The sequence below is a fragment of the Eubalaena glacialis genome, chromosome 4, assembly GCF_028564815.1.
Source record: "Eubalaena glacialis isolate mEubGla1 chromosome 4, mEubGla1.1.hap2.+ XY, whole genome shotgun sequence".
Classification (NCBI taxonomy): domain Eukaryota; kingdom Metazoa; phylum Chordata; class Mammalia; order Artiodactyla; family Balaenidae; genus Eubalaena; species Eubalaena glacialis.
The window spans coordinates 157460877-157600321 of NC_083719.1; the positions used below are offsets into that span (position 1 = coordinate 157460877).

Sequence of the window (139445 nt, forward strand, 5' to 3'; positions counted from 1 at the left end):
CAGCCCCGTGGAAGTGGCCGGGCAGCTCTCAACTCAATAAAACAAATACAGTTGGGGCCATAGAGTGGAGGTCATGGGATGAGGTGAGCTCCCCATCACTGGAGGTGTGCAAGCCGTGGCAGAACAGCCCCTTGGAAGGGGTCCTTTAGAGGGACTGTGCCCTGGGAAGGGGCTCAGTGGTCTGGAGGGAGGTGAGGAGTTGGTCTTATGGGTCCCCAAGTTCTTTCTAAGGTGGGAGGTTGTCTCTGACACCAAGAGGCTCCTCTTGGGCTGGTCCCTCAGCTGTAAGACAGAGCGATGAAAGAAACTTTTACTCTGCAAAGCTGTGTGCTACAGGGAGGGATGACTGGAAGGTTGAGGAGGGATCAGACAGATGCACAAAAAAGAACCACACTCAGCCCAGGCTCTCTAGGTCACCTCTGAAGCTGCACGCTGTGGGGGAGGGGTGGTGCCTCCATGTTGCTGATGAAGAAGTGGCAGCTCAGAGATGAGTGACTTGTCGGACATCATACAGCTGGTCAGAGGGCAAGTGAGGACTTGATTTCAGCTTGATCAATTTCTGAGCATATAGTGAGTGCACACAGTAGGTTGCCAGCAAAGACAAGCAATGAGAAATTTTTCTGATCAAAACTTTTAAAAACCACACCCCTGAGACAGTGGCTACACAGGATCCCTGATGTGTGTCTGAATTGCTACCTCAGGTGCACACCTCTTTATCACTTGCCCTGTGCTGGTGCTTTACCATGTTACCTGTTTCATCTTTATAACAAACCTATGAGTTGGTTTCTGCTGTTGTGCCCATTTTACAGATGAGGACTTTGAGGGTCAGGGAGATGAACTCCCTTGCCCAAGGCCCCCAGCTGGTAAATGGTAGGGAGATGATTAGGACCCAGGTCATCTGAGTCCACATTCTGGCCTCTTAGCCCTACTGTGTGCCTGGCCGTCCGCCAGTACCCAAAACTGACTCTGGGTCTGGATCTGTGACTCAGACCTGGATCATCACAGCCCAGAGCCAAGTGAGCTTTTCAGGCTGCCTTATGGCAGGCAGACAGGTGCCCCTTGAGATGGTAATGGCACCATCTGGCCACACCCGGCTCACCCACACACTGGCCAAAGGTCTGGGCAGGCCAGGACATGCCCTGTGGGGGTCGGAGCAGTGATCCAGAGCTGTTGGCCCCAGCGGTCAGAGCAGGGAGGGAGAGCAGGGCCTTAGGTTGGGGTCTGCCCTACCTAGTCCTAGGCAGAGAGACCAGGCTAGCTCCCTTGGTCTGGGGTGGGCCTGGAGCCTGGAGCTTTGGGCAGTGTTGCCTACCTCTCCGCCTACCAGTTAAGCCACCAGTGATCCCACCACACCACTACAAAGCTAATATTCCATGAGCCTTCACTCTGTGTTAGTCACTGTGCTCAGGACTTTAAGTGCATGACTTCATTTCATCCTTACCACCACCTTCTGAGGTAGGTTTCATACATAACCCATAATTTACAGATGAGGAAATTGAGGCTTAGAGAGATTCTGTAACTTGCCTCACTACAGTTGAACCCAGCCCCGACCCTGAACCTGATCTCTTGACAGCTATGTTATAATAGCCATGTCAAGTGCCATCCAACCTCCTGCAGCATCCTTCCCTTGGAGACACACAAGAGGAAACACCTCTTAGGTATTAAGAATTGCACCATAGCTCCCAGATCCTGGCTCGCGATTTCTCTCTCTCTCTCTCCCACCCCCCGTCTCTGTTGCATGGATGCTGAACTTAATGGATCCCAGATCCTGTTTCCCTCTTTGCCTTGCCTGCTGGGAAGCTCAGAACCCAATTCATGGCCCACCTCTGACATCTACCCAGAACTTCAAGGCAACTATTTAAATATTTTATGGACTCTACTCAGGCCTAAATTTTCCTCATTTTTCTCATTTGTTTCCCTTTCATCCAGGTTTCTTCACTTTTTAAGCTTGTTGTAGCACATAATTTTTCCAATTTTAAGAAATTGTGGTAAAATATATAACATAAAGTTTACCATCTTAACCATTTTCAAAGGTACAGTTCAGTGGTATTAAGTACACTCATATTGTTGTGCAAACATCTCTGCCATCTGTCTCCAGAACTCATTTCACCTTGCAAAACTGAAAGTCTGTATCCATTAAACAATTACTCCCCATTCCTCCCTCCCTCAGCCCCTGATAACTACCATTTACCTTTCTATCTATAATTTTGACTACTCTAAGTAGCTCCCATAAGTGGAATCAATTTTTTTCTTTTTGTGACTGGCTTGTTTCACTTAGCATAACGAGGTTCATTTATAGCATTTGTAGCATGTGTCAAAATTCCCTTCCTTTTTAAGGCTGACTAATATTCCATTGTGCGTATAGACCACACTTTGCTCATCCATCCATCTGTCAATGACATTTGGGTTGCTTCCACATTTTAGCTATTGTAAATAACGCTGCTATGAACACGGGTAGCATATATATTTTGATAATCTGTTTTAAAATTGGAGGTTTAGGAAACAAAGTGCCTGGCATATTGTAACTACCTGATACATATATCTATTGAGTGTAAGTCAGGTGTGGCACCTGCCATGAGGAGAGGGCCACCCAGGATGATGACAAGACAGTGGGCATGTGTCCTGAGCAAGCTATGGATTCAATGCCCTGGGAGCTCAAACAATTGGTGGGTGGGGTCCTTGCTATGTGCCAGTCCCCATGCCAGGAACAGTATCTCAATGATCTGGTTTTATCCTTACAAGAATCCTGTGAAGTAAGTAATATTATTTTCTCTAAGTTATGAATGCAGATGTCCAATATCATGCTACAGGGAGAAGTGGGGACTCCAGGAGGCTTAACAGGGAGATGGCCAAGCCAAGTTCAAACTCTGGCCTCTCTTACCCTAACTCTGTGCCCCATCCTTAGCGTCTGGGTGGGGTGGTAAAAGGATGGGGAACTTCCTGCCTGAGGGGCATTGTAGTCAGGAGAGACTAATTCAACCAGACCTAGCAAAAAAAATGAATGTATTGTTTCAATAATGGAAGAGTCTGGTGGTGATGGCTTCAGGCATGGCTACATCTAGGGGCTCACACAAAGTCTTGAGAAGTCCACGTGTCTCCATTTCTCAGCTCTGCTTTACTCAGTCTTGGATTATTTCTCTGTAGATCTTTCCCTCATGGTAGTAAGACAGACAGCTGTTGGAAGTTGCTTTCTCACAGCTTGGACATCCCAGCAGGGAGCAACGAGGTTCTCATGCTCAGCAGTTCCAACAAAAGTCCTTTATTTGAGTCCCACTGGTTCTAAATGACCCAGCTTTGGTCACATGCCCAAACTCAAACCAGCAGCTCTGGCCAGGGGGATGCTGTGCCGGACTGGTCAGGCCTCATCACATGGGGTAAGGAGAAGGAGGGGTGAGGAAGTTCCCCAAAGGAAAACTGGGTGTTGTTACCAGGGAAGTGAGGAGAGCTGCTAGGTGGCCAGAACAGGGGGTGGGCAGGGGGAAGTGTGGAGGAGGCCGCACTGGGTGAGGAGAAATGGGGAGGGCTGAGGTGAGCGAGGAGGACTCTTCCCTCATTGCAGGGCCTTGGTGCTGTGGTCAGAGTTGGTTCCTGGCTTATGGTCACTTCCCCTCTCTGAGCCCCATGACATTTCTCTGTAGTGTAGGCATGGTTATAATGGAACCTGCCTCTCCTGGACAATGTCAGACATCAGAGAGACCATGATGTAAAGCACACCGTAGGTGATCAATAAATGCTGATTCCAACTCCACTCAAGAGGCACAAGGACATCCTCCCCTAGGACTTCCCTGGAGCTGAGAGTGTATTTGCATCTCATGATCTCTTTTGGTTGTTCCAGGCCTCACTGAGTGCCCATCCTGGGCTGGGTGTCTCCCTGGCCACCCTCACTGGCCCCTGGTGTGGGAGGACCCAGCGCCCCATGGTCCAGACACAGGCAGCATGGCTCAGAGAGGGGCGGTGACTTCCCCAGGCCTCCCAGCCCCAAGAACTTGAGATCCCCTTTCTCCTGTGTCAACACGGGGATGGTTGGGCCTGAGAATGGAGGAGGAGTTGGGGGTTTGGCCTCTCCTGGGAGGCCGTGGGTTCTGGGAAGATATTTAAAGCCAGCCTGAGGGTGGATGAGCTCCTGGGGGGCCGGGTAGATACCCTCTGAGGGCCTCAAACGAGGGGAACAATCAAGGTTGCCTTCACTCGTCAGTGAAGACCTCGTGTTTGACTATTACACTATTTTACTAGTTCCCTTCCCTGACCTATTGCCTTTCTCACCTTCCTCACAGGTCCTCTGTCACTGAAGACTCTTGTAGCAAGGAGGGGATGGAGGGCTCACCCTCCCCACATCCCTCCTGCCCCAGGGCTGGGCCTGGTTCCCACATTCTCCGGGCTCGGTTCTGCCAGACCCTGGCTCCTGTGACCTAGGCCTCCAGGCCTGGGAGCACAGGCACTGTCACCTTGATCCTGCCCTCCTACCCTCTCCTCAGCTGTCGTCTGGGCCTCCTGAGGAGCCCTTCCCATCCCAGGAGGTGTGGTCTCTCTCAGGGTTAATGATTGCTCAGGGGAGGCGGAGGTGGTGTCAAAGTCTGCTGGCCACACCACTGCAGGCCCCAGAAGGTGCCCACCTGTGCCGCAGGGCCCATCATCTGCCTCCGGGGCCCCTTCTGGGGCACAGGTAGGGAGGGCACGGCTCCTCTGCAGCAGGGGTGCGGGGTCTCCTGGCCAGGGGTAGGGACCGAGTGGGGTGGTTGGGGCCATGGCGTGCTCTGGGGGTCTCCCCCGCAGCTGGGTGGGAGCCTGGGAGAAGGGAGCAAGCACTGGAGCTGAGCTGAGTGGACCTGGAGTGAGTCCCAGCCTGGCCGCAAGGCCTCAGTGTCTCTTGCAGTGTGAGGCTAGTAATACCTATTCCCAAGGTTCCGATGGCTCCCTTCCCTTCTAAGGCCTTGGGCGATTTGGATCCAATGAGGTTTCTTCTCAGGACAGAAGGGAGGCAGGTGCCCTAGAAAAATGAATTCACACGTCCGGGCCCCTTTCACGGGAAGCCTGAAGGGGGGAAGACAGGGTGGCTGAGCCAGGGGGCTCCAGAGCTCAAAGAGAAAGGACTGGGCTCCAACTCCAGCTGCTTGGGTTCAGATCCCAGCTCCATCCTGACTTTGGGTGGGCTCCATAACTCTTCTGGGCCTCAGTTTCCTCATCTGTAGAATGGGGACGGTAATAGTGCAGGAAAGACGCTGGAGAGCCCCAGAGCAGTTTGGCTTGTGGTCGGTAATGAAGTCCGGTGCCTCCTCGGTCCAGACTAGGAAGTGTCTAGTTGGGATTCACTACAGGTGGCCCCCAGCTCTGGCACATTCCCAGGCCCCGACACATCTCTTTGCCCTGGGGTACCAGGTGGAGACTTGGCTGAGAGCTGAGCCGGGCCTGGGCCTCTTCCCTGAGGCAGGGACTGCTGGGTTGGGGCACCAGGCACAAAAGCAGGGACCTGGGGAACACTGAGATCCAACTTATGGAAACAGGCTGTGACCAGTGTGTGGACTCTGGTTCTTATCCACACCCTATTCTCAGGGGGGAAACTGAGGCCAGGAGGATAAGGGCTTGCCTGGGGTAAGTGAAATGCGGCAATCCAAACTCAGGGTCATTTGACTCCATGTCTGTTTGCCAGGGAAGCAGCCTGGGGATGGGACTGGAGGGGCCCCAGGGCCCTGGTGGCATCAAGTGGAGCCCAGACCAAGGCTTGCCCAGGGGCTCCTGGTTTGGGAGCCAGTCTGGGTCTAACGCTCTGTCCCTTCCTCTGGGCCATCCCTCTCTGAGCTTCTCTGAGCCTCAGTTTCCTCACCTGGAATGATAATTCCTACAGCTGGGAAACAACTGTGAGAAGTAAACAAGAAGGCGAGATAGCAGAAGTGAGAGTTTGTGGTCGGTTGGAAGTGGCTGGTGGCTGAGCCTGCCTGCAGGGGGCCCATGGGTGAGGAGGGCCACCTCCCTCTCTGACCCTCCTGGAGGCCCTGAGCAGTCCTAGGGTCCACACTCCCAGTTCCTCCGAATTCTAGAAAGTCTTGGAGCCGTGGGCTGTTGAGAGCTGTGGCTGCCGCAGGGGGTGGGTATGCCCCTCCCAAAGGGACAGGCCCAAGGGCCTGCATGTCTCATGGGGTGGGGGCCAGAGCCACTCTAATTCACCTCTGCATCCTTTTTGACCCTTCCCCAGGCACTTTTTGAGGGCTGAGAAAGGCGAAGTGTAGAGACAGCTTGGGGGAGGGGGCTTGGGGGAAAAGAAGCTGTAATTTCTAGAATGTAGATAGTCTCATTTTTCAGGAGACAAACTGAGAGTCAGAGAGGAGCAAAGCAGAGCCCCAGGGCTCAGCTGTGCAGGGACTGGGGCCTGGAGAAAGCCATGCCTCCTTCACTCCCATGCCTCGGCCTAGGGTTGCCTGGCACGACGGAGCCCTGGGGAAGGGACTGGCCTGGGCCCTGTCGGGTCCCTTCCCCAGTACAGCCCATGGGCAACTCCATTCACTTCTTCTTCTTTTCCTTCTCTTTCTCCTTCTCCTCCTCCTCCTCCTCTTCCCCCTCTCCCTCCCCCTCCCCTCCTCTTCTCTTCTTCTTCTTCTTCTTCAATTTAATAGTATTTTCAATGTTGTTAGTTTCAGGTGTACAGCAAAGTGATTCAGTTATACATATATTCTTTTTTCAGATATTTTTCCCTTATAGGTTATTACAAAACATTGAGTATAGTTCCCTGTGCTATACAGTAGGTCCTTGCTGGTTATCTAGTTTACTCCATTCACTTCTTGTTCATTGGTGCCCCTGCTGGCATACCAGGAGCTTAGGGGCCAGTGGAGGGGCCACCAACGCCTGAACTTGGTTCCACACCTGACCTGGCCTTGGAGGATAGAGAGAATTTGCACATATGCAGAAGACTAGGGAAGGTGTTCTGGGCAGAAGGGAGGGCATATGCAAATGTCTGGAGGCAGGAAAACAGGCTGTGTACTGAGAACAGGAGCATTCAATGCCTGTGGGCCACAGGAGGGGAAGAACGGCTTGTGTGGGAAGAGACCCAGCAGCTGTGAGGCCCTAGCTTGCCAAGCGGAGGAACGGGAAGTGGCTTCCGCAGCCAGTGGGAGCCATGGCGGAGGTTTGAGCTTGGGAGTGGCCGCGCCTGGTGACGTGGGCAGGCTCACTGGTGGGGCAGGTTCAGCCTGTGCCTTCCCCAGCTCACACGGGCTCTGCGCATTTTTCTCAGGTGACCGAATCCAGAGGATGATGCTCTGACTGTAGAACTTTGACCTCATTATGATCAAATGAGCGTGTGTTTATAAAAGTTTTTGTGACAAGGAGGAGGCAAGATTGCGTGAAACCCAGGGCTGAGGCGAGGCAGTGAGAAAGAGTGCTGGACCGGGAGGCAGCGGGGTGGCGTCCCGGCTCTGCCCCGACTGGCGTGGCGTGTTGAACAGGAGCCTGAGCTTCCCTGGGACTCAGGCCTGAAGGGGTTGACAGCCCTCTCTTCCTTCCCCGGGGGACGGTGAGGGCTTGACGCAGGTAAAAGACTGCGTGTGCCTCACACACAACATCAAAGGTCACCGTGCTGCTCTGAGTAAGGGTCACAGGCTTCTCGAGGCCCCATGAGAATGGGAGGGGGGAGTCAGAAGAAACTATGATGAGTGATGGGTAGAGCTGGGTGGGGGAAGGGGGCCTGGAGGTGGAGGCCTCAGGGACCCTGCAGAATGAAGCCTGTGGTTAAGGCTGTTCTGCCCCCATCTCGACCCTGGGGGCTCTGCACAGCCTGTGGGAGAGTCTGGCCAAAGGGGAAGAGAAAACCAGAAGGCTGGCAGGAGAGAGCACAGACATCCTGCTCTGAGTTCTGATCCCGTTACGCACTGGGTCGCGTCCCTTCCCATCCGGGACCACAGCGTGCTGAGGAATCAGTGGTAATGGGTGCAAAGTTCCAGCCACAGCACTCGGCCATCGTGCCTGCTCCCTTCCCCGGGGGACTGGATCCCAGGACAGGAGTCTCCTGTCTTCCCTACTGCACTTTGACTTGGTGAGGAGCACAGCTGGCACACCTGCGGCCGCACACTTAAGTGCCCAATAGTCCTATGGCTGCTGATTCACCTCTAAAGGAGGGGAAGCGAGGGAGCAAAAGAGGTGAGGGTGTTAGGTCCAAGATCACACCCCAAGGGGGTGCCAGGGCTAGCTGCATCTGGCCAGTGTTAAGGGTCCTGGATTTTGCTCACACAGTGGATGCCAGCAGTCTATCAGCATCACCGGAGCCCAGCTCCATCTGCATCTCCGCTATCAGCCCACCACCATCATCAACTCCGCCCCACAACCATCACCACCACCAGCTCCATCTGCATCCCCACCCGCATCATCACAAACATCTCTGTTGCGTCCATCCCCACCACCATCACCACTTCTATCCCCTCTGCCATCCCTACCCCTAACCCAACTGCTCTCCTTGTCCCCCACCCACCTCCACAACCAGCTCCTGGACCGCCTCAGTCACGCACTACTCTGGACCCCAAGTCCATCACGCCAGCACCTCTCACGGCATCGCCATCCCCACAGCACAGTCGTCGTCTCACTGAGGACTGTGGCTCAGCACACGTGATTCTGAGGACTGAGGGCTTATTAATTCCTCCCAAGAAGCGGGTCCATCTGCATTTCCCAACCTGGCTGAGCATAGTCCTGCTGTCCAGCATGTGGGCTGTCCCCAGCTATCATCTTTGGAGACCTTGGCAAGCCAACAGTTTTCACAGCCGCTTCCCCAGGGGCACTGGCTAGAGTCCCACTGCAGGTGATGACCCAGAAATACAGTCCTTGGCATCATCCACACACAGCCCTGCCCTGTTCTTGACCTCTACACTCAATCTCAGGGCATGGGCAGGATGATGGGCACAGGGGAGAGACGGGAGCGGTTTCTGTGGTGACCGCGCTGGGAGTAGCAGTCATAAAGTGAAGATGGCCCCACAAGATGCACAAGGAAGGGATTTGCATTTGCTGAGCACCTACTGTGTGCCAGGCACTGAGCTGGCACATTCTATTCTCATTTGCCGCCCCCCCCCGCCCCCAACTTATCACTTATTGGAGGTATTCCCATCCTACAGATGAGGAAATAGGCTCAGGGAAGGGCAGTGAATTGCCCAGCGCAGCTCTGCAGCTTCTCAGCTCTGTAAACTCAAGCAAGGCTCTTCACCTCTCTGAGCTTTAGTTTCCCCAGGTGTAAAGTGGGTATAATGGCTTCTACCCTTCAGTGCTCTTGTGAGTGTTACATAGCACCCGGGCCAGGGTCTGGCACGTCGTAGCTGTTCCTTACGTGGCAGCTCTTACTGTTCAACACCACGATGTCGAATGGCTGCCACACGTTCTGCCAAGGGCTCGGCCACATTTTTCTTAAGCATTTGCTTGTGTTTCATGTTTAGGTTACTTCCATTTTCCAAGGTCAGAAATAATCGCTTGTGATGAACAACTTTCTGCAAAAAGTTTCTTTATTTTAGGTTAGTTAGATTACTGGGTCAAAGAGGGCGCATGTTTCAAAGATTTTGAGTCCACAGCTGAACTGGGTTTTTCCTCTCCTGCTGGGGTCCTGGCGGAAGGTGGGGCTGCACCCTTCGCTCTGTGCATGGGAGAGACCAGGGCCTTGAGCTTGGAGAACTGTGTTTGAATCCCACTCATTTCTAGCTGTGAGATCCTTAGCGGATCAGTCTGAGCTCCAGTGTCTCTGTCTGCAAAAGGAGATTAAATTATGTGAATTCCAAACATCTGGCCTCCAAAATATATCTCTACTCTCGCCTCTTCTCTCCAGCCCTGCTGCCACCATTTCAGCCCACTGGCACACAGCAGCTGGAAAGAGCTTTTAGAAAAGTAAATGAATCCCTATCGCTCCCCCGCTCAAAACCCTGAAACGATTTTCTGTTTTTCTTAGAATAAAACAAACCATCCTCACCACGTCTTACAGGGCCCAGCATGATCTGGCCCCAGCCTACTTCTCCAAGCTCATCTCCCACCCCTCTCCCCTCTGTCCCTGTGCTCCAGCCACACAGCCCCTCTTTCAATTCCTGGAACACACCTGATTCTTACCTGACCCGGGGCCATCTCTTGTATTGTCCGTACAACCTGGAAGGACCCTATAACAGTGCTCGCTCTATCAAAGTAACATGGATATTTAATGTAAACATTCCAAATAATACTACAAGGTTTAGAACAAAAACCGGCCTCTGAGCTGCTTTTTTCCATGTTTTTGTTTGATTTGGTTTGGGTTTTTCAGTGTCTGTCACTGGTGTGCAGGTTTCCATGATTTGATGTGTTTGCTTACTTCCACGGTATAAATACTTCCATCCCCGCTGATTTCAAGCTGCCAACATAATGCCAACCAGTTTGCTAAATTCCTCAAACGATGGATGCCATTGCCTCTGTCTTCCTTTCGACGCCTGGTGATCCCTGGCTGGCTCTAACTAAGAAGGAGGCTCCAAAAAGCTGACTGGGGCCCTGTGGGTGGGGCTTGTTTCCTGGACGCCACACCATAGAGTGATCCAATGGAGGCCCCCGCAGTTCAGAATCTGTGGGGCTTTTCTCTTAGGTGGGTCAGCTTTCTCTGATTTTTATTTCTGGTTGTTGGGGGAGGGGTCAGATCATCAGCCAGTGCTCTTGGGACTGATTGGGGAAAAGAGGCTGAGTGTCCCCATTTAGTGTGTGGTCTTTCACTTAACCCCCTGTCTTGCTATGGTGCCCCTACCTCCACTGGGCCTCGTGTCCCTGAGTCCAGAGCTCTCTGATTCAGCTTCCCCAGGAAGCAGCCTCCTTGTGCTCTAGGGTGAGGATGAGGAAGTAGTGTCCGTAGTCTAAGTGCTTCTCATGCAAACCTTCAGCCAGTTTCCTGCCTTCAGGCCACTGCATACCTCTGCTCTCAGAGGGTCCTAGAACCTTCAATCCTTCAGGCTTGTTGGGGTTTTGAGCTTGCTTCCTGTGGGTGTTCTTTACCCCCATCCTTACTCTGGTTTTTTTTTTTTTTTAATTAATTAATTAATTAATTAATTTTTGGCTGTGTTGGGTCTTCGTTTCTGTGCGAAGGCCTTCTCTAGTTGTGGCAAGCGAGGGTCACTCTTCATCGCGGTGCGCGGGCCTCTCACTATTGCGGCCTCTCTTGTTGCGGAGCACAGGCTCCAGTCGCGCAGGCTCAGTAGTTGTGGCTCACGGGCTTTGTTGCTCCGCGGCATGTGGGATCTTCCCAGACCAGGGCTCGAACCCGTGTCCCCTGCATTGGCAGGCAGATTCTCAACCACTGCGCCACCAGGGAAGCCCCCTTACTCTGGTTTTAACTATCATTAGCTTGATAAGGTGATCGTCTCTCATCAATTCATTCCAATTCTAAAATCTTTACTATCATTTTAGTGGGGTTTCAAGAGGGAGGAAGTGGAGATCAATGTTGAACTGTCCATGGTTAACAGGCAGCGCCCTCCTCTACTCCTTACACCTCTTCTCACCCCTCAGATCTCTGCTGACATTTCACCTCCTCAGAGACTCCACCCTATGTGTTCCCATTGTCCACTCCTGCAGAACAAACCATGCCAAGGCTCACTGGCAAACAGCAACAACAGTCATTTATTATGATGGGAAATCTGCCATTTGGGCAGGGCTCGGTAGGGATGGCTCATCTGGAGGTAGAGGGACCATTTCAGGATGGCTCACAGGCATGGCTTGCTTACATAGGTGGGTGTTGCCTATCGACTGGGAGCTTGACTGGGCTGTGGGCCGGGGCTTTGGTTCCTCTCCACATGAACCTCTTCAAGGAGCTGCTTGGGCTTCTTTATAGCATGGCTGCTGAGTCCCAAGAGAGTGTGGTCCAAGAGGCAGGAAGGGGAAACTCCCATTATCATGAGACCAGGGCCTGGAAACTGGGACAGCACCTCTGGTGCCATATTCTGTTGATCAGTCACAGGGCCTGCCCAGATGTCTTAATTGTAAAACCTGTGGGATTTTTATTTTATTTTTTTTATTGAGGTATGGTTGCTATACAATATTATATAAGTTTCATGTGTACAACATAGTGATTCACAACTAACCTTTAAAGGTTATAATCCACTTCTAGTTATTATAAAATGTTGGCTATATTCCCTGTGTTGTACAATGTATCTTTTTAGCTTATTTATTTCATACCCAGTAGTTTGTACTTCATCCCCTACCCCTATCTTGCCCCTCTCTTCCCTGTTCCCACAGGTAACCACTAGTTTGTTCTCTATATCTTTGTCTGTTTCTTTTTTGTGATATTCACTAGTTTTATTTTTTAGATTCTACATATAAATGATATGATACAGTATGACTTATTTCACTTAGTATAATACCCACTAGGTCCATCCATGTTGCTGCAAGTGGCAAATTTTTATTCTTTTTTTATGGCTGAGTAGTATTCTACTGTATGTATGTGTATATATATATATATATATATATATATATATATATATACACCACATCTTTATCCATTCATATGTTGGTGGACACTTAGCTTGCTTCCATATCTCGGCAATTGTAAATGATGCTGCTATGAACATTGGGGTGCATTTATGTTTTTGAATTAGTGTTCATTTTTTTCCAGATACATACACGGGAGTGGAATTGCTGGGTCATATGGTAGTTCTATTTTTAATTTTTTGAGAAACCTCCATGTTGTTTTCATAGTGGCTGTACCAATTTACATTCCCACCAATGGTGTACAAGGGTTCCCTTTTCTCCACATCCTCATCAACATTTGTTATTTCTGTTCTTTTTGATGATAGCCGTTCTGACAGGTGTGAGGTGATATCTCATTGTAGCTTTAATTTGCATTTCTCTGATGATGCTCAACATCGAGCATCTTTTCATGTGCCTGTTGGCCATCTGTATGTCTTCTTTGGAAAAATATCTATTCACATCTTCTGCCCATTTTTTAATCAGGTTGTTTGGTTTTTTTGATGTTGAGTTATATGAACTGTTTATGTATTTTGGATACTGAGCCCTTGTCAGTCGCATCACTTGCAAATATTTTCTCCTATTTGGTAGGTTGTCTTTTCGTTTTGTCGATGGTTTCCTTTGCTGTGCAAAAGCTTTTAAGTTTAATTAGGTCCCATTTTTTTAATTTTTGCTTTTATTTCCTTTGCTTTAGGAGACAGATCAAAAAAATATTGCTACAATTTTTGTCAAAGAGTGTTCTGCCTATGTTTTCTACTAGGAGGTTTATGGTTTACCAGTCTTACATTTAGGTCTTTAATCCATTTTGAGTTTATTTTTGTATATGGCATGAGAAATTTTTCTAATTTAATTTTTTACATATAGTTGTCCAATTTTCCCAGCACCAGTTATTGAAGAGACCATCTTTTCTCCATTGTATATTTTTGTGGGTTTTTTTTTTGGCCACATTGCACAGCTTGTGGGATCTTAGTTCCCCAACCAGGGATTGAACCCAGGGCCTTGGCAGTGAAAGTGCGGGGTCCTAACCACTGGACTGCCAGGGAATTCCCCAGGATTTTTAATTTATGCAGATGACTGAGTGATGACCTGGAGAGGCTAAAGCCATTGAAGGAAGATTTTATTACTCACAGTTCCCTAGAGGAGGGGGCATGCCACACCATGCAGGGCCACATGGGGAAGCACCAGGTTTGGCCAGGAGGCAGAAGGAGTGAGGGGAAAGCAGGGCCCAGAGCCCTTACTGCATTTTCCATGGGAAGGAAGGTGGGAAGGAAGCTGCAGGTTAAGCAGCTGAGCAGGCTTAGGATTGGATAGTTTGACTAATTTTGGCAGGTTATAGGAGTCATGCTTAAACATTCAGTACCTGGTGCTGGGGAGATTTGAATATTGGTTTGGTGTGTGAGAGCTGATAAAGGTGGCAGCTGGGAATACAGGCTTTGATTTTGTTGGTTTATATATGAGAGGAGTGTTTGCAGACAAATCACTTGTTATCTCTAGAAATTAGCTAACCCTGATAGGGGCAGCCTTTCCCAGACCAGCAAGGCCCCCAAAATGTCAAAGCATCATAAAATACAGAAAATAAAAACATGATGAATGCACCAGATTCAAGGGGAGCAATTCTCACATCTTGCTGAGAGGAGTGTTAAAAAGTCTGCAGCCCTCTTTATCTGCCAGGCTGCCTAAAGTAGTGTCCCATTACTGTACTCTCGCAATGCCCACATTCTCTTCCTTCATAGCACTTAATGCAGTAAACAATTAGACAGTACTTTCCTTGCTTGTTTAGGGTCTGTCTTATTCACTAAGCATAAATTTGGTGAAGGCAGCACCTTGACTGTTATACCTACCATTGTATCCCCAGTGCTGGGAACAGGGTCTGGCACATAGTGGATCAAGGACACCCAATAAGTATTTGTTAGGGGAATGAATGGATAAATCAGGGTACTCAGCACAGAGTAGGTGCTCAGGAAATGTCAGCAGATATTTAAAATGACCAACCCTCTTGATGCCCCAGCAGATCTGGGCAAAGTTGGGCAAAGACAACTCTGAGTTAAAGGGGGAAGACTAAAGCTGGAACTTCAGGACAGGTGGAGGCAAGCCAAGCCCAGAGGATGGTGGCCAGATTGGTGCCAGTGTCCCTCTGGCTATCTAGGGGACATTGACCGAGAGGGGCCTGTGAGGTGACCAAGGCAGGCCAGGGCAGAATATGGGGCTCCCAATGATGAGAGGGGCAGAAGACAGACTTTTATCTCCTCCATGATAATAGTTGCTGACATTTTTTTGCTAACATACTTTGAGCCAGGCACTGTGTAAGCCTCACACAGACCCTGTAGTGTAGGTGCTGTTATTATTCCCAATTTACAGATGGGGGAACTGAGGCCCAGAGAGGTTAAGTTACTTGCCCAAGATTACATTGGATTGACACCCAGGCTCTCTAGCCCATATGTTTACCCCTTGCACCCTGCCCCACCTCTCAGGCTTTCCACGTCAGGCCACTGGGGTTACAGTGATTCACTGGCACACTCATTTATTCATTTCTGAAATGCCCCCTGAGCTTGCCCTGGGCTCAGCCCTGGACTCGGTCCTGGGGTAACAGAGATGAATCAGACCTGGACCTTGCCTTCACATCTCTCCTGGTCTGGAGGGAGAGGCTGATCTGCAAAGAGATAATGGGCCCTGAGAGCTACAGAGGTTAGGCTAGGATCTGAGCAGCGTCCGGTGAGGTCTCTAGGCCAGCACAGGAGTCAACTCCTCCTGTGGGAACACTGAAGGAGTGTCTGGACAGAAGATGACCTTGGGGCTGCTCATCAGTTAGCAAGGCAGGGAAAGGCATTCCAGAAAGAGGGAACTGCATATGCAAAATGAGGGAAAACGGAGTGGGTCTGTGGATGTGGGAGGTGTGAGGGAGGGAAGCAGGGCGTGGTTAGAGAGGAAGCTGGGGAGGGGGCAGCGGTGCTCAGGGCCGGATGGTCTGTTCGAAGCCTTTGTATGCAGTTTGGCAATGGGGAGCCACCGAAAAGTTTGGAGCAGGTGAGAAAGGTGACTAGAGGGAGTGAGGAAGGATAATTTTGGTTGAGAGGACTTGATTAGAGACAGAAGGGAAGGAGACCGTGAGGAGGGCTGAGCCGGGGAGAGATGAAGCGTGTTGCAGGATGGAGAGAAGTGTAAGAGGTTCAGGAACTGGACTGGATGTGGGACATTCGGGAGAGGGGGAGTCAAGGGTGATGGGGGGAAGTGGGCGATCCCTGAGGCAGGAACACAGGAGGAGGGGTAGGTGGTGGGATGGAGAGGAGTTGTGGTTTCTGATGTGTTTCACGGTCAAGGTTCAGCTCTGGAAGCCATTCCGCACCACCCTCGGAGGGCCTGTCATACGGAGTCTGCCGTGGGTGAGGGTCCCTCCCTCTTCGTTCTCCCATAGCTTTGGAGCCGGGCTCCTCTGGAAAACAGCGCTTGTCTCAGCCGCACTGGGGCAGGAGTGGGAGCTGCCCAGGACCCAGTGAGGGTGCTTAGCAGCAGCTGTGTTCCTTTGTGTGCTTTATAGCTTTAATTTACCTTTGGAAAAGTTAATATATTCACTTAGCACGAAATCCAAAAGGTACAAAAGAGTATGCAATAAAAATCCTGTCTTATGGAATGATTATGTAGATGCAAGCATGCAACTCATTTTCTTGACAGAGAGCACGAAGCATTTGCGAAATGTATCCTGCTCTCCCTCTTGCTTTGGTAACAATTGTCTTTTGGGATGAAAGAGCCTTGGGGGTTCAGGTATCTCTTGAATGCAGTGAATCAAAGTCCCTCTTTTCCCAGATGAAGGATAGCTTGCAATGTAAGATGACCAAGAAGACTGGGCAGGACAGGGTTTTCCAAGCGTTCCTGCCCAGCTGTCAATCAACAAGAGGAGCACAAAGCCCTTCCTAAACTGACTTGACCAGGGAACCCTTCTGTTATGGGGCATCTTACAGGGCTGGGGTTCCATGGAGTACACTTTGAGAAAGGATGCAAAGGCAGCTATGAATTGTGTCAGCAAGTGGGACAAAGGACCGAGCCCCCCACCACAGAGGCTCTGGATGGTCCTGGACAAGTCATAGTCCCTCTCCAGGCCCCTGATTTTGAAGGATGCTGTTAGCTTGGACTTTAAACAGGCAGGTTAGTGCAGTGGTTGAGGGAATGAATTCTGGAGTTCAAAAGACCTGTTTTCAGAGCATGGTCTTGCCATTGACTTTCTGTGTGACCTCAGGCAAGCCCCTTAGCAGCCCCTTAGTTGTAGGAATAAAGAGATTATGCATGTAATATACTTAGATCCATGCCTGCTACACAGTGGGCACTGAACCCTGGGGTCAAGTTCAGGGTCAGTCTCAGGCTGGGGCTCTAGACCAGGCTCAGCTACCCTGCCCCTCCCTGCCATGCCCCCCAACTCCCCGTCCCCTGGAACATCTGGCAAATGGGCAGAATTTGATAGGGGCCTGGGGGAGAACCTTGAGTGATGGAGGTGAGTCAGCCGGGGTCAGACCCGACTGATCAGGGTCCACCAGAGGAGGGAGGCCTGGGTTCAGGTGCCCCTCCCCTGATGCCTCTTCCCCCAGGTCCCTCCAGACGTGATGGTGTGGCCGTGGCTGTCCTGCCTCTTGCTTCCTGCCCTCATGGTGTCCGGTGGGTACCTCCCCTCCCCCACCAGGGCAGCACTAACCTGGGGATCCTCAGCAGAACCCTCCAGAAGGGTGGGATGCTGCTTCATCAGCAAACACCCAACTCCTATGGCCCAGCCCCGGGCTTGGCTGCTCTGGGGAGGCCTGGAGAGGAATCCAGTCCTGGGCCAGTGAAAGTTGGCCAGTGGGACTGGTGTGGGCTCCCACAGGGGCAGATGGGGGTCAGTCTTTATGGAGGTGTCCAGATGTTCCAACACTCTGTGTCCCTACAGTGGCAGCCAACATGGCCCCAACATTCCTGTCCAACATGTCGGCAGTGAACCTGCCCGAGGACCTACCAGTGGGTGAGTAACTGTCCCTGTGCCCAGACTGCACCAAACACTTACCCACAAGAGGGCCCCAGGGGCTCCCCTGTGGGCTTGCTCCCCATCCCTGCAGCTCCACGGCTTGTCATGGGGCAAAGGTGGCCTGAAGGAAGTTTGTTCCAGAAGTTTGTTTTCTCCTTTGCAGCTTTTGGGTCGAGGGCCCTCACACAGCATCAAATAATCAAGACTCACCCCAAGAGAACATTCCTCCCATTTCCCATCTCTTTCAGTCTTTCTGATTTCCCAAGGGAGAAAGTATCCATTTGGTACCATTATTTCTCTTCTACCTCTCTCACTTGCTCATCTCTCTTCCTCCTCTGCTATTTTTTTTTTCAGACAGAAAGAGAGCAGGCTTTAGGCTCAGAGCCTTTCATGCATACATCTCACCAGAAATTGATACTTTTGCTGTCTTCGTTTGTAGAGTTACCTTCCCTCTATGGCTAGTGAAATGAGTTTTCTATGTACAGTAGCCATCTAGTTTGCTTTTAAAATAAATGTATTTACATGAAACAGTAAGTCAGTTAAAAGGAGGGTCATAAACACTGAGACGTGGATGTGGTAACGATCTTGGCAGTGTACAGGAGTGAATGATGTTCATGAAACATTGTTTTGGATGAAGCCACAGGGACTGGATGCCAGATTCCCAGCAGGCAGGATGGGGGTTGAAGAAGCTGAAATGATAGATGACTGTATTCATTGGGATATAGGGTCAGCTGCGCATAACAGACCCCAAATAACAGAGCTGTAAACAAGGTCAAAGTTTCCTATCCTCTTACATAGTCATCTAGAGCAGTGATCCATCAGGCTGTTCCGTGCCCTATGCTTCTGGCATCAGGGACCCTCCTTCCATTTCCAGGTTCTGCCTCCCCTAGGGCCTGGCCCTCATCCACATGGTCCCAGATGGCTCATGTCACGCCCTGTTCCAGTGAGAGCTGGGGGCAATAAAGGGCCAAGAGGGCTCATTTCTTTCTCCTAAGGACAGGGCTCCAGATTTTACACATGTTACTTCTGCTCACATCTCATTGGCCAGAACTTAGCCACATGCCCTAGCTGCAAGGGAACTGGAGAAATGAGGTCTTTATTTAGCCATGTGCACAGCTCAAAATCTGGGGTTCTATTAGTCTGAGAGAAAGGGGGTTGTGAATACTGGGGGACAATTTACAGTCTTTGTTGCAGTGTCAGAATTGGGACCCCAAATATCTAAATCTACTAGATGAAGCAAGAGACTGCATCAAAGGTGAAATCCAAAGTCTGCCTTGGAATCCAGAAACCCAGGTCTAGGTACATGAAGAAAGGGTGGGCGATGGGCTTCAGAGCCACGAAGGCCACATCCATTTGGATGTGGTTGCCAGGACAGCAAGTCTACTAAGGGTTATATTAATAAAGGTTTAGATCCCAGGATGAGGGAGGTGATAGTCTCATTACATTCTGAGTTGGCACAATCCTCGCTGGAGGACTGGGCTGAAGTCAAACTATTTGATATCTGTGAATACAACAGAGAAGTAGTATATACACATTAATGATATTTTATGTATATTTTCGTAGCTGTTTGGTCGCGGATAAACACATACACACCTCCAAACAAATGTCACAAGTATATGTAACCCAAATGTCCTCAAGATCTCCATTCTCTTGGGTGACGCTTTAATGTCAGGTCTGATCTCAGCCAGACCAAATGAGGGTCTTTTCTTTGATAACCACAGGGCCACTCTCTGGGCTTTCTCAAACCAAAGAGCAATTTCTTCCTTTCTGAGATGAATTGTATGGCTCTCTTGGGATGAGAAAGCATTTTCAGTCAGGTTTTTAAAAAATGTTGTTTAGACCTTTTATTTTGAGGTATAATATATATACAGGGAAGCACCCCGACCCCCTCTCTCCCTTTCTAGTCACTCCCCGTCCTTTCTCTCCTGCAGAAGACCTGTTTTCTTGACACTCACACTGTATAGTAGTTTAGTTTTGTCAGGCAGACTTTTTAAAATATGTCAAATTTGAGTTTAAAGACAGAGACCTAATATATGTCTTTTATTTCTGCAGCTCTTATTGATTTATTTGTTACAGTTAATTTTTTTTCAGACAGACTTTTAAAAAAGCTTTTCCTCCCTGATCCTTCTTTCTGTGTCCATGAGCACATGTGTACAGAGAAGGATTTACACATCCCCACTCACTTCCCATATTTCCTTGGGTATAAGGGCCATATCAGTTTACATTTTGACATTTTTGAATCAGGATGTGTCTTATATTTGAGATAGTCAGTTAACACAGAGTGACTCCCCACCCCAGCAGTCATTAAATTGACAGTGTGTCTCACAACAGAGGAAACATACTGTAGATACTAACAGCTTTCTAGCCTGATGGTCTTCCTGGAGGAGGGGGCCTGGGTGGGAAGGGACCAAGCTTTCTAAGGAGTTTCTGGAGGAGCCAGAACTATTTGGTCAAAGAAGAGCAGACTCCAGATGTGCTGCCCAGACTGTCCCTGAAAGGCTGTCGTGGGCAAGAGTGGGGGGCAGGCTGGTCCTCTGAGACCCTCAGGCTGGGCCCCACCACCATGTCACTGTTCTGGCACTTTTGCTTTTGTAGGCCTCTTCCTCCAGAAAAATACATTAAAAATATACTTTAATATACTGCATTGGCGTAAAGACAAATATCCTGAGGGCTAGATTATAATCATTAATTCCTTTTGATTTTTTTTACCATTTGAAAAAATGAGGTATAATTGACATACAATATTATATTAGTTTCAGGTGTACAACATAATGATATATTTGTATATATTTCAAAATGATCACCACAATAAGTCTAGTTAACATATGTTACCACTCATAGTTACAGATGGTTTTTTTTTTTCCCTTGGGATGAGAGCTTTTAAGACCTACTCTCTTAGCAATTTTCAAATACCCAATACAGTATTATTAACTCTAGTCACCATGCTGTACATTACATCTCCAGGACTTATTTATTTTATAACTGGATATGTGTACCTTTTGACCCTCTTCACCCATTTCTCAGTCCCCCGCACCTCACCTCTGGCAACCACCAATCTTCTCTGTATCTATGAGCTTGGTTTTTGTTTTTAGATCCCACATGTAAATGAGATCATACAGTATTTGTTTTTTTTTGACTTATTTCTCTTAGCAGAATTCCCTCTAGGTCCATACATGTTGTTACAAATGGCAAGATTTCATTCTTTTTTTAAGGCTGAAAATATTCCATTGTACATGTATACCACATCTGCTTTATCCATTCATCCATTGATAGACATTTAGGTTGTTTCCATGTCTTGACCCTTCTAATTTTAAAAGAAGTTTGACATTCTTGTGGGCCTCGTGGGCAGCTTGGCCAGGCCAGCATTGAACTAGGTGGCCGTGGACTCTGTGCATTCCCTGTCCCATCTGCAGGTGCTGAGGTCTTCTGGCTGATAGCTCAGGACCAGGACAATGACCCTCTGACCTATGGGATTAATGGCTCCTATGCCTACTTCTTTAATGTCACCCCGAATACTGGGGAAGTGAAGCTGGCCAAACTTCTGGACTATGAGGTAAAGGGAAGCAACCTGGGAAGGCCTCGTGAGGGGTTGGGGAGGTAGGGAGGGCCCTGGTGGGCACCCGAACAGGGCTTACCTTGGTTCCCTTCTCTCTGCCCACTGCAGACGCTCTACTGGTTTGCCATCAACATCTTTGCGAGCGACGGTCACAACAACTCAGTGAGTCAGAAGTGGGGAGGGAAGGGAGGTCCAGAGATCAGAGAGCAGGGGACTGAGGGCCCACCGCTAATTGCCCACCGCAAATAAGCAGAGAGAGCCCCAGCTAACAAAAAATGAATTGAATGTTTATTTTTATTGAAATTATACGTCTCCATTTTTCGTCATACAATATTAACCAAGATTTTAGTATTTATTATAATTTATATTAATTATACAAATATATGGTTTATCTTTTGTGTATTTTGTATACCTATTGTATATCATTAATTACATTATTATTTTTTTAAAGATTTATGTATTATTTTTTATTTATTTTATTTACTTTTGACTGCGTTGGGTGTTAGTTGCAGCATGCAGGATCTTCGTTGAGGCACGCGGAATCTTTCGTTGAGGCACGCGAGCTATTCGTTGTGGCGTGCGGGCTTCTCTCTAGTTGTGGCGCATGGGTTCCAGCGCACATGGGCTCTGTAGTTTGCAGCAGGCGGGCTCTAGTTGAGGCGTGAGCTCAGTACTTGTGGCGCATGGGCTTAGTTGCCCTGAGGCATGTGGGATCTTAATTCCCTGACCAGGGATTGAACCCGCGTCCCCTACATTGTAAGGCGGATTCTTTACCACTGGACCACCAGGGAAGTCCCAATTACATTATCAACTTGTATTAATACACTTATTAATAAAAAAACAAGTGCCAAATACCTCCCTACCCTCTCTCCACTGAGGTCATCACTTTCAGCCCCTTTGGCTGATAGGTTGGTCTCAGTGTTCATGTTTCTCAATAACACACTTATACAGCTGTGTCTTGTGTCTGTGAAAGTTGGGGGTTTTGTCTTTATAACCTATTCCCCAAACCCTATCCATTAAAAAAATCATTTTAATGACTTGGATATTCATAAATATTTTCTCTTTGTAAACATTTTTAAAAGTGCAGATAAAGCTCAAGTCCCCTTGGGCAACACTTCCCAGCCCACTCCCACCTGAAGTGTCCGCCATCACCGTGTTGTTTTCTATCCATCGCTAAACATTGACATGCATATATGCATCCATGGAAGAAAGATGGTAGTTTTGGGTGCGTTTTCTGAAATCCAAGTGGGATCCTACTGCATATATGGTCTTGAACTGCCTTGTCGACTCAACAGTCAGCTTTGGAAGACTTCCCTTGTGGTCCAGTGGTTAAGACTCTGTGCTTCCACTACAGGGAGCCCGGGTTCGATCCCTTGTCAGGGACGTTCCGCATGCCGCGGGGAGCAGGCAAAAAACAAAACAACAATCAGCTTTGGAGTCCCTTCTGTGTCTGCACATGAGTCTCCTGTTTCCTGTATGTCTATAGCCCAGTGTGGGGACTATAAGCACCTCGGTGCTTAGCTGGTCTCCTCAGCACTTAGGTTGTTCACAGCTTTACGCTATGGCTAACAAAGCTAAAAGGAACATTCTTGTAATAGGACATTTTAGATTTTTTTTAATGACCTAATGATTTCCACAACATACTCTCCAAATGGTTCAGTAAATCTGATGGAGAGAAAAACTAAATAAGGGGTAAATCTGGATGAAGGGTATCAGGAATTCTTTGTACTGTACTTGCAACTTTTCTGGCGTTTGAAATGGCATCAAAAAAACACGGAGGTGGGGGGGGAAGCTGGGGCAAAGTGAGAGTAGCATCAACATATATACACTACCAAATGTGACATAGATAGCTAGTGGGAAGCTGCTGCATAGCACAGGGAGATCAGCTCGGTGCTTTGCGACGACCTAGAAGGGTGGGATAGGGAGGGTGGGAGGGAGGCTCAAGAGAGAGGGGATATGGGGATATATGTCTGCATATGGCTGATTCACTTTGTTGTACAACAGAAACTAACACAGCATTGTGAAGCAATTATACTTCAATAAAGATGTATAAAAAAAAAGTCACCCCAGACACCACCTGATTGTTCTCCTGAGAAGCTATACCAACTTGCACTCCCGTCCTGATACTCCTGACGTTGTTTTCTCAAGCTCCCACGTTTTCTGGGCTAACCTGGGCTTTCTCACTTGCAGGTGCAGATGGAAATGCAGGTGATCGTGGAGGACAGAAATGACAACGCACCCATTTTCCAGAACACAGACTTCTCCACCAGCATCAGTGAGGTAACATCTGCCTTAACGGGGTGTGTGTGTAGGATGCAGACATCCCACAAATCTGCTTAGAGTGGGAAGGACCAGAGATAACCAGCAGGGCATCCAAGATTGGGAAGTGCACCTCCTAGAAAGGGCAGCTGCAGGAACCAAATTCAGGGGGTTGCATGTAACCCCATGTACCAGAGTTACAGCAACATTTTGCAATCTATCAGACTGGATTGGAATATCTAAGTTATGATAGTCAGAGGTGGTGGGGGGGGAAGGAATTGATTTTCTCATGTTTCTGAAAAATTTAACAGTATCTCTGACTTCAGGCATGGCTGGATCCAGGTACTCAAGCCATGTCATCAAGAAGAGATTTCTCTCCACCTAGCAGCTCTGCTTCTCTTGTTGCCACCATCCTGGGGTGGGGCGAGCAGTTCTCCCTTATGGTGATAAAAGTGTCCCCCAGCAGCTCCAGGCTCACATCCCACCGGCTTTGCAATTGCAACACAGACTGTCTCTTTCTCAATGGTCCCAGCCAAACCCCCAGGACTGACTCTCATTGGCCCATTTTCGGTCAGGTGCCCATCAGTTGAGGAGTATGGATTGCTCCAATTGTCTAGGTCTGCATCATGTGCTTTCCCCTCTACCAAGAGGAGCAGCCCCACTTGAACTGCATAGGCAAGGAGGAGGTTTCCCAGTGGTCCCAGGGCAGCAAACACAACACCACTCCTGAATCTTCATTACCACGTGGCTTCAAAGTCCTGACAGGTGTGGGTCTCCCTCCCCCAGGCCAGATCTGAGGCTGGTGAGGTTCAGACAGCCCTTCAACAGGCTCTGATTGAGTGCCTACTGTGTGTCTGGCACTGTCCTTGGTGCTGAGGATATCCGGTGAAGACAGACTTGGTCGCCACCCTCGGCAGCTCACATTGTAGTGAAGAGCACAGACAGCAAAACATTTAATCAACAAAGCATTAAACAAACAGGATTATTTCAGATGGTGTTGAGCTCTATGAAGAGCATAAAACATGACTGGGGAGGGGCCTGCTTTAAATTGAGCCAGTCAGGAAAATCTTCTCTGGGTAGGTGACATCTGAGCAGAACTAAATGTTGAGGAGCCAGCATGGGCTGCTCCAGGAAAAGGATATTCCAGGCAGGGAACAGCAGCTGCAAAGGCTCTGAGGTGGGAATCAGCCTGGAGTGTTTTAGGCATAGCCAGGAAGCTCGTGTGTATGGAGGCAGGAGGCTGAGGAGGAGGTGAGGTCAGAGAAGTGGGCAGTGGCCTGACCCTGGAAGGCCATGGAGGCAGTCTGGACCGTATTCTGGGCAGAATGGGGGAACCACTTGTCGGTTTTGAGCACGAGACTGATGTGGTCTGGTTCAGGATTTTCAAAGATCTTTTTGGCCACCATGAAGAAATAGTGAGGGTGTGGACAGGTCCTAGAGGAAAAGCCTCCCAAAAGAACCTTCCAGCTCTGCGGGGTGCTGTGTGGAACCTATTGCTGGAGGCTACAGAGAACACACAGGGATGTTTAAGCAGGGGAGTGGCACAACCTGAGTTCTGGAATGATCACTCGTGGTGGTCCTGAGGGGCGCTGCAAATCAGAAGCCAGCTCAGGTTTCAGGGAGGCTATGTGGGGAGAGGAGAAGGGGGAACTCTGCTCCCTGCCTCCATCCAGATGCCCCCAGAGGCCCAGCCCAGGTGGGAAGGAAAGGGGGACATCTGTGGAATGCTGGGTTTCAGGTTCTGGAAGGTCCATCGCTATCCCCGTGGTACAGTTGGGGGCACTGAAACTCCAGGAGGGGGCATGATGTGCTTGGGCATGGAGGAGATGTGTTGGAGCTCAGAGGTGACAAAACCCTTGTTACAGACCCTGCCGGTTGGCTCCCTGTTGCTCTCTGTGCTGGCCACGGACAAAGACACGGGGTCCGGAGGTGCAGTGGTGTACTCCATAGAGAAGGTAAGTGTGTGCGAGTCCGCGTGGGAGTGTGGGCTCCACCTCCCCTCATGGCCACCAGGGGGCAGCATCTCCCACACAACCTGCAGGGACCTTGTGGAGCAGGGGCTCTGCAACGGCCCAGCTCTGGTCCCCACGCCTTCCTCTGTCCCCCTCTGGACCTCATTTGGCCCAGCCGCCTAAGGAGGGTGCCTGCTGCAGGCCGGGCCCTCCTCCCCACCCTCTCGCCTGGGGCACTGTCTGTGACTTTGTCCGGTTAGCGTCACACCACTTGGTGGCTGCGGCAATCCTGGCTTCAAAGAAGAGGAAATCAAGGCTCAGAGAGATCCAGGGTCTTGTCCAAGGTCTCACAGACAATGGCGGGTGTGACCCCAGTTCTCACGAAGACACATTGGCTAGCCACGGCCCCCATCATTGAGTGCCCACTACGTGCCTGGAACCTACCTTAGCTCACTTGACCCTGTTTTCGTCCCACTGAGGCGATATCTAGCCCATTTCCCAGGCTCAGAGAGGTTAAGTGACCTGGTGAGGTTGAGAGCAGAGCCAGGATTCGACCCCAGGTCTCTCAGAGCAGGTCCTGGGGGCAGGGCCGTCCCGGGGGAGCCTGGCCTGACTGTGCTCTGCCTCAGGTCATCCCTAGCACGGACAGCAGCGAGTACCTCTTCAAGATCCTGCCCAACGGCTCCATCATCCTCAATGGCAGCCTCAGTTACAACAACAAGAGTGCCTTCTATCAGCTGGAGCTGAAGGCCTGTGTGAGTGCGGGTGCAGGTGGGGTCGGGGGCGTCGGGACCTGAAGCCCCGGCTTCACGGAGACCCATCTCCCGGCAGGACTCAGGCGGCAGGTACAACAACAGCATTGTCGTCCAGTGCTCCTCGCCTGTCTTCGTGTCCATCTTTGTAATCGACAAGCGGGACCTGGATCCCCAGTTTGTCAGGGAGTTTTACTCAGCCTCTGTGGCTGAGGATGCACCCCAGGTGTGCCAGGGAACTGGAGGGGTCTGGGTGGAGACGAGCGGTGGGGAAAGGGTCTGGCCACTGACCGTGCCTTCTCGCAGGGAACCTCGGTGCTGAAGGTGGAGGCCGTGGATGGCGACAGAGGCATCAATGACCCTGTGATCTACAGCATCTCCAGTGAGAACGGGGTGTCCCCAGCCTGGGGCTGAGGCAAGGGAAGGGGTGGGGGCTCCGTCAGAGCCACTGGAAGCAGCTGCTCCTGCTGCCTTTTCCCAGACTCCACAAGGCCTGGCTGGTTCGACATTGGACCAGACGGGGTGATCAGGGTCAGCGGTTCCCTGGACAGAGAGCAGCTGCTGGAGGAGGACGAGGAGGTGCAGGTGCAGGTCACGGTGAGTGAGAGGGCCACTGCCCACCTTGCACCCTGACTTTCTATACATTTATTTATTTATTTATTTATGGCTGTTTTGGGTCTTTGTTTCTGTGCGAGGGCTTTCTCTAGTTGTGGCAAGCGGGAGCTACTCTTCATCGCGGTGCGCGGGCCTCTCACTATCGCGGCCTCTCTTGTTGCGGAGCAGGGGCTCCAGACACGCAGGCTCAGTAATTGTGCCTCACGGGCCCAGTTGCTCCATGGCATGTGGGATCTTCCCAGACCAGGGCTCGAACCCGTGTCCCCTGCATTGGCAGGCAGACTCTCAACCACTGCACCACCAGGGAAGCCCTGCACCCTGACTTTCTAAACTCTGACCTTTGATCTCAGCTCTCTCTGAATGCTGGTTTTCTGACCTCTGCCTCTCGGCCTCTGCTCTGCTCTCAGGCCACCGAGATGCACCCCAACGTCTATGGGCAGGAGGCCAAGGTGAGCATATGGGTCACGCTGAGAGTGACAGACGTCAATGACCACAAACCTGAGTTTTACAACTGCAGCCTCCCAACCTGCACCTTCACCCCCCAAGAGGCTCAAGTCAACTTCACTGGCTACGTGGACGAGCACGCCTCCACCCGCATCCCCATCGATGACCTAACCATGGTGGTCTACGACCCAGACAAGGCAGGGGCACCCAGACCATGCGCGGCATGGGTGGAAGTGATGGTTGGGAGATCGCTGCGGGGGGAAAGTGGCGAGTGACCAGCACAGTGTGGTACCACAGTGCTCGGTGGGGCAGTGGGCAGTGGGCAACAGTGGTGCTGACCGTGAGTTGTGGTCGGAGTTGTTGGGTGACATTTGGAACTGCTGAGTGATGTTGAGCTGGTGGGTAGCCTTGTGTTCAGGGTGGTGCTACGTGGTGGGGAACAGAAAGGCAGCGCTGAGTGGAGGTTGGTCCTGGATGCTGGGTGTTGTTGAGTGGAATGTAATTTTTGGCGGTGTTGAGTAGAGGGGGTAGTGATGTGTGGATGGTGAAGTTGTGGGGTGCTGGGATAGTACTGGGTATTGGGGGATGTGGGCAGTTTTGAGCACAGTGTGGTCTGGGTGGGTGTCAAGTTGGAGGGTATTCCTAGGTGGAGGTTGATACTGAGTGGTGGGTGATTTGGGTAGTATTGAATGCTGAATAACTATGGATGGTGTTTGGTAGTATTTGGTGATAATGAGTTGGGACAAAATGTCGACTGGAGGGTGATATTGGGTAGTGGTGGATGGGTGGGTGTGTTGAGATGGTGGTTGGCCTTGACTGGAGAGGGGTGTGGAGTAGAGGGGGTGTGGATAATGGACCGACGTTGGACATTGATGATGTTTGGTGTTGGTATGGGTGGTGGAGGGTAGTGCATGGTGGCTGGTATGGAAGACTCAAAGGGAGTGAGGGGTGTGTGTCCAGGCGCTGCAGCCCAGGCTGGGGCCTCGGGGAGGTCTTCTTCTGATGAGCCCACATTGACAGGGACTAGTGACTAGCCTACCCTCCTGGGACCTGTGGCCAGGGATTGGGAGAAAGATGCAGGTGGGTACATTGCAGGAGTGGGGTCCCTAATATATAGCCCACGTCTACAGGGCAGCAATGGCACCTTCCTGCTATCCCTGGGGGGCCCTGATGTTGAAGCCTTCAGCGTCTCCCCGGAGCGGGCGGTGGGCTCAGTGGATGTGCAGGTGCTGGTGAGAGCACCGTCGCTGGTGGACTACGAGACACAAACGGTGATGCTGGTGCAGGTGAGGGGTGCTCTGGGACACCAGGGAGAGCGGGCCACGGGGTGCTCCAGTCCCAATGCCGCTGCCTCTTCCCCTGTCCTCAGGTCGTGGCCACTGACTCGGTCAGCAGAAGCTCCTCGGTAGCCTTGGTGACCATCCACCTTAGAGACATTAATGATCACAGGCCCACATTCCCCCACAACCTGTACAACCTCAGTGTCTTCGAGCACAGTGCGGTCGGCTATGTGGTCACCAACGGCATCCGAGTGAGTGATGGGGGACAGGGCTGGGCAGGGCTGGGAGAGATGCGGAGATGGGCAGGCTTGGGGCTGTGGCCCTGCTGGAGTTTCTGTATCATCTGATGTCAGCGGGGGCCAGCAGGTGTGTATGCGCCTGCGCGTGTATGTGATGTCTATGTGTCAGTCTGAGTGTGTCGGGGGCTTCTCCCTTTGGGTCAGGAAGCAGGACGGCCCTGTCCTCATCAATTGCACGGTTGACAGTGCGGGTATGGCTTCTGCTCAGTGTCCCATTATCTATCTCTCTGCCTCACAGGCCTCTGACCCAGACACGGGCGAGGGGGGCCGCATCACCTACAGCCTGCTTCCGGGGAATGGGTAAGTTATCCGGGTGGGCAGCGGGCAGGTGGGCGAGCGGGACCCAGGCTCACCTCTCTGTCTCACAGCAGGGCTAGAGGAGTCAGATAAAATATAGGGCACCCAGTTACATTTCAATTTCAGATAAACAGTGAATGGGTTTTTTTTTTTTAGTATAAGTAGGTTGCAAATATTCCATGGGATGTCCTAAAATATTTTTCATTGTTTATCTGAAATGCAAATTGAAGTGGGCATCCTGTATCTTTTTAAATTTATTTATTTATTTATTTATGGCTGTGTTGGGTCTTCGTTTCTGTGCGAGGCTTTCTCTAGTTGTGGCAAGCGGGGGCCACTCTTCATCGCGGTGCACGGGCCTCTCACTATCGCGGACTCTCTTGTTGCGGAGCACAGGCTCCAGACGCGCAGGCTCAGTAGTTGTGGCTCACGGGCTTTGTTGCTCTGAGGCATGTGGGATCTTCCCAGACCAGGGCTCGAACCCGTGTCCCCTGCATTGGCAGGCAGATTCTCAACCACTGCGCCACCAGGGAAGCCCCATCCTGTATCTTTATTTGCTCCACCTGGCCACCCTGCACAGGGCGGACATCTTTGCGGTGGATCCAGACTCGGGGACAGTGACGGTGAGAAACAGTGAGCTGCTGGATCGGGAGAAGCAGGCCGTGTACTACCTCACGCTGCTGGCCACGGATGGCGGGAACCTGTCGTCCTCCACCGTGCTGCAGATTGTCGTGCTGGACATCAATGACAACAAGCCCGTGGTCAGCGGCTCCTACAACATCTTTGTCCAGGAAGAGGAGGGCAATGTCTCCGTGACCATCCAGGTGCGAGCCGGCCTGTAGCTGACGGGTGAGACGGGCACACGGCACCATGCCTGGCTCTGTAGTCATGCTGGTCCTGGGTTGGAATCTGGGCTCTGCTGTGTAGTCCTGAGAAAGTCACTCAGTCTCTCTGGGCCTCCGTTTCTTCTTTGGAAAATGAAGACAATCTCAGTATTTATTCCCAGGGTCATAACGGACGTAAAGTGCTCGGCACAAGGCCTAGCACAGAACAAGCCCTCAAAAACATATTGCTCTTTTAAATTCAGGCCCCTGCCTCATTCCAAAAAGGATTTGAGGTGGCCTAGATTTAAAAGTGTGATAAAAGAAATAAGGAAAAAGAGAAAATAAGGATGGTATTTTTTTTAAGTGCACAAAGGTAGAAGCCATACAATTGCTAGGACTGGGCTGAATACTCAGTTCTGAGCTTCCTAATGGCCAAAGCAAAAATGGAAATGAGATCAGTGGTCAGGTTCACAGACTCTGTGAGATAAAAACCCACTACTGGCTCCAGAGGAACACTGGAGAGAAGCTTTGCCCCTGATTCTGAGGCTTTCAGAAGCTTCTCCACTGAGTCATCTGTAAGCGGATCTTGTGAGAATCGAGAAACCAGGTCCTCGGAATGACAATCACATGGCCGTGGAGCCCTCCCATCTTTCGGGGGCTTGTGGTTTCCAGAGTACATTCCCATCCCTGATCTCTTGACAAACTTATGAAGTAGGTGCTCTAATGCTCCCCATTTCACGGAAGGAGAAAACTGAGGCTCAAAGAGGTTAAGTGACTTTTCTGTGGTTATACAGCCAGTCAGTGGCAGTGCTGAAACCTGGGCCTTTCTTCATGCACCTCAGTGCTCCTCACCCTGGTCTGTGAGCTCTTTGGGGCAGGAGCATTTCAGATCTGCTGCCAGAACCATGGTGCCCAGTGTGAGCCCTGAGAAGTGCTTGGTGAATTAACCGGCCTGAGTTCAGAGTGCCAAGGAATGAACAGACAGAGTTTTTCATTTCATAAACACGATCCCAACAGATCTGAAACAAAAACCTGAAGGTGGCAGTGGGCAGAGATGAGGGGAAAGAATTGGATCCAAGTGGGACTAGCCCAGCTCTGGATTCAAAGCCATATTTGCTGAGCATCTACTATGCACCAGACCCTTTGCTGGGCCCTGGGTCCTCCGAGATGAATCCACCATAATTCCTGCCTTCAGGGAGGGTGGCGGACCATCATCCAAGGGTGTCACTTGTGCTGTACTGAAGGTAGCACAGGGGTTGTGGAGGACCAGGGGAGGCACCAATCTGACCTGGAGTCAAGCAGGCAATGTGTAGAGGGCATTCATGTGCATGTGCAAAGCCCTGGTGGCAGGGAAGAGCATCTTGTGCTCTCCGTGCTGGATCACCCCAAAGGCACACTAAGCATGTGTTCAGGACCTTGGTAGGACAGACACACACACACACACACACACACACACACAGATTGGATGAAGAATTTCAGTTATTTAAAAAATACAGCACTGAAGTAGTCATCATGGGAAAATCAGAATCTTGTTGGACTTCACTTATTTATTTATTTGGCCGTGCCGCATGGCTTGTGGGATTTCAGTTCTCCAACTAGGGCTTGAACCCGGGCTACAGCAGCGTAAGCCCAGAATCCTAACCACTAGGCCACCAGGGAATTTCCCCACAATTTTTTTTTTTTTAAAATTTATGGCTGCGTTGGGTCTTCACTGCTGCGTGCAGGCTTTCTCTAATTGTGTTGAGCAGGGGCTACTCTTCGTTGCGGTGCGCGGGCTTCTCATTGCGGTGGCTTCTCTTGTTGTGGAGCACGGGCTCTAGGTGCATGGGCTTCAGTAGTTGTGGCTCGCGGGTTCCAGAGCGCAGGCTCAGTAGTTGTGGCGCACAGGCTTAATTGCTCCGCGACATGTGGGATCTTCCCGGACCGGGGCTCGTACCCGTGTCCCCTGCATTGGCAGGCGGATTCTTAACCATTGTGCCACCAGGGAAGTCCCCCCCCCACACTTATTTTTGTTTGTTTATTTTAAACTTCGACTGTCTATATTATACTGCCCCCACTCCTCCCTCCCCACTGGAATATCAACTCCCTAAGGGAACTGTCTTGATCATGGCTCTATTCCCAGTACCTAGACAGGGCTGGGCATATGGTAGGTAAACATTTGTGGGATGAATGAATGACCTCAATGTTTCAGACCTCAGAAGCTCTTGAAAGCTGTTGGTCTGGCCCTCTCAGATGCGAGACTGAGACTGGGAGATTGGGGAGCATCGCTCTGGCTTTAGGCCCAGTTACTGCCCTCATGGGCCAGCGCTGGAGGGGGAGTCCAGACTGCAGGGCAGGGGCTGCGGCCGGGGAGCACCTGATGGCTGACGTCCCAACCCTGCTTACCTGCACAGGCTCACGACGATGACCAGCCAGGCACCAACCACAGCCTTCTGCACTTCAGCCTGCTGAGCAGCCCCTACAGCCACAACTTCTCAGTGGACCCCGACAAAGGAATCCTCAGAAACCTGGGGCCCTTGGACCGAGAGGCCATCAACCCCACCCTGGGGGGCCGCATCGTGCTGACCGTGCACGTGTCTGATTGTGGCAAGCCTGCCCTCTGGACTGACGTCAATGTCACCATCACTGTGGAGGTAAGGTCTGGCTCAGCCGGGGACAGGGTCCAGGATGAGCCCTGTACTGCGGGGCTCCTGAGCAGATGGCCAGCTCCCTGTCCTCCCAACTCAAGTCACATTTCTGCCCTTTGCAGTGCGGTGGGTAAAAGAGATCTGGAACCAAGCTGATGGGTCAGAATCCTGGCTCATTTGTTGTGTGGTCTTAGGCAATCGCTCAACCTCCCTGTGTTCTCAAGTTCCTCATCTGCAAAATGGGGATGAAATAATATAAAACGAGTTAAAAAATGGAAAGTGTTTCAAAGAATGCCCGGCCCAGAGAAGACACTCAGTGTATACCTGGTCCTGCAAGGGAAGGATTGGTTAGCACCATTTTATTGATCAAGGGACTAAGACACACAGAGGTTCAGTAGCCTGCCTTGGGTCACAGAATGGGGTTTTGAATCCAGTCTGTCTGGTTCTAAGGCTGCCACTGGGTCACAGGCACCTTCCTCTACGATGTCCACAATGTGGTTGGTGCCCCCTCGGGTTATGCAGTGCACAGCCTGCACCACCCCACACAGCAGCCCTGTTTCCCACTGGGTTGGGATGTGCTGCTTTCCCACAAGGATCAGAATGAGACCTCAGGGAAAATAGAGAAACAGAAGCCGGATGAGGATTTGCCAGCTGTCCTTGGGGTGGAAGTAGGCCACAGAGAAGGAAGAAAGCAAAATTGCATTTCCTGAGCGAGAAGGGTCCTTTCACACCCATGAGCTCTGTGAGTAGGGAGGACCACTCCACTTTGCAGATGAAGATATTGAGGCCCAGAGAGGTCAAAGTCACATGTGAGGAAGAGGTGGAGCTGGACTGAACTCAGAGCTGTGCTCTTAGCCCCTTCTGTGAGTTAGGACGACCTTGAGAATGCAGCTGGCCATGTGCACGGAGGCAGTAACGCCATCTCTGGGAATCGCCATCAGAAATTACATCTGGTTAATGGGGAGAGGGCTCTGTTTTCAAAGATGTTCCTTCTACCATTATTTAGAAAAAGCTGAAAGCATAAGCAGACACCTCTGGGCCATCCTGGGGAAGGACTGGGAAAGCCAAGGGCGCCCAGCACACACCAGCATCAGGGGAGGAAGCACAGGCAGAGTTGGCCTGATGCTGTGACAACAGGGGCAGCGCTCTGTCTGGGCGGGGTGACCAGGGCTGGAGAGGGAAGGCGAGAACAGAACACAGCGGGAGTCTCAGGACAGGACCAGGTCAAGCCCTGGCAGGTGCCCCCAGCCCAGCCCCACCTGAGCACAGGGTGAGTGTCTTGGGATCGACCGAGGGCAGGAGGGACAGGAGAAAGGAGGGGACCAGGGAAACCTTGGGCCTTTGTGGGATCATGGTGGTATTGGGGCCAACCCAATAAATCCGAGAGATGGGGAGTCAAGCTGGGCCAGACAGGGACACAGGTGGGGACTCAGAACTATCCTTCCCAAGAGCAGGGTCTAAGACGGCTCTGGGTGGTGCACAGGGAAACAGAGTGTACACCAAACTTCAGAGTACCGCCACAGACCTCTGAGCCCCAGGGGTGGGGTCTGGGCGAGTTCTGTCCGCTTGAAGCCTGTTTCATCATCTAGGAAGCAGGCAGTGCTGTCTGAGGGGACAGGGACAGAGAGTCTGGGCCTCAGGCCAGGGGAAGTATTGGCTTCTCAGACTGGCTCTGGGGAGGCTGAACCTGGGGTCTCCTGAGTTCCCTGGGCTCAGAACTGCCTCTGTCTGCAGGACATCAATGATAATCTGCCCATCTTCAACCAGTCCAGCTATTCCTTCTCAGTGAGGGAGAGGGACCCAGGTAAGTCCTCCCTTGGCCAGGCTATACGACCCCTTCGAGGGCAGGCCTGAAGCCCCCAAGGGGGGTGAGGACAGAGGATGCCCCCAGTGGCCGGGCCAGGGGTCCCTCCACACTCTGCCCCTCATTCACAGGAGTGCTGGTGGGCGTGGTGGAGGCCTGGGATGCAGACCAAACGGAAGCCAACAACCGCATCAGCTTCAGCCTATCAGGGGGCGGTGCCAACAACTTCTTGCTCCGAGGCTTGGTGCTGGGGTCTGGGCGGGCAGAGGGCCACCTCTTGCTGCCCTCGGACGTGAGCCTGGACTATGAGACACAGGACTCCTTCAGTCTGACAGTGAGTGCTGAGAACCCAGACCCCCAGGGGCGTGACGCCACAGCAAAAGTCCTCGTGAATGTGGAGGACGTGAATGACGTGCCACCCACCCTGGACTCAACCTCGCTCCAGGGCATCCGTGTGGCTGAGAATGGCTCGCAGCACGGTATAGTGGCTGAGGTGGTGGCCCAGGACAGGGACACCATGTCCCAGGTGGAGGTACAGCTTGTGAACGTCATCTGTACCAAGGCCGGGGTCGACGTGGGCAGTCTGTGCCACGGCTGGTTCTCTGTGCTGGCCAACGGCTCTGTGTTCATCAATCAGAGTGAGGTCATCGACTATGAGACCTGTGACCTGGTCACGCTGGTTGTGCGGGCCTATGACCTCACAACGGACCCCCGCTTCCAGGCCTACAGTGACAATGGTGAGGCAGCCTGGCCTGCAGGGCTCAGCAGGCTGTAACATAGGGGCTGTGGGAAAGAACTGGCACCTGCAAGGTCTGGGTTCAAACTGTGGCTCCAGCCTTTACCAGCTGTGCCACTGGGAAAGTCATGACACCTCCCCAAGCTTTAGTAGCCCCATCTGTCAAGTGGAGTTGGGTAGTAGGTTGGCTGTGAAGATTAAATGAGAATATATATGTAAAGCATTTCATGCAGTGTTTGGTACATAGTAAGCACTTAATTAATGCTATTATGTTGTGAGGCAGCGTAAAAGAAAGAGCACACTTCAGAGCCAGTTGTGCACTCAGATCCCACCTCTGACACCAAGTAGCAATAACAATCATATTAACAGCTAGCGTATATTGAATCCTTACTACAGCCAAGAGCTAGGCCAGGTACCTTGCAAGCATTTCTTCATTTTATTCCCACAAAATCCATGTGGTAGGTGATCCCTATCCAATTTTATAGATGAGGAAACAGGCACAGGGTGGGCAGTTCAATAATCTAGATTGCACAGCTAGTAAGGGTCAGAATAATGTTGTGGTCAGGTGGGACATACCTGGGTTGGGCTCAATCCTGGCCCACTGCTCTTGCTGTGTGACTTTGGACAAGTTGCTTGTCCTCTCTGAGGTCTGGGGAGGATGCTCCCTCCTACGAAGGCCAGAGGAGACTGAGTCAGCATCCTGAGTCAGGAGCAGGGGAGCGGACTGAGCATGGATGATGCATGGGAGGGAGGCTGCTGGGAGCAAGACTGAGGACCAGACTTTCTGGGTCAGGTCTTTGCTTAGAGACCAAGGCCAGCCAACATTTGCCCCCTAGGAAGCCTCCCCATCACCATTGAGGATGTGAATGACAATGCACCCTACTTTCTGCCTGAGAATAAGACTTTTGGTAAGCAGCAAGCCCCTCCCTCCCCACCCACACTGTACTCTGCCAGGACTACCTTTGGGCAACTCCCACAGATGCTCCTCAGACCCCAGGTGTGCCCTTAGAAAGGGAAGAAGGCCTCCAACCCTGCCTCTCCCTCAGGGCTTCAACAGGAGGGGAGACCTGAGTTTTCACCCCAGCTCTGTCCCAACTCACATCTGACACTGGGCCAGGCCCTCCTTCTCTGGGCCTCAGTTTCCCCATCTGCACAATGGGAGGTGGAGGACCTGCTAACTAATGGCTTAGGGGTAGTTGTAATGGGGGTCTCTGGTGGTAGAGAGGTTAAAGGCAGGTTTGGTAGGATGAGCCCTGAGCTGGGCTTATGGTCAGCACTTGGCCAAGTGGGCACTGGCCCTGACCCCACTGACCTCTTCCTGTCCACACCTGTAGTGATCATCCCAGAACTTGTGATACCCAACCAGCAGGTGGCTTCTGTCCAGGTAAGTCCTTGGCTCCAAACTTTGTCATTCACATTAGCTCCAGGAGACACAGGGCCTAGGCCTTTAGGTCCTTCAGCTGCTCCCAAAATGTTTTAACACTAGAAAGAAAATCTATTGGCTCTGACATATGAAAAGAAAACCCCAGAATGGAAATGAACACCTGCTTAATTGATATGATTAAACTCCATTAACTGTTAAATGTAGTATTCATAAAAATTTCATGACCATAAAAATCACTTACAGTGGTTTTCTCACTACACCAGAATTCTGGAGCATTACAGAGAAATCATAGTAACTGTAAATTAAACAAGTTCCTCATATTAAATAATTTCCAGAGCAAAATTGTAAAAATACTTTCAATTTTTATGGCATTGGATGTGTTTATTAGAGGGTGGCAGCTATGCCATGTGGGGGGTGGGGCAGTGCGGCCTCCCACACAGCCCTGGGGCCTGGGCCTGGCTGGGCCTCTTACTGAGCTGGGGAGCTGCCACACCTTTCTGGAACTCACTTTCCCTCCTGGACAAGGAGCTGTCAGTCCTTTGCAGTAACTCCTTAGGGTTAAGAGACGGGTTGTATGTGGGCGCCACTCCCTGCGCTGTGGAAAGGGCACAGGTGTGGAGATGGATGGGCCTGGCCCTCCCCACTTAGAGCTGCGTGTGCCTGTGGGCAGGACGGGGTCTCTCTCAGAACCCCAGTGTTCTCCCATAAAAGGGGGATAGTGATTCTCCCTCTCTAGGTTCTTTCTAGGCTTAAACAGTCAGTTTTCCAGTCTTCAGCCAATTGCATTCCAATGTCATGAGTCTGGCCATGGCTTTGAACAATTTTCTTTAAATTGACTCCTTTTTGAAACATAAACACCAGCTTTGGCCTCATCCTGAACAGTGCCGTCAGTGGACTCACAGCTCTGTGTGTTGGTTATATTCTTCTCTAAAAGGTACTAGAATGAATAAAAATGCTTGTGCCCTCTCCCCACATCATTTCGTGGTCCACTAGGGGAATTCGTACTCATGTTAGCAAGCACTGAAAGGAGGGATCTAAGGGAAGGTGACTGGCACACAGTAGGTGCCCAGGAAATCTGAGTGTCCCTGAGCTTGTGTGTGTGTGGCAGTGGCGGGGGCGGGGGAGAGCAGGGTGGGATTTCCACACGGGAGGGACTTTGGGCAATGACCTGTTGAGCTGGGGGGCCAGAAGCAGGGACTTGTTCAAACACTGTTTGTTTAAAGCATTTGGTCAGTGGCCTGGGGAAGGCTGATAGAGATCATGGGGACCAGCCTCCCAGGCCACCCTAGCCTCAGACTCCTGCTGGGGGTGGAGGGGTGCCTGGCCTGGCCTGGCCCGCAGATGTTGTTCACCCTTGCTCCTAGGCCAGAGACAATGACTCAGGGAACAATGGGGCCATCCTGTTCTCCATCCTCCAAGTGGATTTCATCGCTAAGGATGGGGCCGTGATCCCTTTCCGGGGCTTCTTCCGTGTCTCCACTTCCTTGGAGGCCAGCGTGATCATTGGCAACATTGAGTAACTGTGGGCAGCCCCTGGATGGGGTGGGGGGAGCCAAGCAGGGCCTCAAGGCAGTGAGTTCCTCATCCTGGGAGGTGTACAAGGAGGTTCCAAGGAGACTTCAGCTTGGGTTTCAACACTGAGCTCTGTCCTCCTACCTTCCATAGGCTGGTGACCAACCTTGATTCCACTCTCCAAGGCACTTACCAAGTGACGGTCAAGGCCCAGGACAGGCCTTCTGAGGGTCCTGCCCAGGAAGCCAAAATCACCCTAAATGTGAGTGTCGGGTTCTGCCTTCAGTTCCTCGTGCCCTCTGCCAACCCCTGGGTCCCTTGTGCCTCATCTTCCCCATGCCCTCTTTCTGTAGCTCTTCACTGTGGACCAGAGCTACCGTGTGAGGCTGCAGTTCTCCATGAGCAAGGAGGAGGTTGGCGCCAACACGGAAGAGATTAAGGCGTAGGTCTGGGGAGCTGGGAGGGGCCTGTGGGGAAGAACATGGCCTGGGAGCCTGGTCCCTGACAGAAACCTGGATGGCATATCTCTTAACCCTGTCCCTGACCCACACTTGACCTTGTCCTTGTCTTTTTTTTTTTTTTAATTAATTTTTATTGGAGTATGGTTGCTTTACAATGTTGTGTTAGCCTCTACTGCACAACAAAATGAATCAGCCATACACATACAGATATCCCCTCCCTTTTGGACTTCCCTCTCATTTAGCTTACCGCAGTGCATTAGGTAGTGTCCTTGTCTTTGACCCTGTACCTGTACTTGCACTTCCTTTCTGCCTGCCCCCAGAAGCCTATGGTTGGCTGGGCAGAGACAGGCCTAAATAGGGCTGCCATGTACAGTTGCAAAGGCTGTGCATTGCACAAGGGCACTCTGCTTGCTAAACTGTAAACCCAGTCCCAGAGGAAGGGGCATCCTTGTCTAATTTACACAGAAGTGCTACTTGCTTAGCCAATGGAGCTGTCCAGAGGAGGTGCCCCTCACACAATCCCTACTTCCACTGGCAGAGCCCTGGCTACAGGCCTGGGCTAAGGCCCCTACCCCAGCCCTCCGTGACACCTGCCCCCTTTGCAGGGCTCTTGTCCAGGCGACCAGGACTACTGTCTACATTGTGAACATTCAGGACATAGAATCCATGGCTCGGTGAGTGCCCACAGGACCGGTGGCTGGGGCGAAGAAGAGAGGACCAGCAGCAGGAGGGGCCTGTCTGGTGGTTCTGGGCTGCTGGCTTCACCTCTGCCCCATTCCAGGGCCCGAGGCCGTTCCTACCTCGATGCCTACTTCGTCTTCTCAAATGGGTCGGCCTTGACCGTTGACCAGCTGAGTGTGTGAGTGGGGCTGCCCTTGGGGTGGGCAGGAGGGTGAGCAGGAAGCCTGGGGGATGCCAATGTCCCTCGGGCCTGAGCGGGGCTCTGTGGCCAGGACGATCCGGAATGACGAGGACTCCCTGACCAAGCTGCTGCAGCTGGGGCTGGTGGTGCTGGTGAGTGTCGGCAGGGTGGAGGTAACAGGGGGGTGGGGAGGGGGGTGTTGACCCTACATCCTCCCCCATCACAATCCTTCTTCTCCAGGGCTCCCAGGAGAGCCAGAAGTCAGAGTTGTCGGACACGCTCCGTAACACCATCATAGGATTGGGAGTGGCTTTGCTGCTGGTCATCGTGATCATGACCACGGTCCTCGTGTGTACCCAGAAGAGGTGCTGCTCCCATCACCCCCTGTGTCTCCAACCTCGCCTCTCCCACCACCCAAGATATCTGAGGGGTAGAAAGACCTGGGGTTTAGGTGTCAGGTACATCTGTATTCAATCCCCGGTGACCCGTTATGACCTCTTGGGTATGTTAAACTCCCCTCCCCAAGCCTCAGTTTCCTCATTTGCAGAATGGGCATGACACTAGATTCCTCAAAGCATTCAAGGGAGCCATGCGCATCTCATACTGAGCAAGGTGTCTGGCACATACTATACATTTAATAAATGCTGCTTCTTTTTCCCTTTCCAATACATATGGAGCCAGTAGCCACATCTGGGTTTGATTCTAGGCTTTGCCACTGGTCAGCTGCGTGGTCTTCAGCAAATCATTTCCCTTCTCTGGTTCTTCCTTGTACCCTTGTAAGATGGAGCTAATACTCCCACCTGCCAGGGTTGTTGTGAAGTCACACTCTCAGGGCCTGCACTGGGCACACAGTAGGTGTGCAGGGAAAATAGTGATGCCCCCCCCACCATGTTCCCCACAGCTACCACCGGAAACTTCGGGCTATGAAGGCTTCCAAGGAGGCCCGGAAGACAGCGGCGGGGGTGATGCCCCCAGTCTCTGCCATCCCCGGGACTAACGTGTACAACACTGAGCGGTAAGTTGGGTTCGAAGGATGGGTAAGAGGCCCCATGGGGTGGTTGAGGCCCATGGTCGCTTGACTGGGCCTTCTTTCCAGTGCCAATCCCGTGCTGAACCTCCCCACCAAGGACCTGGGCTTCGAGTCCCAATCTTCCTCCAGTGACTTGGACCACATCAGGTGAGCAGTGCTGGTTGGTAGTGGTAGTCATGGTGGTGGTAATGGGATGGTGACAGTGATGGTGGTGATGGTGATGATGGTGATGGCGATGGTGCTGATGGTGATGGTGGTAGTGGTGATGGTGATGGTGGTGGTAATGGTGGTGGTGCTGATGATGGTGGTGATGGCAATGGTGGTAATGGTGGTGGTGATGGTAGTGGTGGTGATGGTGGTAGTCGAGGTAGTGATGATGATGGTGGTGGTGATGGCAGGGGTAGTTGTTGGCCAGAGACAGGAAGGCCTGAGCCTGCCAATTCTCTGAGCTCCATTATCTCCCTTACAGCCTCAACTCCCTGGATGACAACTCTGTGGATCTGGAAAATAGCAGGCAGGAAACCAAGGCAAGATGGGGGATGAGTTGGTGCCTGGGGCTTCTGACTTGGGGCTCTTCTCTGAAGGAGTGGGTTTCAGGACAGAGCTCGAGGGACCTGCTGCTGCCATGGGTGTGTCTGCATCTGGCCCTGGGAAGCCCCACGGCTTTGGAATGGGGCTCGATCCTTGCTCCTCTACTCATTAACTGTGACCCTGAGTGGGTGAATTCTTCCCTCTGGTTCTCAGTTTTCTCATCTATAAATGGGGATCAGAACACCAAATATGCAGGACTGCTGTGAAGATGAAATAAGAGTGGGTATAAAAATGATCTGGCATAAAACGAGTGGTCAGGAATCTGGTTCCCTCCCTTTATATCCTTTATATAAAAGCTGGTGGGGTGGGGGGAGGAGATCCAGAGATGAACATAATCTAGCCAAGGAGCAAAAGTAGGCTCAAATGAACAACGATACCATCATTTGTTCAATAGGTTAGTTGGTTCAGTTAGACCAAGCATTTGTGCAGCCTGGGCTGCTGACTGGAATCACGTGGGGAGCTCTTTAGACCTGAGGATGCCAGGTCACAGCTCAGAGATTCTGATCAGATGGCTGGGGTGGGCCTGGGCAGGAAGGTGCTGCTAAAGCTTCTGGGGTTCTAATGTACAGGCAGGAGTGAGAACCACGAAAGTAGGAGAGCAGATCAGAGGGCTGGGTGGGGGATGGGATGCCAGAACCAGAAGGAACTACCCTCTCCTTCCCACTCTGAAAACCACCACTGGAGTAGAAGCTCTAAGACCCACTGAGCTTTAATAGTCTGCGGTTCTGTGTGTGTGTGTGTCTGTGTGTGTGTGCGCGCGCACGCGCGTAGGGGTGGATATCCACCCACCATTCACCTTATCCACCCTACTTTGGGTCCTGCCCTCAGCCGGGCCCTGCCCTTCCAGGGGGTCCCTTGCTGTCCCTCATGATTCAGGACTTATTTTCCCTTGAGGACCCCTTACTTGGAAAGATTTGGTCAACCAAAGCCTCTCGTGGGTGTTAAAATATCAGAATGCTGCCCAGGGACCTGGCTGTAACATGGAGGCCTCCAAATGGACCCCCAAGGATGGGGGTCATCGATGGTGGTCCAGGCTGCCAGGCAGTGCAGGAGGCCTCTGGGTGGATGGCTCATCTCTGGTTCAAGACGGTTTGGGGCAAAAACTCCATTGAACATATCTGGGGGGAACTGAGGCAGAAGGGAACAGTCTTGTGGGCTGGAGCTTGTGACCCAGCAGGTAGCCCCTGGTGGAGGCCAAAGCTGACCCCCAGAGGGGAGTGGAGTCAGAGACCCCAGCAGTGGGGCTGGACCTGTGGGCTGGGGAGGTTCAGGGAGCTCTGAGAGTCTGGAGAGGGAGAGGGGGCCAGGCCGCTAAGAGTCTTCAAAGCCAAGAAAGAGCCAGTCCTGCAACGGCAGGGGGTTGTTCGGCTTCTGAGAAGCTGCCCGAGGCTCCACCCCAACTCCTGCAGTGGTAGGTGGGCCTTGGGGTCTCTGGGTGGGGAACGCAGGTGGGGCTTCTTTCCACAGATCTCTTGGTGCCCTGACTCACCTAAGACTTCCGTAAATGTTTGTGTGGAAGGTCTGCGAGATCTGAGGGCTCATCCAATCCAAACTTTTCAAGCAACCAAGGCCAGGGAGGGGTGCTGAACTGCCCAAGGTCAGAAAGCTTGCAAGGCCAGGGCAGCCCAGAACCCAGGTATCCTGTCTCCCGGGCCAGGCTGCACTTCCTGGGCTGTACTGCGCCAACTGCTCCCACTGGGGATCTGTGTAGAGGGCTCTGGGACGCTCAGGCAGAATGTTTAGTCCCTCCTGGGGCCCCTCATATGTTCCACTGTTTACCAGGGACCAGAACAGTCACAGTCTGGAAAAAGCCCTTAGTGTGCCCTGGGGAGGGTGGAGGTGGTGGAGGCTCTGTCCCCGTGGGTGTCTATGTGGTGGAGTAGCTGAGCCTTGGGGCCTGGCTGGTCCACTGGAGGGATTCTTGTGAGGGTGTGAGTGTGTGACACATCACATGGGGAGGGGTAAGAGGAAAGGCAGGAGACGAGAGAGTGTGTGCCATGATGGCCTGCAGGTGGGACCCTGGGTGTGACATGTCCCTCTGGGGTGGCAGAAGGACCTGCCAAACTCAACCAGGAGCAGTGCTGAGCCATGGACAGGCTTTAGAGCCAGCAAGACCAGCGGTCCAAACCCCGCTCTGTCCCTTCCTGGCCAGAGAGCCCTCCGAGCCTCAATTTCCACATCTGTAAAGTGGGGGACATGATCCCTCCTTCGGGGGTCCTGTGGGTACCTCAGGTGATGGATGGTTGTGCCCAGCACGGTGCCTGCCATGAGGTACAGGTGGCAGGAACTGTGCTGGACTGGCTCCTTGGCACAGGACACAGGGCCTGGCATCATTCAGGACTGGGCCAAACACCCAAATGCCACCATGTCCATGGGTGGGCAAAGGCCAGAGTAGACCCCTTAGGCCCGCCCCTTCACCTGAGCCCATCTGTACCACCAGTATCCATGGCCCCTTCTGGGACAGAGTCAGGAAACTGAGGCCCCAGCCACGGAGCCATCTGGTCGTGGGCTTGAAGGCCCACCCACTCTCCTAAGGACTGGGGAGATCACCCCGTCTTGGCCCTGGCCTCACACCTCCCCTCCCTCTTCCCACAGAAGGAGGCCCTGCACAGTCTGATGGGGCCGGATCCAGAGCCCCTGAACAGAGTGCTGTCAGGAATGAAGGCGGGCACACGTGGACAGCAGGAGGAGAAGCTGGCCTTCACCAACCCTGGCCTGAATACCACAGACCTGTGATGGGGGCCCTGCCACAGGACACTGGCCACAGAGCCCCACATGGGCCCCCACTCTTCTGGGTCACCTCAGAAGAGGCCTTGTTACCCCTAAATTATACCTACCCCTCCCTGAACATAATAAGATATCATGTTGCTCCACCCCCGTCTGCTTGTAGCCAATCACAGCTGACAAGAGTTGGGGAAGTATTTTATTACCAATGTATATATTATGACAGTTTGTAGCCAAAAACCGCGGCTGGAGGGGTGGGGCACGGGTACTGAGTTGTCACAAGGGACTTGTGGGGCTCACAGCACTGGGGGACGGAGGGCTGGAGAGGGTGGTCTTTCAGGGACTACTGTGGTTGTAGAACGAGCTCTCCATCCTGCCCGCAATACCCAAGACCAGCTGTCACCCAGGCTGTCTGTCAGCCTCTGACTGTGATCCCCGGACCTGTCTGAGCCCTCTCCCCTTTCTGTGACTCTTTCAGCTGCGCCCCCAGGGCACTCCTGCAGCTGCCTTTGGCCTGTCTGGGAATTGTGAACCAGTGTCCAGTGGGGGTGGGGATAGGGTTGGGGATTGGGCCAGGTGAGGGGGAGACAGGAACTGGGGACAACTACCAGCATGCAAGAGATGCCCAGGCCATGGGGCCAGCCCGCCGCATGGACATGCACTCGCATACACCCGGGACCTTGCACATCGGGGGTCTCACATGTCAATCCTTGCACACTTGGGGTTTTTGTACACAGTCTCTCCCGTTCTGGGGACCTGGCTGCCGCTGGAGACCACAGTGCACCAGTCTGGACATCTCAGGAGCCTGCCTCAGCTCTCAGGGCTGGGAGCGTGGGTGCTGAGCAGGTACCCAGAGGTCGCCCAGTGTGACCGGGAGGGGGTGGAACTGAGGACTGTGAGGGGACAGTGGGGTGTCAGGGCTGGGTTCGTGGGCTCATGACCACGAGGGAGCCGGGTAGGGGGCGTTCATTTGTGTGTTTAGGAGGGGAGAGGACTGGAAAGACAGGATAAGACCCTAGAGGCTGCCCGCCCCTCGGAGGCCTGTCACGCATCGAGGGGATCCCTTCTAGGGGTCTGGGGTCAAGAAGGGAGCCTGAGAAGGTTGGAAACCCGGGCGTACAAAAGGGGAGCAGATCACTCGGCCGTGGGTCCGGCCCGTGAGCAGCACCGCGGCCGGCGCACACTCTGCAGCAGCGCGCGGAAGAGGCCGGGCGGGCGCTTCGCTGCGCCCTCTGGGGGCGCGGTGCGCACGGAGCCCACACGGCCCGGGCCTTGGCGCGCGGCGGGCGGCGGCGCGGGCGCCCCTTGGCGGCCGTGCTCCTCAATCTGTCGCTCCAGATGCTTCTGGATGGCCATGCCCAGCACCTCCACCTCCATGGCGGCGCCGTACACCTCCCACGTCATCCCCTTTTCGTCCCAGCTCACGTCGCGCACCGGCTCAGCGGCCTCTGGGGGCGCCACGGCGGCCGCCAGTGTGGAGCCCGGCCGCACCCGCACTTCGGGGAAGGCGGGCGGCGCGGCGGCCTGCGGCGTCATGGGCTCGGTGGCCACGGAGCGCGTCTCGGCGGCGCCCAGTGACACCTGTAGGCCCGCGTCCCGGCGAGAGGGCGGCCTGGGCGCGGGGCTGGGTGCGCGTGGCGCCGCCTGGAAGCTGAAAGCCGAGCCGCCCCCGCCGTCCTGCGGAGACATGGGGCTCACGGCCACCGACACACAGGCCTGCGAGCCCGCCTGCGTGCCCGCGTCCTCGCGTGGCGGCGTGGCGCTCGCCTCCCACGACGGCGCCTTGGTGAAGTTGTCGCGAGTTCGCGGCCCCGGCGACGGCGCTACGGCCTCCAGGCCCGGGCTTCTCTCGGCCCTATTGGCCGCCGGGTCCTTCTGGCCAAGGCTGCAGGCCTCGGAGCTGGGCAGTGGCGCTGGCTCCACGCGACCCCCGCTATCCGCGGGGTGAGAAGCGGAGCCGCAGGGTTTGTAATCTGCCTGCCTGGAGGAGGAGGCCTCCGCCTTCTCCAGAGTCAGGTGGGCCCGCTTCCCCGAGGATGGGGGTTCCCCTTTTCTCTGAGGCGCAGAGTCAGTCTTCCCCAGGGCTACAGGCTCCAACTTCCCAGAGACGATAGAGGATCCAGGATCCCCCTTCTCCGAGGTCAGCGGCTTCTCCTTCTGCAAAGATTTAGCCTCTGCTTTTCCTGATGAGGCAGTGCCCTCCTGCCCAGGGGGCCTTGTTTCTGCTTTGCCCTCAGACTTGGGTTCTGCTTTCCCTGAGGCCCTGGGATCCACCTTCGTGGAATTCATAGGATTGCCCTTCTCTAGAGGTAGAGGATCCACCTTCGTGGAATTCATAGGATTGCCCTTCTCTAGAGGCAGAGGATCCACCTTTCCCTCTGGGACAGCTTCTGCTTTTCCCAAGGATGCCTGGACTGTTTTTCCTAGGGTCGTGGGGGCCACCTTTCCTGCAGACTCGGAGTCCATGTCTCCAGGGGGAACAGTTTCTACCTTTCCCTTGCATACAGGGTCCACTTTACCCAAGGTGGGGGGATCAGCCTTCCCTGAGGCCATGAGACCCACCTTCCCAGGGGCCACAGGACCTGACTTTTCTGAAGATAGTGGATCTGCTTTTCCTCCTGTCACTGCCTCAGCTTTTACAGAGGATGGGGGGCCCGCTGGACCTGAGGACACAGGGTCTATCTTTCCTGATGATTCAGGATTCACTTTTCCAAAAGATGATGCTTTTGTATTTCCCACAGAAATGGGATCCCCCTTTCTGGAGGACACGGGGTCCTCCTTTCTTGAGGATGCAGTTTCTGTCTTTCCCACAGAAAGTTCTGCCTGCCCAGGAGACAAGGCCTCTGGCTTTCCTGAGGACACAGGATCCACTTTTCCCAAAGAAACTGGACCCGTCTTGCCTGAAGACACAGGGTCCATGTTTTTCAAAGATGTGGGATCCATCTTTCCTGAAAACATGGGATCCACCTGTCCAGTAGACATGGTTTTTGTCATTCTCATAGACATGGACTCTTGCTTTCCTGAGGAGGCAGGATCCATCTTTCCCAGGAACTGAGGGTCCTCTTTTGTAGAGGACACGGTTTCTGCATTAACCATAGATGCAGGATCTGTCATCCCTAAGTGAGTAGGATCCACCCTTCCAGATGACCCCAGAGCCACTGTTCCAGGGGATACAGGCTTGATTTTGCCTGAAGACCCTGGAGTCAGCATTCCCAAGGACCTGGGATCTGTCTTTCCTACAGATGCAGAATCCGTGTTTTCCAAGGACATGGGATCCACCTTTTCGGAGAGCTCAGGATCTCTCTTTCCCAAGTATACAAGATCTGTCTTTCCTGCAGAAGCAGGACCCACCTCTTCTGAGGACACTTGAAGGTCTTTTCCTGAATACCTGGGCTCCTCCTTTTTTGGGAATGCAGGATCCACTTTGCCCAAGGATACAGGATACTCCTTCCTTGTGGACATTGTATCCACCTTGCTGGAGCACTCAGGATCTACCTTTCCCAAGGATCCAGGATCCTCCTTTCTTGGGGTCACAGGATCCATCCTTCCAGAAGCCGCAGGATCCCCTTTCCCCAAGATTACAGGCTCTGTCTTTCCTGTAAACATGGGATCTGCCTTCCTCAAGGACCCGGCATCTTCCTTTCCTATGGAAATGGAATCTGCCTGCTTTGAAGACTTGGAATCCATCTTCTGTAATAACATAGGATTTCTGTTTTCTGAGGATGAAGGATCAGTTTTCACTGAGGACACAGGCTCTGGCTTCCCAGAGAAGGTGGTTTCTGGTGTCCCTGAGATCAAGGCTCCATGTATCCCTAATGTCTCCTTGGTGGCTGCCTCTTGGGGAGGGATGCAGGTCAGGGAGGGGAAGGCCAAACTCCTGCCAGGGCCCTCAGAGCAGGACGCCCTTTCCCCAGCCCCAGTGGGGCTGCTGTGTCTAGAGTCCATGCCTGGGCTTTGGGCAGGGGTGTGCCTTGGGGGTGCAGGGCTGGCCTTTTGCTGGGAGGGGCAGCAGTCCCTCATGGCCGGGCTCCCAGCCCCCAGGCTCCCATCCTGTGGGCAGCAGAGGGCTGTGGGCTGGGGTCCTGGGGGGCTGGAGTCCTTTCGAAGCAGCTGGAGCCAGACTGGGTCTTCAGCGCTGCCCAACTGCCCTCATGACCATGCTTGGGCCCCAGGTTTCTGTCTGGTTCTGAAACACAGAGAGAGCAGACTCAGACTCAGAGGGGATCCAGTGGGGAGGAGCCTCCATCTGGGCCTCCTCCTTCTCACTCTCTTTCTAGCAGGCGGGCCTTCTCACCACATTCTCTGCCTTTGTCTGGTCCCCTCCTGTCCATAGGGTCTGGGCTAAAAACATGAACCCAACTATGTCATTCCCCTGCTTCACTGCTCCCAGTGGCCCTCTGGATAAAGGTCAGGCTTCCTAAAATGGCATTCAAGGACCTTCACAACTTGGCCACAGTCTAACTTTTCCACTTCATCTACCATCACCCCTTCCTTATCAGCCCACCCCATGCAACATGCTACCTAGAAGTTATGCTTTTCTCCTTTAGGCCATGGGTCACAAATTCTGATGCCATAGGAGCCAGGTAGGTAATTTAATTGAGGGAAACAGACTGGGTACAGAACAGTAGGGAGTGGTGGGGACTAAGGCAAAGTGGAGAGCACATGCCCTGTCTAAAGGGGGAGCCATACTCCATCAGCCAAGTACTGCCCTGGAGAAATGCATCCTAGTAGTATCAGTCAGAAGTGGGAAATATAGAAGTTTACTGTAAAATATCCCAATTAATTCAAGATTAAAAAAAAAAAAAACACAGTATGTGGCCCAAACAAAATATGTCTGCAGATCACCAGTTTATGTCTGTGTAGGCCCTGGGGAGATGAGAATGGTTTACAGTCAAGGAAAGGACATAGTCTGAAATGTGTGTTTTCAAAGATTGCTTAGGGATGGTGTGGAGGCTGGAGGGGAGGGGCTGGCCAATCATTTATTCAATCTCTCATTCATCTAATTCTTCATTCGTTTACCCAGCCCCTTCTCTGCGATAGTCTAGATGAGAGATGGTACAGCGAAGGTTGTGGGAATGAAGAGTTGGCAGGATTGAGAGGTCTGAGGGAAACTAACAGGAACCAGCTGGCTGTAAGAGGTGATGGTGGGGGTGGCCTGCAGGATGCTGGTTAGGGTGGCGGGTGCTGGACAACAGATCCGGGAAAAGGGGGAGTTGCATTTTGGACAAGCTGAGTGTGTGGTACCTGGGGGATATTCAGGGAGAGGGTCTGGCAGGCAGCTGGATCTGCATGCAACTCTCGTTTATTATACACTCAGCGGCCAAAGCAAGCAGAGTTCCCAATTCCCCCCAGACCTCTTCCTTCTGCCATCTTCTCCAAAGCCATATTGCTGGTGCTCAGGCCAATATCCCTTGACTTTTTCTCACACCCGGCATCCCACCATCAGCAAAACATAATGGATCTACCTTCAAAATATATCGAGAATTTGGCCACTACCGTGAGCCAAACCTGCACCATCTCCCACCTGGATTATCCTTGCTTTTTCCTTCACCCCATATAGTTTTTTCTCAACACAGGAACCAGAGGGATCTTAGTAAAACTCAAGGTAGATCATGTCCCTCCTTTGCCCAGAACCATGCAGTGTCTTGCCATCTCATGCAACGTAAAAGTAAACTCCTTACCATAGCCCACAGGTTCCTGCATTTTCTGGCCCTGTCACCGCTCTTGGCTTTGTCTCCTACTGCTCTCCTGTGATTACCCTGCTTCAGTCACCCTGGCTGCCCCGCTGATCCTTGAACCCACTGCCTTGGGGCCTTTGCACTCGCTGTCTCCTCTGCCTGAAATGCTTTCCTTCCCAACATCTGCATCTCCCTGAAGCTTTCCCTGACCCATCCTGTATAAAATAGCCTCCTTCGCAACACTGGCTGACGCTTTCCATTCCCCTTGCCCTGATCAGTTTTTCTTCATGGTACCTGTCTCCAGCCACCATATTGCATATGTTTGTTTATTGCTCGTGATTTGTCTCTCCCATTAGAATGTCAGCTCCAGAAGTGTGGGGACTTTGCTGTGTTTACTGATGTGGTCTCAGGGTTGAGAACAATGACTGGCACATAGTAAGCAAGTGGCTCCCAATAAATATTCGTTAAATGAATGACTGAATGACCTGTCTATGATGTTAGTCCAACCAGGCCACTCCTTGGCTCAAAACGCTCCTTGCTTTTTCGGGGGAAGTAAATTGGTTGTAATGTTTTTGGAAGGACATTTATCAATTCTTATCAAAGTTTACAATGCATACAGCATTTGGGCCAGCAAGCCCACCTCCAGGGTAGTCTTGAAGACAGACAAATGGTGCATGAGAACATGGCTGGTGATGAGAAGAAAACCAGGAAGTGGGTTTGTATAATGTGGGACAACACAGAGGACCTCCCCTCCACCACAGCTGTTAGAATGTGTGGAGTGATGAGGAAAGATGCCCAAGATAAATTAAGTGAAAAAAAGCCAGAGGATAGCATGGCTAGTGGGATCCCATGCGGGTAGGCAAGGAAAAGGACAAATACACATCTGTAGGTTTATTTATAAAGAGAAAATTTCTGGAAGGAAACCCATGAAACTTTTAGCAGTGATTGCCTTTGTGAAGCGAGACCAGGGATCTGGAGGTGGAAGAGACTTTTTCTGAATGCCCTTTTGCAACACTTGAATTTTGGTTGTGTGCACATATTTTTTTAAAAACAGGAAAAAAAAGAAACTTTTAATGACTCCCTGTTACTTTTAGGGTCAAGTTCCAACTCTTCAATGTGCTTCTAAGCCCCTGTGTATTTACTCACCTGCTGGGCTTTATCTTTCATTATGCACTCCATCCCCCAAAGCATGTGTACACACACACACACACACACACACACACACACACACACACACGAAACCTCTTTGGGTTCAACCATGGGTTCACATTCTTTCCAATCTTGGCCTCTACACACCTTCCCGCTTGGCTCTTATTAAACCTTCAGTCCTCAGTTTAAACGCCTCCTCCTCCAGTGAGCCTTCTTTGCCTACCAGCTTCCTCAGGGTCCCTGTGGCCTCTTGTTCTGCCCCTAACCAGACTCTTGTCATTCTGCTTGTAGCCCTTTACACCTCTGTCCCCGCCTAGCCCTCAGGTCCCTGGATGGGGACTCAGCTGGTATTGTTCACGACTGAGTCCCCTAAGCTTTGGGCATATGGGACTTGGGGGGATGAGGGTTATCACCAAAATGGGGGCATGGGGGGAGGGGCAGTTTGCAGAGGATGGTGGGGGACTGGGTTTTGGGAAGTTGAACTGGGGTGCCTGGGGGACTTATAGGGGAGATATCCAGGAGGCTGCTGGGAGACAGGTTTGAAACACAGGAGAGGTCTGCTGCAATTCTTCGGATCTGGTTTTCATCAGCATAAAAATGGCAGGTGTATGGTGAGCTTGGGCTGGAACTGGAAGGAGTCACCAAGGGCTATAGGAGGTGTGCTCTGAGTCTTCACCACCCTTCCTTTCACCCCTGGTAGCTCAGCCCTGGGGTCCTCTCACACCAGCCCCTCCAACAGGCTCCCTCCCCCTGGGTGAGGCATGGGTAGGAAGTTGGGACAGCTCCCTGATTTACCAGCTCTGTGACCTCAGGCGAGTCCCATCTCCTCAGTGGGGACCCTAACAAACCTACCCCCTGCTTGCACAGGGCTGCAGGGAGAATTAAAGATGAGGGGTGTGCACGTCTCTGCTACCTTAGGGCTGGGCTGTGTACATGCAAGGCCTGTTTTTATCTACTCAGCCTGTCAGAGCCCAGCTGTGCTCCCAGGAGGGGCCAGGGGAGGGAGGGCCAGCAGCACAGGCACAAACTGGCAAAACCTCACCCTTGGACATGGTTGATTAACTCAGAGTGCTTAAAAAATTTTTTTTAAGGAATTTAGTCATCAACATTTAAAAATTAGAAGGTTTCACATAAAAATCAGATTTCTAGCTTCTCTTGGGAAACTAAAACTTGGCAATCTGAGCATGCTTCCTGCATGGCAGCAGTCAGCTGGAGCCAAGCAGTGGCTACTTCCTTAGATGGGGGTACACTCTCCAATTAGCCACCATCTCTACCCCTCCCAGTGGTGTCCTGGACACTGAGGTTGACTGCCCGCTGCCACTGATCACTGATTTGCACCATCATTTTTCTTATAGCAGCCCTTCATGCATGCTACCCACCTGGCCTGTAGCCACCTGAGTTTTGACCCTTGACCTAGATGCCAAGAAAGGTGGGAGGTGACCTCAAGCCCTTACTATGCTTATTATGTGCAGATCCCATACACCTTCCAGGCAGATGTTGTGTTCTTACTTTCCAGAGAAGGAAACTGAGGTTCCAAGAGGCAGGCATGGCCCAGCTGGTAACATACCCCTTCCAAAAGTCCTCCGGGAAGAGGCCGGCTTCTTAGTTCTCAGCTCACAATTCTCTGATATGGGATAAGGTCCAGGATTGGGACAGAGAGCCTGGCCAGGGAGTTAGAAAGATGTGGGGTCAAGCTCCAGCTTAGTCATTGACTTGCTACATGACTTTGGGTGAGTTTTTCCACACCCTGAACCTCCGTTTCCCAATCTGTGAAATGGGGGAGAGGAAGTAGTTATATTTAGTAGAGCTGGCTGAGCCCTGGGTTTAAGATCTGCCAAGATACCATTCCCAGAGGCTCTGCTGCTCACAGTTCCGCTAGACTTTTCCGGGCTCTCAAAGAAGCCTCGGTATCCTCCAGCCTCTTCTCCAAAAGGCAACTCAGGCCTGGGGCCCTACCTCCTCGCCTCCCATCTCCCACTGGAACCCAGCTCCATCACTCTCCCACTGTGTGCTCAGCCCTGGATGCAGCATTCTCAGGCTCATTTTAGCACCTGGACTCCACAACAATCTCATGAAGGAGGCATTATCATCCCATTTCACAGATGAGGACACTGAGGTCAGAGGGAGAAAAGACTTGACCAAGGGCGCACAGCTGGGATGGGGGGCTCTGATTCAAAGCCTGTTTTGTCTGAATCCAAAGCCTGGTTCTTCCCACTTATATCAGCTGAGATCCTGGACACTGATGTTTGGCTCTTAAAACCCCTTTCTGCTCTTCAGGGTCATGCCAAGGGTCCTCCCAATCCCCTGGACCTAACAGGCAACAGTGTGAGGGATCGTCTAGGAGAGGAAGCAAGAGTGTCCTCCGTGCGGGAACCCACCTTTGGAAACACCCTATGAGCGATAAGCCTGCACACTTCTGCCACCCGATTGAGGTAAAAGGTTGAAATGACCCCCAGTTGTATGGGCTGGCTCACCCAGCATGCAGGAGAGCACGTAGGTGGCTTGCGGACATCTGCACCAGCTTAGGCCAGCCTGGGGAGCCAGGGCCTGGCTCCTACCTTCTGCTCAAGAACTTGGTGTGCACATGTGCAACATGTATGTGCAAAATGCCCTGTGTGTTTGTGTCTCATGGTGGCCACTTGGACCCTGTGGGTATGTGCATGTGTGGCCACATGGCCCCAGAGCCTCACTCACGGGAGAGATGGCCTGGGTATGTGCCCAAGTGATTGTGCCCTGCTCCCAGGCAGAGAAGCCCCTGTGAATGCTCACTCAGGCCCAGAGACCTGACCAGCCAGTTATTTTCCCTTTAGGGTTTCTTCCCTAATTGGAGCCAGGGTGCCAGGCACCTGCAAACACCTCCTCCCATGGCGATAAGATTGACAAAGGCTTTTGGTACTTCAGCAGGTGTGAGAGAGAGAGTGTGTGTGTGTGTGACAATCCTGGTGTGCTGTACTTCACCCTCTCATCCCCTTGTCTCCTACAACACTCAGAGCAGCAAAGCTTCCTCCCTGGGGCTGGAGGGGAGATGGAGTCTAGCAAAGGGTGATATCCAGTCTTCCTTCCAGAAATGGCCTCCAGACCATCCGTCCATCTATCCACAGGAGAGCAAGACAGGACATGCAGGAGTGGGTGTGTGTGTGTGGAGAGCAAGCTAAAAGTGTGTGACGGAGTGTGTGACACGCCTGCTCCGGGGTCCGGGGGTACATGAGGGATACCATGACGTGCAGCTGTGAATAGGCGCAAGCAGGCCAGAGCAGGATGGCTGCGAATGCTTTGTGATCGGGGAGTATTGCTGAGTTGAGTGTGCTGTGATAGGCAATGGCTGGTGTGAGTGTGTAGCTATGCCTGGGTGTGTACCAAAGGTGTACGGGGTGGGTGCACAGGTGACCATGTGTATGAGTCTGATGGAATGATCAAGGGACACAGTGTGTGTAGACCTGTGGCCTCGAGCGGTGAGTGTGTGACAGTGTGTGTGATGGAGCCCCAGAGCGTATTCCACACTGAGCGTGCCACAGCGAATGTGCTCCATGGTGCCAATAGAGCGCCACTCGAGCGCCGAGCTCGCTCCAGGGGGAAAATGAATCAACGCGGGCGGACCCCTCCCCGCGGTGGCGGGAAGCGCCCCCTCCCGCACCACGGCGCCAAACAAAGCGGCAGTCAGCGGCGAGGCCAGGAGGGGGGCCGGGGTCTTACACACAGGGCGGGCTGGCCCGCAGGGCCCCTCGGGTGCTCGGCCAGGACTGCGGACCCACCCCCGCCCCGCCCCTGAGAGGAACCTGGAAATGGACACCCACCGCCCCGGCCGCGCGCGTACATTCACCCGGGCGCACGCCAGACACGCTGCGCAAGGTGCCCAAACCCCGCCACCCAGGAGGTTCGAGGACCCTGGACAGCGGCTGTGGGGCAGCAGCGAGCCGAAGAAGGCGGTCGACACCGCCCGCCTGGAGCGGGCAGCAGGTGCAGGCGCGGCGCTTACCCGGCTGTGCCGCCGTTCTGTCTCCTCGGCGCGCTGCGCTCCGGCTCCCGTCACCGCCACCGCTACCACCACCGCCGCCGCCCGAGCTGCCTCGGCTGCCTCCGGCAGGGCTGGCGGGCGGACCCCGGACTCCGCTACGCCGTCCCCCGCGCCGGCTCCGCGCTCCAGCCCCGCGCCCCGCCCCGGGCATGCGCACTGGCCGACTCGCGGCCTCAGAACCCGGGAGGGGGCGGTCCCCGCAGGGAAGCAGGGGCCCAAAGGAGGGAGGGGCGCCCCTCGCCCGCCGCCCCTCACCAGGGCCGCTGGGCTCCTGGGTTCCCCGCCCTCCTCGACCCGGTTCCCATTTCACAGACAGGAGACTAAGGGGCGGAGAGGCTGCCTATTTGCTGCGCGCCTGTTGAGGGAGGGTCGCGCTGTCAGATCTCACTCAATCCAGCCCGGTGAACGCTCTCTGCTTGTTTCACCGAGGAGGAAATTGGGGCCCAGAGAGGGGAAGCCGCTTGTCCGCGGATAGTCGGCCCCTGGAGCGGGACCCAGGTCTGCGCGATCTCCGAGCTCCCCCTGTGCGGAATTTCCCGCCTCCGCCTTGGCCGCACTTCCGGCCTTCTCCCCCTCACCTCGCCCCGCCCCCGCCCCCTTTGTCTCGCCTCCACCCACGCTCCCGGGAGTGGAGGGACCTGCGTGGTCTGGGGAGCGCCTTCGATTTCCCCGCTACCGGCCTCCCTAGCCGGGGTGCCCGCCCACCTTCTAGTCTGTGCAAGCCGGGTTCTCCTCCTCCTGGGTACCCTCAAGGAAATCATTTCACCTCTCCGAGTCTCAATTTCCCGATCTGTAAGGTGGGACTAACATTAATCACCTCACAGTAAGTGGTCTTGGAAGGACGAAGGAGCCTGAATTAGGTGTTCAGGGCCTTCCAGCTGAATCTGAATTGCCAAGGACATGAGGACTTGCTGCCCACCCTGCCTCGACGTTTCTAAGCAGAGAAATTGTCCCCTCCCCTTTGACTTCCCAGAGGAGAAAAAATAAGTCTGTAATTGCCAAGAGGTGATAAAGCCCTCTCGCTTGTACTGTGAAACCACCTACTAAAAATGGTAACAACTATCGTTAATATAATGCTTATTTAGGTGCAGTGTTTTTATGGTAAAGCCCGCAAGTTAACCTAACAACTAACGTTACCTTAATTTTGTTTTCCGGTTTCATCTAATTTCAATTTCCAATCACTTATAAGCAAGTTAATATTAATGTATTATATCCCTGTTTTTCAGATAAGAAAACAGATACTGATGATAAATCACTTGTCTGCGTTAGTAGTGAAGCTAACTCCTGAAACTTCAAGCTTCACCTTTACTTTCTATTCCTCTCACTTACCTGGTGAACCATAAGTCACCGTGATTGTTTAAAAAAAAAATTTTTTTTTTTTTTTTAAATCTAGATGGCAAATGAAGAAGAAGGAAAAAAAAAAAAATCTATCGTATGACGTCTTTAGCCAGCATTGCAGGGAAGCAAAAAACGGGAGCACAGAACCAATTTTCAGCACCACGGACAACACTCATGCAAGGGCGCTTCCCCACGTCTCTGGCCCTGAAAATTGCTCATTCATTGCCCACAATGGCACTTCGCTTCACAGTTTACAAACCCTATTCTACGCTCATCGTTTCATTTTACTTTCCCTACAGTCCTTCAGGGTAAACATCATTGGCTCCATGATACAGATGAAGACATCGAGGCTTGGGCAGGTTCACAAGACATGAAAAGTAGCAAGAACGTGGCTGTGATCTAAAAAGCCCCCCACACCCCCACCCCTGGGCAGGGCGAGTGTGGATGGGTGCGGGATCAGGGCATGAGTGAGGAGGCCGTAGCAGCTGCCCAGGTGAGAGGTAATGATGCCTGAACCATTGGGATGGAAGGGAGGGGCCAGATCTGATAACTATTTAGGGGTAAAGTCAACACGTCTACGTCATGGGGTGGATGTGAGTGTGAGCGGAGAGAGGATTCTGCTGCCCCTCTGAGGTTCTGCCTTGGGGAGCCAAATGGTTGGAGGACAGATACCTGATGAACCCTGGGGAAAGAAGGGACTTGTGAAACAGCCACACTGAGACATCCGAGTCCAAAACTGAGCTCTGAAGTGGCCAAGCCTGGCGACAGACCAGGGAGCTGGTGATGGAGGTCAGGAGAGGTGTGTTGGTACATGAGGGGAGAGTACAGGCCAAAATAGGGTGAGACAAGGGCCCATCCTGAGGAACATCAACATTAAGGGAAAAGGAGGCTGCAAAGAAGAATGAGAAAAAGTGGTCTGAGAAACCAGAAGAAACCCAGGAGAGTGTGATGTCTCAGAAGCCAAGGGGAGAGAACATTCCAGAAGGTCAGGGTAAACTGCATCAGGAAGACAAGATACAGCCTGAGAGTTGTCCTCTGGACTTGAAAAAAAGATAATGGAAATTTGATGAAAGCGTGGTTAGTGGAGTGGTGGGGGTGGAAGCCAGACTGGGGTTGGGCTGTGGAGCAGGGACTGATGAGTTAATGGGAGCAAGGAGGTGGAGAGGGCAAGTAGATGACTCTCAGGTTTGGGCTTGGAGGGAGAAAGGGGATCTGATAATCTCTACAGGGGCATTGGAGGCATTGAAGTCCTGATGGGAGGGGGCCAGTAGAGAGGGAAAGGGAGATGCCAAGAAAGGAGATCATAATGGCTGGGCCCAGATGCTCAGTGTGGAAGGATAGGATGGGATCCAGCACCCTGGGGCAGCTCACAGACCCTGAAATGAAGATTCAGGGAATATGGTTTATTTGGGAGGTGCAGGGACACCAGCAGGGGAGTGGGAAGGTGACCCAGGAAGGGAAGGCATCCAATAAGAGGTGGTTATCGAGCCAGCTACCACAGTGGGTGAGTGAGGCTTAATCCTGCAGGAAGTCTTGGGAAATGGGGTAAATGCACATCTCAGAATTCCCCTGGCTGAGGGCAAGGGAGCTGGTGTATTTATATTCCAGCATCTGGCAGACATTGGTGAAGAGCCAGCCCATGGGGCTGTGTGTTAATTCCCAAGCACTTCTAGCCCACAGTGCATGTGGACAAAGTGGGTTCCAGAGCCCGTGGACAGCTCTTCGATAATGATGCGGGTACTGGCTGTTGGGAGTCCTACTGGTGGGCACAGAAATAGTATGGTCATCTGAGGGGATGTAGTCAGAGCTCTGGCCATGTCTACTACATGGGCAGTCAGGGCCTTTTTCCATCGATGCCCTTTGCCACGCTCCAACCACTCTCGTTCCACGGTGACTTGTTGATAAAAAACCCATTTAAAAATGAAAATTTCCAGACAACAAAACAAAACACTGCCAAGGCGGAGTGGGAGCTCAAAAAGGGCATGGAGGTAGGCAGCGTGGGTTCACATTCTGACTTTGCCAGTTGCTAGCTGTGTGGCCTTGACTGAGGTCTCTCTAGGCCTCAACTTCATCATTTGTAATTCTTAGCTCTCAGAGCTCTGAGGAGGATGTAGGGAGAAAAAAAACCCCAAGCACCAAGCATAGTGTAACACTTGTGGTGGATGCCAGGGTATGGCAAGCCCAGCACTGTGTACCCTTGTCTGACCACAGCACCTCCATTTTCCTTGGGGAACCCCCTCCTCACTCCAGTCCATGTGGTGGAGTGGGATGGACCCACTGCCATTTTTAGGGATGGGCAGTGACCCAGGCCTGGCCAATCACTGTGCAGTGATTAGTTCCGGGGGTAGAGGTAGAGCAAAGGACCACAGCCAGGGCAACTGGCTCTCCCACTTCCTTGGAGCTTGAGGGGTTGCTAAATTGGTGGTGTGTCTGCCTGGAGCTGCTGAGGGTCATCTTTGTCCCCATGTGGAGCGAGTCTGCCTGGGCCCAGACTGTGGCTCATAGGGTTCAGGCTCATCCTGTGACAACCAACATGATTACCTGCACCGGTGTGAGTGTGTGTGCGTGTGTATCTCTGGTTGGTCTGCCTCCGTGAAGCCATATACACTCATACACACCAGAAGATAAACAAGTGCCTGCAGCTCCTTGGCTGGCGCCCAGGCCGGGGGTGGAATAAACAATCCCAGTGACTTTCTGAAAAGCAAGCGTGTGTGGCAACAGGCACCATGGAGACAAGCAGACTGTACCAGAGCAGAGACAGCAGCCACCCCCCAGTGCCACCCCGGCCCACCGCCACACACATGCACATACACACGCACATCTCACGTTCATATCTACTCCATCACACACGGTCCCGCTTTCAAACCCAGGCACATCACCCTTGGGATCTGGCCCCCATTCCAGCTTTGCTTGAGACTAAAGGCCTTGAGAAGGTCTGAGATTTCCAGTACAGTGGCATTCACAGTTCCTCACCCCTTGCGTGGACACTGGTCCTGGTCTAGGCCAAATTTCAGCAAATCATAGCCTCTAGGAAAGGTGTGTATATGTGTGTATGTGTGTGTGTGTGTGTGTGTGTGAGAGAGAGAGAGAGAGACAGAGACAGAGAGGAGAGAGAGAGAGAAGGGGAGAGAGAGAGGGAGGGAGAGAAGGAGAAAGAGGTGGGAGGGTGGGCAGGATCACATGGTGGGCAATGCCATATAAACCCAACTTTCTGGAAAGTTCTCTTTGCTTCAGAGGTGCACACACAACACACATTCATCTGCTCCTTCAAGAAACACTCACCCAGACCCCCCACCCCCTGAGGCTTGTATGGACACAGCCCTGGATACAAACACTCAGATATGTATCCATCCTCATGCATGCAGGGTATAACCCAGTATCCCCTAGATGGTGGTGGTGGTGGTGGTGGTGTACCATTTACTGACTGCCCAAGTGTTTTACAGTCATCTCTTTGTATTTAACCCTTAAGAAAAACCATCTGAGATTGATATTATTATTATTCCCATTTCACAGATAAGGCAACAAAAGTTCATAGAGGTTAAGTAACTTGCCAGGGTCACACAGAAAGTGACAAAGCTGGCAGCCAAACTCCTGCCCACACTATTAGCCCCTCTTCATTTAGTCAGATATACATGCAACACCCATGCGTGCACAGGTGTGTGTGTGTACACACACAAACACACACACACAAACCCTGCCTCCTCCGTCAGTGCAGGTAACTGATGTCCATGGGGTCATTTTCCTCACCCTGACCTCCTCATATGCACCACTCCCAGACCCGCACAGCACTGCCCTGATATTCATGAGAGCCCCTCGTCCAGGCACCTATGAGCACAGCCTGCTGCCCACAAAGGTCCCCTCCCCCCAGCAGCTGTAGGCCCCGGCCCAGCTGGGGGCCACCCTGGGATTTGGATGGGTGACTCAGGCTGAATCATGGCCCAGCTGCTCCTTGGCAGCCCTCTCCCCTACTCTGCCCAGAAAGCCTATTTTGAAGGCAGAGATGGGCCTTGCGTGGTGGACAGGAAGCGGGGCACCTGAGCAGGAGGAATCAGGCACAAGAGGGTCTCTGTGCCCTCCTCTACTCCTCAGTGGTCTGCAGGTGCTCTCAGGCAGCCCCCAACCACGCCCCTCATTCTGCCAGGGAAGTGGATCCTTCTGCCTGGACATGGGCAAGGGGCTCCCTCTCTGATCTCAGGGCCCACTTTGGCTCCCCTGCCCCACCCTTTGGCCCTAATAACAACAATAATAACAATATTTACTATTCTAATTGATCACTCACATGTTACAGTATTCTACAGTTTCAAAGCACTTTCTCATCAGTATTGCATTTGATTCTCTTATTAGTCCTAGAGTGGACTAATAGCATCCTTAGGAGTGGAAATTATCATCCTTACGTTTGAGCTGAAGAAACTGAAGCTCAAAGAGGTTATGTGAACCATCTAAGGTCACACAGTTGAAGTGACAGAGCCAGGAACCAAACTTAGGCTTCTTGGTCCAATCTGTGGAAGGTAAGCATTAGGGCTGGAGTTAAGCTGCAGTTGGGCATGGTGGGAACAAGGTAGGGGAATGTGGGGCACGGCAGGGCCATGGTTGGGGCATTGGAAGTGGCATGGGGGAGTGGCAAGGTAGGGGGCCTGCCTAGTGGCTTGTTGTGCAGCAGGATCATGACAAAATTTTTCTCTTTACCCTTCTGCAACTAACAGATTATGGAATCATTTATGCTTTTAAATCTTCTTTTCCATGTTTCAGGCCAATGTCCTATGGCTAACAAGTGCAGAGCCATGGAGTTTCTACTGAGAAGTCTTGACCCATAGGACCTTTGCTTTCCGAAGCCTTAGTTTCCTCATCTGAAAAAATGGGTCTGGGCCTCCAGTGGGGCAGGGTGTTGAGAGGCGTGAGTGCAATCATGTGCATCATGCCCTTTAGAAGCCATGAAGGACTTCACAAAAGATGCTGGTTTTCACATTTTGTTTTATCTTTAAAAAACACCTGTGGGTACTGGGCAGAGGGCAGGTGGGCTTCTGGGAACCTGGAAGCAGTGCCGAGAAGGGGAGTGGGTGACAGCTCTTCCTTCCCCCTGCCTGGGCTCGGCCTGGCCTTCCCCCACCCTCAGCCCAGAGCTGGTTTCTAGGCAACAGGATGGATGCAGGGATGGTTCGGAGGGGAGAGAGCTATAAATAGGGAAGGGAGAAAACAAAAATAAAGTTCCAGAGAAGGCTGTGGAGCCACATTACTAAGGGTGGGGGTGGGAAGACGGGGAGGGAGATGGGCGAATGGTGGGGCAGAGGGACAGCCCCCATCCTTTCATCAGGGGAGAGGGCAGTTTCAGGTTACCCAGCTGGCAAAGGTCCACAGAGTGCTGACATGTGTGAGGAGGGGGTCTCCGTGTGCACAGCTAAGCAGATGGGGGTGACAAGGAGAAGTCAGTTCTGGTTAGAGAACTAGGGGAAGCTCAGAAGAGGGAAGGATTTCAACAGGCAGAGTTGCAGGCAGATGTCCAGGTGAAGGAAAGAAGCAGGCAAAGGAAAGGAAGGTGTGAACCAGGTGGGGTGGGGCTGGACTCACAGATCTCAGAGGCCTGGCCAGGCGTGGCCTCGCCAACCACACACACCGTGTCCACAGAGACGCAGCGGGGCTCTTCCTGTGCTGTGATGCTCGCCCTCCCCAGATTTCCCAGGCCACCTCCTTTTCATTCAGGTTTCAGCTCTACCTCGCCTCCTTAGACGCTTGACCTGACCACCCAATTGAATGCTGGTCACCACCCTTACTGTGTCACATTCTATCACATTGCTCTGTTTTATGTTCTCCATAAAACCCAAAATTATCTTGATCCATATATTTGCTGATCCATGGACATGAGTTCTGCCAGGGCAGTGACCCGCAGGGCTGTTCCCTGCAGCCCCTTACTTCTAAGAACAGAGCAGGTGAGCAACACACACTGTCGAATGACTAAATGCACACAACGTGTGGGCAACCTCCATGTACACGTGTGAACAGAGATACACCTGCATCCATATGTAAGTGTGCACACTCAACACCGCCCCCCCCACACAATCTCACTTGCAGTCTCCATGAAATTGCGCAAGCATCTGTTATCTCCACTCTGCTGCCTCCACATTTTCCTGTTGTTGGTGGGTTTTGTTTGTCTCCCCTCAGAGCAAGTCCCTTTTGGAAAATTCCAAAGGAACTGGGCTTCGGAGTCAGGCTCGGGGCTAGATGTGGCCTTTGCCACTTCCCAGCAATGTGACCTAGGGCAGGTAACTCTGCCTCTCTGGCCTCCATTCTCTCATCCATAAATTGGGGCTAATAAGGAATCCTTGAGGACAGTTTCAAGTGAAATGAATGGAGGCAAGTGCTGGATGCCTGGGAGATACTGGGCACTGGGGAAATGGCTCTGTCCCTGTCCTGAGGGTGGAGCCCATGAGCTGTGTGTGCTCACACACGCACTCACAGTCAGGAATTCGGTCTGACACAGGGCTGGCATCTTCCATTGTCGCTTCTGGGCTTGTGCCTGGAATGCATTTAAAGTGACCCCTGCAGATGAGAACATTGGTCTCTGAGCAGAAAATCAAGCTCAGAAAACCAGGTGTGTGGCTTGGCACCCGGGAAGGAGGAATAAACCTCTTCACAAGCCAGATGGTGGACCTGGTTTGGGCATCTAAAAATGGGTATCAGGTGCTGGTAGCTGGCAAGGGGTTGGCAAACTCAAATTCCTCAGAGGTCAGGCAGTTCATGAAAATGAGTGAAGTGGATGGGAGGAACACACTAGGGAGGGAAAGGGATTGTCGCCAACTGGAATCAAATGCAAAATATTTAAACCTTGTGCTAGAAAATTAAACATCTCTACAGGCCAAATTCAACCTAAGGGCCACGAGTTTGCAATCCCTGCAGACTGTGGGTTGTGAATAATGTCTTAATTCAGCCAGAAAGGATCTGGCCATCCTGGAACCCGCACGTTGAACCAGAGAACTGGAGTCCACCGGTTTGTTCTCCCTACATACACGTCTGCCATAAGCCTCCTACTTCCAGAAGTAAAGGCTCGTACACTGCAGGCCAAGGTGACCCGAGTGGATCCCGGTCTCCCCCAGCGTTCAAGGCCTTCTCGAGCCAGGCACCACCCCCCCGCCCCGAACAACTCAGGGAAGGAGGGGGCGCTAAACACCTGGCGGTTGACTGAATACAGCAAGCTCCTTCCAGCCCTTGGGGCTGGAGGGGCGAAGCAAGGTTTGAGTCGGAAAGGAGGTCGGACCTGGCAGAGAAGGGGCTTGGTCTTCCTCAGGCAAGAATGGGGGTTATTGCGGCAAAGCAGAGCCGGGCTTCCGCATAGGTGAGCCAAGTTAGCCCGCGGCTGCGGCAAAAGAGAGCAAGAGCACTGCATCGTCGGGGGCGGGGCCTATCACTGGTTGGGGCGGGGGGAGCTTCTGTGCCAATCAGAGCAGTACCTTCGCCTTGATGGAGGCGGGGCCTCTGCTCAGCAAAGCGGCATCTCCGCCCCCCTACTTCCCTGCACCGCGGCGGTGTTGGGGGCCCTCTAGTGCCAATACTCATCCACTCAAGGCGCCAGGTCGGCTTCCCAGATTTCTGCAGACCCTTGCTCACCTCAGCCGAGGTCGCAAACTTTCGGACTCCTTTCCGGGAAGGGTGGAGCACTGGTTGCCCGAACTCTGCTTTTTTCCGTGGCAACTGCCCATTTCCCCTCCCCTGGGATGAGTTTTTCTGCGGTGAGCAGGTGTGCGCAGGGGTATGTGCGTGTCAGCGTTCTCGCGGGGAGAGGTTTGAGTGAAGCAGCTTCTTCCAGTGACCAGGCTGCTGTTTTCCCAGAGCTTCATCACGGCGCGTGTGCAACTCTGAGTGCGCGCGCGGGTCTGCACGTGTCGGCCAGCGTGCGTGCACTCTGGTCCGCGCGTGCGTGACCATCGAGGTGCCTGCGCTGCATGCGCCTTGAGCCTGTCGGCCTTGCGCCTTGGCTGCACCGGGCTTCCCTCCGCCCAGCACGCCCAGTAGGCACTTTACGGTCCAGTAGGTGGCGCCCGAGGCCGCCTTCCCGCCTCCCAGCCAGCAGCGTGGCCCAGCCTGCGGGCACGCCTCCATCCAGGTCGTCCCCCGGGGGTGCGAGGCGGGTAGGAGCTGAGGCCAGATGTGGTCAGTCTTGTACCTGGGCTGAGTGTGCCGGACCCCAAAGAGGGGCGTGGGGCAGGCTGGGACGTGGAAGCCTGTCGGTCGTCCCCATCCGGCGCCCAGCCCAGCCCTGCCCGTGCGGCGCCTGCTACAGACAGATTGGCTTTATTCATGGACACCCGGGGGGCGGCCGGGCCCGCCCGCCCGGGACACGCTCACACGGGGGTGGGGGACTCTCCATGCCACAATCACGACACACGACGCCCGCGCTCGGACCGGGCCGGCTGGGGGAGGGGCATGGCACAGCCTGGCTCCTGGTTTTGGTTAAAAAAAAAAGGTTCTTGGGGTCGATGTGGGAATGCGGTGGGGGCGTTCTGGGGCTGCCCGGGGCCCCTCAGAGAGCCTCTGTCGGGGGTGGAGGGGAGCCGTTGCTTTCCGATTCGTTTAAAAACACATCGAACATGCTACATCCGCGCAGACACTGGATGGGATGGGATGGGATGGGGTGGGGAGGGGGCAACATAGGTGGGGCGAGGCTACCAGCCATGGCCGCAGCCCCGGCCCTGTCCACGCCCCAGGGTTGGACGCGGGCAGGTGGGACAGACAGATAGACTCTAACACAGGCTCCGAGGGGGCGCCTCGGAGCGAAGGAAGATCTCGTGTTTTAAGGGGAAGGGGTAGAAGGACAACCCTGGCTCTGGGGGGCGGGGCACGGGACAGGGAAGGGATTGTGCTGCTGGTGGGGGGCCGTCCTGGGCCCTTACGCCTCTGGCTCATACTCCCGATACTCCTCCTGCATCAGAGGGATGGGGGTGGAGTGGAGAAGAGCAAAAGAGGAAGGGGTTGGAGACCAAGTGGCCAGACCCGGCCCAGAGACCCCTCCCCCTCAAGGAGGAATAGTGCATGTCCCTCTCCCTGGGCAGAAGAGAAACCTGGAAGTTGGGGACATCTGGGATGTTCTGGGCAGGGGTGCCTGGCACCCAGTGCTAGGCCCCATCTGTCCTCCCTCCCTGCTGCCACCTCTGGTGTCTGGGTTCTAGAAAAGGGGGGCTTGAAGCTCCCAGGCCCAATCTTATCCTGCCAGGAACCTCCCATCCCAGCTGCGGATGCCCAAAGACCCACCCAGCCTTGACACCCCTCACCTGGGGCGGTTCCTCATAACTCCCCCCTTCTGGCTCCATCAGGGGCTCAATCAGCGGCTCCTCTGCAGCTTCCTGGGCCACTTCCTCTGGCTGCAGGCAGAGAAGAGACAGTGCCCATGAGGCCAGCTTGGGATGCCCCTCAAATTCCTACCTTGGGAAGCTTTTGGCTGATTGGGGGAAGGCTAGGCTTTGTTGGCAATGCAACCAGAATTTTTAATTAAATTGTTTATTTGGAGTGCCTTGGAAGTGGGATGGAGGAGTGAAATTCCTCCAATTATGGCTTGAAGCTGGGGGTGGCGAGGGGGAGAGGGCTCTCCATACCCCTCTCCCCAGCACGTGGCAGCCTCCTGCGCTTCCATCATATGGACTGGGTGGGATGGGGAGATAGATGGCACACTCAGTCACCCATTTATCCCTACCCTCTTTGTGTCAGCTCTGTGAGGGGGTGCGTATCAGGTCCCCAGAGATAACCCTGGAGGCTCCTCTGGGCTGGAAGGAGATGGAGACTCAGGGACAGGGCTGAGCAGGGGCTCTGAGCCATTCCCCTGCCACTTTCCACCCATCCCTCCCCCAGGGCCCTGTGTGGCCTGGTTTCTTCAGCTGTTGCTATTTTAAGATAAGCTGGAAGCGACAGCTCATGGTGTTGCTTGGATGTGTGAGCTAAGACTCTCCCCTCCCCACTGCATCTGCTGTCCAGACCGGTGCAGACCAGCAGGCACGCAAATAGGGGGCTGCCAGACACATGGCCAGTCCCCTGTGGGCGAGCACATGTATGTGCACAAACATGGGACTGAGCTGGCTGCACACGTGGGCACTCACAGTAACCTGAGGTCCAGGCACGGCTGCACAAGGCCACATGTGGGGGAACCTGTAGGCAAGGGGCACACCACCTCCCCCACTTCCATATGTAACCACTGTCCCTCCCTACTGGACAGAGGTGAGAATTTTGGGACCCTGGAGGGCTGGCACCTCTATACTCTAGTTGCTCCGGCTCCATCCAAGCAGCTTCAGCTCCTTCACATTACCTGTCATGGGCCCTGTGGGCATATGAGTTTACACTCCTGGCCTGGGTCACTTTCCCCAGTTACAGGTGGGTCCATCAAGGCCCAGGAGGTGGGGAAATGTTAATTTGCCCAAAGTCACCCAGCTATGACCAGAACCCAGGAAAGAAACAGACTATTAAGAATCCCAGCTCTGCACATTATTGGGAAACAACTCAAATGTCCAGCAACAGTAGAATGGATGTGTGCTCTGTCGTCCTATCACACAGTGGTTACTGCACCTCAAGGATGGGGAACCACAGTGCACACCACAGCATGGTTGACTCTCACGCTTACTGATGAATGAAAGAAGCCAGGTACAGAAGAGCATGTGCTCTAGGATAACATTTATGTGAAGCTGAAAAACACCCAACTTATTTGTGGTGATAGAAGTCAGGAAGCAATTAGCTGTGCGGGGGGAGACAGGGCCAGGACAAAGGTGAGGAGAGTCAGGCGCCTGGGGTGCAAATGAGACCCTGGAATAAGCATCCTCCCTTAAATTTTTTGCCCCAGATACCTCACTTCTCTCACCCTAGTCTTGGCCCTGGGAGTAGGGACTGGGAGGAGGTGTAAGGGAGGCTTCTAAGGGGCTGATGTTCTGTGTCTTGATCTGGGTGCTGGTTACTTGGGGAGAGTTGAATTTGTGAAAATTTCATGGAGCTGCATGCTTTCTGCATGAATGCTGTACTTCAATAAAAAGTTCACTTAAAAACCATCCTAGCCTGGCCATTCACTACCTCTTTGGCATTAGGTAAGTCGTTTTACCTCTGATCTCAGCTGCCTTGGGTGGGAAATGGGATGGTGTCTCTGCTTTGTATGCATATGGGGAGGCTTCCATGATAACGTATGTGAGCAGACTGGGAGGTAGAGACAGAAACTTGCGCCCCCGGCTTGCATGGGTTCTCCATGGGCCCAGTGGCCCCAAAGGCCTGGCTTTGGATTGTAAGTCTATGATCTTGAGCTCCCTTGAGAGAGGAGGCTTGAAGTGTCAACAAGTGCTGGTAAGAGGAAGGCAGCCTGAGAGAAATGGTTCTGTGCAAGGCCCCCACCAAGCCTTGAGCTGAGAGCTCAGGCCCAGACCTGCCTTCTCTGCACCCCAGCTCTCAGCGCTGGGCCTGGCCCCATGTTGGCACCAAGGGACTACAGTGACATGAACCTGAGCTTATCCTCCCAACCACCTTCTCAGGGGGGCAGTCAGGATTTGTGATCTTGGGCAAGTCATTTTACCTCTCTGAGCCTCAGTTCCTTCATCTGTAAAGTGGGCTAATTGTGATGCCTTCCTTACAGGGATGTTGTGAAGATTCAATGAGTGACTCCATGTGCAATGTCTAGAACAGTGCCTACCCACACAAGAGATCAGTGAATGGGAGCAATCACTGGAAACATAAGGATAAGAAATGGAAAGTCACACAGCTGATAAAATGCAGAGACAGGACTTGAACCAGAACTTCTGAGTCAGGTCCCAGCTTTCAGACAGGGAAAGGAACCAACTGTGCAAAATGTCTAGAGTGGAGGGTGCTGTGGGGTCTCCTCAGCATGGATACCCTCATGCTGAATGCACACTGATCTCCTGATCACGCTGAAGGAAGCCCCACCCCCACAGAGGCAGAGTCTGCACTTACACGTGGACAACACGGAGCACCCCATGGGAGGCGTGTCTGTACAGACATCATATAGACCCACAGTGTGCACTGTCCTAGCACACCTATGGTGACACAAGACCTTGGGGGCGCACACAGGCTGACCATGTGATCGTGGGGCCATCATCTCTTACTGAGCACTCACTATGCCATCCAGGCTTTTCATATCAGTAGTTCTCAAAGTGTGATCCCTGGACCTGCAGCATCAATATCACCCAGGTACTTGTTAAACATGCAAATTCTCGAGCCCCACAGACCTGCTGAATCAGAAATTCTAGGGGTGGGACCAACAGTCTGTATTTTAACCTGGCCTCCTGGTGATCTAATGCACACTTAAGTTTTTGAGAACCTCTGAGCTACATTATCTCTAATCTACCTAAAAGTCCTCTTGTGCTCATCTCCCGTCTTAGAGGCAAAGAATCAGGCTCAGAGACATGATGGGACCTGCGCAGGGTCACACAGGAAGTAGTGGAGTTGGGATTCAGATCCAGCTCTGTGGGGCTCCAGAGCTCACAGCTCTCACCCTACAACATGTCCTAATGAGGTATCTGACTTCATGCACACGTGGGTAGCCGCCACCACTTGCCTGGGGTAACATGTCTGCACAAATGTGTGACACACAGTTCACCCCTCCCCATGGCCCACTTCTGCTCATGCCTGCCTCAGGGCCTTTGCACGTGCTCTTCCTACTGCCTGAAATATACTTTCCACATGGCTTGCCTCATCCCTTGGGTGTCAGCTCTAAGGTCACCTCCTCGGAGAAGCCTTCCCAACTAAAGTAGCCCCCTCACCCCTTGACTGTCTGTCCCCTCACCCTTGTTGTCTTTTCGTCATAGCACATACCCCTGTCTGAAACCATCTTGCTTACTGGTTAGCTTTTTACTGTATCTTCTCCCACTACAGTGTCAGCTCCATGAATGTAGGAACCTATTCTGTCGTAACCCCTAGAACAATCCCTCTCTGGCATGAATACTTGTTGACTGAAAAGACATGAGTGAACAATCAGTGACATATGTGGATGAGGCCAAAAGTGGTCCAAATGACACTCACAATCAGGATACATGTATCCAGCCAGATCTGGGTCACAGTCACGGGGAGTGCCATGCCCGTACACAGCTTCATGCAGACTCATTCTGAGCTGCGTCTAGCAGGGCCCTGCAGAACGTGAGGCAAGGTGGCTTGTGCCCCAGGCTGGCTGGGGGAACAGGGAGCCTGGTGGCAGGTTTATGGGTGTGCCTGGCATGTGTGTGTGTGTGTGTGTGTGTGTGTGTGTGTGTTGTGTGTGTGTTTGAAGGATAGCTCACCTTCAGATCGGTGGGAAATTCCTCCTTCTTCACCAGGCCTGTGGCTGCTGCGATATTCCCAGCCCCAGAGAACACGGCTCCTCCCAGATGAGATGCCTGCTCCTTGGTTTTCTCAGCCACTGCGTCAGGGAGAGGGTTGGGGGCCAGGGTGAAGCAGGCATAGATGCCACCCTCCTCCATAGTGTCCCAGGGCCTGCCTTCCCATGGAGCACACCCCCAGGAAGCCTTGGGGGTGCCCTCTTCCACCACCCCTCCCCCCACCCCAGTCTCTGGGTGCCAGCCAGATCCCAGGCCAGGGTGAGGACACAGGGCTGAGCAGGGCTGGGCTGGTACCTGAGGCCACTCCTTGTACAACCCCCTCTCGGGTCTTGCTTCCTATGGGGACAAAAAGGAGCACACGTAAGGGCTCTGAGCCAAGGGAACAGACTCCAGCAAGTACAGCGGTTACAGAGTGGGCAGAGGGACCCAGTCAGCAGTGGGCATCCTGGCCCTTCACTGCCTCCTTGGGCTCCCAAATCCCACAAGTGCCCCCCATGCCTACATCCTCAGGACTTCCAGTTCTCCCCACTCTCTGTCCCCTGCCACCCCCACCTGATATGATACCCACACCTCTGGTGGATGTTGCCTGAGCGCCAGCACTGGGAAAGCACTCTACCTGCGCCGGTTCATTTAATCCTCTGCCCAGGATGGGAGCAGATGGAGGTGGAAGGGGGGTGGAACTGGGGGCGGGCCAAAAAGGCTCTGTATTTGGAAAGGTGCCCCTGGTGCCCCTGATGCATAACTGCCCACATCCTACCCGAGGACACTCACATCCCAACATTCCCCGCTCCATTTCTTCTAAAGACTCTCTTCTAACTAGAGTGCAAATCCCTCCTTCTGGCCGAAGTTGGGAGAGTCTTAGATGCAGAATGGGTGTATAAGGGTGACGTGAAGATGGTGACTGACACCCATGGCATTGGCTGGGTCTTTCCAGGAGGGTAGCGACTGGGAAAGGCAAGAGACCCTAACCTGAGGTGGTGGGGGGTGGATGCCCTCAGGGGAGTGGGCTGTCTCCCATCCTGAGGATTTGGCAACCCAGACAACAACTGACAGAGCCAGAAATGGGTGTCTGGGCCAGCTGAGGCCGGCAGAAGGAGGGTGCAAGAAGACAGGATTCTCAGGGCTAAGGCCAGCTAGATCCAGAGACTGGCAGGGGTCGGGGGTTGTGCATGCACATCCATTTATTCCTCCCACAAATGCTTGTTGGCACCTGCTCTGATTCAGGTTCCAGGCCAATGGCTCACTGTCAGATGGGGGAAAGAGATGAGCAGAGTTGGTGCCCTGGACCTCAAGTAGTGGGGAGAGGACTTCCAGCCTCCAGGGGGTACGTGATGGGGGAGGGGGCACTGCCTGGGTCTTGACAAATGGGGAGCAGGTGGATATGCAGAAAGGAGACTGAGGAGGGTGTCCCAGGCACAGGGAACCATGTGGGCAAGGCATAGAGAGGTGTGTTTTCAGGGCCTGCATGGAGCACATCGACGGGGTCTGTGTGCTCGAAGCAATGGAAACTGAGGCCGGACCACAAAGCACGTTGAATGCTAGGCTACAGGGAGCTGAGGCTTTGATGAGTAAGAACTGGGGGCCATCAGGAGTTCCTGGTCAGGGGGAGGAGCAGGAGGTGCCCATCTAAGGGGAAAGGGAGGGGCCGAGTCTGTTAGCAAGGAGACAGTGTCAGGGGTGCCAGGAGTCCACAGGAGTGAAAGGGCTGAGGGAGAAGGGAGGAGGGAAGAGGGAGGCCAGAGCTGGGGTCCAGCAGGTGTGGGCTCAAGCCTTCTCCTAGTCTCCATCACCTCTGCCCTAGCTCCAACCACCCTCATCTGGAGACTATGTTACCTCCCAGCAGGCCTCCCTGCAATTTGTTCTGTCCCCAGAGGCCTGAGGGACCTTTCCATACTGAAGTCAGATCCTGTCTGTCCCTGGCTTACAGTCTGTCATGGCAATTATAATAATGCTTTGCCCGGGCCTGCAGGGGCCCCTCATGAACTGGCTCTTGCCCACCTTTCTGATCTCATTTCCTACCACTGCTTTCTGCCCTCTGCTCTCGAACCCAGTGTCCTTCAGCCCATTCCAGGCCTTTGCACCTGCTTTTCTGCACCCCCTTCCCACCCTCCTTATTCTTCGGGCTCAGCTCAGACGCTACCCTCTTTGTTTACCCTACCAAAGTGGCCCCCCACCCCAGCCACTGGACGTCAAATCCCACTACTGGAATACTTGGCATCACTATCAGGAGAGCCGGCACCTACCAGCACATAGTAGGTGGTCAATAAGTATTTTTCGAATTATCACAACTCCAAGTCTGCCACAACCCTGGGCAAGTTAACCAGCCCTCTACAGCCTGAATAGGAGATAATTCTACGGACCGCACAAAAGTTAAGCCCTGAATCAGCAGACAGAATTCAATCAGTTTCTTGACTCCCTTTATGCAAATGATCCTGAAGGCTCCCTCTTTTTTCCCACTTAGGGTGAGACATTTTAACCACTTGGCCTTTCTCCTGATGACAGCTGGCAGCTGCAAGGAGGGTGCACCCAGAAGAGAGATGCCAGTGGTGGAACCGCTGGGAGGAGGGAGACCCAGAGAGAGATTCAGAGGTGGAAGTAGCTGGAGAGGAGGGCTGGGAGGGAGCCCCAACAATACAGGGGGGAGCACAGCAAGGGGAGGGGGCATTTTGGAGTCCATAAAGATTGACTCAAACTCCAGCTTCGGGTTTTATCAGCTGTGACCTTGACCAAGAGAGTTAAACCTCTGGGAAGCCCCAGTTTCCCTGGTCTGTGGATGGGCAGGGAGCATTAAATGAGGTAATAGATGTTATGGATGTATTTCACAAGGTGCTTGGCAGAGAGTAAGGGCTCAGCACCAGGTAACTATTAATAATGGGAAGAATAAGGAAAAGAAGGCTGTCTCCTTTGATCCCCGCATTGGTCCCTGGACTTTCAGCTGAACCCCACCCTCACCAACCTTTCCCCCATTCCCCCTCTGGTCGGTCTCATCACTGGCCCAGGTTCCATCGCTGGCTATGACTTCAGTGACCCCTGCTGACCCGGCCTCATCTGCTGACTCATATTCTCCTGCCCAGACCCCCGACTCCCTCCTTCTAAGGACCTCGGCTCCACTCCATCGGAGGACACCCAAACCCCTGCACCCCGGAAGCCCCGCCCCTCGCCCACCGACGTAGAGGACACCCTCCTTGGTCTTCTCCGCGGCCTCGGTGACCCCCTGCTTGGTTTTCTCCGCGGCGGCCACGACGCCCTCCTTGGCCATGGACAGGCCCTTCATGAACACGTCCATCCTGGCGGTCTGAGGAGAGCGAACACACGGGCACGGATGTGCTGGCCCCGCGTTCTCACCCCAGCCCTTCCGGAGGGACGCTGGTGTCCCCTCCCCTCCCTCCTGAGACCGAAGGCGCCCTTCCGGGCCCGGAACCCCCTCCCGCCTTACCCCCTCCCCAGCGCTAGGCCACAGGGCCGCAGCGAGTCCTAGCGTCCTTGAAACCGGGGACGCAGGAGAGGCCACCGCCTCGGTTATCCGGGGCCCTGCAACCTGCAGCCCCGCGGAACCGGAGTGCTGGGCAAGGCGCGAAGCCCCGGGGCCTGTCTGTACACACACGACAGAGTCACACGGCCATGCACACAAACATACTCCATGGACACGCTCACGTGCACAGAGGACATGCAGGCGTTCAAACGCGCCCGGACACTCTGACACACGCGGGGCACACGGCCGCGGACGCACGTCCACACGGCCACCCAGGCAGTTGCAGACACCGAGCAACAGAGACACATATCCCGGGGCGCACACTGACACGCACCCACCGGCGTCCTCTTTCCGTTCTCCAGCCCCTTCCCCATCCCATCCAGTTCCCTCTCCATTCCCAGCCATTTCCTCAGCCCGGGCGCCCGGAGCGCGGCCGCCTCACCTGGATGCGGGTTCCGGGCTGGGGATGGAGCTGCGGCTGCGGCTGCGGCTGGAGCAGCGGCAGGCGGATGCAGGGGCTCGGCTAGGACGGGCTGGTGTGGACTCGGGGCCGATGGGGGATCGGGCAGTGGCCAGGCGCTCAGCTTGGTCTACAGCAGGCGGGGCGCGAGCCCTGAGCCGGGGCGCAGTAGTGCCCTGGCCTTGGGTGCGTCGCCAGCCACCGCTCGCTCCTAGCGCCCTGCTCGCTCGCGCGCTTCTTCTCTGGCTGGGGCGCTGCGGCAGCTCTGAGCTCAGCGCCCCCACTGGCGGCCGCGCCACCCCTCAGCCTGACTGACAGGGGGCGGGGAGGGTGACATCTCCGCGGAGCCCGCTAGCCTCACGGGGCGGGCCCGGGACACGCCGCTGGGGACCCCGGAGCGTCGTCAGACTCAAGTCCTGCCCCCAAGAGTCTAGTCTGGTGAGGGAGAAAATGCGGCGTGCTGAGAGTAGGGACGTGCAGTTGGTTTTAGAGTTCAGACCTGTTTGGATCTCAGCTGTGGTTTTATTAACTGTGGGACCTTGGGCTACTCAGCTCTCCTTTCTGAATGTCAGTTTCCTCTTCTGTAAAATACGGATGGTTCATTCAATGAACGATTATTGAGCGCTTAGGTGCCAGGCAGGTTTGAGGCTGGAGACAGCGGAAAAGGAAAACAAGGTCCCTTGCTCTTCGGGAGTTTACAGTGGTGAGTTTCTGTGTGTGCAGAGATGGGTCACAGGACAGAAAATAAACGTCAACACTTAAACCAAACAAGGTTATTTCAGCTTCTGAGAAGTGTCATGAAGATGATGAAATGGAGATGAACCAGAGTTACTAGAGGAGGGGCACTTGAGACCAACTGGTCAGGGGAGGCCTTTGTGAGAAGGCGAATGGGAGCAGAGACCCCAGAGAGGCGCCAAGGCCAGGATGCTTGAGGGCAAGATCCATAGAGAGGGCACTGCAAGTGCAAAGGCCCTGAGGCAGGACTGTGCTTGGGAACAGATAAAAGACTGAAGAACCAGGAGGGAGGGAGAAGGAGGTGGACATGATCCTTTTTAGTGTGGTTATGGTCTGGATTGTCAAAATGGCCATAGAGTGCCAGGCACACATAGGTCCTTAGTTGGTATATGACAGAATTATGCCCAAAAAGCTCTGGGATCCCAGAGGAAGGGGACTCTGACAGCTCAAGGGATTCAGGGAAGGCTGTACAGAGGAGGTGACATCAGAGCTGGGCCTTGTGGGATTTCATCTGGCAGACAAGGAGGAAGGGAATATTAGGCTGTGGACATAGCATGGGCAAAGGCACTGTGGTTGGAAATGCAGGGTGTGTGAGAGGGCAATCAGGAACCAGACTACGCAGGGCCTGGAAAAAAAAATGTTCCCAGATTGCTGGTAGAGCTGCAAATTGTCACATGCTTTTTGGAAGGTGATTTGGAAACATTTACCAAAGACATAAATGCATGCTCCTTTGGAGCCAACAGTTCCTCTTCCAGGAATTCATCCCTTGGATCTCTACTCATACAAGCACACAAAGACATTTGTGCAAGGATGTTCACTGCAGCCTGGTTTATTGTAGCAAAAAACTGAAAATAATCTAAATGTCCCTCTGTAGAGGACTGGCTAGTTAATTGTGATTCATCCACTCAGTGCGACTCTGTACTGTCATTAGAAAGGATGGGCTAGACCCATGTGTACTGATATGGGAGTGTGACAAGACATGGTGTGAGGTGAGAGAAGCAAGGTGTCAAACTGTAATGTGTGGAGCTAGGCAATTTTTAAAAAAAATTATTTTATTGAAGTATAGTTGATTTACAATGTGTTAATTTCTATTGCACAGCAAAGTGATTCAGTTATACATATATATATACACATTCTTCTTCATATTCTTTTTCATTATGGTTTATCACAGGATATTGAATATAGTTCCCTGTGCTATACAGTAGTACCTTGCTGTTTATCCATTCTATATATAATAGTTTGCATCTGCTAATCCCAAACTCCCAATCCATCCCTCCCTCACCCCCTGCCCCCTTGGCAACCACAAGTCTGTTCTCTATGTCTGTGAGTCTGTTTCTTTTTCATAGATAAGTTCATTTGTGTTATATTTTAGATTCCACACGTAAGTGATATCATATGGTATTTGTCTTTCTCTTTCTGACTTTACTTCATATGATAATCTCCTGGTCCATCCATGTTGCTGCAAACAGCACTATTTCATTCTTTTTTATGGCTGAGTAATATTCCACTGTATACATGTACTACATCTTCTTTGTCCATTCAACTGTCAATGGACATTTAGGTTGTTTCCATGTCTTGGCTATTGTAAATAGTGCTGCTATGAACATTGGGGTGCATGTATCTTTTTGAATTATAGTTTTCTCCCACTATATGCCTAGGAATGGGACTGTAGGATCATATGGCAACTCTATTTTTAGTTTTTTGAGGAACCTCCATACTGTTTTCCATAGTGGCTGCACCAATTTACATTCCTACTGACAGTGTAGGCGGGTTCCCTTTTCTTGTGGAGCTAGTCAATTTTGATACAAGGAAAATACATACACTCACACAGTTATATACAGACACCTTATATATAAATATAGACATCTGGATATACAAAGAACACACCTGCAAGGACTTCCAAAACACTGTTAACAGTAGTTGCCCCTGGCAAATGGGATTGAGAGAACTCAGGGAGAGAAGCTTGTACATTTCATCACCTTTCTTCTTGTGCTGTTTGATTACTTTACCTTGAATAGTATTTTACTTGTGTAATTTTAAAAGCTAGCATGGGGGACAGCATGGCCTCTCATCATTGAAACTGCCTCCTTCCTATGTCTGGGGGATCCCGCACCTTATGAGGCAGAGCCCATCTCCCCACTCCAGGAGCTGACGATGCTTTCCCAGCTTTCCTTGCTGCCAGGACATGTGACCTCAGCCCCAGACTTGGAACCTGAACCTAGTGCCAGGAAGAAGCAGGGAAGGAGGAGAGTCTGCTCTGGTGAAGACAGGTGATGGTGACGGTGGTGGCAGTTCCTGCCAGGGACCAGGGGCAGCACTGCTTCTGGAAGCATCAAGCACCAACAGGGCAAGCTGTACTGTCGGTACTCAGCTGTAGCATCTGGGGAGTCTTCCTGGGACTGCTTGACAATGTAATTTGGCCATCATTCTAGGCTGCATGGTCTCCAAGGGGACTCTGGCTTTCCAGGAGAGTTTCTGAGCTGCCTACTATTGGATAATAAACTCCTTATCTGTTTAAATAAGCCAGAAGTGATGTTCGTGACTCTCGACTAAGATCCCCTGAATGTCAGATGAGGAAGGACCAAGCAGTAGGGAGGAGAGAGGAGGAAGAGAGAAAGAAGACCATACGAAGGGTGTCTGTGCTCCCTATTTTAGGAATTGGGAAGTCACTGAAGGATTTTAAGTACAAGAGAGACCTAAATGAGACTTGCATTTTATGGGGCCCAAATGGAGGTGGGTTGGAGGGGGACACTGATAGTAGAATCAGCAAGAGCAGTGAGGAGGTTGGGGCAGAATCCACTGGAGGAATGATGAAGCCTGAACCAGGGAAGCCTCGGTGAGGCTGGAACAGGACTGGAGGGGAGACATGAGCATCACTGAGGACATAACTTATTAGATGTTGGGGAAGAGGGAGCGAGACGAGTCCAGGAAGATTCCCAGGTTTCTGGCTTGGACAATGGGGTGAGTGATGCTGCTGCAGAATGAAATAGGCATTGAGGGGGTGGGGCAGCTTTGGGGGGTGATGGTGAGTTTGTCTGGGGCACACTGAATATGCAGTGCCTGATAGACTAGCTGGACGAGGAGTCCAGCTGAGAGTTGGATATCTGAGCCCAGAGCTCAGGAAGTCACTCCAGGCTGGCTTCAGGTAGCGATTTGGGCCATGGTATAGTGGGAAATCTTTAATACATGGCTTTCCAAGCAGGGAAACACCTTGATTTGTAGAGTTTGCCCATACCCGTGGTGTAAATTCTCCTGCTGTGGTTGATTTCAAGCTGTCACTGTGATGTCTCTGAGCATTTCTACCATTCAGATAAAATAGATAAAAAATAATCTTAAAAGCATAGATAATAGTAAAATAACTAGGAAGTTATGTTTTGAGTGTTTATTATCTTTGTTTTAAACATATTTATATAACCATAAATTTATATAACTTAATTTTTAATAATGGCCTTAACACCTGGCTCACAAAATTCCTGAAACTTTGTTCTCAGGAGCTGGTCCAAGCCAGCCCAGTACACCATTGGATTTGTAGTCATTTGCATAGAGGTGGTGGATGGAGGATGCAATTGCCCAGGGGAACAGGGAGAGTGAAAAGAATGGAGGGGCCAGAACAGAATCCTGATTTCCTGCAAACTTCCTGAGTTGCTGGGGCAGAGGAGCCCAGGGAGAGGCTGAGAAGGAGCAGCACAGAGAGGAGGAGAAACTGGAGAGAGCGGTGACAGGGCAACCAAGGGATTAGAGGACAAAATGTTACAGGGAAGCCAAAGCAATGAGTAGTAAAGAATCCTCGGATGGTCAGCAAGCAGGCTGTGGGGGAGTTTAACAGCAGCAATAGGAGGCGCTGGGAGTCCACGAGGGAAGAGGTACCTAGGGAAAGCCTCCAGGAGAAAGTGACATTCAAGCTGGGTTTTGAAAGATGAGAAAGACCTTACAAGTAGTGGTGAGCTTTCCCAGCAGATGATCCAGCAGGTGGAAAAGTCCAGAGTGTAGAAGGAACAGAAAACAGGTTGAAATCTGAATCAGGTGGGAAGTTCATTTGGCTGCTAATCAGAAGCTTAGGCAGGGCTTCCTTGGTGGCGCAGTGGTTAAGAATCTGCCTGCCAATGCAGGGGACACGGGTTCGAGCCCTGGTCCAGGAAGATCCCACATGCCGCGGAGCAACTAAGCCTGTGTGCCACAACTACTGAGCCTGCGCTCTAGAGCCCGTGAGCCACAACTACTGAGCCTGCATGCCACAACTATCGAAGCCCGCGTGCCTAGAGCACATGCTCTGCAACAAGAGAAGCCACCGCAATGAGAAGACCGCGCACTGCAGTGAAGAGTAGCCCCCGCTCGCAGCAGCTAGAGAAAGACCGCGCAGCTACGAAGACCCAGCACAGCCAAAAATAAATAAATAAATTTATAAACAAAACAAAACAATCCTTATATTAAAAAGAAAAACAAACCAGTTTCTTCAACAAATAAACTATAAGGAATAAAAAAATAAAGAGATGGAATCAGGGAGAAGACCTAGAGATTAAAAGAGATTTAAAAAAAAAAAAAAGAAGCTTAGGCAAAGCAGGTGTTTATTCTTTCACTTAAAGAAGCCGTGCTACTGCAGTAGGCAGTCCATAGTTGGTGTGATGACTTCACAGTCATCAGGGACCCAGAATCCTACCTTCCTGTTCTACCATTCGTAGTACCTGGATTCCACCTTCAAGGCCCCTTCAACGCCCAAGATGGCTGCTGCAGTTCCAGCCATTATGTCTATGTAGAAAGCAGGAGGAAGGGAAGTAGGGTAAAAAGAGTACCTGCCAGTTTTCTGTCTCTTTCTTAAGAAGTTTTCCCAGAAGCCAACAATTTCGGTCTACTTCTCATTGGCTACACCTAGCTGCAGGGAGGCTGGAAAACTCTGGTCATCTTGCTGGGCTTATGACTTCCTAGAATCAAAGTATGAGAAGGGGAGAATGGTTACTGGTGAGCCACTAGCAGCTCTGTCCCCCCTCCCAAAGTTTTGCCCCCAACTTATTATTTTTAAAAACTTCAAACCTAGAGAAAAGTTGCAAACATAATACAATGAACAAAACCTTCAGAAAAGTTGCAATATTAGCGCAATGAATACCCAAATATCCACACCTAGATTCCCCAGTTGTTAACATTTGCTACATCTTTGTTTCTCTCTCTGCATATGTGCTGTCTCCAGAAGAAGGTGGCGTGGTTACTGGGCCACTACTTTCTAGCACAATGGATTCTTTACCCCATGTCACATGGCCAGCCCCCCTTTAGGGCATAGGATGGCAGAGCGCAGGCCCCTGGGTCTCTTTCTGGCCAGGCCCTAAACCTGTGAGTTCTCGGGGCCCTCTCTTTGTTTCTGTTCTCTCTCCCCACTGGAAAATGGGCCGCTCCATTCCTCTCTTTTCTCTCCCCTTCTTAAGAGTGTACCAAGGAGCACAGCTATTGAAGCTTCTGGAGAGGAAAGGCTGGGAGAGTGTGGAGAAGGGGTTGGGAGAAAATCCCAGCTGGAGCAGTAGGTGCTCTCTTAAGAGAATCCCAGGGATCCTAGCTTTGCCTGGGTTCTGCAAAAATCCAGAAGTGTCTTTATAACTCTGAGTGTGGTGCCTGACAGTGTGATTGAACATTTACCAACATTACTGCTGTCCGGGCCTCAGGATGGGGAGGAAGACAGGCAGGCGGGATTGGGGTGCTAAGAACAGAGTGGGGTGGGTGGGTGATATTGATTGAACACCTGTGTGCCAGGCACTACATCATTAAGCCCTAAAATCAATCCCTTAAAGCAGGCACTTTCATTCCCACTTTACTGATGAAAGAACTGACACCCAGAGAGGGAAAGTCATGTAACTGGTCATTGGCTCTATTCTTTTCAGTCGGTTTTTCCTGAGTGCCTACTGAGTTCCAGGTACTGTTCTAGGTACTGGAGATTCAGCAGAAAACAAGATGCATGAAGTCCTTGCTCTTCTAGAACTTACTATTCTAGAAGGAGGTGGCAGACAAGTAACAAATGAACTAGTGACCAAATAAAATGCCTTAAATTGTGTCCTTTTTGTCAAAATCAGTGACATTCACCTCGCTAAATCTAATGGTCAATTCTCCCTCGTGACTTTGACTTCTGGGTACTTGCTCTGAGCCAGGCCCTGCTCCAGGAACTGGAGAACAGAGTCGTGAGTAAAAGAGGCCCTGGGGACCTTATATTCTAGTACCAGAAAGCAGATGATGAGTAAAATAAATAAGTAAAATATAGGGTGCGTCAGGAGGTGATAAGTGCTTGGAGGGAAAGCAAAGAAAAGAAAGAGCATGGGGGTGCTGGGGTGAGGCTGAGGGCTTGACCAGTTAAATGCAGTGGGCAGGGAAGGCCTGGCTTGAGGTAGGAATTGAGGGAGCAGCCAGTGTAAAGTCCTAAGGCAGGTGTGGGCCTGGCATGTTTGAAGACCTGCAAGGTGGCCAGTGTGGTGGAGTGAGTGAAGGGTGGAGAGTAGTGGGGAGGGAAGGCTGAGAGCTGGTGGGACCTTACAGACCCTTGTAGTGTGAGCTCAGGAGTGATGTGATCTAACTTTCCTTTTTAAAGATTGCTGTGTAGGGAGTAGATTGTTCTTGGGCCAGGGTGGAAGCTGGGACCGGTTCGGATGCCATCGCCATAGTACAGGGAAGATGACAGTCCGCTTGGGCTAGGGTGGTGGCAATGGGATGGAGAGAAGTGGCTGGATCCTGGATATTTTGAAGGTAGAGCTGAAGATGGGTTACAAGAGAGGAGTCAGGAGCAGTCCAGAATTTTTGGCTGAGCAGGTGGAAGGATGGAGAAGATTGTGGGAGGAGCAGGTCTGGGGACAGGGGAAAGTCAGGAATTCAGCTTTGGATGCAATAAGCCTGAGCCAGATGCACATTAGATACCCAGGTGGAGCTGTGAGCAGGCAGCTGGATGTACTCTTTGGGATTTCAGATTGGGGCCATAGGTGTACCGTATTTGTGACATTCAATGCCCGAGACTGGGTGAGACTGTGAAACAGCAAGTGTTGACAGATCAACACTCTGTCAACACTTAGTCCTGGGGCCTTCCAAAGCAAAGAGGAGGAACCATCAGTTTTGTTCACATCTTTACCCCCCATTGCCTAAAACAGTGCCTGGCACAAAGTAACTGCTAGGTCAGTATTTTTTGAATGAATGAATGAATGAGTGGCGCTAAGTGCTAAGAAGGAAATAAAATGGATGCTGAGTTAAAGAGTATATGGGGGACTTCCCTGGTGGCGCAGTGGTTAAGAATCCACCTGCCAATGCAGCGGACACAGGTTCGATCCCTGGTCCAGAAGATCCCACATGCCATGGAGCAACTAAGCCCATGCGCCACAACTACTAAGCCTCCGCTCTACAGCCCGCGAGTCACAACTACTGAAGCCCACGTGCCCTAAAGCCCATGCGCAACTACTGAGCCCATGAGCCACAACTACTGAAGCTCGCGTGCCTAGAACCCGTGCTCCACAACAAGAGAAGCCACCGCAATGAGAAGCCTGTGCGGCACAACAAAGAGTAGCCCCCGCTCGCCACAACTAGAGAAAGCCTGCACGCAGCAACGAAGACTCAATGCAGCCCAAAAAAAAAAAAAAAGTACATGGGGGAGAGTGGTCTACTTTAGATAGAGTGGTCAGGGAACGTCTCTTTGAGAAGGTGGCATGAGTCAAGCCCTGAAGGACAGGGAGAAGTCAGTCATATAAAGAGTTGGGGAGAAAAGTCAAGTGCAAAGTCCCTGAGGCAGGAACGAGACTGGCCTCTTGGAGGATCAGCACCGTAAGCCTGGATCGTGCAGGAACTTGTAGTCCCAGAACCTAGACTGGATCACATCCTGGGTATCCTGGAGAGGTTCAAAGAGAGGAGTTAAGTGATCAGACAGATTGTTTAAATAATCCCTCTGAGCCACGTGGAGGATGTTTTGTAGGGAGGCAGGAGTGGAAGCAAGGAGAGTGTTAGGAGAGAAAAGGCAGTGGCCCAGGCCAGAGACGGCGATGTTTGCTGAGATGAGGGAGGGAGAGTAATGGGCAGATTTGAGATATTTTAGGAACAGAATGGCAGGATTGGAATTCAAGAGCCCCTGCTTGTTCAACCCCACTGTGAAAATGTCCTCCACAGACAGACTTGGGAGGGCCTGGGGTAGGGACCAGAACCCCATAGGGCCGGGGGCGGTTTTCTCCTGGGGTCTCTTCATAGTCACCCAACCCCAGACTCCAGGGGCTGTCCCACACTGGAAGACGTGGAAGATGGTGGGAAGGGGTGCTGTGGCTGCTAGGATCATCCCATGCCAGGCTCTGGGCCAGGACTCTAAGGCAGCTAAAACCATGGCCGGCACTTGGAGAGGGTCCTTTCTCCCTTTTTCTCCATCAAATCTGGATTCGTGATCTCTCCCCAAGCCTGGCCCTCCTCCAATGCTTCTTCTGTCCAAAATTCTTCAACATTCCTCCCATTGAGAGGTGGGATTATGTCCCTGTTGTTGAATGTGGGCCCTGGGACTCAAAAAGAGTACACTGGACATAAAGCTGTGCCAGGTTTCAGGCTGAGGCCTTAAGAAACTAGCAGCTTCTGCCTCTCATCTCTTGGGACATTGGTTATGAGAACCCAGCCACCATGCTGTGAGGAAGCCAAGTGGTCACATGGAGAGGCTACATAGAACTGTCCCAGTTGACACCCCAGTTGAGGTTCCATCTGTCAGCCAACAAAGACCGCCCCACTGTGAGTGAGCAGATAGCCCCAGTCGCAGCCTGTAAGCCACTCCAATCGATAGGGCTTTGGAGTAGAGATGGGCCATCCCTATCGAGTGCTACCCAAATTGCAGATCTGTGAGCAAAATAAATGATTATTATAGTTTTAGGCCACTCTGTTTGGGGTGGTTTGTTATGCAGCAACAGGTAGCTGGGACTTCATGCCCACCTCTCCAGAGCCTATCCACCACCAAGCACTACTGAGTCTTCCTTCTAAATACATGTTCTCTTCATCTTCCCTGCCACCCCTTTTGTGACCTGGACAGCTACGTCAGCATCCAAGTAGATCTCCTCCCACTCGCTCTTAATTGCACAGGGTCTGTTTCCTACACAGCAGCCAGAGAACTTGCTAGAAAGCCCATCTGATTACCTCCCCAGCCCCTCTGTACCCACTTGAAGCACCCAATGGCTCTCTACTCTCCTAAGATCAAGACTCACCATCCTTGCCCCCTTTAGGCGTCAGCCACAGTGGTGGTCTTTCTTCTCTTCCTCCAGTACCTCACGGGCCCTTTGCCCTAGAGCCTCTGCACGTGCTGCTTCCACTCCCCGAGATGCCCTCCTCCACCTACCTAGTTAATGCTTGCTCAAACGTCACCTCTTCTGTGAACTGCCTCTGAGTCGGTGGTTCTTGAAATGGGGTCTCTGACCAGCATCATCAGGGAACTTGTTAGAAATGCCAATTCTCAGGCCCAAGCCCTGTGCTAAGGCATCAGAAATTGGGAGGCAGGGCCCAGTGGTCCGCGTTTAACAAGCCCTGCAGGTGATTCTGATCTATGCTCTTGAGAAGTGCTGCTCTAAAGCCCTTAGCACAGGTCATGGATTTTGTCTTCTCCCATCTGTGAAATCCTTTCCTTCAGAGGTCTGCATTTATGATGACACAGGTCTTTGTGAGGTGACCTGATGCCTGGCTCCCCTGATAGACCAGAGCACAGGGGCCACTCATCTTCTGCTCCTCACTGCCTCCCAGGCCTAGGCCTGGCACACCCTGGAGCTTAGGGATGCGGGTTGAACAGATATTAACCATCGGCCTCCAGGTGGTCATGGGCCCCTCTGGCTGTGGGGGAGGGGAAGGGACTGGTCCCTTACAGAGCTGGGACCCTAAAAGTGGACAAGGGGAGGGTGAGAAACCTTAAGAAGTTTGGGGAGGGTTCAGCCCCTGCAGAAAAGGCTGCTGTTCAGAAGGCAGGGAAAGGGTCTCCCCAGCCAGAGCTTTCCCTCCCTCCCTCACCTCCCCAGTCCCTCCTCCACCCTGGGGTAGCCCTCAGCTGACTGCTATTGACCACTGAGCCAGGCCTTGTTCTGTGGGCTTTACGTGTTTTATATCATTTAATACCTAAGCTTCTGCGTTGTGTATCATTAACATTCCCATTTTATAGACAGGGAAACTGAGACTCAGTGCGGTTCAGGTACTTGGCTGAGGTCAGGGCAGGGAGGACTTGAACCCAGGCTGTATGACAGGTGTATTGGCCCTCGCCATCCATGCCCAGGTGGAGAACACTCAGATGGCCCAGGAGGTAGGAAGCAGGAGTGCAGTGGGCCGGCGGGCCTGTGTGGAACCTCATTTGCTCTTTCCAAAGGCAGCGTCATCTGTAGCAGATTGGGAGAAGGAGGCCCCAGTGTTGCCAGACCTCTCTAAAATTTCAAGAGCAACCAAAAATGTGGATTTTTAATATCCTCCTTGTTTCTAAATAATCACATTAGAAAGAAAACCCTTAGATGCTCCAGAGACCAGATAAATGCCTGGGTCAGATGACATTGATGGTGAAATCGAGGGGGTGAATGACAGCAGAGCCAAAAAGGAGACACCACAATATGTGTATAAGGTCTCTGACCTGGCCCCGCCCTGCCCCCCTCCCCCATGTCAGAGTCGCAGCTTCTGCCATGTCTGGGACGGTCCGCTTTAAATTCAGCGTCCACCCTTGGTGGCATGCGGTTTCACTAAGGGCAGACCCCTAATACTGACCCTTACCATCGTGTCTCAGCCCCCAAATGGCCAGCGCCATGTGGGCGGAGGCTAGGTCTGCCTGGTCACAGCTGTGTTCCCAGCCCCCGGGCTGCATGCAGGTGCTCACTAAACGCTTGCTGATGGAAATAATAGTGTAAGCCCTTCCCCCTCTGAACACCCCCACCCCCACCCCTACGCTGGCTCCTCCCAGTCCCCTGTCCTGGGTGAGCGGGGCGGGGCGATGGTGGGTTAAAGGCTGGCAGCTGGGTGCCCCCTCGCATGCTGGGTGCCCGTGGAGTCCAGGCTGTAGCATGGCTACTGCGCGCTCTGTAAGTCCACCCGCCCACCCCCTTGGCAGCGAAGGCCAGGGCTCACCGCCCACCTTGACTTCTTTCCTTGGTCAGGCCAAAGAGGCTGAGGGTGGAATCCAAAAGTGGAAGAAAGAGAAGGAGGAGAAAGAGAAAGAGGAAGAGGAGGCAGCAGCGGGGGTGTGGGTGGGAGAGGAGGCTCTGAGGAAGGCCCGGGCCGAGGGCCCCGTGGAGAGCAAGCTGGAGTTGCACCCGCTGCTGAACAGGTAGGGCAGGCCCTAATCTTGGCCTTGGACTCACTTCCTCATCTGGGAAAGGCCAGAGCTGACCTAAGACTTGGGCTCTGGTGGCCCTTCCAGCCTTAACCCAGCTGAGATTCTGGGTTAAAGGCCCTTACTCATCCCCTGGCCCTTCAGGATAACTGGCTCCAGTCACTTTGGGCAGCCTGTTTGCCCTTGGAGGAACAGGGCTTCCCTGCCAACCTAGCTGCTGCTGGGGGCGGGCAGGTGGGTGCACTCTGCTTCCTCCTGGCCCGCCCTCCTCCAGGTGGGCTCTGTGGTTCTTCAAGAATGACCGCAGCAGGGCCTGGCAGGATAACCTGCATCTGGTCACCAAGTTTGACACCGTGGAGGACTTCTGGGCGTGAGTGTCTGTCCCTCATGGAGGAGGCTGGGGCCAGGGGGTTCTGAGCTGGGGATCCTTCCCAGACCCCACCCCTCCAGGGAGCTGCTTCCTACACAGCTTTCCCAGTCTTTCCTGGGGCCTTGCAGCATCTGCTGAGGACTGGGGCTTGGTGGGTTCTGCAGGGAGGTGGCGGGGGGATTGGGCTGGGGCACATCCCCCTCTGAAGCCTCCTTGGGACTCAGGGAAAGAGCCTGGGAAGTGGGAGAAACAAGGAGTTGACCCTGACTCTGCTGCTCCATGCTCTGTGACCCTGGGCAAGTTCCTTCCCCTCTCTGAGCTTGTCTCAGCCACAAAGTGAGTTTTAGGCTGTCTCAGTGTCTGTGGTAATCCAGTGAGGGGATCTGAAATGTGCTTCACAAACCCTAGAGGTGGGTGAGAAGGTGGGATTTGAAGGTCTGGGCAAGTGGGGATGGAATTCCTGGCAGGGGGCACCAGTATGAGCAAAGGCTTGGAGGCTGGAAGGTGGGTGGAAAGCAGTGGGGTCTGGTAAGAGATTGAAGGGTCTGAGGCCAGTTGGAACCAGGCTCTAAAAATCCTGGACTTTCAGCCTGGGGTGGGGGCTTCTCTCCAGGATGTACAATAACATCCAGCTGGCCAGTAAGCTCTCTTCCGGCTGTGACTACGCCCTGTTCAAGGTAAGCCCTGCTTCCCCGCCCACCCCCCTCCCCGGGGCACAGGGGGGCTGATTTTTCCCAGCTTCCTACCTCACAGGGGGTTTGGGGGTGGGGTGCCGAGGACAGCCTCCCTCAGAGCCAAGTATAATTTCAGATCGGAGGACTGCTCTGCAGAAGCATAGACAGAGTGTCAGACCTGAGCTGTACCTTGAAGGACAGGGGAGGGGGAAGAAGGGGGAACAAGGAAGGAGTCTAGGTTTCTGGCCTGGCTCCTTAACTAGGAACGTGCATCAGAATTGCCCCAGGATACTCATCAATGTCCAGGCCTGTCCCTGGAGGTGCTGTGCAGTGGGGCCCTGACATCAGCATTTAAAGATTTCCCTAGGTGACTTGTGTCCAGCTGAGCCTGGGATGTCTGCGTTTGGCCACACTGGGGTTGCCCCAGATGCTTTCTTAGTCACCTCCATTTGAACTCTCGTATCAAGGAACTTGGTTCAGTAAAGGAGATAAACACACACCCACGCAAGGCTATGTGAGGTGACAAATGTTGAGGCTTAGGGGCCCGTGGGAACTCACAGGAGGGTCTGGGGGACTGAATGGCTGGTAGAACCTGCTTGTACAGGAAGGATGAAGGCAGAGAGGTCCTGGCCTGTGGAGGCCTACTGAGGGGCTAGAGCAGGACCTGGGGAGGTGGCCAGGCCCTCACTTTCCTTTGAACAAAGGGAGGTGGTTGATCTGCCAGCCTGCCTCCCAGGATGGCATTGAGCCCATGTGGGAAGACAGCAGGAATAGGCGGGGTGGCCGCTGGCTAGTCAGCCTCGCCAAGCAGCAGCGCCACAGTGAGCTGGACCACCTATGGCTGGAGACGGTGAGTCGGGGGCTGGGCGAGGAGGCTTCCCAAGGGAAGGGGCTGGGCTGGTGTGTGGTGGTGGTCTCAGGGCGGTGGGGGCAGACTCTGTGCCCGCCAAGAAGTCTCATCCTCCTCCTTTTTTGGCTCCAGCTGCTGTGTCTGATCGGGGAGAGCTTTGAGGAGCACAGCCGGGAGGTGTGTGGGGCCGTCATCAACATCCGAACCAAGGGGGACAAGATTGCCGTGTGGACGAGAGAGACAGAGAACCAGGAGGGCGTGCTACGCATTGGGTGAGGGGTATCTCTGGCACAGGGTGGGGGCTGGGTCTCTTCTAGGAGAGAAGGGGAAGGTGGAAGGGGTGTGGTTTGGCCTGCATGGGAGACCTCTGGAACTCTGCATGCTGTCTCTCCCTTCTTTCTTCCCCACTTGTGAAAAGGGTGTGGCATCTCAATTTCAAACTGTTTCTTAACAGACCTCTTTTCCTTTGCACTAGGCACATTTTGGGTTTCCACATGGGTAAGACAAATACAACAGGAGTTACTGTGGTTGGAACCAGGGTAGGAGCTCTGAGCAAAGGACCCAGGGTCCCACGTTATCTCCAGGACCCGCTGCTGACTGCCTGTCTCCTTTCCTCTCCCACTTACCTCCCAGGCGTGTCTACAAAGAGCGCCTGGGACTCTCCACAAAGACCATCATTGGGTACCAGGCCCACGCAGACACGGCCGCCAAAAGCAACTCCCTAGCCAAGAACAAATTTGTGGTGTGAGGGGACCCTGGCCCCACTGCCCATTTGGCTGCCCCTGAGCCTCCCACTGCTCTGTGTGTGTGTGTGTGTGTCTGTGTGTGTGTGTAAAAGGGGCTGGGCTGGGGGCAGATGGCATGGTTCTCACCTATTCTGGAGTGAATACGAACACTCTTTAATGTGAATTGGGGCCCAGGCCTAGGGGCAGTTCTGGTGGGGGACCCAATGTGAGGGACCAGGGCAACGGAAAGGTGGAGGAAACCCTGGGCTTGTTTCACCCTGGGGGTTGGGTTGGGTAGAGTGGGGTGAGGTGAGTTATTGGTGGGAGGAGGGCTCAACTGCAGGTGGAAAGATAACAGGAGAGAATCCTAGGATCTAGGACTCACTCTGTGCTCCCCACCTCGAAGAAAGAGGCTAGGTGGCCTGAGGGCCAGACTCTTCCATTTTGGGGGAGGGGGCTCAAGGCCGCTGACCCAGAGCTGGAGCTCAGGGACAGGAGTGGGGGGCTCTCTCGAATGATCACTCTGCTTTAAAAACTTTTATGGATTGCCTCTCATCAGATTTGTAGCCTTGGAGCCTACCCTGTATCCCGCACCTCCCCTCAGCCAGCTGTGCGTGGGTCCCTAGAGTGGCAGGGGCGGGTGGGGCGGGGACTGATGAGGCCCTGGCCCAGGAGAGGTGGTCAGGCCTTACTATGGTTCTGCTAGACGATGATTAACTGGAAGGTGATGAAGCTTAAGCCCTTTTCTGTTTCCTATCTAAATAAATACTTTTAAACAAAACCAGAATTATTTTTAAAGAGGACTCTAAAATTGAGTAAAATTCAGGCCCCCCAAACCTTGATCTGCTCTAGTCCTGCCTTGAGAGGGCTCATGTGAGACCCCCCAGGTACCACGGAGGCTGATCAGGGTGGAAGCTGGTAGGGGGGAGAGGGGTTAGACGGTGGGGGGGGGGGCTTTAACCGCCAAAGAGGTTTGAGCCAGGGGATGCAGTGTATGCCCCTGGCAAAACTGAAGGGGCAGGGAGCAGCAGGAGTGGCCCTCGCAAGACCCAGGTGTCATCCGGTCTGAGTTTGAACCAGTAGAGGTAGAACTGAATTTCCAGGGCTTCCTTGGTGGCCCAGTGGTTAAGAATCCGCCTGCCAATGCAGGGGACACGGGTTCGAGCCCTGGTCCGGGAAGATCCCACATGCCTCGGAGCAGCTAAGCCCGAAAGCCACGACTACTGAGCCTGCACTCTAGAGCTGGTGAGCCACAACTACTGAAGCCCGTTCTGCAACAAGAAAAGCCAGCCCGATGAGAAGCCCACGCATGGCAACTAGAGAAAGCCCGTGCGCAGCAAGGAAGACCCAACGCAGCCATAAAGTAAATTAAAAAAAAAGAATTTCCGTCCAGTGAGAAGCACTTTTTTAAAACATTTATTTTTATTGGAGTATAGTTGCTTTACAATGTTGTGTTAGTTTCTACTGTACAGCAAAGTGAATCAGCTATACGTATACAAATATCCCTCTTTTTTGGATTTCCTTCCCATTTAGGTCACCACAGAGCATTGAGTAGAGTTCCCTGAGCTATACAGTAGGTTCTCATTAGTTATCTATTTTATACATAGTATCAAGTATATATATGTCAATCCCAATCTCCCAATTCATCCCAGCACCCAAAAAGCGCTTCTGATTGGGCTCCACTGTAATAAAACGTCCTGCACGTGTGCTAAAAACACCATCCATATAACCATCCTCCTCTCGCTCACCAGCTCAGTAGTTACTCCTCTCCAGGGATGGGAACAGACGGCAAGGCCGGGGATTGGGGTGGCGCTGGTCCTGAGCTTTGCGGTGTGGGGGGAACTAGGGGTCTTTCGTGTCTGCGACTTGCGGCGCCCTCAGCATCTCAGGTTGGTCTGAAGGACGCTGCAGCGGCCAGCGCATAGGGAGGAGTCAAGCCTAGACGCTGGGCTCCGAGGGGGCTGAGTCGGGCTGTGGGGAGGGGCCTGGGGTGGGGCCTGTATGGGGGCGGGGTCCGGAGGGGGGGGACAGTCGGGAGGGGGCGGAGCCAAGCCCAGAGACTGGGCTACAAAGGGGAGTAAGGCTGGGGGAGGAGCCTATGGAGGGGGCGGAGTCAGACCTAGAGGTGGGGCTCTGAGGGGGACCAAGCAGGGGGCGGTCTGGGAGCCGAGGGCGGTCCCTGCGGGGCGGACCCTGGGGGGCGGGCGGGGCCCGACGGGCGCTCTGGGTGGCCGCGGTCATGAAGCCGCAGCCGCCGGGCTAGGCCCCGGGCGGCTCCAGCCCTGGGCGGCCCGCAGAGGGCTGGGCCCAGCCCCCGGCTCCGGTTCCCGGGCCGGCGGGCGGCCGCTCACCATGCCCGGCAAGCACCAGCACTTCCAGGAACCCGAGGTCGGCTGCTGCGGGAAATACTTCCTGTTTGGCTTCAACATCGTCTTCTGGGTGAGCGCGGGGTGGGTTCTGGGCCCTGTGCTGGGGATGGCGGGAGAAGGAGCCTCAGTCCCCTACTAGGGGGAGACACTCTCTGCCACAAGGGCTTGGGACCGTCCCCCCACTCCTTCCTCCCACTCGCACTTCCACGCCCACCCCCAGGACCACCCGAGGGAACTACGAAGAGGCCCGGATTGCAGGGGACGGGTCCCAGCCACTGCGGTAGTGGGGGGGGAGGGTAGTCTTCCGGGGTCTTCCCGAGGCCCGGCGGAGAAATGGGTGGTGTTTCCGTGAAGACCCCACGGGCACGCTTAGTGCGGGCGCCCCCTCTTCCTCCCAGCCCCCTTGCTACCCTGGGGTGTCGGGGGTGCGCGGAGCCCCAACCCTGGTTTTACCCGTAGGGAGGAGAGCCTCCTCGAAGGACGGGATCCCGTCTCCTGCCCCTTTACCCCTCCATTACCTGGGCCTGCTGCCTCGCCTTAAGCTCCTACAAAGGGGGAGGGGTAGGTCAAAGGTCGAAGCCCCCCCCCACCCCAAAGAGGCTTGCGGGCAGGGAGGGCCAATCGCCCTAGTTCTCGGCCGGGGACAGGGGATATTTCCTGATGAGAGGCCAGGAGAGCTGGCCCTGGGGAACAGAGTTCAACATCCACAGCTGACCAAACCGAGGCTCCAGGGCGGGGCTGCCCTTGCCTGGAGAAGGGAGCTGCTGGTGCCCCTCCCAGGGTGGCATCTGTAGCCCTGGGCCCTGCCAAGTCATCTTTCCCTTCTCCCTCCCCATCCCATATCTCCAAGGCTACTTGCTGCCTCTGCAGTCTCTGCTTCTGACGTCTTGGGTCAGAATGCCAGGCCCATTCAGTTTTGTTTAGCAGGACTCAGTGGCACTGCCCTCTACCCACATGCTGCTCATGCAATGTGGGTGCCCTTTGGCCTCAGCAGTGCCCAGCCTCGAGGGTGTGAGCCATGTGCAGAGAGCGCTAGTCAGGGAAGTCTGAGGCTCTGGGCGAAGCAGGCCTAGCTGTGAGACAGTGGGCAAGTCACTTCTCTCTGGGCCTCAGCTTCCCTGGCAGCGAGTGGGTGATAATGAAGCTTGCCCCTCAGGACTGTTACGCAGATTAAATGAATTATAACTTACTGTATTCTTGCAGCTACTTCATTATCTACATTTTAAAGGTGAAGTAACAGGCACAGAGTGGTTAAATCATTTAACCCAGAGTCACACAGGCAGTAAGTGCAGAGCCAAGGTGACAGCTCAGTGGGCAGTAGATGGAGGTGAGGCAGAGCATTAAGCAGAGGGAGCCCCCAGATGTCAAGGGGCGAGAGGCATGAGAGACCCAGGCTTGTTCCAGGGTCCCACAGGGTGGGGAGCCCGAGTGTGAAAGGCCCCAGGGCTGGGGCAGAGAGTCTGAGTTTTATGTTGAGGGCAGAGGGTAGCACTGAAGGCTTCAGTGCTGGGTGACGGGTATGTTCTAGCTTCTGTTTTGGAGGCAGATCTGCCTGGCTGACACGGGGAGGGTGAGTGACGGGCAGAGTTTGGAGGTAGGGAGACCAGGGAGGAGGGCTGGGGCAAAGTTGGGGTGGTGGCGGGTGGGAAAGGTGAGGAAGGCTCCAGGGGAAGTTATGAGGCTGAACTGACAGGACTGGGCCACTTGGGGGTTTGGTTTTGGGTCAAGGTGGCCTGAAGGAGGTACCTGTGAAACAGGTCCAGAGATTTTTTTATTTTAATGGAAAGCAGACCCTTATGTTACCCTGCTCAGAACCTTCCAGTTTTTTCTCACTAGAATACAGTCCAGACTCCTCCCCGTGGCCCACAGCACCCTGTGCTGTCTGGCCTTGCTGACCTTCAGTTTGTCCCTTGCACCGCCAAACATGATCTTACCTCTGGGCCTTTGCCAGTACTTCCGCCTGGAATTCTCTTCTCTTCAATGCACCTTTTCATCATTCAAACCTCAGCTAAAATGTCACCATGCTCCCTAACTGAAACATGCCCCCACTACCCTAGTAACTCCCCATTTCATCACCCTGTTTGATTTCCTTTAAAGGCTCTGTTGGTATCTGAAATTACCTTGTTTGCTCACTGTGGATTTCGCCCACTGGAGTGTAAACTCCATGAGGGCTGAGAGCTCATGTGTCCTATTCCCTGATGTATTTCTGGTGCATGGAATGGATCCTGGGACATGGAGGCGTTTGCAGCAGGCAGGTGGACTAAGGGCTCTAGAGGCAGGGAGAGGTTTGGGTGGAGATCAGGAGATGCCAGTGTCATGATGGGGTGAAAGATGAGTGTGAGAAGAAGAAGGGTAGAAGGCTGAGGTTGGAACCTGGTGGGGGAGGGGGGTAGCCATGTGCATGGCGCAGGTGAAGCAGAGCATAGTAGGAGGGAGGCTGAGAAAGGGCAGGAGGAGGAATGGCATTGCGTTAACCATGGAGAGGTTTGGGAAAGAGAAAGTAGTGATCATTCGCCTAAAGGCCATGGGCGGGTCAAGTGGGATGAGGCAGGAGAAGTGATGTTTGGTGTCACATCCCAGATCCAGTGTGGGAGAGGGAAGGAAAAATATTTCTAGAAAAAGAGTACAGCAGTGGGAGGAGCCTGGGGTTGGAGAGGGGAAGGTGCTAAAGGTGGCAGGTCAGGGGTGGAGCTGACTGAGGCTCTGTGCTGAGGGCAAGGAGGCTGCAGAGAAAGCAGGTGGGAGAGCGAGGTCTGAAGAGATGCGGTCATGGCCTTGGGCTTGGGCCAGAGGGGCACTCTCCCTCTGAGACTAGATGTCCTGCCTGGGTTCAGGCAGCTGCCCTCGATATCCAGGGCTCTTCCCAGTACGGAAATGAGGTGGGATAGTGGGTGGTGTTTAGAAGGCCTAGGCTGGTGCCCCTCTGCTGATCTGGGGCTGAATTGGGATTCCCTGTCATTCAGGGGTCTTTGGCTGTGAACTACAAACATGTACTCTGCCAGATAGAGGTTGAAAGGGTGGGACGGGAGTGAAGTGGCAGTCACAGAGTTGCAGGGCAGCAGGAGGACCAGACTTGGGAGGGGGCAGAGAGGATGCCAGGAGCCTGGAACCCTAACATAGGCCTGGGGTGAGAACAGAGGCTCAGGAAACAGCTGCTGCCGCTTGGTGGGACTGTTTTGGCCATCCTCTGCTCCAATTCTGAGTTCCAAGAAGGGGCCTGCTTTTGTCTGTCTTAGAGCTGGGGACGGTTCAGTCTTCCAAGCTGTGTCCTGTGGGAAGAAACACTGAGATGCATTCTTGGGAAGATTGAAAGGACCCTGAATGTAAATTGATACAGCCACTATGGAGAACAGTATGGAGGTTCCTTAAAAAACTAAAAATAGAACTACCATACGACCCAGCAATCCCACTACTGGGCATATACCCTGAGAAAACCATAATTCAGGAAGAGTCATGTACCACAATGTTCATTGCAGCTCTATTTACAATAGCCAGGACATGGAAGCAACCTAAGTGTCCATCGACAGATGAATGGATAAAGAAGATGTGGCACATATATACAGTGGAATATTACTCAGCCATAAAAAGGAACAAAACTGAGTCATTTGTAGTGAGGTGGATGGACGTAGAGACTGTCATACAGAGTGAAGTAAGTCAGAAAGAGAAAAACAAATACCGTATGCTAACAAATATATATGGAATCTAAAAAAAGAAAAAAAAAAGAAAAAAAAATGATCAGAAGAACCTAGGGGCAAGATGGGAATAAAGATACAGACCTACTGAGAATGGACTTGAGGATACGGGGAGGGGGGAGGGTAAGCTGGGACAAAGTGAGAGAGTGGCATGGACATATATACATTACCAAATGTAAAATAGATAGCTAGTAGGAAGCAGCCGCATAGCACAGGGAGATCAGCTCGGTGCTTTGTGACCACCTAGAGGGGTGGGATAGGGAGGGTGGGAGGGAGGGAGATGCAAGAGGGAAGGGATATGGGGACATATGTATATGTATAACTGATTCACTTTGTTATAAAGCAGAAACTAACACACCATTGTAAAGCAATTATACTCCAATAAAGATGTTAAAAAAAAAAAAAGAAAGGACCCTGGATCCCATTTACAGCCCTTTCCCCTCTTTCTCTCTTTCCCCCTGGCTTCCTGAAGACCCTGAGCAGTAGGGGGGAGGGGGCTCTGCTGGGCGTGGGAAAGGATGCTGGTGCCCCAGCCCTCAGCTCTTTGCTGCTGCTCCTGCAGGTGCTGGGAGCCCTGTTCCTGGCCATTGGTCTCTGGGCCTGGGGTGAGAAGGTAAGGTGGTGGGGTAGGGTGTGGGGCTGCTCTGGGTCAAGATGGTGGGAGGGCCGGCCCCCCCCCATTTGCCTCTGCTCGCCCTTCACAGGGTGTTCTCTCCAACATCTCGGCGCTGACAGATCTGGGAGGCCTTGACCCCGTGTGGCTGTTTGTAGTGGTAGGAGGCATCATGTCGGTGCTGGGCTTTGCCGGCTGCATTGGGGCCCTCCGGGAGAACACCTTCCTGCTCAAGTTTGTGAGTGCCCTCCCACTGGGGACCCCAACCTCCTCCCACCCACTTCTTGCATAGTTCATGCTTAATAATGGTAGTTTTATTATCATGGTATTGTAACAGTGATCACCAGATTTGTATTCTCCACATTTATAGTATCCTTTCTGTTGTAAGGGACCGAAACCTAGTGGCCTAAGCTAAAAGGGCCACTAAGAAAGCCCAGGGGCGTGTTAGCTGCCAGCGCATTTGGATCCAGGAGCCACCACAGTGTCACTTGTCCTAGTCGCTCTGTTTCTCAGCTCTGTCCCTCTGGGTTGGCTGCAGTCCCCTTGGGGTGGAAAGATGTCCAGGAATGGGTGGGTGCTGGCTTCAAGCTGCCCTCCCAGGAACTCCTGCCGGAGGCTGAGTGAGGCTCTCCCTTCCCAACCATTCTGCCAAAGTCCTTCAATTGCATCTCCTTAGTCCTGATTGGCCGCCTCTGGACCAATGCCTGTGGTCCCAGGGGAGGTAGCGCTCTGATTGGTGGGCTCTTGACGCATGCCCAGTCCTCTATGTGGGAGTGGGAATGGGGAACGAGGTGGAGGTGGCTCCTTCGGAGCCGCAGAAACTGAATGTGTGTGTGGAGAGTGGTTTCTCGAAGACAACAGGGTAGGTAAGAACAACACTATCTTTTTTCATCATAAAACAATACTAACATGATAGAAGGTGGGGACTCTGGGCTGTCTTGGGTTGGGGCGCAGGAGGTTGGAGCCCCACCCAGTGGCAACCCCAGACCCTGTATCTCTGACCCCCACTGTCTGTGTGCCCCCAACCCCAGTTCTCCGTGTTTCTTGGCCTCATCTTCTTCCTGGAGCTGGCAACAGGGATCCTGACCTTCGTTTTCAAGGACTGGATTCGAGACCAGCTCAACCTCTTCATCAACAACAATGTCAAGGCCTATCGGGATGACATTGACCTCCAGAACCTCATTGACTTTGCTCAGGAATACGTAAGTCCAGCATCCAGCTCTGACCACATGCAGGAGGCACCTACCGGGCAGATGAATGAGGGAGCAAGTTCCCTGTGTGCTGGGTCCGTTCCCTCGCCCACCAGGCCAGGCAGGCCCCAAGGAAGCGAGCTAGGAAGGCCCCTGTCTGAGAGGAAGCCAGCCCCCGGTGATCTCCATGTGCCTAGCCCTGCATGGACACAGCATTGGGGAACAGAGGCCAGAGGATCCAAACTGGCAGCTCCTAGGCCAGGCTTACAGAACACTTAAAAGATGAAACGTGGCATAAAAATATAGATTTCTTCTACTAAACTGGGCCCACAGTATGGGCTGGCGCTACATTGCTACTGCCCCCTTTGCTGGTAGAGGGACTGTTTGCCCCGTCCCCGCCACTCTATTTTATTATACCTGTCGGCCCTCTTCCCTCATTTATATTATTTGTTTGGCCTCTGAACATATTCGAGTTTGAGACCCACCCCCCCAGAAGTTCTGCCCTCAAGCTTGCAAACCTAACCCCTGTGAAGAAGCAGTCAGTGAACAGTTCACGAAATCCTAGACACCTCCCGCCTGCATGTTCTCACCCACTCACACGCGTAGTCACACACACTCAGAGTCATACTGCTTTGGTGCCATCCACCCCAAGAACTGCTCTGGGATCCAGAGGTGAACCAGAGCCGGTGCCTGCTTTGAGGAGCTCTCAACCCAGGGCAGAAGTAAACAGAGAGGCAGGTGGTTAGGATGTGATTTATTTGTTCATTCAACCCAGAATTGTTATGGACCTACTGTGTGCCAGGCTCTGGGCTAGGGGCTGGGGATTCAGAGGTGAAAAAAGCTGGGACCTGTGTTTGTGGGGATGGTAGTCTGGGGGAAGAGACAGATGATAAAAGAGCAAAGCAAACAAGCGTGTGTGTGTGTGTGTGTGTGTGTGTAGAATTATAAATTGTGGTAAGGGCTGAAATGGGGAAGCTTGGAGAAGGGGAAGGCCTCTCGGGGGCAGCCTTGGGGGAGGAGAAGGAGCAGGGAGATGAAGGGAGGGGCAAGTGCTCTCCAGCAGGAGCAGCGGGTGCTGACAGAGTGAGAGGAGGCAGGCAGAGGCCAGGCTGTGTGCTGGGACCCATGCAGGCAGAGCCACATGGCCGTGCCTCACTCCCCTGGCCCAGCCCACGGGGTGTACCTGTGTCTGCCGCTGAGCTGGTCCCTTGAGGGCCAGCTTTTTAGCAGCCTGTGCCATGTCAGTGAGTTAAGGCTGTGTGCTCCTGTCTCCCCACTAGATCATGAGCTCCCTGCTTCATTGCAGCCCCACGATGTGCTGGGTAGGGGTAATGGTGATACAGGTGCTGACAGCAGCATCTGTGAAGTGGAATGGGATCATTGTGAGGGTGGCAGGATTGCCCTCCTGTCCCGGCAGAGAGGAAGGGAGAAGGTCTTCTGTAAAAATCGCCGGGGCAAGTGTGGGGAGACGGGTCACAGATGTGGGGTTCAGTGGTGCCTTTCCCCACAGGGTTGGTTGAAACTCCAACCCCTCAAGGTGGCCTAGAGGAAGCCACAGTCCTTGGGCCACCATCCTTGCCCCCTCCCTTCCTTTTCTCAGCCTCTCTTGGGCTAGGGGACAAGCTCAGGAGCCCCTTCCTACTCCCCCCAGCCCCCACCAACCCAGGCAGGAGCCTCAAGCTGCTCTGGTGGCCCTGGGCCCAGGCCTGGCCTGTCTGTGGGGGAGCTACCCGCCTGCCTGGCTGCCTCTAGGCCCCCTCCCGGTCAGCCCAGCCCTGTCTTCCTGCAGCCTGGGCCTGTCCCCAGACAGGATGGGGCTCCTGGGCTGGGCCTGGCTCACCTGGGGTTCTTCTCCCACCCCGTAGTGGTCTTGCTGCGGAGCCCGAGGGCCCAACGACTGGAACCTCAATATCTACTTCAACTGCACTGACGTGAACCCGAGCCGGGAACGCTGCGGGGTGCCCTTCTCCTGCTGCGTCAGGGACCCTGTGGTGAGTGGGGCCTGGTGAGGAGGGGTGGGCCTCGCAGTTCGCAGGCCCAGTCTGGGAAGAGCCCATCCCCGGGCTGGCTCGGCCCCGCCCTGCTCTGGGGGCTGTGGATGTGGATGTCGGGGGAGGTCAGCTTACATGGGAGTAGCCCTGTGGGCTGGGGAGTTTGTGTCCATGGGCAGCGCTGAGGCCTGTTGGATAGGGACTGCTCCTCTTGGGCCACCATGCTGGGGTGGCAGGGTTGGGGGTTCTGACCCTTTTATGGCTTTCTTTAGAGCAGAAGCTTCTCGCAGTGCCATCCCTCCAGTCACGGTGCACAGGGACAACGAGGGCCAGGTTTCTTCCCATTCTTATAAAACTCGAGCTGTCAGGGTTCCTAAAAATGAAGCAGTTCAAGCTGGTGGTGTGGCCATGCGCCCTGGCATCAGGGAAAAAGGTGCACGGGTCCCAGCCAGCCTAGCTTAAGGAGCAGTGGACGTGGCGGAATCCATGGTTCCATCTGCTTCCCCTGAGACCCCATGGATGCCCCCCCACTGAGTTGCTCACTGGCCTGTTTCTTCTCAGGAAGATGTCCTCAACACTCAGTGTGGCTACGATGTTCGGCTCAAACTGGTGAGAGGGGAGGGGACAGGGCTGGGGGCAGCTGGGGGCACTGGGATAGGAAGGTGGGGGTTCCCTATAGGCTCTAAAAGGCCTCAGGGATTTGGGGGAGGGGATGCTGAGTCCTAGGAGGCACGCGGGGCTTGGTACTGCCAAACACAAGGCAGTGGACTCCACTAGAGGGAGAAAACAGTAAGACATGGATAAAGAAATATGAACAGTAATGTGACAATTTCAGCTAAGCACTTGGAAGAAAATAAAATCAGGGAAGTGATGGGATTGGGGCAGGGCAGTCAGGGAAGGCCTCTCGGAGGAGAAGGCATCTGTGCTGAGACTCCGATGAGAGGAAGGCCCTGCAGTGGAGCTCCAGGCGACAGGCACTAAGGTGTAAGGTCCTGGGCGGGGCTGAGCTTAGCAAGCTGGACTGAGATGGGGCCTGCAGTGGTGGTGGGTGGGCTGAGCCGAGCCTGGTGCCCATCTGTCCCCAGGAGCTGGAGCAGCAGGGCTTCATCCACACCAAAGGCTGCGTGGGCCAGTTTGAAAAGTGGCTGCAGGACAACCTGATCATCGTGGCTGGGATCTTTGTGGGCATCGCCCTCCTCCAGGTACCGCTGTGGCCCTGCATGCCCTCACTCTGCCCTGGACAACCTGCCCTGCCAGTGGCCTCTCCCTCACCTGCTCTCCGTCTTACAGATCTTTGGTATCTGCCTGGCCCAGAACCTCGTGAGTGACATCAAGGCAGTGAAGGCCAACTGGTGAGGCTGCCACGCTGGCCATGGCCACTCGCCTGGCTGACCCAGGGACCCCCCCCGCCAAACTCTGCCCGTGATGGGCAAGGCTGCAGGAGGCTTTTCTGCTTGGACCTGAACCCCACATGGGGCTTGCGTGCCTCTGGGCTGTGCACCCATGGAGAGAGCTGCATGGCTCTGCCCGGGCTGCCTGTCCTGTAGCTGTGTGCACGGAGGGTGGGTGTGGCCAGTGGGTGTGCACAGGGAGCCGCCATCTCAGCTGTTGTTGGGTGGTTGGCTCTCCGGGGGACTAGGAAGGGCACAGCTAAGAGGGGGCAGGCCAGGTGGGGTGGGCTTGGGGCCTGCTGTTGTGTGGGACACAGCCTCACGCATCTCAGAGCTCTCTCCACTAGCTGTGACCTTGACCCTGCCAGGAGCCCACTTCAGCCTCAATGTCTCAGACTCTAAAATGGGTCCAAGAATTTTCTCTCCCTTGCTTGCCTCTCAGGATCAAACATGATGATGGCTACAGACTACTCAAATAAACAAAACCTTGAAAACCACTGGCTTCCGCCCGGCGTCTTAAAGGTTCTATCAGCTGCAGGTTCTCAGCAGAGCTCTCCATCTTGGGCCCTGGCCTGGAGCCATCCGCCAATGTGTTTTCTTGGCCTGGGTAGTATATACATTTGAGCCAACCTTTGAAACTTGGTGTATTTCACGTAAAAGTCCAGATCCCCAGCTTCTTGTGAAGATTGGCCATCTGGCCACAGCAGCTCTTGGGACATCGTCTCCTGGGACATGTGCTTCCTGTTCTCTGAGGGACCCACCTGGCCTGTGCTGCTCACCCTGTAGGCTAGGGTTGGCCTCCCCACTGCTGTAGGGTTTTTCCCTGCAAACACCGCGAGGCTGCCGTGGGCTAAGCCTGGGGCAAGGCACCAGGATGTGAAGAATGGGGAGGCTGGACCCTGCCCTGAAGAGGCCACACAGCCTAGGAGGAGTCCAGCCACACTGGAGACTGAGATGGGTGCCCAGGAGAGTGGCTGAGGGGTGGAATGGAGATCAGGAAGGTTTGGGGAAGGAAGTAGTTGGAAGTTGAAAACTTGGCACACATGGGGTTGGGGGGAGCCTGTTTTGGGCCCCACGGTGGTTGACGCAGGGGCTCACTTGGAATCAAATCGAAAATCTTCATGGAGGCCTGCAGAGCTGCCTCATGGCCACCAGAGGGCGCACCAGCAAGCTTTGCCTGGGTCTGGCTGCTTCGTCCACAACCTCACTCTGGTACAGCCAAGTGCCTGGTGTGTCCACCCAGCTTACCAGTGCTTTGGGTTCAGGGAATTTGAGAACTTCAAAAGGAGCAACTGGCTCAGACTTGGGAAGCCTGCTGCTCTCAGCTCTGCCTCTTAGCTGCATGAAGGGGTGTTTGTGGAGTGAATGCTGCACCCATCCCTAGGGTGCCCTTTGTGGATAAAAGGAGGGATTTGGGCTGGTTCACAGATCTCCTACTCAGATGCTCTTAAGGTTGTATAAATGAATGAAGTAGGCCTTTGACTTGTGAGGTCTTTGCAGTGCAACTGACTTTCCTACTGTTCCTGAAGACTACACAGAGAGACATTGCTTTATGACGAAAAATATTTGGATCATCAAGTTGATAATGGCAGCTGACCTTGAGGTACAATAGAGTGGTGGGGACTGGCAAAGCACAGGTCCCCATCTGAAGTTGGTGGCTGTCATTTAGTTGCGGCTAATTGCTATAAAGTGGGAATGCAGGTCTAATGTCAGAAATCTGGAGAAGCCAGAAATCCAGGTTTTTATGTGAAATATCCCGATTTTTAAGGTGTTGACAACTAATGAAAAAAGAATGCTGCAAGCCCAACAAAAGAGGAGGGGGCCAGCTTTGGCCCCTGTGTCACTATAGTTCCCTCTGGGATAATCACCCACCTGGGTCCTGGCTGCTCTGCCATTCAGGGGTGGTGGGAGCTGCTGCCAGGAGGGGAGGGTGTGGGGTATGCACCCAGCATTGTAGCTCCCAGAAGCAGGCTGGACAGTGTTCTGGGGTCCCTCACGGGTGCCAGTGCACTACAATAAATGCAGCTCACGATATTGTGCACGTCTTGCATTTTTTAATTTCACAAGCTTTTACTTTTCATTTTCCCCCTCAAACCTCACAATCCCCTTGTGAGGTGGAGACTCTTTTCCTGATGAAGAAACTGGGCTCAGAGAGGGGAGCGAGTTGCCCACCACACAGCTGGAGGAGGCACCCAGATCTGAGCCTTCTCGCCGGAGTTCTGCACCAGACCCGTCCTACCTTTCTGACGCATTCGGGTGACACCTGCACACTTGAAGTGCAAACCAGTAAGGGAGAGCAAGGGATCGTTCCCCAAGCATGAGTTGAGCTTCCACACAGGTGCTGGGGATATAGAGGAGAGAGAAGGGCAAAGTCCCAGCCCTCGTGCTGCATTCTCGTGGGGGAGACAAGTAGGCAAATAAGCATTTTTGTTAGTAATATAAGCTATGAAGAAAATAAGAGTGATGGGCTAAACAGTGATGGCTGGAATGCCTGGGAGAAGGGACCCCTTGCTGGGGTGGTGGAAGGAGTCCCATATCTGGGAAGCTCCAGGGGAACAGTATTTCAGGTTTTGGTACCAGCTGCCCTAGAGGACCTGAAGCTGGGTGGGCTTGGCATAAGGGAGGCTGGGGTGCTGGAGAGGTGGGAGTGAGGGAGGGGCAGAGGGCACGGACAGAGGGAAGTGGTGGAACCAGGGTATATTTAGAAATAGGACTGATGAGATGTATGGGAATGATGAAGGAGTGGTTGTGACCTTGGCTGCGGGCCCAGAGTTCTCCAAAGTTCAGTTCTGCTACAGGACATCCATCCATCCATCCACTCAGGTAGGCCCTGGCTGGAGGCTGGGGTTGCTGAGGCAGCTCAGACTTGCCCTTTCCCTCCCGGAGCCCACGGTTTCCTGGTAGAGGCTGATGGAACAGTTGGTAGTGGTGCAATGTGTATGTGGCGACGAGCACATGATGATCACTGCACTTGTCATTTCATGCTGGTGAGAGACAAATCTCCTGTCCCCAAAGTAGAACTTGGAGCAGTTCTTTTCCTTGGACTGAGGAGCCCTTACCCAGATGGGACCTCTCCGGATGTGTAGAAAACACAAGGAAGCTTATAAGCTACCCACTGCCCATCACACTAGGATCCCTGGGACATGGGGACCAAGGTCACCCTCCCACCCTCTGTCAGGGACACTGGAGGTGACAGGGGTGGGCATTGTCTTGCAGCCTGGGAGACCCTCAGGAGCCATGGGCCTACCTAGTCTAACCAGAGGAGAGGCTGCCAGCAGCTCCCCTATCATCTTGGCAGGAGGGCATCTTCTGACATCAGGCTACCTTGTGCGTGGGGGGAGGGTGGGGGAAGAACTGGAAGGGACAGATTGAGCCGGACCATTGAGCCCTTGGATCTCTGGATGAGGAGGTCAGATGGGCTATGGAGTCCGGGGCCAGGGTTCACTTCCAGAGGGTGGCTGGCGCATGCCTTGGAAAGAGACACTCGTGGCGGCCACCAGAGGGCACCAAAGCGCAGCCCACGCAGGCAGCAGAGTCAGCTGTGGGCAGAGGGGCTGTGGGTCGTTGGAGGGAGGTCCGCGTGGCTAAGCAAAGACATGCCACCTTCCAGAGACCTGGGGGCCCACCCTGTTGGTACCAAATCCAGACCTTGCCACCCTCTGCTTTATTCTCCGAGGACTTAGAGCAAATGACACTGCCTGCCCCACAGATGCCTCTCCCAGTGCAGTGCTCAGGGAGACCTGAGCCCACCTTCCCATCCCTGAAGGCGGTGATGTCTGCCAGACAGAGCTGGGAAGGGGGTCACTTTCTCTAGGAGGTTGAAGCGACATGCTCCAGCACATACACCTCCATTCGCTCATTCAGCCAGATTTACTGAGCACCGAACTGTGTGCCAGACACTGTGGTGGGCACTCGGGATACATAAGGGAGCAAGACGAGACCCCCACCCTTGTGGTGCTCACGGTCCAGATCAGGGCTGGCAACCTTTGTCTGCAAAGGGCCAAATCGTAAATATTTTAGGCTTTCAGGTCATACAACCGCTCAACTCTGCCTTTATAGCAGAAAGCAGCTCTTGACAAGACAAACGAATGGGCTTGGCCATGTTCAAATAACATTATCTGGGCACTGAAATTTGAATTTCATATAATTTTCATGTGTCACAAAATACTATCCCTCTTTTGATTTTCAACAATTAAAAAACATAAAACCATTCTTTTATATATAGCTCTGGAGCTGTGTAAAAACAGGCAGTGGGCCGGACTGGCCTCACACACAAGCTGGTATGGCCGCCCCCCCCCCCCACCCCAGGAAGGGAGAAGACCAGGCACGGTGAGCCTCACTGCTGTGGAAATATGAGTGAGCAAGGGGCCTTGGGAGTGTAGGGGCTAGGTCAGGCCTCGGCACTAAATGGGGTGATCAGAGGGAGCCTTGATGAGACAGCAAGATGGAGCAATGACTTTTTATATTTAAATCATTTTGGTAGCACAGGTAGAAATAGGAACCCAATCTACTTAAAAAATGGATGACTCTAAGGTCCCCTTACTGCCCTATTCTATTCCCCTCTCCTCTCCCAGTGACATTGAAGCTGTGAGCTATAGATCCCTCTGGACCACTTACATTTTAAAAATTTCCTCCTCATATTATGCACTCAGAGACAGCGTTCAGCATCGTGTGTATGTGTGTTAAGTGGCGGGATACTGTCCGCATCTTGCTGGGCTAGCTTTCCCCTTGCCGCTCCCCACACACACACCCGTGATGTGTTTTGAAGACAGAATCACATTTGTGCATGTAAAGCTGCTTCATTTCTCCACTTCGGGGGTGTTCCCTGCGGGGATAAGCCATGTTTTGCCTCTCCATCCCTTTCCTTGACTGTCCATGGATAGTGGACAGTCAAGCTCTTCCCACTTTGGGGCTCTTTCCGCCACAAGGCTCTGGTGAGAGACACAGCCGGGCCTCCTCTCCTGGGGTTCCAGCTGGAGCAGCCACTGTTCACTGCACAGGATGAGGGCTACAAGGGAGGGTGGCCCCAAGTCAGGGCTGATGGCAGAGGTGGCCCCAGCAGGTCCCTTCCTGTGCCGAGGGGCATCATTTCTGCTCCTCAGCCCAGGCACCGGCCTGATAGGCTGCATTACCACAGATCTGGGGCCTGGAACTCAGCCCATCAGAGGTGTGAAAGCCACACAATTAGCCCTTTGGCACTGTGAAGGCTGTTGCCACGGTAAATCCTCCCTGGTCCCTCGTGCAGCCATGCAGATAGATGGGAACATCCGCCTCCTGCATACAGAGGGGCCTGCGCTGTGGCCTGAGAGAGGGTCCTGCCCTTGATCGAGGCTGTTGTCTTAGGCTCCTGGAGGCCTGGATGCACCTGGACACCTGGGTCCTGCTTCCAGGAATGATCCTCTGGGAATTAGCTTTCCAGGTCTGCCTCCCACTGAGGCCAAATGCTCCCCAGGCTGCTTCAGCATGCCCCATCCCGAATCTGTGGGCATCTCCTGGGAATCATGCCTTGGGGGGGAGTCCCAGCAGAGCGGCCACATGGAATTCCAGCTAGCTCACCCATCAGCCAACATTTGCCAGGTACCTTTGTGTGCCAGGCTGGGAATTCTGCAGTGGCTCCAACACAGTGTCTGCCTTCAGGGGGCTCATGGTCTGGTGGGAGACGCAGACAGGTGAATCACCAGTCTTTATGAGTGATTTATTTGTTTGAATAGATGGTGCAGGCATGTGGTTAAAAACTGCAAACTGCGTGGAAGTCTCCGTGCAAATCTTCCTCTTACCCCTGTCTCCCGGTCTCCTGCCCCTCCCCGGAGGCAGCCACTGCTGTCAGCCCTGTCCACTTCCCTGGAGATGGTCTATGCATTCAAAAGCAGATCTCCTCAAGAAACAAAGCCAGCCAGAACCCAATCCACATCCTGCACCACTGGCGGCCTCTGTCTGCATTTTTCACTGACCAGCATTTCTGGGAGATAATTACGTATCAGTATGTACAGATCCACCCAATGCTTTTCAACAACAGCAAACCCATAATAATAGCAAGAACTTATACTTACTCTGTGCTGGACGCTCCTCTAAGCACTTTATTTATATTAACTGATTGACTGCCCACAATAGCTTGGAGATGGGTGCTCTGCTTATCTCACTCCACGGGCAGGAGGTTGGGGATGCCCATTGTGTGATGTGGCCTGAGTGACTCTCACCACCCTCCTGATGGACATGGAGGACATTTCCAGGCAGTGAGCACTCTGGTACTTTTATCTTTGGGCACTTGTATCTCAGATGATGAATGCTTGGAAGTGAATGGCTAGGTCAAAGGGCAGGTACATTTTGAATTTACATAGCTATTGTCAAATCACCCTCTGAAGAGGTCAAACTCGGTTACTAAGGTGGCACCTGCCCCTCCTGCTCTGGCAGCAAGGGCTAGCACTGCCTTTGTCCACCTTTTCTATCTTTGCCAATCTGATAGAAGAAAACCATCTCTTCTCGTGGTTTTCCTTTGCGTTGCTCTTATGAGAGAGGTTGAGTGTCTTTTCAAACAGATCAGTACAATCTGGTAGAGTCAGAATTACACAGAGCGAGGTCCAAAGGGGCTGGGAGCCAAGAGGCTGGAGTGGTTTTTCTGTCGGGGGTAAGGGTAGAGGTGGTCCAGGAGCGTTGCTGGTGATGACATCTGAACTGGCCCTTGGGATGTGGGGTAGACACAGGGAGGGCATTCTTGGTAGAGGGGAGGGTCCGAGCAAAGGCTCAGAGGGCTGGGCAGCAGGGACACCCGAACAGGCCAAGCCTGAGAATGCACCTCTTCTCATCAGTGTCACCCCTACTCCCTGAGTCCCGAATCCCCAGCCAGGCTGTTTCTTCTGCTCCCACACACAGCTTGAGCTAAACCATGGTTCCTGGGGTCTCTGCCCCAAGGGAGCATCTTCCAGGGACCCTAGAGGGGACCTGCCCCACCAAGCACTTAGTAAGTAGCCTCCCTTGCCCGCTCTCCGCCCCTCTGCCTCCCCTGACCCTCCCACCCATGCCCACCACCAGCCGGGTGTGCATACATCCTCATTAGCACGGTTCAGTGGCCAGCACTGGTAATTGATCTCCCTCCAGCCCAGTGTGGACAGCGGCTAATGGGGATGAATGGGGAGGGAGTTGCCGCTGAGGGACGCTCACCCGGAGGCCCGCACATGGTGGAGAGGCAGGCAGGAGATGGAGATGCAAGGCCTTCAAGTCAGCAGGGAAGTCTGCAGCTGCCTCTGCCCACCCCTCCAGGCTGCCATCTGACCCTCAACCTGACCCTGGGGCAGGATGAGCACACAGGTGGGCAGAGGGGCTCTGGAATTCAGCTGCCTGCTGGGGTGGAGGCAGGGGCCAGTCTTGGAGGTGGGATTGGAGTTCTGGGAGGGCATCCCAGGAAAGCTATGAGTGCTGGGGCCCAAGGTAAGGCAGGGTCCCCAGTTAGTCATGTGCGGAGGAGGGACCAAGACACTCCAAAACTGAATTGGCCAGCCATAGATTCCATCGTACAGTCAGTCAACAAATATTTATTAAGTGGTTACGGTGTGCCAGGCACTGGGTAGCTGCAAAGTGACCAGAACAGTCAGGATCTTCTTTATGGGCAGGGAAATGGACAGTAACTAGGAAAATACTTAATATGGTGATAAATGGTGAAAACTGCTCAGAAGAAAATAAACAGGGTTACGTGACAGGGGTGCAGGATGGAGTGCTACTTTAGGAAGAGGGCTGGGGAGGCAACATGTGAACTGAAACCTGAATGGTGACAAAGAAAAGCACTCCAGGGCTTCCCTGGTGGTGCAGTGGTTAAGAATCTGCCTGGAAGTGCAGGGGACACGGGTTCGAGCCCTGGTCTGGGAAGATCCCACATGCCGCAGAGCAACTAAGCCCATGTGCCACAACTACTGAGCCTGCGCTCTAGAGCCCGTGAACCACAACTACTGAAGCCCAAGAGCCTAGAGCCCGTGCTCCGCGACAAGAAAAGCCACCACAATGAGAAGCCCACGCACCTCAACCAAGAGTAGCGCCCGCTCGCTGCAACTAGAGAAAGCCCGAGCACAGCAATGAAGACCCAACACAGCCAAAAATAAAATAAATAAAAATAAATTTATAAAATATAAGTAAAATAAAATAAATAAAAGTGAGGTGCATTTAAACAAAAAAAAAAAAAAGAAAAGCACTCTAGGCAAAGGGAACAGGCAGTGCAAAGGTCCTGAGGCAGAAATGAGCTTTGGGTGTTTGAGAAAGAAGATGGAACCAGTGTGACTGGAGCAAGTCCGGCGAGGAGGAGAGGAGCAGAGAAATCGGTGGCAATAAAGTAAGGACGATCATGGTCAAGGCCAGAAGCCCAGTTGCCAGGTGTGTGGGGTCATGGTGAATGGGTCCCCTTTCCTGGTGGTGTTGGCCACATGCAAAGGTGGAGAGAAAGGTCTAGCCTGGGGTCAGCATGGCCAGGGAAGTCAGGCTTGGGAAGACCCCTGTCACTCTCTGGTCATGTGCCTGCAGATTGGGGAGGGGCAGACTTTCAGTGGTGTCAGGGCCAGCCTCAGCCTGACTTAGAGGAGGCACAGAAGCCTTGCTGGCCATTCTGGGAGAAGGTATACAGTCTCTGCTGCGTGTACGGCACAGTGACATCCTGCATCATCTAAATTCTGGCTGACTTGAGCTACAACTCAGGTAATCCTTCCAGCAACTAACAAATATATTAATGAGTGTAAATGTTAAAGGAGAAAGCTTAATAAACTCCCAGAAGCAGGTTGGAGTCAGCCTGGCAGGCAAGCAGGAGCACTCTAGAATTCTTACAGAGTTTTAGACATAAAACCCATTTATGTTTTTTATGGGTAATGTAAGCAGTTTCCATGGGTTAATCTTGACTGTTCTCTTGATTTTTGCCGTGAGTGCCGACTTCACTGTAGAATGCCCAAGTTACTGTTCCTGTGGGGTTGAGGTGTATCCTGGACCCACAGTGGGCAGGTGTTTGCAAACCAGGAGAGGGGGTTTCACATGAAAGAACCACTCAGACTAGTACTCATTCTCTAAAGACGTGTTCACACCCCCATATCCTTGCTGAGATTGTCCCTGCAACCCACAATGCCATTCCCCTCATTGAGGCTGGTCAGTTTCTCACATCCTTGAAGGAACTACTCAAATGTTCCTTTAGCCCCTGCCTCCCCTCTCCTAGAGCTTAGTGTAGTATAGCTTTTGGATTCCAGAAAATATAATCTAGAAAAAGCATTTGATAAATTTTAAATCAATTTATGATTATTTTTAAAATCACAATTTCTTAGCAACTAGAAATAAAAGGGAGTTTCTTTACCTGATAAAGGGCATCTACCAGACATATAAGACAAATGTTATACTTAATGATGAAACATTAGTAGCAGGAATTGGACAAGGATGCCTAGTATGGGCATTGTAGTGGAGCCCTAGCCAATGCAATAACACAAGAAAATAAATAAGTGTAAAGAATAGAAAGGAAGAGGGACTTCCCTGGTGGTCCAGTGGTTAAGACTTCGCCTTCCAATGCAGGGGGTATGGGTTCAATCCCTGGTCGGGGAGCTAAGATCCCACATGCCTTGGGGCCAAAAAACCAAAACATAAAACAGAAGCAATACTGTAACAAATTCAATGAAGACTTTAAAAATGGTCCACATCAAAAATCTTAAAAAAAAAAAAAAGCATAGAAAGGAAGAGACAGGGCAGGGACCATCTCTTTCATCTTGCTTCCAATTAAGCAGATACTTAATAAATGTTTGTTAAATTGAAGAAAAATTCAGTGTGTCCTCAAAGAAGTTTCTTGAAGGAGGCAGGGGCAGAACTTATCCTCTAATAGCAAGAGTCAGAGAAAATTCACTGGTGCTCAAGAAGTTCCATCATCATGGTCCTGCCAGAAAGATAGAAGTATGATATTTCCCTGAGACCAGAAGTGAGAAAGAGAGAGCTCTTGGGATGCCAGGAAAAGACTTAGTTATGTCCAGGAAAAGTAGCTCTGGCTCAAGGCAAATTGGGTGTTGGGTACCTACTGTCTCTGCCTGGTCCCCGTCTCTTCCCCTATCTTCTGGAAACAGCACCTGAGTTATCTTTTGGGGAGAAATCTCCCCCACTCTCAGTCCATGTTCTTCAAGGGGAGTAGGAACAGAACCCAGGCCTGACCAGTCAGCATGTTCCATCCCCTTGGCTGTGGAGGGTTGGGCAAAGGACGTCTGTTCCTGAATGTTTGCTGATAACAGAGATGCTCCCTCTCCTTGGTGTTCTGGGTCTACTGGTGACCACCTTCCTGCCCATGGTCCCAGAGTGAAGCTGACACAGAGAAATAGAGTCAAGAGAGGGAGATCAGTCTTGGCCTGGTGACCATACTTGATCCCTAGATCTGGTCATGTCTGATGGTAGAGCTTTACTGCTCTTTCCAAAGACATGAACAAATAACACCCCCACTTTTTTTTTCAATTTTTAAAACAGTTTTATTGAAGTAATGTTGACATTCAATAAAGTACATATTTAAAGTGTGCAATTTGACCGATTTTAACATGTATACACCCACAAAATCATCATCATAATCAATAAATGAACACCCCAAATCATCATCCCCAAAGTTTTCTCAAGATTATTTGGAATTCTTTTCTCCTGTCCTTCTCTTCACCACCAAGCAATCACTGATCTACTTTTCCTCATTATAGATTAGTTTACATTTTCTAGAACTTCATGTAAATAGAATCATACAGTATGTCTGGCTTCTTTCATGCAGCATAATTATTTTGAGATTTATCCATGTTGTTACATGTATCAATAGTTTATTCCATTTTATTGCTAAGTAATATTTCACAGTGTGGATATACTATTCACCTGTTGTTTCCAGTTTTTGGCTACTTCAAATAAAGCTGCTATGAAAATTTGTGTATAAGTCTTTTTTTTTATTGAAGTATAGTTGATTTACAATGTTTCAGGTGTACAGCAAAGTGATTCAGTTTTATATATATATATATATATATATATATACACATATATATGTGTATATATAGATACATATCTTCTTTTCCAGATTCTTTTCCTATAGGTTTTTACAAGATATTGAATATAGTTCCCTGCACTGTCCTTGTTTTTTAGCTATTTTATATATATTAGTGTGTATCTGTTAATCCCTCTCCTCCATTTCCCCTTTGGTAACCATAAGTTTGTTTTCTATGTCTCCCCCCGCTCTGTTTTTTTTGTCTAAGCTGATTTGAGTTGGGTTTCTGTCACCAGCAACCAAAAGAGTTCTGATTGACACAGTGGGAATGAGAATGTCTGGGTGGGAGAAGCTGAAGGTCTGCATCATACATGCTGTCTCACAGGGGTGGGGTTTGGTGGGGGGTGCAAACAGCTTCCAAATGGAGCCCAAGTCAGCATCGCTGCCTCTTCCTTTATTCTGTGCTGACCCTTCCAAGAGGGCTTGGCCCCAAGATCCCAAGAGGAATGGAAGAATGATCAGATATCATTTTTGGTAAGTTGTTTTCATAAACTCAACTTCATTGAGGTAAAATTTACAAACAATAAAATGCACCCATTTTAAGTGTATATTTCAATGAGTTTTACAAATGCATTGCCCTGTGTAACCCCCATAACAATTAAAATACAGAACATTATCATCACCCAGAAGGCACCCCATGGTCCTTCCTGGCCAGTCTCTGCTCCTCCCCGCACCAGACAACCACTGACCTACTTTGTCACTGCAGGTTAGATTTTTTTCATATACAGTCAGTCCTCAGTATTTGCAGATTCCATACTTGAGAACTCACCTACTTGCTAAAATTTATTTGTAACCCCCAAATCAACTCTCGCGGTGCTTTCGTGGTCATTTGTAGACACACGCAGAGGGGTGAAAAATTTAATTCATATGACGCCATTCCCAGCTGAGACTGAAGAAAGCAAGGCTCTGCTTTTTGCTTCAGTTCCCACTGTAAACAAGCGTCCTCCTAGCAGGCTATTTAGTGCTGCGATTTTTGCATTTGGGCATTTGTTTTTGTTTGTTTGTTTGTTTTTGGTGGTGGTTTTGCTGTTTAAAATGACCCCAAATGTAGTGCTGAAGTGCTGTCCAACGTTCCTCAGTGTGAGAAGGCTGTGATGTGCCTGATGGAAAAAATACGTGTGTTAGATAAGCTTCGTAGAGACATGAGTTACAGTGCCTCTGGCCGTGAGTTCAATGTTAATGACTCAACTATATGTATTAAATAAAGTGTCTTTAAAAGAAACACACACACAACAAAGTTATGTATTGATTGGCTGACGCAAATGTGACCAGAGGCTTGCAGGAACCTAACCCTGTGCGTATTCTCCCAGGAGCAATGTTTCAGACTCACAAATTCAGTGTTTGCAGTGACTTTATAGAAGAATGAACCTCTCTGTGTATGAGATCACACAGAGGCAGCCTTTTGAGTCTGGCTCTGCCACTCAGCATAATGCTCTTGAGATGCATCCACTTCGTTGTGTGTATCCATAGTTTGTCCCTTTTACTGCTGAGTAGTATTCCATCATGTGGACACACAGTTTCTTTATTCATTCACCAGTTGATGGAGCATCTGGATCGTGTCCAGTTTTTGGCAATTATGAATAAAGCTGCTGTGAACTTTCACGTACAAATCTTTGCATGGACATATGTTTTTATTTCTATTCCAAGTATTTTCACATGAGCAAATAAATGTCATATTTGCCTAATTCTTACAATAACCCTGACAAGCAGCTTCATTTTATACACAAGGAGATAGGAGCTTAGAGCTTGGTGGCCTGCCACAGGTCACACAGCTCACAGCTCCTGCCCCCAGCCAGGCTGCCTCTTCCCTGGTGGAGACCTGAGGGTCCCTAGTCAGTGTTGGTCCCATGCTGGGGTGGGAGGGATCTTGGCTCTGTCACTGTCTCTCCATGGGCCTTGGGTTCCCCAGCTACAAAATGTGCAGTTTCAGTCCCCTCCAAGGAGCCCTTGCTCTCCAAGTCTGTGGTCTTTACCCTGTGGGGAATCTGAGCAACTGGGCCAGGCCCAAAGCAGCCCTTGGGAGGCCAAGCCAGGCAGGAACCAGAAATTCAGAGTCTGGGTGGCTTGGCTTATCCGCTTATGGTACTTGAGCTGCCCGAGTCCACTCCTCTTGCTAGAAGTAACAGTTCCAGTTTTTTCTCTTGGGGATTCTCCTCCTCCATCACATGCAGCCCAGTGGGGACTGTCCATCAAGGCCTTACCCTGGCCAGAGGAGGCTCACCTGCCCGTCTCTGTGCCAGGACTTTGAGTCCCGAGCAGAGGGAGGCCTGACACAGGGACTGATAAGTGGCCTGAGCAGGCTCTGAGCTGCTGTTGATTCAGTAAGCTGCCTGACAACTTCCCAGGGCAACCCGGGAACTTTCTGTTGCTTGTAATCAGTGAGCCCTGCATACCATGATTGCTATTCCCCTCCCTCGTGAACCTGCAGCCTTAGTGCTGGCTTGGCTCTCAGGAGACTCTTCCTCTGGATTTCCCTTGGCTTGAGGAAACCCAGTAGAGGGCGTCATGTACTTGGGAGCAAATGGCAGAGGAGGGGTCCCAGGCTTGGGGAGAGAAGACACAGACTTGGGTCCTGACTTGTCACTCTCCCTCTGGGGCTCACCGTCCTTATCTCTAAAAAGGGCACCCCTTCCCCTGTTTCATTCATTGTCAGCAACCCACTTCCTATGGGCAGGTGTTGTCCCTGGTGCTGGGGAGACAGGGTGAGGAGATGACTCAGACAGGCCCCTGCCCTAAGAGGGGACAGACAATGAGATGTCACAGTTGGGAGAGATGATAGAGCAAGTCTCAGTGCCTTGGAGGTCAGCTTGGGGCTTTGTCCAGACCTTGGTCAGTCTTTGCACCAGAAACTGACCTTGGCTACCTTGAGCAAGGGGATTTGGAAGGAAAGGACAGAAATCAGGGCAGCACAGCGGATTTAAGCAGTGAGGCCTTCAAGTAAAGTCTCTTCAGGGGGTGGCTATCAGAATGAAAAATTCTGCTGAAGAGTCAAAATCACAGAGAGGGGTCTGCCTAGCCTCACGGGCCTGTGTCAGTACCCACCAGGGTACAAGTTCTCTTGATTGACAGCCGCCGGGACTGCCTGTGGTGGAGAAGGGCTGAGTCCTCAGGTGCTGCTTCCTGCAAAGTGGGGGAGACACAAGGAGGCAAAAACCACCAGTGTCCCCTGGCTGTCAGGCAAGGACTCATAAGAGGCACCGAAAGTGCCGGGGGAAATGAACAGTAAGCACATAAGGGTTTGGTATGTCAGGGCTCAGAAGGGGAGGTGGCGTCACCTGCCCCCACCTACGGAGTGGCCGCCCTTGGGCAGGGCTTCCCATCTGAACCTGGGAGGGCTCCATGCCTGTTTGGTAAATGCAGGTGGAATGAATGAAACTCCGCGCACGTGCCTAGGTCGAGAAGTTGCTGCAAAGCCAGACCCACGTGGCCCCTGCCTCCCAGGATTGAGTCCAGCAGTGGAGACAGATGTGCCCTGGACTAGAGATAGAACAAGACATCGTCACTGAGGCGTGTGGCGAGTGCCAAGGGAGTGTCCGGCACGGGTGCTCAGCCTAGACAGGAGGTCAGGGGCTCTCAGAGGAGGTCTGCGTGAGGAGGCTGAGAGGGTGGTTGGAAGACTGTGGCAGAGAGGGAGCGCATTCCCGGGGGAACCTAGTGTTTTGTTCTGGGACCTGGCTCTGCCCTGTGGGCCTTAGAGGGAGTGGGGGGGATGGGCAGACAGGTGCAAAACTGTCCAGTGGGTTAGCTGGGGGGGGCGGGGGAGGGGAAGGAGGATGGGGGTGAGAGCATGGGAAGCCTCGGATTGGGGGAGAGGCGAGGAGACGGGGGCTGCAGTTCCCTGCTGGCTGCAGAGGACACCCCAAGGTTACCTTGGCCTGTGGCTCCACGGCTTGAGCCACTGCCTCTCCGAGTTTTATTATCATTCAAATGAGGACGTGGAGAGGTATTTCATTTGATTGGTAGAATAATAAGAGCTATTTATCTACCTTCTCTCAACCTTTCATATCTGTTTCACTATTTTATGGGATCGCATACATCATAGTAAAGGCAAAAATGTATTTTTTTCCCCCTGACTTGGGTCTGGGGGGGCAGCAGGGATGGGAAGGCGGCTCTCGGAGTGGCTGGCAGGAACTCAAGGAAATGAAATCGAAAAAGACTATTATTGGTGACAGACAGTTACATCTGAAAGGGAATAAGAAACTCCCCAGTGCGGGCGCGGATGAGGAGTTTTAAATGGAAGATCTAACAGCCTCCAGCTCTGGGTCCAGCGAGAGGGTGGGACTGCAGGAAAGCCTGAGGGATGGGGGCAGGCGGGGAGCCAGGAGCGAGGCTGGCACAGGGGGCATGTGGCCCAGCTCTTGGAATTCTTTGTCTCTCTTCAGCTATGATAAATTACACATGTCATACAAGGATCAATTCTCCTTCTGAAAAAATTAGAACATTCCAGGTAAAATCCACTGTGACCACCAATCCCAACCCCACCCCTTCCTCGCCTTCCCCAGAGGCAACTACTAAGGATTTTTTTCCTCTTGAGTTTACAAATATACAAAGATACCTTAAAAGAGGTAGTACTCTTTTGTGGATTTGTTTTTCTTTCTTAAGTGGTATTGTACTGCATCATGCAGCTTCTTGTGTTTTGCACTCGATATGTTTTCAAGCTCCGTGTGAGTAGACCCACGTGGGTCTCATCCTTCCTGGAACTGCCAGGTGGTTCTCCCTTCCATGACTAGCCTGTCTTTTAGCCACCCAGCGACCCCTTGACGAACACTTGGGTGGCTTCCAGCTTTTCACAATTAGGAACCACGCTGCAAGGCTCCTGGCACCTGGGCCAGTTTCTTGAGGGCAGGTGAGCAGTGAACTCACCGGTGAGGGAGGGGTATGCTTTTTCAGGTGGAGGAGACGTCGCATGGATCGCTGCCCAAAGTGTCCCCGCTGTGGGGCTCCAGCCAACTGCCCCCAGCAACGCCCACCTCCTAGGCGACGGCGAGTGAAAGTGCACCGAGGGTCATGTCTTGGCTAGAGGTGGGCAGCAGAGCAGGGAGCAGCAAAGACCTGGATGGACCGGGCATCAGGGTGGAAGGGAGGAAGCTGACCCCAGAGCTCCAGGCGTGACCCCACAAGGTAGGGGCTGGATTCCAGGCAGGCACGCAAAAGGCCATCAGGGTTGATCCTGGACATGATGGTGGGGCCGCAGGCAAGGGCTGGAGGGTGGGTAAGGGCGGGAATCAGAGGGCACTGGGAGGCTGGCAGGGTAGCTGGCCAGCAGGGCCAAGGAGCACAGCTAAGGCGAAGCTAGAGTCTGTGGACAGCACCAAAACACAAGGCAGGGGGTGGGCAGCACAGGCATAGAGGGGTGCTCCAGGGGCCCTGGCTCCCCGTGGGTAGCACAGAGACACGAGGGTCCACGGAAATGTAGGAGACTTAGCTCAGGCCCATGGGTGTGGGCTGAGGCTCCCTGCTCAGGCCCCGTCCATAGGATAGCATTTGGGGCCCCGCCCTCAGGGATGTGGGAGGGGCAGTTAGGGGAATGGGGGCAGCAGCCTGGTGAGAACTAGGCTCTCTATTCTGGGAGAAAGACTCAGGTTCCAGAACTCTCTATGGAGTCCAGTTGCAAAGATTACAAGGGAGAGTTGCTTTAAAAAAAAAGACACAGCTTTTTGAGGTATAATTCACATACCTCATACCTCACCCATTTAAAGTATACCATTCCGTGGTTTTTAGTGTATTCACAGATACTTGCAACTATCATCACAATCAACTGAGAACATTTTCATCATCTCCAAAAGAAGCCTTTTAGCTATCATCCCCATGTCCCCCCAGCCCTAAGCAACCAGTAATCTACTTTCCATCTCTGTAGATCCTCCCGTTCTGGACATTTCGTATGAATGGAATCACACACTATGCGGCCTTTTGTGTCTGGCTTAATTCACTTAGCATAATGGTTCATTCATGCTGTGACATGTGTCAGAACATTCTTTTTATGGCTGAATAATATTTCATCATATAGATTGACCACATTTGGTTTATCCATTAGTCAGTTGATGGACATTGAATCGTTTCATCCCACCTTTTTTGGACTATTATGAATAATGCTATAAACAGTTGTGTACATGTTTCAGCATGGACACATGTTTTCATTTCTCTTGGGTACATGCCTAGGAGTGGAATTGCTGGGTCATGTGGTCATTCTGTGTATAGGAGCTGCTAGACGGTTTTCCAAAGAGGCTGCACCACTTTACAGTCCCACCAGCAGCGGATGAGGTTTCCGATTTCTCCACATTTCTCGCCAACGCTTGTTATTGTCTGACTTTTGGATTCTAGCTATCCTAGTGGGAGGAATTGCCTTTTGAGGCAACTTCAGAAGCTGGTGGCACGAGCTTGGTGCACCTCTGGGCTCCAGGACCCTCCAAAGATTCCCCAGCTCTCTCCTGGGTTGGCTTCACCTCAGGCAGACCCTGGCAACGTAAGACAGGTTCAAGCCACTTCCTGACCTGACCTTGGAGCCTCCTTCCCTCAAAGGCTCCAGAAAGGCTGTATAAGTCAAGGTTCTCCAGAGAACAGAACAAATAGGATGTATATAAATAGATATAATTTACATATTTATTATAAGGAAATGGCTCATGTGATTATGGAGACTGACAAGTCCCAAGATCTGCAGGATGAGTTGCCAAGCTGGAGACCCAGGTGGAGTTCCACTAGTCTGAAGGCTGGCAAGCTCAAGACCCAGGAGGGGCTGGTGTTTCAATTCAAGTCTGCAGGCAGGAAAAGGCTGGTGTCCCAATGCAAAAGCAGTCAGACAGGAAGAATTCTCTCTTCCTCAGAGGAGAGACAGCCTTTTTGTTTTTTCAGGCCATCAACTGATTGGACAAGGCTCACCCACCCTGGGGAGTACAATCTGCTTTACTCAGTCTACTAATTCAAAAGTGAATCTCATCCAGAAACACCCTCACAGAAACACCCAGAATAATGTTTGACTGAATATCTTGGTCCCATGGCCCAGTCAAGTTGACATAAAATTAACTTTCACAGAGGCTCTCAATGGCCAGCTCAGCCATCTCTTGACTTTCAGTTGTGAGTCAGCATATTTCCTTTTGTGACTGACAGTCACAGTGGGGCTTTGGCCACTTGGAACCGAAAGACACCTGACTGAGGTCATCAGTACTTTCAAAAGGTTCAGAGTCCAGGAAACTGCTGGGGCCAGGTGATATTTCCTGATGTGAGTAAGCAAATGAGCCTGCTGTCTGGAGTCTGCAGTTGTTCCTCTGAGTTGGGAGCCCCTACGAGGGGCTCCTGTTTCCATTAATTAAACCTAGACCACTGCTTCTTCGGATTCTCTCTCTCCCTGGGGGTCTCTCCCTCTGATTCCTGCCACCCACCCCTCAGGGATCAGTGGCAAGTGCTGCCCCTCTTTATGTCCTGGCTCCCGTGTGAATAACCTTTTCCCTGGGTCCCCTGTGCACAGTTTTGTTACTGCTGGGACTTAACAAAGTTATAAACACAGAGAAGCCAAGAAGCGTTGGCCGGGCCCAACCAGATGGGCTCCTCCAGCTCCGATATCAGCCCCTGGGCCTTGGTCACCAACTGAAGCTGGTGCTCTCAAGTTCCTGGTCCGCTTGGCCTCTAGGTGGCAGGCAGGGCAGCTTTTCTGGCCTCTGCCAGGAGCTCCCCACTGGGTGTCTGGCTGCCTTGATAGGCCTGCCCCACAGGGAGGGACCCACCTCTATAGCTGCCCCCACCCCCATGTGTGGCTCTCAGCACACAGTGTCACCAGAGATGGCCTTGTCTCTCCCAGGGTTGTGGCTTCACCCCAGCCAGCCTGAGGTGGGTGACACTGTGACATCTTCCCCAGCGAGGGCCAGTGAGGCCTGCAATGCCCTCTTTACTGTATCACACTCCCACCACCCACAGCAACCAGACCTGGCCTGCGGGATGCAGGCTATGCAGAAAAGCAGAGAGAATCAAAAGAAGCGAAATCTCAGCTTTTGAGCTCCCAAAGGCCCAGGTCCCATCATAAACAATAAATTTGGAACAATGCCTGCCCAGCGCATTTTTGGTCGCCACAGATACGTGAGGTTAAAAATTCTATCTGGCTGGGAAAGAGAAAGAGTGTAAGGAATGAAATGAGTGAGCTGGGCCCTGCTGGGGCTGTTCTAGGTCTGGAGGAGGGAGGGGAGGGAATCCCTGAAGCAGGGCAGCTAGGGAGGATTATACCCCCAGCGGAGCTGAGGATCTTATTGCAGAGGGCACCTGGCTGAGCGAGGCCCCCAGGTCCCCTGTGCCCTGACAAGGTGTGGTGACAGTAGACAGGAGGTGAGAGGTGGCCTATGGCGAGGGCCTGAGACAGCCCAGTGAGCTTCGCAGCCCCAGAGAAACCGGGGCAGCAGCCAAGGTCCCCAGGAGGACATGGAGGAGCTTCCTGGTTGTGAGGGGGAAAGGCCACCACCAAAACTGTCTTGGCCCTTGCAAGCAGGGACAAGATGGGGCCACAGACACCTCATCAGCTGCCAGCACTGAAGGGAGGTGACAGCCAAGAACCAGATGTCCCCGTGTATGTCTTGGGGGTGTCAGCAGGGCAGACACCAACCTATGACCCATCTGCCACCTCCCTACCCACGTTGTGATGCCACCCACATTCACTGGAATCCGGGGACCAGGAGACAAGGAGGGGGAACTCCGAATCAACTGTGTATAAACACCAGACGCTGAACTGACCAACACTTATTTTCTTCTGCTGGGCGGGAAATGGGGGTTTGCAATAAAGAAGAATACAGATAATAGGAATGTAAGGTTGCGGTTTGGGCACACTTGGGTTAGTGGCCTGAATAGTCATACCCACAACCCACGGCTTAACTCAGGACTGGGGTCACAACAGGAGCTGGTGCTGAGGAGGAAGGAAGAAGGCAGACAGGGGAGCTGGGCGAGCTGCTGGTCAGAGGAGAGGACAGGCCTGGAGGGGGCTGCCAGGACAGAGGGACGCATCCTTGTGTAGGCACGGGGCGGGCTATGGAGGGGTAGGGGCAGGGGGAGGGGGGTGGGTCAGCAGGCTTGGGAGCACAAATCAGCTCCAGGGTCCCGGGCAAGTCCCTAAGCTCTCTGAGCCTCCAGGTCCTCACCCAAAACAGGGTGGCCTGCCAATCCCGCCTGACCCACATCTTTCCCCTGCGTGACTCTCATTTGGGAAGACCTCATCTCCCAGTAGTTCCGGCAGGGCTGACCCTGGCCTCTAGTTTCAGGCATGGGTATGTGATCTGGGCCTGGCCGACAAGACTATATTCTGGCACCTTTGTTGGAACTATTGCCAAAGAGAAGCTAGCTCTCCTGGGGTGGTGAGCAGTGAGTATGCAGCTTGGAGCTGCTGGGGGGCCTCCATGAAGAGGTAGGTTTGTCTGAGAATGACTCCAACTCAGAGGAAAGCAGAGCTGAAAGATGAAAGAAATGAAGTCCGTCTCAGTCAGCTCAGCTGCTGTAACAAAATGCCATAGACTGTGGCTTGAACAACAGACATTTATTTCTCACAGCGCTGGAGGCTGAGAATCCACAATCAAGGTGCTGACAAAGTAGAGAGAGAGAGAGGGACAACCAGCACTCTTGTGCTTCTTCTTAGAAGGATAATAATCCTGTGGGATCAGGACCCCATCTTTATGACCTCACTTAACCTTGATTACCTCCATAAAGGCCCTATCTTCAAATACAGTCACATTAGGGTTTGCAGCTTCAATATGTGAATCTGGGGGGGGGGGAGCACAAACGTTCAGTCCATAACAAAGTTCTAAAAACATGGTTTGCACACCTGGGTCCAGCTATGACTGAAGTGAGATCTTCCCACGGACTTTCCAGCTACATAAGCCGTTCCATTCTAGACCAATGTGGTCTAGGTTTCCTCAACTTGCAAGTGAGAGTCCTGTGACAATTGTCATAGATATTACACGTGTCTGTGCATAGCACATGACATATGTGGAAGAAGTATTCATTCGGTCCCTGGGGAAAAGGCTCAAATGTTTAACGTGGGGAGGGGGAAGCAGTCAGGAGAGAAAGAGGAGAAGACAAGGAAAGGCAAATCATGGGAGGGAAGGAAGGATTCAGAATGGCAAAAGACACAGGAAATGTTATTTGGAGGGAAAGTGAGAAGAGAGAAAACAAACCAAGACTAGTTGTTGGAAATGTTTGGTTCCCAGCAAATTAAGTTCCTGTTTGCTGTGTGGTGTTGAGCGATAGAGTCTTTGTGGAGGCAGGCCCATGGAGTGGGCTAGGGGTCGCGGGGGCCCATGAGGCCACAAGGCTGGCGTGGATGTGGAGTCAGGTGGCGTCCGAGGGGGTCATGGTGGGGCGGTGGGGGGCACGGCAGATTGTCCCCTGTCGCCGAGATATCCTTTAAAAGTAGTAAATCAGATCAGGTCTCTTCCCTGCTTTACCTCCTCTGGCCGCTGACTTCCCATCATATAGAATGAAGGGCAGACACCCCCTACCCCGTGCCTTCCTGGGCCCATCGCTGCGCATACCATGCTGCAGCCCCCTGGCCCCGCCCGCCGTGCTCCCGTGAGCCATCCCACCTCTGGCCCCTTGCACCTGCCGTCCCCTTCCCCTGGAAAGCCTTCTCTACTGACCTTCACCTTCAGCTCCTTCTCCTCATCTGAGAATCAGCCCAGTGTCCCCTCCTCAGAGAGGTCCCCCTGGATGTCCTCCACAGCAGCCCTGAGGCTCCATCACAGGGTTCTGTGCTATTGCTCTCTCAAGCACTCACCACCATCACATCACTTCCACTTTTGTATCGCCCGTCTCCTCCTCCAACATCAGTGCCCGTGGGCTGGGACCTCGCCTCAGCTGTGCTCACTGCTGTATCCCCCGTCTCAGGATGGAAACCGGCACAGTGCAGACACTCAGTAGAGGGCCTGCCTGGACCCCAAATGCCTCTTGAGAACTCTGAGCCGAGCACCGGGCAGAGTCTCCAGGTTAGAAACCCAGGTGTGTAAAAATGGTCTCAGGTTTTTAAAAACTGAGCTTAACCTTTTTTTCCCCCATTTTTATTTTATATTGGAGCATAGTTGATTAACAATATTGTGTTAGTTTCAGGTGTACAGCAAAGTGATTCAGTTATACATATACATGCATCTATTCTTTTTCAGATTCTTTTCCCATTTAGGTTATTACAGAGCACTGAGCAGAGTTCCCTGTGCTATACAGTAGGTCTTTGTTGTTTTATCCATTTTAAATATAGCAGTGTGCTCATGTAAAACTTAATCTTATCTTAACCCCCACTACAGTAAACTCAGGATAAATGTAGTCATTTCAAGGTGTTCTTGGTCACTTGCAAGTTCCCGCTTCTCACTAGGGCTGGTGTCGAACCTAAGGTGGGAGCAGGGCCCACGAAGGGTGGAGACCTTGAATGGGGGCCGAGCTCACCACATCCATGCTGTGTCCACATTCCCAGAGCTCTCCGCTCCTCCACACTGGCTCCCCTTATGGTCCCCAGTCCGGCCTGGTCCTGGGTCCATCCCCTGCCACATGTCCCTTCCCGGCCACTGAGGTTCCCCATCATGTTTCAGGGCCACCCTCGTGACCTTCTCATTCCAAGAGAAACATTCTGCCTCCAGGGGCACACGGAGACCCTCTGTTCTGCTCCAAGCCTGTCTGTACCGACCCCTCCAAAAGGAGTTTCTTGTCTTGCTGGCTGGGGGCCGAGTAGGTGGGTGGAGGTCTCTGTGGGCCTCCATGCTCCCCAGGCCTCACCTCAGAAGTGAGGCACAGTCCCGCTGCCGTGGGATCCCCTAAGTCCACACAGGCCCAGGCTAGCTTTCCCCACCCCTCCCATCTCACTCCAGGGCTCTCCCCAGCCTGGGGTCTTGCTAACCACCACACACACCTCTGTGCCTGCTGCTTGTGGCATGCATGTTAGCCTTGGGCCTGCCAGGTCTCCCTGGGGTCCTCAGAGTAAGGAAATGCAGAGAGGAAGGGAGGGCAAGGGTGCCGGGAACAAGGCTCCCCCGCTCCCACCCCCCGCCCGGGCTGGGCAGAACATTTACTCCAACTGGTCAGGATGGACTCCCAGGGGAAGGCATCTGAGGGGTCCTGGGTGCCAAGCCTGAGTGAGCCAGGCTCGTGCTGAGGGGTGAGTGGCCTGATAGTGGGCTTCATCTTGCTTTAAGTAGCCGCAGGACCAAATTGGATTCCTGGTTTCGAGATGGAGGCTGCGATGCAGCTCTGCTCCAGGCCTAAGCTCCGAGGACAGGGCAGCAAGGAGACCCATCCCCGGCGCCCCTGCAGCCCCCGGTGGAGGGCCGGAGCCCGCCCATCTGCCCCTTTCACTTCTGATTCCTCTTCAGATTTTCCATCTCAGCCTCAGCCTCCAGTCTCCACCTCCCACACTGCATTGCATAATTCCCCTCTCTCTTCTGCAATTTATTATTTAAGTCCGCAGAGCGACCGGGGTGAAGCGCCGCTTCCTGGGAGACGCTACTTAGGAGAAAAGAGACCCGCCTTGGTGGGAGGGGGCCAGCTCAGGGCCGGGGACCAGGGTGGCGATGTCCCAGGGAGATGGCTGAGCCCAGGGGCGTGAGCTCAGTTCCAAGGCAGACTCTCTGGTCAAGCATCACCCACCCAGGGCCGCCTTTGAAGGAGGACATTCTACCTCTGCCGCCCTTACTCCACCCCCCAGGCCCTGCCAAGTCAGGCTCCAAGAGGGTCGGAGATGCAGAGACCCAGCTGCCAGGCAGCCACCGGGCAAGCAGGCCAGTTTTGTGTGGCTCCCAGGAAGGATGGATTTAAAGAAAACCAAGCAGCTTTTAAAAACCAGGAGATTTCATATACATACCTGGATTTAGCTTCTCCTGCAAAACTGGTCAACGCTGAGCTGCTTTCTGCAAGGCCAAGTTGGGCTGCAGCGGAATTTGGAAAGGGCCTGCGTGGGCCTTAACCACAGCCCTGCCTCTGCTCCCCTAGGGGCCTGCCCCACCCCAGGGGACGTCTGGGTTTGAGACCCCTGCTCAGCGCCAGCTCCCTCCCTCCCCCTCCGCTGTACTGTGCGTTTCTGGAGGGCAAGGACTCTCTATTCTCCCTGTATCTCTGTATATTACTCACTGTAATACCCAGCCCAGTGGCTGGCATATAGAGAAGCTGAATAAATACATTTTTAATGAGCAGCTGAATGAATGAGTGAACAAGTGGGAGACCCCTGCCCAGGGTTAGGAGGTTGAATGCCATTTGAAAAGCTGAGTCTGAACTGCAGGCAAAGGAAGCAGAGGGACAGAGGCTGGGGGCATCCAGAGGAGTCCAGGGCTCTTGGGATGGGGTGGGGATGAGGGCAGGGAGGTCTCCCAGGGGTGGCTGCAAGGCCAAGCTGAGGAGTTGAGATTTATTGTCCAATCCCCCAAGCTTAAAAAGAACACAATCTGGGGACCACTCCAGACCCACTGAATCAGACTTCTTCAAGGTGGGAGGCAATCTCTGTTTTTAAAAATGTTCTCCCCAACTGGGGGACCTGGAGCCTCAACAGGCGTGGGAACTTGGCCGTGTGGCCGGGAGGTGGTCATCTGTGCCACAGGTCTGCTGCTGTGTCCAATTCCCTTCCCGCCCCACCTGGGGCTGGGTGTCTCTCTAAAGCCACCTGTCACGCTTCCGAGTGGTGGTATGGCCCTGTGTCCATCATAGTCACTCACCACATTTTCAGCAAGTTTTAGAAGCAAGTATGAAATGGCTGTGTTTGTTTTGTCCTAGCAAAATCCATTTATAAAGTGCAGCACTTGTTTAAGAAAAAACAACAGCTATTGACAAAATATAAAAAAATAAATTAAAACAGCAGCTCCTTAAAAGGACTCTGTCCGATAATTTGATTTTTTCCCCCTTCTTCCCTCAAAGGCCAGAACGACACAATCAATCTTGCAATTCCATAAGCTGCCTCATTACAGCTTTTTCTTAAGTGGAGGAAGAAAACATGGAAAGAAAAAGAGGTACCATCTGCAGCCCCATCACCTCCCATCTCACGATGGGTCCCTCTCGGTCCCCCTGTTCCCCGCCCCAGCCTTCTTGTCCTTCTGGCAGCCTGGACCTGGCCCCCCGCCCTGCCCCAGCTGTACCCTCCAGATGGGACCAGCGTGCCCGGTCAGCTCAGGGCTTCTCCTGCCAATCCCTACAACCATCAGGCCCTGCGGGGACCCTGTCCTGTCCCCCAGCCCACGAGTGGGTTCTCAAACAGATTTCTCATCCTGACACCCCATCCACATCACTGATGTTTTTCATGAGAAAAGCACAGAGCAGGACACATGTGTGCTGAGAGGAGACACACTTTGCACACACAAGTGAACCCACGCTGCAGGCAGCACCTTGCTTCCAGAGAACATATGCAGGACCTCAGATGGAGGGGCTCCCACACTCCCCTCATTTCAAGACTCCCTTCCCCGAATGCTGCCCCCATTGTGGCTGCCATCCTTTCACTGGGGGCCTGCCCCACCGTTGGTGACACCACCTCCACCTTGACGACAGGTACGATTCAAACCAGCTTTAAAGTCCACCTGTGTCCTGGGCCAAATCACTGCACCTCTATAAGTTTCTCCACCCGGAGAGCGAGGTCAGTAACACACAGAGATTGTTGTGAGGCCTGAAGGAGCAGCCACATGTAGTAATAACAATAATATTTTATAACTGAGCACTAGCTCAGTGCCTAAGCCTGACTAATCCTTTTCTGACATTATTGGATGAAATCATCAGTTCATATGATTATTAGGCTTATTTCACAGCTGAGAAAACTGAGGTATAGAGAGGTTAGGTTACTTGCCTATGGTCTTATAACCAGTAAAAGGGAAGAGGTTTTTTTGGTGGGGAGAGCTTTCCAGAAGCCACCCTCCTTGCTTGTTAGTCCCCGTTCCTCTCTGGAAGGGTCCCCAGTGAGCATGGTCTTCATGGGAGGGCGGTGATAGCACCTGCCTCCCACGGTGGGAGCCTGCGGGCAGTGTGTCCCACGCTGTGGGGCTAGGAATGAACTCAGCTGTGAACCTCAAGCCAGCCTACAGTCGCTGGTGCTCCTAGACTTCGTCCCCCTCAGCTCCTGTGGATTCTGGGAGCCCCAGATATACCTTCCCTTTTGCTTAATATAGGCAGAGTTCGCCTCTGTAACTTGCAACCCCAGGTGGTAACGATAACACCAAGAGTTGCCATCAGTGCCTTGAGCACTTACTGTGTGCTGGGTCCCAAGATAAAGAACTTTACAGACATTATTGCATCATCCTCACCACAATCCTATGATTGTCCCTGTTTTACAGGCAAGGAACCTGAGGATCATATACGTTTGGATTCTTGCCCAGCATCACACAGCTAGAAAGAGGGACAGCTAGGTTCAAACCCTGAGCTGCCTGAGCATAAGGGCATAAAGCTGTGAGCCTAAAGCTCTGTCATGTGCTCACTAAATGATGGCTTTAGCACCGTACCACCTCTGTATGCTTGCATGCAGTATGTCCTTTAAAATATGACTGGGAATTTCCAATTCCAGGTAAGATGAGGTAAACACACTCGTCCTGTCTCTCCCACTGAGTGTAGCTTAAAACCTGGAAGGAACGCGTGGATTTGAAGTCTCTTCTGCCTACAAGCAAATAAGTGGTGATAATAACATCAAGAGTAGCTATCACTTCTTGAGCACTTACTATATGCTGGGTCCCAAGATAAAGGGTTTTACAGATATTATGGTGTCTCAGATATCAAAGTAACACCAAATCAGTGGTAAGTTTACTATTTCCCCACCCCCCTGCCCCACCCAGTATCTCCTGGGCTGAATTCAATGCAATCCGAAACCTTGAAGTGGGTATCGGAACCTACAAAGAGAGCTCCAGGAAAAGCCCTCTGATTCTGGCTTGAGGACCAAGAACGGTGAGAGAATGCAGAAGCCTTCTGTTTTTCTTTTCTTTTTTCTTTCCCCCCTTTTTATCCATTGTCTTGCACCCCAGCCTCCAATAAATCATGTGATGGCAGCTGCAGCAGTAGCAGTGCGGGCTGGTGGCAACCTAGAACTCCAGTGGGAGGAGCCATGGTCCACGATGGTGGGCAAGCCCCTTGGGCTCCACAATAGCAGTTAAGGAAGTACATGGTAGGGGAAGTAAATAGAGACTCAGCCTCTGGCCTGGGGACCGGCAAAGGGAAACCTCAGTGAACTGGAAAGTCCAGGGGAGATCACAGAAAGGGAGGAGTTGGGAAAAGCAGCCCCTTGAAGTTGTTTATGAAATCCTGGGCTCGTCCCCAAACTGTGCATGGCCTGACCCTAAACAGCCTGCAGAGACCGGAGAACTGAACATCTGAGGATAGACCACTGCCCAAATCCCAGATTGGCCATGGGGAGGTGCACATACGGGACAGATCCAAATAGCACTGCAAAAGCTTTGAAAATTGCACTGACATTGGAACCATGACCCACAGGAGGCTGGTGGGAACCTGTGATCTAAACCCAAATAGGTCAATTGCCTGCTAAAGGAAAAATATAAAACACTCTGTGGGACTTCCCTGGTGGCACAGTGGTTAAGAATATGCCTGCCGGGCTTCCCTGGTGGCGCAGTGGTTGAGAATCTGCCTGCCAATGCAGGGGACACGGGTTCGAGCCCTTGTCTGGGAAGATCCCACATGCCGCAGAGCAACTAGGCCCGTGAGCCACAACTACTGAGCCTGCGCATCTGGAGCCTGTGCTCCGCAACAAGAGAGGCCGCGATAGTGAGAGGCCCGCGCACCGCGATGAAGAATGGCCCCCACTTGCCGCAACTAGAGAAAGCCCTCGCACAGAAACGAAGACCCAACACAGCCATAAATAAATAAATAAAAATTAAAAAAAAATCACATTCTTCTTTAAAAAAAAAAAAAAGAATCTGCCTGCCAATGCAGGGGACACAGGTTCGACCCCTGGTCCGGGAGGATCCCACATGCCATGGAGCAACTAAGCCCATGCGCCACAACTACTGAGCCTGCGTGCCACGACTACTGAAGCCCATGTGCTTCAAACCTGTGCTCCGCAACAAGAGAAGCCACCGCAATGAGAAGACCATGCACTGCACCGAAGAGTAGCCCCCGCTCACCGCAACTAGAGAAAGCCCGCGCGCAGCAACGAAGACCCAATGCAGCCAAGAACAAAAAACTACTCTGCATGGGAAGAGCCAGGAAAATCTCAACTTATTTGGGAAAAGACAATCAACAGATGCCAATGCTGAGATGACTTTCCTGAGATATCAAAGATTTTACAGCAGCTATTATAAAAATAGCCCAATATATAAGGGCAAACACTCTTGAAATGAATGGAAAGACAAAAAGTCTCAGCCTAGAAATAGAAGATGTCAAGAAGAACCAAATGGAAATTTAGAAGTGAAAAATACAATAACTGAGATTTTAAAAACTCGCTGCATGGGCTCAATAGCATAATGGAGATGAGAGAGGAAACAGTGAACTTGAAGATAGACTAATAGAAGTTATCTAATCTTAATAACACAGAGAAAGAAAGATTGGAATAAAATGAACAGAGCCTCAGAGATCTAACATTGATATCACTGGAGTCTTGGAAGGAGAAGAGAAAGAGGGAGGTCCAGAAAAAAAATTGAAGAAATAATGATGGAAATTTTCCAAATTTGGTGAAAAATATAAACACACAGATTTAAGAAGTTCAGTGAATCCAAAACAGAATAAATATGAAGAAATCTATGCCCAGACACATCATAATTAAACTTTTGAAAACTAAAGACAAAAGAAAAAATCTTGAAAGCAACCAGAGAAAATGGCATATTACCTATAGGGGAACAGTGATTCAAATGACTGTGGATTTCTCATTGGAAACCACAAAGGCCAGCAGGAAGTGGAACAACATTTTAAAAAATTCTTAAAGAAAAGAACTCTCAGCTCAGAATTCTTCACAGGAAATACACTTCAGGAAGGAAGGTAAAATAAAGACATTTTCAGATGACGGAAGGCTAAGAAAATTTGTTGCCAGGAGACCTGGACTAAGAGATTGCTAAAGGAAGTTCTTCAACAGAAGGAAGAAAACAGCAGAAAGAAACTTGAAGTAGGAGTAAGGAAGAGTAGCAGAAATGGTAAATATTTGGATATATATTATAGACTATATTTCTCCTGTTGAGCTCTTTAAAATATGTCTGATGGTTGAAAACAAAAATATAACATTGCCTGATGGGATTTCAATGAATGTAGATGTCATATAGAAGAGAAATATAACACAAAAGGAGGAAGGCAAAGTGACATATATAGTGGTAAGGTTTCTTCATTCCACATGAAGTGGTAAAATATTAATTCTAAGTGGACTGGAAAAGTTAAGCATGTCTATTCCTAAAGCAACCACTTAAAATTTTTTAAACTTAAATCTTTCTCTTTATCCAAAATTTAATTTTAAATAGATTATAGATACAACTTTTGGAAGATAACAAAAGGGACAAATCTTCATGACCTGGGAGTAGGTAGAGTTATAACATTAAAAGCACAATCCATAAAACGATAAATTAAGCATCATCAAAATCAAACCTTCTGCTATGAGAAGGGCATCTTTAAGAGAATGAAAAGACAAGCTACAAACTTGGAGATAATATTTGCAAACCACATGTCCAGCAAAAGATTTGTATCCCAAGTATATGAAGAACTCTCAAAACTCAACAAAAAGCAAACAAACAACCCAACTAAAAGCTGGGCAAAAGATTTCAACAGAAACGTCATCCAAGAGGATGTAAGGATGGCCAATAAGCACACAAGAAGATGTTCAACATCATCAGCCATTAGGGCAAAGTTACAATTACACACTTTTATGAATGGACAAAACAAAAAACATACTGAGAAAACCAAGTGCTGGTGAGGATGCAGAGCAACTGGAACTCTCATAGACTGCCGGTGGGAATGCAAAATGGTACAGTCCCTCTGGAAACCAGTTTGGCAGTTTCTTATAAAGTTAAACATATACTTACCATATGACCCAGCAATCCCACACCTGGGTATTTATTTACCCTAGAGAAATGAAAACTTATGTTCATGTGAAAACTGGAACACAAATGTTCATAGCAGCTCTATTGGTAATTGCCGAAATGGTAAACAATCCAAGCGTCCACCAATAGGTGAATGGAGAAACTGTGGTACATCCATTCAATGGAATAATACTCTGAAATAAGAAGGAATTAATTATTGATTCACGCAACGACTTAAATGAATTTCAGAGGCATTATGCTGAGTGAAAGAAGCCAGTCTCAAAGGCTACATACTGTGTGATTCCATTTATGTGACTTCTCAAAAAAACAAAGCTATAGTGATGGAGAATAGGTCAGTGATTGCTGGGGGGTGTGGAACGTGTGTGATGATAAAGGGAGAATGTGCTTCATGGGGGTGATGGAACTCTTCTGTATCCTGATTGTGGTGGTTACACGAATCTATAAATGTGTTAAAATTCATAGACCACACACACACACACACACAAAGACAATTTTACTGAATTGTTAAAAACAGAACAAAATGAAAATGCTGTGAGGGAAAAAATTCCTGAGGAGTTTGGCCCTGCTGGGTCTCCATTAAGTAGTGGGTGTACAAAGCTGAATCAGGTAAGGTTTACATTTTTGAGGCTCTTAGAAGCAAAGCCAGTAACAATGTGACAGAAGATTTCAACTTAATTGTCACCTTCTCGGAGAGGCCTTCCCTGACCCTTCCCCCGCAATACACACAAAGTAATACCCCTGTATTAGTTCACCACTGCTGCTGTAACAAATGACCGTGAATTTAGAGGTTTAAAACAACATACTTTTGTTATTCTACTGTTCCAGAGGTCAGAAGTCCAAACTGGGTCTTTCGGGGCTAAAACCAAGGTGTCAGCAGGACTGCATTCCTTCTGGAAGCTGTAGGGGAGAATCTGTTTCCTTGTCTTTTCCACCTTCTAGAGGCTACCCTCCTTCCACCATCCTCTCAGCCCCTTCTCCATCTTCAAAGCCAGCAAAGTTGGGTTGAGTCACTCTCACACTGCTGTCTCTCTGGTTCTCTCTCTTCTGCCTCCCTCTTCCATTTCCAAGGGCCCTTGTTATCAGGCCCACTGGATAATCCGGGATACAAGTATACCTCGTTTTTTTTTTGGCTTTGCAGATATTGTAATCTTACAAATCAAAGATTTGTGGCAACCCAGGACTGAGCAAGTCTATCGGCACCATTGTTCCAACAGCATTTGCTCACTTCATATCTCTGCATCACATTTTGGTAATTCTCAAAATATTTCAAACTTTTTCATTATTATTATTTTTGTTACAGTGATCTTTGATGTTACTATTGTAATAATTTTGGGGCACCATGAACCATGCCCCATATAAGATGGCAAACTTCATTGTTGAAATGACAAAAAATCATTTAGAATACTACATAAACTTAATTGATAAAGCAGTGGCAGGGTTTGAGAGAATTGACTCCAATTTTGAAGGAAGTTCTACCATGGGTAAAATGCCATCAAACAGCATTCCATGCTGTAGAGAAATTGTTCGTGAAAGAAGTCAATCGATGTCACAAACTTTATTGTTGTCTTATTTTAAGAAGTTGCCACAGCCATCCCAACCTTCAGCAACCACCACCCTGATCAGTCAGTAGCCATCAACATCAAGGCAAGAGCCCCCACCAGCAGAGAGATCACGACTCACTGAAGGGTCAGATGACGTTTAGTATTTTTAGCAATATAGTATTTTTAAATTAAGGTATGTACATTTTGTTAGACATAATGCCATTGCACACTTAATGAACTACAGTATAGTGTAAACATGACTTTTATATGCACTGGGAAACCAAAAAATTCATGGGACTCACTTTATTGCAATATTGGCTTTATTGTGGTGGTTTGGAATTGAACCTGCACTATCTCTAAGGTACACCTGTAATCTCCCAACTCAAGGTCAGCTGACTAGCGACCTACAATGACACCAACTACCTGGAATTAGACCAAACTTCACAAGTTAAGGCCACAGTCCTCCACAGACACCAGCCGCAAGTTCAGGGGTCCCCAGGCTGCCCTCACTTCTGACCAGCTGGCTACCAATTCAGGGGTTCTCACTACCCCCTTAGTTTCTATAATTTGCTGGAGTGGCTCAGAGAACTCATGAAAGCATGATATTTATGATTACAAAAGGATACAATTCAGAACCAGTCAAGGGGAGAGATACAGAGGATGAGGTCTAGGGGCCCCAAACATGAAACTTCTGTGTCCTCTCCCCATGTTGTCAGGAATGCCTTACCCTCCTAACACATCAACGTGCAACAGCACAGAGTATTGCCAACCACGAGGCTCACTGGACCTTCAATGTGCAGAGTTTTTGTTGAGGTTTCATTGTGTAGGCATGACTGACCAACTTGACTGAATCATTGGTCAAGGGGCTGAACTCGATGTCCAGCTCCCTTCTCCTCATCGGGCTGATATCACATGGCTCAAAGTTCCAACTCTTCTAATCACATGGCTTGTCTTTCTGGCACAATCAGCCTCCATCCTGCCACCTCATTAGTATAAACTATCAGGTGTGGTCCAAGGGGCCACCATGAATAAAAAATACAGTCCTATCACTCCAGAAATTCCAAGGATATAGAGGTTACCTCCCAGGAACCAGGGACAGAGGCCAGCCAAGTCTTTATTATACACAACCTTAATTCCATCCGCAACCTTAATTCCCCTTTGCTATATAACCTTACCATATTCACGGGTTCCAGGGACTAGGACATGAACATCTTTGAGGGCACTATTCCATCTACCACAGCCTCTCAGTTGCTCTCTAACATGTCACCCTGTTTTGTTTTCATCATCACACCTATCTCTCTATAAAATGGTCTTATTTATTTTGTTTGTTTGTTTATTGTCCGTCTTTCCCTCTGCTGTGAGGGCAGGTCCCTAGCACGTTACTAAGCAAGAAAGGGGAAGAATTAGAGGAGGTGACACTCGAGCTTGGTCTCTGAAGGATAAGCAGAGTGGTGTAGGAGTAGCAGGGACTCTGAGCATCTTTGCACAGGGACAGAGGAGGGAAGGTTCGGTGGGTTTAGGAGCCCTGAGTGGATTGTTGTGGCTTGGGCACTGGGGTGTGTTGTGGAGGGAGGGGAGGTGTTGGGATGGAGACCGGCCAGGTATCACAGAACGGCACATGCTAGGCTACAGACGTGATGGCACTCTGGTATCTGCTCTAGTGCCTTTGCTCTCTCACCCAGAGGCCAGGAGGGAAGCAGGGTGTGGTAAATAGGGCATGGACCCTGGGGTCAGACATATGTGGGCTCAGGTCCCAGTTCTGCTATTCATAGGCCACCTCTCCATGGTCGTCACTGAAGTTGGCTCACTCAGCACTCCTGGATAACCCACCTCTCCTCTGTCTTCCTCTGTTTGGAGCCCAGAGAGCCTCCCAGTATCTCTCGCAGCAAATGACATGGATCCAGCCAATGAGCTGGAAGTAGAATCCTGGTGAGGGGTGTTCTGGAAATGGAAAAGGCCCAATAAAAAGGAAAACATACTCGACTAGATCAGAATTTTGCCTTCTCCTCTCCTTCCTGCTTTGAATGTCAAATTATGTCAGCAGCCACTTTAGGACCATGAGGAGCAAGCTAAGAGTAATGGCCTGAGAAAAACTGGACAGAATGATGGAAAGTTCCTCAGCTTATGAGGCCATCACTGAGCAATTGGACCAGTGTCAGCAGTCACCCACCTCTGCGTTATTAGTTGGATGTTCTGTTACTTTTAGTCAAACATAGTCCTAATTAATACACTCTCTAAGCCTTCATTTCCTCTACTATTAACTAGAGGGAATAATATTTGTCAATATTCATTACACTTGTGTCATGTACCAGGAACTCCTCCAGGTGCTGGTGGCAAAGCATTGAACAAGAGATAAGGTTCCTATTCTTTCTGCATTTACATTTTGGTGGGCAAGACAGATAATGAACCCATAAATAGGCAAGAATATATGTGAGAGTGAGAAGTGCTATGAGGAAAAGAAAAGAAGGTAATGTGTCAGAGAGAGACTGGTGTGGACATGACATGGGACTATATGAGGAGGTGATACTTGAGCTGAGACCTGAATGTGAAGATAATGGCAGGACAGAGCATGGGAAACAGCATTCCAGGCAGAGGGAACAGCAAGGGCAAAGGACAAAAACCTTGAGGCAGGGCCAAGCTTAGCGAGTGGGCAGACCAGGAAGAAGGCCAAGTGGCTAGTGAGTGAGGAAGGCAGAGAATGGAGGTGAGACCAGAGAGGTAGGTGGGGGTCAGATGACATATGTCCCAGTAGGTAGAATGGATTTATTCTAAACACAAAAAGGAAGCCACTGGAGGGCTTTCAGAGGAGTGTGGGACAACGACTTGAGTACCTTGCACACCATAGGTGCTTAGTAAATGTCTATAGCCTAGGGTAGACAGTGCATCCACTTGATGGGATTCCTGTCCCTTCTCAGGCTCAACCAGCCCCTTCCCCTTACTGCCTGTCTCATGACCCCAGCTCCCGAGCTGGACTCCCTCTGGCTGCCTTCTGAGGTTTTCCGGCCCTGTGTCATCCTCCCCCGGGGCCATTTGCTTCCTCCAGAGTGGGCAAGCATAATTGCCGCTTTCCACAATGACATAAAAATCTAAGAGGCACAATCAATACAGCATGCACACACATCATCGTCTTTCATTGCAAATGATAAAAGCGTAAACAGCAGGGGTGGCAGCAGCTCGGGAGGAGGCAGTGGGGGCAGGGCAGGCTGCCACCGCCTCCCTACCCATCACTCCCCTTCTGGGACACATTCTCCACTCTGGGGGATGAGTCCCTTCATTAAAGCCCATTGGAGAAATGGTTTTCTCTCTCTTTTCCTTCCAGATGCAGCAACCCATGCCTCTTTAACCTGACTTGAGAAATCCAATTTGTCTTACCTTTCACTATTTTAAATGCTTTTTTCTTGCTTCCCTGAATCTTCTATGTCTCCCAAAATACAAAGCTAGGAGTGCTTTCCTGGAGGCAGAAGGACTTGCCTGGGTCTTGTTTGTCACAAACCCATGAATTGACCTCAATGGGGAGAGCGGCCCTCTGTGGCCGGCTTCTTTCACTCCAAATCCAGCCTGCCACCCACAGCTTGTCTTGGAATGTGCACAGAAACCATTACATTCCCAGCTCTCACAGACTCCCAGCAACAACTTCTTCACACTAGTTACTTAATGGGCATCATCCAATTCCGATTCAGCCTTGCCATACTCTCATTTGTGAAAGCCAGTCTGCTATACAATTCTAACCTCTGGCTAGAAACTGCTCCCAATTTCATGTCATCCATAAACTTGATGAACGATTAGCTTGTTTCTCTGCAGTCATTCATTTATTTATTCAACCAGCATTTAGTAAGCACCTACTGGATGCTGGGCACTGGATACAGAGTTAAAGGAGATGAAGGTCCTGTCCTTGAGAGACCCCTATGCTGGTGGTGGAAATGATTCATTCAGTATCCATGCTCACCTATGAAGGGGACTGACAGCTGGCCTCCTCAGGGAAGGAGCAGCTTCAGCTGGTCTTTGAGATGCTGGAGGGGGATTTTGCCAGCTGGAGAAGAAATGGTGTTCCAGTTAGACCAGAATTTGCACAGGCAAGTAGTTTTGGGTGGTGATGGGAGAAGAAACTTATTGATATCTACAAATGTGAGGGGTAAGGAGCATCAGGCCAGGATCCAACTAGGACCTGGATGCCTCTCTGTCTCTTGGCTCTGCCCATTTCTGCTTCATCTGGAGGCTCCATGTGATAGCAAGGTGGCTGCCAGCAGCCCAAGGGTTACAGCCTCCCAAGGTCAAATCCAGGGGAAAAAGACTACTCTTCTCTCAACAGACTCAGTAAATCTCAAGAGTCTTCCTGGGTCATATGCTCATCCCTGACCAATCAGGGTGGTTGGGGGAATATAGACACTCTGACTGGCCAGGCCTGAATCACATGGTTTCCAGACCCTGGCCTGGAGTCAGCTCTGTTTGAAGCCAGTGGGTTGAAAGAAGGGAGTAGGGATTCCTAAGGGAAAACTGGGTGCTGTTAGCACTGAAAACAGTGAACAGGTGCCTGGCTGCTGAGTCACAGATGGCCACTATGTGGCCACAATGTGGTTGTGGCACTCTGTCCTCCCGGGTGGTGGAAAGGGGAGCCACATGGGTCCTTTCTGCATGGTGGGTACAGGGACTCGCTCACCAGCCACTCTGTGGGGAGGGGGAGGGGGTCGGGCATCTGAGCCCTCCTTGCTACCATGTTCTTCTAACCATTTGCAGGCTGGTTGAAAATGAACTTTCTGCTTTCCAGGATGCTGGATTTGAGCCAGCCAGCAAGTAATTTGCCTTTCTGTCCTTAGCCTCCCCATTCTTCAAGCTCTTCTCCTGCCCTTCTCAAAAACCAACCCTCCAGCCATTCTGGAAAACCTGTGGGCTGGTCACCAGCACCTTCTAGCTGGAATTCAGCGTCGGAGGGTCAGCCCCAGCCAGGGCCCACCCACTCTATCGGGTCGCCCGTTGGCACATACTGAGCGGTACCCACCCAGTCGGAGCACTACAGCCTTCCATAGGACTTATGATGGAGTAGCGGGCTCTGCAGTGGGTGGTCCCCTGGGCTTGGGGACAGACAGGTCTAGGTTCTAGTCTGTAGGGACCAGGATTAGGTTCAGCTGTGAGTGACAGACACCACCCCAAAGAGAAAAACAGTGCCAAAATGATAGAAATCTATTTCTCTCTCAAACAATCAAGAGCCTAGAGGCTGGAAGAGAGGTTTCTCAAAGTCGGCATCAATCATTCTTTCTTGTTGCTCAGCCGTCTTCTTCCGTGACTTCCACTTCATGATCCAAGACGGCTGCTTGGTTCCAGCCCCCAGGAGGAGAAAGGGACAAAGAAATGCACGTCCTCCCTTTACGAACACTCCCCAGAACTGCACACCATACTTGTGTGTACAGTGTTAGGGTCAGAATTTAGTCAGATGGGCAAGATGGCAACAAGGGAGGTTGAGAAGAGAGTCTTGATACCAGGTAGCCATGGGCCCAGCTAAAGATTGGAGGGAGGGGACAATGGACATTGGAGGATAACTAGCAGTCTGTAGCTCGGACTCCTTAAATGTGTTCATGATTTTACCAACCACCCTGGGAGAGGGAAGTTGTATTTCCTACGTTACAGATGAGGAAGTTGAGGCAGAGAGAGACTGAAAGGTTTGCCCAACATGTTTTCTGTTCTCTTTCTCTCCTTCCTTTGCTAACTTCCTTGCTCCTTGCTCCTGCCCTGGATCCGGAACATAGCTCTGTTCCTCTTGACAGCTATGTTTCAAGGAGCAGGGTCTTTTCTGACTGATCCGTGGGTTTGGTCACTGGCAATCTGGGCCACCTGTGGGTCTGTGGTACCTCTTCCCAGCAGAGGCAGGCAGTGCAGCCCAAACATGCAGACTTGTCACTGTACAAGGCTTACAAGTCTTCCCCTAACTGTACCCATTTGTTATTGATGGTGGTTTAGGCTCCAACAAACATGAGCTCTGTCACTCTGGGCTTCTGAAAAATGTGCATCCTTTTCCTTTTGCACAGCCCATCTGTAAACTAGGACTAAGCTACGTCCTTCAGCTCTCTCAAGGGTTTCTTGACGGGTATTGAGTGAAAAATAATGTGGGTAATGTGTTCTGAGAAATTCAGGGAAAGCTGCTGCCTGAGCCCTCATTGCCACTAAATGATAATTGCCTTGGGCCCTGAGAGGGGGGCTCCAGTCCCAGCAAGGGAGCCGTTCACATTGCCCATTCAGTCTGGGGTGGGAGTGGGGGTGGTGCTGTGGTCTGGAGTGATACCTACTCACTTAGGGAGCAGGAGGAACTGGGGGTAGGGCTGGGAGGCCCCTGAAGATGCCCAAGCACAGAGATCCAGAATGTCCCCCTGCAGGTGGGCGGGCAGTAATGATTGGCACAATGAAGTGTCCAGGGGCAACAAGGATTCAGGCACTGGCCTTAGGCTAGAGGTCACCTCCAGCCTGGTGAAAGAATGAGGGAATGGCATACACAGGCCAGGGTCTGCTCCTAGGCAGAGAGAGGAGAGAGGCAGGTTTGCAAATGGATGATTCACGTGTAGAGAACACGGGGAGCTCCAGGAGCCAGCATCTCCTACCTTGGCGACTGAGATGGCCCCAGCTTTGCTTTCCCTGAGTTGGGATGCTTTTGACTGCAGGTAACCAATCCAACTTGGAATGGATAAGGCCCTTTCTTATCTCACATTGCAGGAGGTCTAGAGGAGGAGTGCCTCCAGGCATGGGAATCAGAGGTCCGGTGAAGTCATCAGGGAGCTTGGCTCTTTCCTTTCCTCTGCTTTGCCTTTGTTGGTATGTCAGCCCCAGCCTCAGTCTGGCACCCCTCAGGGTCACAATATGGCTGCTGAAGCTCCAAGATTCACATCCAGATGCCATAATGCTTGGAGATAAAAGAGAGTATCTCTCCCTGTGATGATTAAAGTAATCTCTGACATTCCTTCATGTGTCATTGGCTGTAACTAAACCACACTCCCACTCCCCCTAAACAAATCAGGGGCATGGGACATGGAATAACCAAGAGTCAATCTGAACAATATCAGGTAAGAAGGAAATAGATGCTGGCAGACGACCAATGGTGTCTGCCTAATACACTTACCATTTTCGGATTAGGAGACGGTGATTGAGAAGCCAGAGCACCAGCCTTGGGGGCTGGGCTTTGGCAGGAACTGACAGCGAGGTCTTGAAAAGAGTGTCTTAGCTTTTGATCTGGGGAGAGACCCTGTGCCCTGGCAGATGGTTTCCTGGACTCCTCAGGTTTCTGGTTCTCCCAGCAGCCTCAGAGGCAAACCTGGGGCAGGAGGAATTTGGAGAAGCTGGTGAGGGGACCTCTGCTCCCCTTTGGCGGGTTTGTGTTTTCTTTGGCAGTGAATTACTTAGGATGGATGATTCTAACTCAAATGGAGGCCCCCTCCTCCTCTCCCCTCCCTCCAGCTGGGACAGAACAGGTGGTAGAGGGAGCAGAGGGCTCCAGCCTGCGGCTTTCAGGGCCATTCATCACTGGGCACGTTTATACCCCACCTGGGACTGAACTGGGCCGAACAGGTGATGCACTGAGAGGGGGTGGGAGGTGATATGGAATTAACCCTTCTGGTACTGTCTCCAGAAGGGAGCCTGGCCTTGTGACAGAGAGAAGAGGTGCTGGGGTTTGACAGGGGGTGGCTCAAAATGTAGGGCACTCGTGCACCAAAGGAAACAGAATGAGGGAAAAAAATGCAGGAGGCATTTCAACTTTTCCTGTATTTGGAAGATTTGGAGATTAAGAAGTTTAACCCAGATTAAGAAGATTGGCTATAGGTGTTTTGCTCGGGGTAGGGGTGGGGTATAGAAAACAACCCTGATTTGTAACATTAGCTGATTGCTGTGGTGTAAATACTCTCACCAAGGCTGACTTCAAGCTACCAATTTTTTAATAACCAGCTCACGAATCTTGAATATTTAACAATTGGATCCTAGGAGCCAGCCCCAGAATGCCCTGTGTATGAAGCTGTTCATGTACAGGATGGAATTTATTTATTCATTGTTCATTAGAAATCACATGGCACCCTCTCTGTGTCCGGAGCCATGTTCCCGGAACACCAGGCAGACCCAGTGCCTGTTTCTGAGAGCACGCAGGTACAGGACAGGACCATCTCAGAGTGGGATGGAGTTACTGTGATTGCAACATAACAGGGTGCTGTGGGGGGACGTGGCCTCGAGGCATCTGTATGTCGTCCCTCTGATGTCTAGACTGTGAGTCTAGGAAGGTGATTTGAACCCGCCTCTGCCCTGCCTGGGCATCTCCTCGTGACCTTGGGCGGCTCAGTCCCTCTCTGCCTGGAGAGAACAAAGGAGGGTGAATGCTCGGGCTTTTCTGGTTCTGTCATTCTGCAATTCTCTACTCTGTATCACACACTGCTTTTTTATCCCTTGCCTCCTCTCTCCCCGCCACCTAAGCCCTCAGCTTGGGCAGACCCTTCATGGCCATTGCCAAGGCCCCAAGGCATTCCCCTGAGCCCTGCTCTGTCTTATTTTTAGCGGTCAGTGTGACAAAGGGGTTGAGGCATGGGTGCTGTGGCTCTCAAGGAGCCGTCGTGTGCTTCTCCTGGGCACTGACGGCTCCTGGGCCAGCTCTTCCGCAACAGCAAACCCTCCCAGATTCCAGGAGCACGCAGGGTCGGCCTTAAGGGTGGCATCTTACCTGGGCATCGGAGCTCAAACTCCAGCCCTCACCAAACCCTGGTGTTTAATTAAGAAAAAGTGGCTTTGTGAGCCATAAAGGGCTCTGCAATCTCTTTAAGCATGAGGGTTTAGGTTATCCTGTGTGTCGGCTGATCTAACCACTTCCCAAGTTCCCACCTGGGGGAGCCCTCAGGGGCCTCCAGGGGCAGCGCCATCTGGCTGCCCTCAGCGGGGCTTCTTTCTGCGGGGTGGGCAGAGCGGGGGTGACACCTCTGCAGGTTGAGCTTCACAGCACAGACACGGCTTTCTGTTATTTTCTCTTGCACCTGAATCTTTAAATCATCTGTGTCTCTTGGCGAGCCGGGGCTGTGGCGGGAAGCTGTTAATAATAGATACAAGTGACTGTCTGGTAACGAATTGCTGAAGACGGTAATTAGCATTTTAATTTAGGCATTTTCTTCACACTCACCTCTGGAGACCCGGGTTCGGATCTGGAATTGGGGTCACCAAGTGAGGTTTGCGTGTGTCCTCCTCCTAAGCCCCCACGGGTTGTTTGTCTTTGTCATGTGGGTCGCCATAGCCCAGGGCTGAGTGTGGCCTGAGGGGGGCACTGTCTG

The 139445-nt window shown here is 52.2% G+C and overlaps 5 protein-coding genes across 8 annotated transcripts; 3 read left to right on the forward strand and 2 right to left on the reverse strand.

Moving 5' to 3' along the window:
* The first annotated feature begins 4585 nt into the window (after positions 1-4585).
* On the forward strand, positions 4586-43642 carry CDHR2 (cadherin related family member 2). The gene is made up of 32 exons (XM_061189973.1): positions 4586-4663; positions 17004-17070; positions 17339-17410; positions 20827-20966; positions 21078-21131; positions 23160-23249; positions 25094-25183; positions 25810-25935; positions 26012-26158; positions 26239-26314; positions 26414-26529; positions 26955-27188; positions 28122-28277; positions 28361-28522; positions 28809-28870; positions 29445-29688; positions 32082-32321; positions 34050-34119; positions 34251-34856; positions 35692-35763; positions 36190-36239; positions 37604-37755; positions 37905-38013; positions 38105-38193; positions 38818-38886; positions 38994-39071; positions 39166-39226; positions 39315-39439; positions 39976-40089; positions 40171-40251; positions 40574-40631; positions 43291-43642. Exons 2-32 carry the CDS (start codon positions 17019-17021, stop codon positions 43429-43431), a joined length of 3936 nt encoding a protein of 1311 aa, XP_061045956.1. The 5' UTR covers positions 4586-4663; positions 17004-17018; the 3' UTR covers positions 43432-43642.
* Positions 43643-44553: 911 nt separating this feature from the next.
* GPRIN1 (G protein regulated inducer of neurite outgrowth 1) lies at positions 44554-47121 on the reverse strand. Its single transcript, XM_061188502.1, has 2 exons — positions 45790-47121; positions 44554-45741 (listed from the first exon to the last, which is right to left on the reverse strand). The coding sequence occupies exons 1-2, from the start codon at positions 47119-47121 to the stop codon at positions 44554-44556; spliced, it is 2520 nt and encodes an 839-aa protein (XP_061044485.1).
* A 17356-nt stretch (positions 47122-64477) lies between these two features.
* Positions 64478-72168, reverse strand: SNCB (synuclein beta). 3 transcript variants are annotated; one of them, XM_061188503.1, is made up of 5 exons: positions 72048-72168; positions 69177-69218; positions 68844-68962; positions 64860-64949; positions 64478-64510 (listed from the first exon to the last, which is right to left on the reverse strand). In XM_061188503.1, the coding sequence occupies exons 1-5, from the start codon at positions 72166-72168 to the stop codon at positions 64478-64480; spliced, it is 405 nt and encodes a 134-aa protein (XP_061044486.1). The 3 variants fall into 3 exon arrangements, with proteins under 3 accessions (XP_061044486.1, XP_061044487.1, XP_061044488.1); XM_061188504.1 differs by lacking the exon at positions 69177-69218; XM_061188505.1 differs by lacking the exon at positions 64860-64949.
* A 5172-nt stretch (positions 72169-77340) lies between these two features.
* Positions 77341-87457, forward strand: EIF4E1B (eukaryotic translation initiation factor 4E family member 1B). Its single transcript, XM_061189004.1, has 7 exons — positions 77341-77412; positions 84640-84809; positions 85090-85185; positions 85799-85862; positions 86596-86709; positions 86842-86981; positions 87343-87457. Exons 1-7 carry the CDS (start codon positions 77341-77343, stop codon positions 87455-87457), a joined length of 771 nt encoding a protein of 256 aa, XP_061044987.1.
* Positions 87458-89696: 2239 nt separating this feature from the next.
* On the forward strand, positions 89697-100717 carry TSPAN17 (tetraspanin 17). 2 transcript variants are annotated; one of them, XM_061189974.1, is made up of 9 exons: positions 89697-89873; positions 94058-94108; positions 94200-94346; positions 95140-95310; positions 97164-97289; positions 97851-97898; positions 98375-98491; positions 98580-98641; positions 99123-100717. In XM_061189974.1, exons 1-9 carry the CDS (start codon positions 89787-89789, stop codon positions 99157-99159), a joined length of 846 nt encoding a protein of 281 aa, XP_061045957.1. In that variant the 5' UTR covers positions 89697-89786; the 3' UTR covers positions 99160-100717. The 2 variants fall into 2 exon arrangements, with proteins under 2 accessions (XP_061045957.1, XP_061045958.1); XM_061189975.1 differs by lacking the exon at positions 99123-100717 and having other exon boundaries at positions 97855-97898.
* The last annotated feature ends 38728 nt before the right edge of the window (positions 100718-139445 follow it).

Bases quoted from the DNA above. Each gene is read 5' to 3' on its own strand.
- CDHR2 (XM_061189973.1), top strand. From the start codon at position 17,019: ATGGTGTGGCCGTGGCTGTCCTGCCTCTTGCTTCCTGCCCTCATGGTG. The intron at 25,936-26,011 runs GTGAGTGCGGGT...ATCTCCCGGCAG, and splicing joins AGCTGGAGCTGAAGGCCTGT to GACTCAGGCGGCAGGTACAA. The intron at 40,090-40,170 runs GTAAGTTGGGTT...CCTTCTTTCCAG, and splicing joins AACGTGTACAACACTGAGCG to TGCCAATCCCGTGCTGAACC.
- GPRIN1 (XM_061188502.1), bottom strand. From the start codon at position 47,121: ATGTTATTACAGAAGATGGATTCCAAGTCTTCAAAGCAGGCAGATTCC. The intron at 45,742-45,789 runs GTGGATCCTCTG...AATTCCACGAAG, and splicing joins AAGCTGTCCCAGAGGGAAAG to GTGGATCCTCTACCTCTAGA.
- SNCB (XM_061188503.1), bottom strand. From the start codon at position 72,168: ATGGACGTGTTCATGAAGGGCCTGTCCATGGCCAAGGAGGGCGTCGTG. The intron at 69,219-72,047 runs GTGGGCGAGGGG...TTGTCCCCATAG, and splicing joins GGAGGGTGTCCTCTACGTCG to GAAGCAAGACCCGAGAGGGG. The intron at 64,511-64,859 runs GTGAGGGGTGTC...CCTCTGATGCAG, and splicing joins GTTATGAGGAACCGCCCCAG to GAGGAGTATCGGGAGTATGA.
- EIF4E1B (XM_061189004.1), top strand. From the start codon at position 77,341: ATGGTCAGCAAGCAGGCTGTGGGGGAGTTTAACAGCAGCAATAGGAGG. The intron at 85,186-85,798 runs GTGAGTGTCTGT...GCTTCTCTCCAG, and splicing joins ACCGTGGAGGACTTCTGGGC to GATGTACAATAACATCCAGC. The intron at 86,982-87,342 runs GTGAGGGGTATC...CTTACCTCCCAG, and splicing joins GAGGGCGTGCTACGCATTGG to GCGTGTCTACAAAGAGCGCC.
- TSPAN17 (XM_061189974.1), top strand. From the start codon at position 89,787: ATGCCCGGCAAGCACCAGCACTTCCAGGAACCCGAGGTCGGCTGCTGC. The intron at 94,347-95,139 runs GTGAGTGCCCTC...CCCCAACCCCAG, and splicing joins ACACCTTCCTGCTCAAGTTT to TTCTCCGTGTTTCTTGGCCT. The intron at 98,492-98,579 runs GTACCGCTGTGG...TCCGTCTTACAG, and splicing joins TGGGCATCGCCCTCCTCCAG to ATCTTTGGTATCTGCCTGGC.